The 144179-nt window shown below is 46.0% G+C and overlaps 1 protein-coding gene and 2 pseudogenes across 1 annotated transcript; 1 reads left to right on the top strand and 2 right to left on the bottom strand.

The window, feature by feature from the left end:
• Positions 1-38919: 38919 nt before the first annotated feature.
• On the top strand, positions 38920-135431 carry COL15A1 (collagen type XV alpha 1 chain). Its single transcript, XM_039856045.1, has 40 exons — positions 38920-39109; positions 39191-39276; positions 73181-73728; positions 74898-74972; positions 76519-76599; positions 82280-82427; positions 85591-85700; positions 87433-87648; positions 88983-89135; positions 91111-91248; positions 91727-91894; positions 94679-94771; positions 95911-96036; positions 96582-96644; positions 101939-101974; positions 102385-102525; positions 102719-102787; positions 103548-103583; positions 103689-103772; positions 105279-105344; positions 107396-107431; positions 108737-108799; positions 110776-110844; positions 110955-110990; positions 113594-113647; positions 113748-113807; positions 115272-115340; positions 115456-115497; positions 117988-118033; positions 120197-120277; positions 120707-120756; positions 120865-120966; positions 121866-122010; positions 125447-125511; positions 126826-126954; positions 127101-127160; positions 127894-127953; positions 131740-131925; positions 133220-133335; positions 134326-135431. Exons 1-40 carry the CDS (start codon positions 39099-39101, stop codon positions 134537-134539), a joined length of 4131 nt encoding a protein of 1376 aa, XP_039711979.1. The 5' UTR covers positions 38920-39098; the 3' UTR covers positions 134540-135431.
• LOC120598493 (uncharacterized) lies at positions 60006-60124 on the bottom strand (annotated as a pseudogene).
• On the bottom strand, positions 98938-100479 carry LOC120597248 (protein adenylyltransferase SelO-like; annotated as a pseudogene).
• Positions 135432-144179: the final 8748 nt, after the last annotated feature.

The raw sequence follows: 144179 nt of genomic DNA, 5'->3' as shown, positions 1-144179 counted from the left end.
TTCATCTTTAAGCTTTCCAGTCTACTCAGTGATTTGGCTTTTCTGCAGCCCCTGTGTATACATGAAACAATGAGAATGATCACCATCTGTGTGGAAAGATCCCTTTCCACAGTCTTATGCTATAATGCAAGGTAACTTTAGTGAGGTTACATTCTTCAGATAAGATTCACATGGTCTATCATCTCTAGTTCCCTGCACGCTGTCCGTTTAGGTTTCCTCCACTGCGACAGACCTTTGTTAAACTTCTGCTAGGGATCTACTCCAGCACTAAATGAAGTTAGAGTCATTACAATCAGTGGAAAGTGTTTGTAAGCTTTTTTATTGCCTAAATTTGATTCATCTCACCTGATGGGGAGGGTGAAGGCATCTTATTTCTGCTGTATAAACTACACCTCTGCTCCTCATGGAACTTCCCAAATTTCCCCTAATGTTCTATTTGTTCTTCCCTGTATTAGTTCTCTTTGCCTAGAGTACTCTTCCTTTTTTCACTCTGCCACCCTTTTTGTCTTTAATGGGACCTAGCTCAAAGCTACTTCTTTGTAAAGGCTTTCAGACTCAAAGTTAGAAATACCTGTGCTCCTAAAAGCACTTTGAATGTATCTCTGCCATACCACAGATCTATCACAGTCTGAAATGTATTTCATTTAGCTCCATTTATACTGCGATTTAAACTAGATTGGAAGCTACTTTGGAAAAGGTATGACATATTCCTCTTTATATCCTCTGAGCTTAGAACCTGACAACTGGCAGAAATTCACTAAGGGTTGATCTAATTTCCTCCATGTGATGGCTTTAGTGCATCAGAAATTCTTTCTGATCAGACATCACTTTAATTTCTGCAGTTTAAGTGATAGGAAATTCTTAGAGCAGACTACTTGAACAGAACAAGAGTGAACTATCATAGCTAATCATTTTAAAAGGCAGGAAGTACAGTCGACTTGTCTCATTGATTTATCTTGGATTCTGTTCCTTTATGCCTCCCAGGTTAGAGCCATTTTAGGGTAGAGCTCCTTTATCAACATTTTTTTATGATTTCATCCAGGACCAGTCCACCTTGAATGGTTCTACATTTTCTTTGGTACCAGGGGGCTTTTTTTCCCAGCTCTTTCACAATTGGGAAATTATGCTGAATAGCTCTCCACCATGGCTGTACATTGGAATCATTTAAGGAGCTTTAAAAACTGCTGTTGTGAAATTTTCATGGAGTTCCCTTAAGTGTTTTGCATATCTCATTTTTTCAAAAGGTAAAATTCCTAATGTCTGTGTCCCATCCTCAGAGATTCTGATTTTAATGGTTTCAGATGTAGGCTTTGGGTTTTTAAAAGTTCCCAAAGCCAAAGTTAAAAATCACCATTATCGGTATTTGTCTAGTGATAGGATCCTTGGTCATTGACAGGATCCTTGATCCTGTTTGTCATGTTTGTGCTTCTCTGACTTTGACTTGTGGATCCTGGCAAGGATTCACATGCCTGCTTGATGGCAGGTCTGCCTAGAGATGGCTACTTGGCAAGCACCAAAACACCAAAAGCCCAAGAAGAAGACAGGAGCGGGGTGGAGTCCCCAGAGAGTCCCTCCGGCTCTTCTCTCTCTGCCTTTTCTGAGAATGGCCCTGCTTATTCAAGGAGTAGCTTGTTGTAATGACGGGAGGAGTAAATCGTAAGGGGACAAGTGGATGTATTGTTATGAGGTAGGAAGAATTCTTATTCCATATACAATTTTAGAAAATTGTCTATCCCTCTTCAGTCACCTGGTATCACACAGACAGCATGTTCCCACTGGATTCTGCAAGCTGTCCTGGTCTTCATCTTGATCTTGTCCTCTTAATGACTTCAGGCCGACTGTAAAAAGAGAGTGGGACACGTGCATGTGCCGAGCACATGTCATGCACCCTCCTGGAACTTCGGTTCTTTCCGTTTCTAGGTTAACACAGTAACTACACAATTATCTTGTTAGCAGTATTTCTCCTTTTGAAGCTGACAGGCAACTCATTAACATTTTTTAGGGCTAAAGAAGCTTTTCTTAAAACTTTATCCAACATTAATAAAATGGTATAATAAAAACTGAAATGATAAATCATAACAGTTATTTGATGGATGCTGTTTGTCTGATATTATTTCAGAACACATGCCCAAGGTTCCAAGAGGTCTCATTAATAACTAGAACTTTGACTAACAATTTCACCTAGGGCGCACCAACAAATAAAAGCACAAACTTAGACTCCTCATTGAAAGGAATTTTGTAGGTCATCTAGTCCAACCCCTACATATAATGCCTGAATAGCTGCTAAGTGGTACCCAGTCTCTGCTTATACACCTCCCCAAACAGGAAGTCTTGTAAGACGACCCAACATATCTATGACCAGTTCCAACAGAAAGTCTTTCCTGATATGAAGGTACGCCTGCTTCTCTGCAACTCTTAGTCACAGAGAAGGTTAGATCCCTTTTCCTATTTGTTGCCTGCAAGTCTTTCTACAACAAATTAAACAGCTGTAATAGCTTAAAACATGCCTCCTATGATTTGTATTTGTCTGCATTCACCAGTTTGCTTTCTCTCTTTCTCATGAATCCTAGTCCATTTCCATTTCAATCCAACACAATTCATTTGAACTCATGTTACTGGAGCATCTTCTCAGCACCAGGTTAGGTGCCATGGAGAAGACGGGAGCAAGCCTTGACCTTGTAAGAAAGAGAAGGCTTGTCCACAAAGGTTCTATGAGGAGGTGGCCAGTGATATTAGGCATGAGAGAGGGACAGTGTCTTATCCCCCTCAAATTTCCAGACTCTCATCTCGCATTGTAGCACACTAGCTAAAATATATCGCTCATGGTTAGAGTAGGCTGCTCATCAAATGTTTGATGAATGCATGTCAATTGACTAGGGCTCTGTATTCTAAATTCCTGGGAGACACAATTTGATTGGTCTAGCTCAGGTCAGAGGTCCACCAGCTCCATCAGCTGTCTACAGAAGGAACTGAGTCATCTGGTATAAAAAGCCACACTTTCTGGGCTGGGAATAAGGAAGGTTCTATGAAACATGATTGTGGTTGAGGAGGAAATAATAGGCATCTTAGAAATATATTTTTGATATAATCTCCATTAATATATAATATCTATAAGTATGTATAAGCAACATATAGTATCAATAAGCATTAATCCTGAAAGAAGGATGTTCTCTCCATTTTATAGCTAGGGAAACAGATTCAGAGGGGTGAAGTAACTTTCCCAAGGTTACTACTTGTTAATGGCAAAGTCATGATTTGAATTCAGGGCTGTCATATTGCCCCTCTGCATTTCCTCAATAATTCCTTCTTGAACTCAGTCATCCACTTACTTGTTTGTTTGTTTGTTTGTTTGTTTATCTATTCAGCTAAAATTTCTCCTGCACTGACCATGGGTCAGGCATTATAAAACCCAGAGTCTTGTGTGAACCACGTGCTCTGCATGAGCCAGTTCATGCCCACTTCTCCAGGTTCACCTCTCTGTCCTCTCTTACTCCAACATGCACACACACACAGACACAAACATATGCAGTCATGCACGCACACATTCACACATGCATGTGCACACACTATGGTACAACCAAACCATGTTCACGTCCCCTAACTTGCCCACATTTTCTTGTCTGGGCCTTGGTGCAAGCTCTTCCCTTTGCCTGGAATATTTTCTCCTTTTCTTCAGAGGGCTGATTCCTATCAGCCTTCAGCTTTTGGTTTGATGTCATCTCCTTTGAGAAGCTTTGTAGGTATCCCAAGCCTGAATTGGATGCCTTTCCTCACATTGCCTCAGTACCCTTGACTTCTGGCATTGCAGCTGTCAGGACGCTGTCTCGTAATTGCCTGATTATCGTCTCTCTGACCCACTAGACTGTGGACTCTTTGATAGCAGGACTTGTGTGGAGCTTCTCACAAAATTGTGCTCTCTGCTCAGCCTACCTATTGAATGAATTTGTTAAGTAATCCAGGGATAGGAGACAGGTCTGAATGGAGCAGAGGTGCAAGATGGGGGTGCAATCTGGAAATCGGGTTGGAGAGAAAGTACTGTTCATCACCTTCAGAAACCCAGTTTTTAGGTAAGGAAAACGAGGCTCAGCCAGGTGACTGATTTTGTCTAGAATCATGCACTTGTTAAGTGTCAGAGCCGGATCTGATTCCTGGTCTCCTGACTCTATGTCTGGGCTCTTTCTGCTGTGCTTCAGCTGCAGTTGATGGGAGGGAGCCAGCAGAGAAGAGATGAGGCTGCTGGGGAGAGAAGGGTGTGCAGGAGAAGGGAGGCCTTGGGATCTAGGACGCAGGTGGAGGGCTTGGCTCTGCAGATATGACCCAGATCCTCTGAGCCAGCGAGGAAGGAAGAACATTCAGCCAAGTTTCTAGAACAGATACTCGTTCAGGCTGCCCTGGGAGATTTGGGTGGGCTGGCCCTTCTCTGGGGAGGAGCAGACTTGTTGAAAGTAACTCAGCATCTCCCTGAACACCCAGCCCACCCGAGTGGCTTCTTCCTGCTACATCAGGAGGATAATTTCCTAAGGTCCCACTCTGACAGGAGGAAGACCAAAGCCAAAGACAGCTGGGAAGAAATAGGAGCCTAATGTAATCAGGCGGGAGCTGGCCCGGGGACTAGGGCTCTAGCGGAGAGTAGAGCAGGTCAGGCGCAGAGGCTCCGGGTCACTGGGTGTCTAGGGGACCTCTTCTGTAAACCGACTCATGTGTGGCGGGGCAAGGGGATATCAGTAAGCCAGGGACAATAATACCTATACCTCATGTGATTATGGTGAGGATTAAGTAAGATGAAATATGAAAGGGCTCAGAATAATGTTCAACACATAATATCATTTGATCAAGGCGGTTGGCAGGAGTGAACAAGATAATATGGTGGACAGACCCTGTAAAAGTATTAAGTGTTGGTGCACTGTCTGTTTTTGCGCAGTCTTATTGTTGTTGTTGTTGTTGTTGTTGTTGTTAAGTGCTCAGTAAATGACTGTGGACGATGATGGGAAATCTAATGGATGAGAAAAGGGTGTGGAGTCGAGTGGCCAGTCCCCCTCCACTGTTCTTTGAGTTTCTTCGCCTGATGTCTGTGTCAGAGACTACCCGAATCAGTTATGGAAAAATGCCTAAAGATGGCACACTCCACTACTACAGCTTCACATAAGGAGACACCGAGGCCTACAAGGTGGCAACTCGTCCGGGGCTGCACACGAGGCATCATCAGGAGTGAACTTCCCCAACTCAGATCCAACGTTCCTTCTTCTGTCTCATCGGTTCAGCCTAAGCTCAGGACGTGGCCCTTCCGGACAGTTCAGTGTTTGGCTTTCCTCCCACAGTTGTTCACTCCCACCCCCAAAGTCAATGGGGGCTCTATCAGCTCTGAGAAACTCAGCCTCTGAGAGCTCTCTGCCTTGAAAGCTCTCTTCCTGTTTTCCAATAGAAGGTAGTTGAAAATTAATTCAGAGTCACTTCCAGCTCTGATTTCCCTTCCAGAGCTCTCCTTCCCCGGGCCTCTCCAGGAGAGATCAGGAGCAGGTCAGCAGCATGTACATATATGTTACCTTCACCAAGGCTTCTTTAGCATTGGGCAAGTGCAAGCATTTCCCTTCCCCTCAAACAGAGCTCGCTTCCTCCCCCTCATTCACCTTTTTTTAAATGATAGCTCCGATCACACATACTTTACCATTGAACTTGCCCATCTGGCACAGACAGTTTATTCAGAGGGAATTTGAGAGTGCGTCCTTGTTGCACAGGTGAGATTTCTCTACTGAAAAACAGTTGCAGGAGAAAGCAGACACAAAATGCCAGGCTTGATAAGAGCTCATTTGTAAGGTGCATGTTGACCAACAACCTCAGAGAATTACAGGCATGCCAAGAGGGTAGAAATGAAAACTTGGGTTTTTTCTCTTAGCTACCCTGATTTCTTGGGGTGCTGTTGGGTCAGGCCATGGGGAGGTCCTGCTGCCATGATAACTCTCACATGGGCAGAGGGGTTTCCCATTCATGGAACAGTCATTTTGTCTGAGATACGCAGCTGCCCTCTGAGGTGCTGGGATGAGGAAACTGAAACTCAGAGAGGTCAGAGCCCCTATGAAGCCTGGGAGACGCAAGGCTTCAACCAACGCGTCTGACTCCACATCCACAGTTTCTTTACTGACTATTCTACTGAAGGAAATGCAGTTCTTAACTTAGGACAAGATTCTGCTTTGAATTTTTAGTTTAGAGTTAAAAACTAAGTGATTTGGGAGGTAGACAGCCACAAAAGGGACAGATTGTAGTAAAGATAGAAATGACTATTGAATCAATGAAAAATTGACTGTCTCACTCTGGCATCCTCCTATTCTGCCTTCAAGCTCCTAGCCGGATAACATTTCCTCTCCACAGCCTTCCTGGACTCCCTTTCCTGACTCCTGTCCCGTTCCCTGGGATGGAGTGGATTTATGTCCTCTGGAACGACCTTTCCATGCTCTGTGCATCTCTGCTGCAGTTCTCACACTGTATTGTCATTTACTCGTTCATATAACTCTCTTGTCCTTGTGCAGTGGATTCCTCAAAGGTAGCCCCCTCCACCCCCCACCCCCAACCTCCGCCCTGGCCCTCTGGGGCACCTCAGCCTTAGGCAGAGAGATGCTGCTGCAAATGAGCTGGTGTGGTCCAGTTCAGCCACACAGCAAAGAGGTCAGTCTGGGGCTGGGCTCAAAGTGGTGGTATCTGCAGGTCCAGGGAGGGGCCTGCAGCAGCTACAGAGCTAGAGAGGACCAGGCGCTGAGGAGTGAAAAGTATGGGAGGTTCTAGAGCAGCGGGTGGCTTTCAAGGAAGTCTGAGAGTCATAGGCCTGAAGTTTGGGGTCAGGATATAAGTTTTTGGAGTTAGGGTGTAGGGACTTAAATGATCTGAGGAAATGGGCTGCAGGGCGGGAACTGGTGCCAGGAAGCAGTCAAAGCCCTTCCCTGAAGGCCCAGCTGCCAGACCCTCCTGAGCTGGGTCCTTTGATCACCCTGAGAAAAAGGAGTGCTTTTTCTCAGGGTGATCAAAGGCCCTGGGGGCACCTTGGTTGTGGGGAGAAGAGGAGGGCTAGAAATGGGAAGCCAGGAATCTCCTCACTTCCAAAAGGCAGAAGTGAGAAGTTTCGAGAAGTTAAAATACAAATAATGAAAAATAATGTTCGGTTTGGAAATTGCTGTAACCCAGAATTTCAGGTAAGAGCGTACCCAACTTTCACACAGAGCATTGTGTGATTCCTACAGTATGGGAGACTGCCTCCTTCCTCAAGCAGAGCAACCACTGCTTCTTCTGCTCCTGCCCAGCTGGCCTGGTCCATCCCTCTGACCCCAAGGATGGGCTGACATCCAGAAGGCCTATTGAGTAACCGAGCTCACATCTTACCAAATCATTTGGATTTTACTTTTTAGGTAAAAAGTTATCGATCCTAGTTACCATAGTTACTTTTAAGACATGGGTCATTCTCATTTTTATTTTCTCTGGAAGGAAAACCCCTAGTCCCCGCATCTTGTCCCCCACGGCAAGGAACACAATCCCTCTCACCTGTCTTCTGAGCCCAGGGAGCTGAAAGGGCAGTTATCACATGCTTGAGAAAATAAAAGAAGGAAACGAGTAGTATTTACTGAGAACCTGCTATGTACAGACATGGTCTTAGGCCTTTTACACATATTACTATGTGTGTATTCATTTGCACACAACTTCCCAGGGACATAAGGTTTTGCTATCCCTGGTCACCAGAGGAAGAAACGAAGGCTCAGCTGCCACACAGCAAGAGTAATGAAGGTTGGATCCGAACCCCCAACTCAGGCCTCTCTGAGATCTTTTCATCCTATCGTAAGTAGGTTTACCCAGAAAATGTTGGCACTGACTTTTCAGAGCTGGGATGACAACACCAAAGGCCACTGGAGCTGGTCTGGCCACCTGGGGCTTTCTGATCTCTCAAATGCCCCTGCTTCACTCCAGTTCCCCAGGCTGACGTCAGCCGGCCCATCAGGCGGGCTGGCCCAGGCATCCAGTGGTGAAGACTCTGTCCTAGCCCAGGGGCCACTTGTTAGTAAGAGAAGAGTGATGCTGCTGGCTCTCTGTAAGGGAAACGGCGACCTCAGCTGAGAGGACATGCTGGCTGCACAGGTTTGCTGCTAAGGGAGCCAGCGCAGTTGGTTGTAGGGAATTGATGACAATAATCAGCTGCAAACTCCTAAAAAACAAACAGACCATAGTCCCGAGGTCTGAAGAACAGCCCCCTCAGCCAGATGGCCACAGGAGCCTTGCCAGGGAGAAAACATGATCTCCTGCGCTGAATTTCCTCTTTGTTCTGGACCCTGCTCTCTTTGGACGTCATCGGTCCCCCATCCCTCTTGTGTGCCAGCCACCCAGAGTCTTGTGTTCAGGAAGATTAAGGCAGCTTTCCCCAGATTGGAATTTGGGGATAGAGAATCCAGGCAAAGAAGCAGCTTTCTTGTCCCAGCATGAGTCACCCTAGGCTGGAGGAAGCCCACAGCTGTCTGCATCTGGGCCTGGAATGCTACTTCCTCCTCAGAGAACACTCCCAAGAAGCCTGGGACCCTTGTGGATGCAGAGCAGGAAGTTATAAGCAGGGCCACCCTGCTTATAACTTCGCCAACAGACCTTCACATCTAGCTATTGAGAAATTGAATGCTAGCTTGTTGCCACATGAAATTGCAACCATGCCTAGAGCAATGTTGGCCAGTTTGTCTTGCCACCTTCAGCCTCCTTATGGCTACAGTAAGAGTACAGGCAAGGTAAACATGGATTTAAATCTTCATTCTGCTACTGTGTGACCTTGGAACACTTGTATGACCTCTCTGAGCCTCATTTTCCAGTTCATTGAGTTTTAGTGGGACTAAGAAATAAATTATATTTTTCATGCATGTAGCACAGTATCTGGCACACAGCAGGCATTTAATAAACATTGGTTTCCTCTCTCCCAGCCCTCTACTCCAAAGCCTTTGGGTACTAATTTCTTCTATTACCTACTCCTAAATGCTTTCACTGATCCATGATTCGATATTTCATTCCTAGCTTTTGGCAAAGCTTTCAGGTACAATCTTCTCTAGTTTTCCCTGAATGGAGTACCATTTTCCCTCCCTCATTATGTTAGCTACTCTGTTTGCTGGTACATATTTTGACTTGCTAAGCTACTACAAATTCTGTCTGGAAGAAAACCAGACAGGGTATAATTAAAGTGAAGTAGCATCAGGCTCATTAAACTTACCAGCTTACTTAGAACTTTCCTCCCTCTATGAGATATTATACCACTTCAAAAAAATCTTCACAACAACAAACAAATTTATTAATATACATTAAGACTATAAAGCATATTAGTCAGGCGAGGCTGGGTTTTGCTGCAGTAACTGCCAAATATAAATGGCTTAAAACAACAGTGGTTCATTTCTCACTCATGTTATATATGCACTGTAGGTTGGTGGGGTCTCTGTCCTCACTGGCCTCTCTTAGGTACTCAGGGTTCACCATCTGGAATGTTGGCCACTGTAGCAGGGGAAGGGAAGATGAAAAATTGCTTCTCAGCACTTTAATGCTTCTGCTGGTAGTAACACACATCACTTTATGTCTCATTGATCAAAGCAAGTCACACAATTCTCCAACCTTAAGGAAGCAGGAACATCCAATCCTACCACATTCGAAGGTAGAAAAAAGCCAGAGACATTAATGGACAACACTAATGTCGACCACATAGAACCTCCATGTTTTAAAAAGAACAGAGGAAACTCTGCAGGCAAGCAGAAACTCTGGATTTCTTCACCCCCACCATTCACGACTAGGGATTTGCTAGTCATTTTAAAAGCAGAATGTGCCCAGACATTTGCATAGAGAAGTTTCTTTTGTTCCCCCCTTTTTTATTTCAGTGGTCTTCGGTTTCCAGTGTGTATAAGAATTACTACTTGACATTGCACAATGTTATATACACAATCCTTAAGCTTTTCAAAATATTTTGAACCAATGCAGTTTTCCCTCTATGTGCTGAATTTAGAAGCTTACCTATTTAGGACGTGATTCTAAGTGTTTAATTGATACTAATGCCTGACTTTATTATTTTTAAGATCATTTTATTGAGTTATGACTGACATACAAGAAGCTGTCCATATTTAATGTATATGATCTGATGAGTCTGGAGATAAGTATACACTCATGAAACCATCACCACAGTCCATACCAGAAATATGTTATCTCTTCTAAAAGTTTCCTCCCACTCTCTTTAACTGCCCGAATTTAATCGTTCCAATATTTTATCACCTTCTCTTCTGTGCTTCACTTAATAGCCTAAGGGGGCATTCCATCTCTGAATCCAATTGCAATTAACATTTGTTTGATTTTATATATGTACTTGACAATAAGAGTTTATGATGACTAATTTTTATCCCAAACTCTAAAAAAGTCTTCCACATACCTTATGTCATTTACTAATTCTCACTATAACCCTAAGTAGTTGGTTTATTAATGGAACATTTCCATTATACTGATGAGCTAATGGAGACTCAGAGAGGCTGAGTGATTTGCCTAAAGACATACACTACGGACGCATTGAAGTTAGATTTTTGAACCTAATTCTGTCTGCTTTTGCATCCGTGGCTTTCCCATTTTCCTAGGCTGCCTTCTGATGCGGACAAGGAGATCTTGTTTAGAAGGGGAGTTTATAGGCACTGAATTCTGTCCTGGAAATCTGTGGAAAGCACAGGAGGGAAGGAGTGGCTCAGGTCCCACAGACCCCTCTCCTCTCTGCTGTCCCTGCCAGTCAGGACATTGTGCTCAGTGGAAGCCTGGCTTCCTCAGGGATTACTCTGGGCACACAGCATTCCAGAAACTGGACGTCCAGGAATTCCTGTTAATTAGACATTTACTCTCAGAGTAAACATTTCCCTGAAGAGCTCTCCACGCTGGCCAACGTCATGGCCCTGCCATGGTTTGGTCTCGGCTGGTGAGATGCCTTTAAGTCTTGGAGGCATGACAGTGTGATGTGCACGTTCACACATGAATTGAACTGTGTGTAATATATGTATGTAGGTAAGTTGTATTCATGTGGAGTTGGTGTTTGTGTAAGCCTTTCTTGATTTGTAGGGTCACAAGATAAAATATAGGATGCCCAGTTAAACTTGAATTTCAGATGAACAACAAATTTTATTTTTTAGTATGAGTATGCCTTACATTTTTATTCACTAAATCTGGCAACTCCATCTATCTGCAGGTATGTAGATAGAAATGGGCTTGTTTGTTTATGTCTCAGGGTACACCTGAGTGTGCATGTGTGTCTGTGCCTACATGTCTCTGTGTGCGTATAGTGGTCTGTGCACATGTGTGTCTTGACTGATAAGGACTCAACGCGTGTTTGGGAACAAATGGCTCCACCACCCACAGTTCATCTCCCACCAGGCCAACTCTACTAGAGCAAGAGAGGTCAGGATGGGCCTTGAATGCCAGGCCAGGAGCTTGGGCTTTCTCATAAGGGCAACAAGGAGCCATGGAAAGCTCTAAGCCGAGGAAGAGAAAGATTTAAATGTGTGCTAGAGATGTCCATCTGGCTGTATTGCAGATAAAGAACCAGAAAGGACCCCACAGGAGGGAGGCTGAGGAACCAGATGGTTACTGTGATGGGAGAGGATGAGGATCTGGGCTCAGGCCTTGGCAGTGGAGATGGAGGGAAAGGGGCAAATTGCATGACGTGTTTAACATTCTTGCAAGGTTGAAGGACGGAGGAGTTGGAAGAGGCTCAGGTTTTTAGCTTGGGCAACTGATGAACTGTATGTAGGCTCCTTGAGGATTTATCTTGCTTCCTTTCTCATCCTCAATGGCAGGCACAGTGCCTGGCATGTAATAGATCCTCACTGGGTGTTTATGGCATGAATACGTGTGTATATGGATGAGAGAACTGAGGGACACAGGAGGAGTAGAAGGAGGTGGAGAAGATGGAGGAAGGAGAGATTTGGGAAAGAAGACAGAAGCCGACTTCAGTTATTTAGGGAGACTTTGAGCTTGAGGTGGTAGCAGGACTTCTCGGGGAGATGTCCAGCTGGACTTTGGCCATATGACCAGGTCAGGAGAGGGGTCCAGGCTGGAGAAACAAATTTAGGGGACGTGGATGGATAGGAAAGGCTTGAAACTACCAGCTGCAACCAGATCACAAGAGTGAGAAAAGAGAAGGCAGTGGCAGAGGAAGGAAGCTTGAAGGCAGCAGCACTTATGGAGCTGGAAGAAGGAGTCTGAGAGGGTCAATAGTTACTTCCTCACAGTGCTGCCAGGGGTTGAATGAGATACCAACTGGCCTCGGAGCTCCAAGAGGGCCAGGCAAGGGGTGATAAGCAGAATATTTAACAGGTGCTGGTCGATCAGGTCAGGCTGGGCCATGACAGGAGCCAAGTCTTCTGGGCTCGTAACTGTGCTGGAGTCACTCTTGAGTGAATTATAGGGCAGTGAGGGGAAGAATGGGGAGAGGACCTGGAGTAGATGGGGCAGGGAGGAGGGGCACTCAGGGCTCAGGGGAGCAGCTCTGTACCAGCTAGAACTGAAACACGTAAAGAGTTTAATAAGCTGGACAGTTATATAGGGATATCCTGACTGCATATCAGCCCTGGGGACTGACAGTATCTATATATTTTATTCTTGCTGTGGTCTTGCATTAGAATTGCACCCAGGAGTAAGTAAATGACAGTTCACGTCAAGTCTTAGCACATGCCTGGCGCGTAATAGGTGCTCAATAAATGTGCTTTTTAATCTTTTCAGGGAATAAAAACACCTCCATAGTTCCAAGAAATTTCCTTTCCTAAGCACAGTTTTCTATTTTAGAGAATAAAATTTCCTTTCATTTAGGAAGACCTGTCTTTTCTGCCATTTGAAATTCCTGAGCATTTCAAAGGCACTGGGCCTGCATTGTTGCTGTGAATCACAGGACAGTCAGAGCCCAATGAACAATGGCCCGACCTCGAGGGACGGCTCCAGTCAGGGTCACCCCTTTCATAGCCTCCCCTTCCTTCCGACATAGCCTTGTCATCTGTCAGGAACCAGGGGCTTCTCCCAGGCCTGGCATACAGTCTGTGCTGTGTAAGTGTTTGCTGTGATTATTTTTGTTATTACTGTCCCCAGGCCCGGTGTTTCCTCAGATTGAATCATTTCTGTGACTCTAAAGTTTAGTTTATTTTATTTTATCCAAGCCTTAAGGTAATACTTCAATAATGGCTTTGGTTCACCAAAGCAGGGTCGTCTTGCGAAGACTAATTCCAACACAATCCCTTTCCGGTGATTTTGAAACACTCACGCCACAGAGGTAGGTAGGCTTCCTTCAAGAGCTCACTTAGTTTAGATAAATATTTAGCCTGTGGCTATACAAACAATCCTAAAATGTACTTTTCTAGATATAGGGTCTCAAAAGAGTTTTCAGGATTCAATACATATTCATTCAGTAATTAATTTGCCCACCTAGGAGTTCCCGCTAGAATATCAAAGAGGACAGAGCTTTTAGCCTGTTTTGTTCTCTATTGTAAACTCAGAGGCAAGACAGTGCCTGGCACCTTGTAGGTGCTCAGTGAGCATTTGTCAAACAAATGAATGAGCATCTTCTCCGTGCCAGGATGGCCTGCATTGCAAAGCCAGAATAGGACACCATCCCTGCTATCCATAAGCTTGTAGTCTTGTGGAAAAAGTTCCCCATTCCCTCCAATATCTATCTGAAATTCAAAGCAGATCAGCCCACCTGCCCATGAGATAGGTAAACACCTTGCAGTGGTCACGGGAGCCTGGCAAAAGGAGTGATGCTGTTGTTGGGAATACCAGAGAAGATGTCCCAGAAGAGGTGACATTTGAGCTGGGTTTGATTTCAACGTGAGGAGTTGGCAGAAGGGAAATAGATGAGCCAATGTCCAAAGTGGGAGATCTTGGCTCAGGAAGGACACTGGGGTTGTGTAGGCCACTGGAGTCTAAGCTCCAGGAGAGCAGAGGCTGTGTCTGTCTTCTTTGTTGTTATAGAACACAGCGTCTGGCACGTGGTAGGCTCTCAGTAAATTGTAGCTTAGAAGAATGAACGAATGACATAAGAATGGAAAGAAAATATGGGACCTAGAAATCTTTTGGGGAGGTTTGTTTGGCAATGGCACTGGACTCCTGTCTCCTTTCATCCTGGAGCTATAGATGCTCATGTCAGAAAGGAACCCTAACTCTAACCCACAACAACTCCGTAACACCCCACCAAATGGTCGTGTAGTTTTGGCTGGGACGTGATAGGGTGCTCACTCCTTCCCACACAACCAGTTCCTCTTTTTCATCGACCTGATTTTTAGAGTAGCCATTCTTATGTTGACTACACAGAAGCAGAGAGGTGGCAGGGAAAGAGCACTGAGCCTGGCCCAGCTCCCGGCCCTGCCACTGACTCGCGTGGTCCCTGGGCAGGACCAGTGTAGCAAGTGATTACAAGTGGGGGCTCTGGTGTGTGACAAAACTGAAGTTACTTGACATCTCTGTGCCTTAATTTCCTTAACTGTAAAATGGGGATAGTAATAATAGTACCTACCTCATAGGATTTTCATAAAGATTAAATGAAATAATGCATGAAAGTTCTTAGTACCTTCTTGACAAATTAATAAGAGCTCAATAAAAGTTAACTGTGATTTGTAGTGTTATCATCTCCTCTCTGGCTTTCGGTGTCTTCCTCTGTACATTGTGAACAACGGCATAAGAACCCCTACCTTGGAAATTTCAGGGGCTTGGTGAGAAGAGACAGAGAGAGAGAATGGGTACGAAGGCATCACAGAGGGGAGGATTATGGGTCATTCCCATCAGCGTGGCATTTGCCCAGGAAACCTCACTGGCCATGGCTGACTCCCCAAATCACTCCCGCCCACCCCCAGCTCCTGAATTTTCTCTCTACCTTTGGTGGCTGGGTTTCTGTTCCTTGCCATACTATATCTTGACCTCTAAGATATATATTTAGAACAGGCCTACAAGGAGAGGAAGGGGGAAATGAAGGAAAGGAAACAGGCAAAGTTCTGTCTCTTAGCAGGTCCTTGGGGGACTCAAGTTTCAGGCTCTCTGACCCTTTTGCAAAGGGGGCTCGCCTAGTCTTTGAAATAACCACTTCCTTCTCTCCTGGCCTTTTCAGATCAGAGAGGTGGGAGGGGATGTGGAGGTTCATTTCTTGGATAAGCTGAATAGGAAGCTGCAAGCTTTCCTCTGATGTGTGACACTACTTCAGGGGCCCTGGGCCTTGGAGAGAGGACTCTGGGCTGCGGCTGCTCCTCTTGGGGTCTGCCTTGGACTCACCGCAGGCCCAGCTGCCACTGACCATGTAGATTTCTTTTAAGAGGTTTGGCTGACCTTCAGCATAGCTAAGGCGTTGTCAGAGCTGGAAGAAACTTTGACTCTCTCAGTCAGTAGTTCCCAGGCTGGGAGCCCTGGGTGCTATTTCCAAGCCTAAAAAAAAAAAAAAAAAATTATATAACCCCGATGTGAGGCCTCACAGGCTCCTAACAGTGTCAGGTGTCTCTGCTTTTCCTGGAAATCAACTCAGAGTGGCCCCTCTGTACCCTGAAGTTGTTGAAGACAATGATCACAGGTTCCCATTGAGCTTATCTTCTGCCATCTCACTAATTGTCAGCCTGAGAAGGTGGGTATATTTATGATCCCTATTTTTCAGATGGAGAAGTTAAGGGTCAAAGAAGTTAAGTAAGTTGCTTGAGGCCACAGAGCCAGGCAGGATTCCCATCCAGGAGTCTGGCTCCCCAACTACAACCCTCAACCACTGGGAAATAATTTCCTGGAAGCTCAGTTGCCTGCCTTGAAAACTGTAAAAGAGCAAACATATTCATCATTATTCAAGGAAGGGTATTGGTAGGGAAAATTTTCGGATACAAGCACTAGATGTAGGAGGAGTAATAAAAGGGGTGGTGGAAGAGCTGAGAACCAGCCATCTCGTGTCGTTGAACTAAGGCCCAGAGAAGTGGAGGTCTCTCCCAGGGTCATCTTGTGAACTAGCTGCGGGGATGAGATATTGTTTCATTTTAGGCGGACTGCTTGGGCCTGACTCTTTCCATATATTTGATTAGCCAGGAAGCAGGGCAGAGGTGGGCTTTTCCAAGAGGATGGCTCAGGCCTGTGATGGTATGTGCCTGTGGCTCTGCCTGTCAGGGTCTCTGAGCTCCCCCAGCCCCGGCAGGCCGCTTCCCAACAAGGGTCAGACCACACATCCTGACTAATTCTCCGCCAATCCCCACCTACCTCCCACCAGCTGCACAGTGCTCCGGCCTTGCCAGACCGCAGGGCTGTTGAGGACTGGCGGGGGGCCGGCAGTATTTGTCTTCAGTAAACTCTTTCTTTACCACCTCTGCCACTTCTAACTCCATACTGTGTAGGCACTTTACAGTTTGCAAAGTGCTTCCACATCTACTATTTCATTTGAGATCCAAGGCTGTTCTGGAAGCTAGGTGGAGTAAGGATAATACCCCATATTACAGAAGAGGAAAAGGAAGTTCCAAGAGGCAAGGTGCCTTGTTCAAGGTCATGTGCTCAGGTAAGAAATGTCAGAAAAAGAGATCAAATATGTGGTAGCTGAAGGAAACTGGACTTTGGGTGGTAATCACACAATAGAATATATAGATGTTCGAATTACAAGGTACACTTGAAAGTTATATAATTATATTAACCAATGTTACCCCAATAAACTTAATTAAAAAAAAGAAAAGAAAAGAAATGTCAGAGGCAGAGATGGAGCTGAGTCAGACATTTTGACCTCACCAAATGGCCTCTCGCCTTTTGGAAATGAAGACTCTCAGGGAGCAGCGATGAATAAGGTGCTAAGCTGGGTCCTGCAAAGAACTTCGTATATAACTAACGGCATCGCCGTTAACTATACCTTTCTTACTGTAGTACAGTGGTCCCCAAACTTTTTGGCACCAGGGACTGGTGTTTCTATGAGAATCTAATGCTTGATGATCTGAGGTGGAGCCAAGGTGGTGATGCTAGCGCTGGGGAGTGGCTGCATATTCAGAAGAAACTTCGCTCGCTTGTCCGCCGCTCACCTCCTGCTGCGTGGCCCAGTTCCTAACAGGCCACTGACCAGTACTGGGGGTTGGGGTCCCCGCTGTAGTAGACAAATACAGGCACTTAAATGAAAACAATTAAACCTGTGCCAACTAAGATTGCATGCCTGCACTCTGAGAACACATGATGTGGTGAAAAGCCATAGTTATTCAAGCAGAAATGGTTTATGTCTTAGATCCAAAACTTTCCCGCTGAAAGGCAGTTCACCATCTGGGCCTCCATTTCCACGTGTGGGCAGTGAAGAAGATGATAATACCAACTTCACTTCTTATAAAAGTGAATAGGGCCATCATATGCAAATTTCTTTGAGAAATTTTAAGAAGTGTCATAAAACTATTACACATGAGGAAGAGGAATTTTCCATTCCAATGGCTAACTTTGTAATCAGCTCTTTGTTCTGCTTCTATAGACATGCTTGCCGCATAGGCTGAAGGGCAGGGTGACCTTGAGATCAACTGAAGACTCACCCTCCCCTTTGCTTGCTCTGTCTAGATAACAGATGTATTGTCTTTGCTTGTTCTGTCTAGATAACAGATGTATCCCCTTTGCTTGTTCGTAGATAAGCCCTGTAAAAGTAGGGTTACCCCTGAGCTCGGGGCCCAGATCTTCAGACCACTGGCATAATAAATGTGAGTTCTACAACTCTCCAAGTGGTGCCTGGTTTCTCACCGGTCTGATTTTTCTGCAACAATGACAATGAATTTTCATAATCAGGAAAGGTGAGGTAAATTCACATATATAAATTAATGATTATTAAGTGCTTCCTAAGTACAACAACCTTTAGGAAGCTGATACCATTATCATCTTCATTGTATAGACGAGGAGACTGAGACCCAGAGATTTTAAGTAACAAGTAGCAAATGGCATAGGCAGGATATGAAACCTTGGTAATTAAGTGTCAGCAGGTAAGCACTTTAACTTCCCAGGTGCATCAGAATCACCTGAAGGTCTGGATAAAACATGAATTGCTGGCCTCACCCCAGAGTTTCTGATTCATAGGTATGGGCTAGGGCCTGAGAAGTTGGTTTTTAACAAGTTCCCTGAAGCTGCTGGACTGGGGACTACACTGTGAGAACTCTTTGCTACACAGAGCTTTCCTGGTACCTTCTGCCCTGCTGATGGCCAAATCCAGGCCCTCTGAGGCTTGTTTGTACAGGTTAGCTGGATTTCTGTGTACTCTAGGTACCCGATTTATGTAGTGTAGACATTTGTTTTGCTAATGGATAAAATGGATGAGAATGCTCCTTCAGAAACCAAGTGACAGAAATTGCTACATGCCTGATGGCCCAGCAGGTGTCCAAATCCTTGTGGCACTGGCCTTTCAGGACCTTCCCCAGAGCTGGGGAGGGTAGGTCATTCGTTTGGGGAAGGCACAGAGAACAGAATCACAGCCTGCCTCCTTGGCTCCCATCAGTTTTTCCCTTTAAGCTGCTCATATCCATAGATTTCAGAAATAATCTATGAACAGAGCAATAAGGCACAGCCTGCAAAAAAAAGAAAGCACAGACCAAGAAGATTTAAATTTAATTAAACGTAATTAAATTTATGTTTTTGAGAAAAAAAGAAAATGACTTCTGGAAGAATAGAAGCATTTCAGAAAACAGTGGTTGAGCCAAAAGCAATGGTCACAGGCAGAAGAGAGTAAAAAATCGAGGTCATGTGAATATCCAATTGTTCCAGAACTCCATTTGTTGAAAAGACTGTGCTTTCTCCACTAAACTACCTTTATATTTTTGTCAAAATTCAGTTGTGCAAACCTAGAAAAGCCAAAACAATATTGAAAAAGGAGAATGAAGTTGGAGGACTCACACTTTATGATTTCAAAATTTACTGTAAATCTACAATAATCAAGATTGTGTAGTGCTGGCATAAAGGGAGACATATATGCAGTGGGAGAGACTTTGAGAGTCCAGAGAGAAACCTTCACATTTATGACCAATTGATTTTATGCAATAGTGCCAAGACCATTCAGTGAGGATTGGGAGTTAACAGGGTTTTCTACAAATGATTTTGGGACAGTTGAATATCCACATGCAAAAGAATGAAGTTGGACTTCTGCTTTAGACCATGTGCAAAAACTAACTCAAAATGAATCAAGCGTGAGAGCTAAAAGTATATAACTCTAAGAAAAAAAAAAAAAACAGAGATAAATCTTTGTGACCTTAGATTAAGTAATGAACTATCTCCATTTATTTAGGTCTTATTTAATTTAATTTTTCTCAGCAATGTTTTATAGTTTTCAGTAAGGGTCTTTCCCATTTTTTTTTTTTTTGCCAGATTTATACCCAAGTATTTCATATTTTTATGCACTTATAAATGGCATTGTTTTTTTCATTTCAATTTTTAATTTTTTGTTGCTATAGAAATAAAACTTATTTTTGTATATTGACTTGGTATCCTACAACCTTGCTAAACTCACTTGTTAGTTGTAGCAGCTTTGCTAGAGATATCATTGGATTTTCTCCATAGACGATCATGTCATCTGTGCATAAAGGCAGTTTGACTTTTCTTCCAAGCTGAATGCCTTCCATTTCTTTTTCTTGCCTTAATGAACTAACTAGAACCTCTGGCACCACAAAGAGTAGCAATGGACAATCATATTCTGTTCCTGATCCTAGGGGATGAGGGGCCAGTCTTTTACCACTAAGTAAGACGTTAGCAGTGGAGTTTGTGGCTGCCCTTTGACAGAGGGAGCCCCCTTCTATTCTCCTCCTACTCTTAGTCTGCTGAGACTTTTCATCAGAAATGGATGTTGGATTTTGTCAAATGCTTTTTCACTATCTACTGATCCAGCAAATACAATGATCATAGATAGGAGAGCCCAAATTCAAGAATGGCCTCTGCCTTTTCTCAGAAAGAAGGAAAGGAGAAAGAAAGATCTTGACTCAATGGAAGGAGCCTGTCTTGGGGAGCTGGGCTTGCCCTGCCTCTGCTCTGTGCCTCTCCTCTTGTCTGGCATTCCTGGAGTTCAGATCCTGGCCCGTGGACTCCAAAGCCCCGGATCTTTACATCAAACTCTCAAAAGACTTTTGACTCTAGAACTCTGCCTTGACAAAGCCCCAAAGATGGATGAAACCTTAACTCTCTCAATAATATAAAATAAAAGTAGCCATTTACTGAGCACTGTGGAATATCAAGAACCAGGGCCGGGACTAGGGTGAGGTGAGGAGCCATCTATGGATGCAGGCGGTATCCACAGGGCCGTGGGTGCCTTTCTCACCTCACCCTCATCCTGGCCCTGCAAGGAACAGTGCTAAACACTCCCTTAATCCTCCAACAGCCTTAGAGTGGTAGGTGCTATTATTATTTTACAGACGAGGAAACAGGATCAGAGAGGTGAAGTGAATTACCCAGGTAGTAAGTGGCAGAGCTGGCATTTGGGACAAAGTTTGTTCATGTTTGGCATGTGCTCTCGACAAATGGTTCTCTATTCTAGTGGGTCAGAATCTCCCGACTGATGGCTGGGCCCACCCCAGAATTTCTGTTTCAATAGATCTGCTATGTGGGTGGGAAAATTTGCACTTCTAACAAGTTCCCAGGTGACACTGATGCTGCTGGCCAGGGGATCACACTTTGAGAACCACCACATTCTGTCATATTTCCTCCTCTGTAATCCTTGCTAATCAGATCTCGGGGGCACGAAGATTTCTCAAGAGTAAAACAGAGAAGTCTGAGAAAATGCTGCCAAATCTCTCTAGCTGGCGAAAGAAAAGAAAGCATCAATTTCACAGGACGGGACCAAGAGTTTCCAAGCCATCCCTGTGTGTGTCAGAGCCCCAACCCCTTTCCAGAGCGCCTCACGCAGAATCAATGAGCAGTTATGGAGGATAAAGTGACCGGTCGTGATGAGACCTCTGTGGGGACTTATTCATCCAAAAAGAATGCCTGACATTTATTCTGAAAGGCGTCTTTCTATAGACTCTCAATCTTTGTAATATAAAATAGCATTTTTTCCTAAATATATTTCAATATATTTCAAATGTTTTCTAATTTATTCTTAGACATCTTTATCAGAGGGACACGGTACATCAAAATGTTTAAGCCTTTGAAAAAGGTCATTGCAAAATAACGGGGGGTGAGGGGGAGGTAGAAACCCAACACAGAGCTATTCACCATGATATAAAAAAAAAAAAAAGCAAACTTAAACCGGGCTCAAGAATTTCTCCAAGCTCTAAGCATGTGACAACATACCAGAGTTGACCTTAATGTCTGAGGGGTTAAATTTTTGTTTAATCTCCCAGATCTTTGGACCCTAAGACCCCCTACCCAGCTGCACTTGGCCTTAAAGTGCAGTAAGGAAGCTGATTTTATTCATTCGCTTGGTCTTAATCGTGAGTATCACGAGCCCAATGGCAGGAATTCTCAGCCCTGGCTGCACATTGGAGTCACTCTGGGAGCTTCTAAAAATCCTTTTGCCCCTGGCCACATCCCAGACTAAGCATATCAGAACTTCTGGGGATGGGATAAGACTCCAGCAATTTTGATATCCCCTAGGTGATGCCAGTGGTAGCCAGGATTGAAAAATAACCCTGCTTTAGAGAGAGTGAGTTCTGGGTGAAAGCCCACTGCCTCCTCCCTGTAACGATGCTTCTGAATCCTGAATGTCTCCCTTGGCGTGAGACCCTTGCTTAGAATATGGAGACAGCAGCGGCCCAGCATTCTGTCAGGGTGACTGGATGAATATTAAAGGTCTTCTCGATGCCGGCCTAGATTCATCCGCTTAACAATCCTATGAGACAGGTATGACTCTCTTCACTTTGTAGAGGACACACTGCTGGTCAGAAGAGTGAAATGACTTTCCCAAGAGCGCCCAGCTGTCAGGTGGCACAGCTAGAATTTAACGCCAGTCTTGTTGCCTTCATCCTTGGGAAAGAGTCAAGAGTCCCGAGCCCTGGTTATATCCACTGCCTGCTCCCCTCAGTCTCGGGGAGCTCCCTCTTGCTCAAGTTCATTCCTCTCTCAGATGTCCAGAAACTCTCTTCCAGCACCCTCATCCCAGAGTACTGGGAATGTAGACAGTAAGTCCCCTGAAGGCCCAGTCTCCTTCTGTGGCTTGAGGTGGCCCTTAAAGTTGGCTCTTCTCTGTCCTTCCCACCTGGAGCCCTGGACCTGGCCTTGTTAATAGTTCACGACCTTCTACAGTTCTGAGGTGCCTTTACTCCTTAGCAAAAAGTCAAGGGCAGAATATCTCTTATCCCAGATCCCCAGGACTTGCTGTCAAGTGGTGATGACAAGGAGCCTGGTGGGCTCTTACCTAGGACTCTGGCTTCAGACATATCTTCCCTTTTTGTGCCGTGACCAGTTAATCAGCCACTCAGTCGGCAGCAGCTGAGGTCATTGTGTGTCCACTCACAGACCAGGACAGGCCGGGGACCTTGTGCCTTATTGCTGCTCCTAATATACGCATAGCTCCCAGCAGCCTTTCTGCCCACAATGGGTGTCAAACAGCTTCATGGTGCTTCTCAGTGGAGCCTCACAGCAGTGTGGGAGGTGAGTTCTTTATTCCAGGATAATGGCTGAGGAAGCTGAGACTCTGAGAAGGTATGGGGCTCAAAGCAGCCCACCTGGTCCAGGGCCAGGTTTCCTGTTATAAGAACCTGTTTAGGTCACTAAGATGCCCACTGTTCACCTGGTTCAGGTCTTCCTTGTTCCCAGACTCCTCTTTGGATCTTTCTCACACCACTATCAGATTCATGGCTCCAAGGCAGCCTGGCTTGTCCCTTCATTCAACAACCTTAAAAAAACATTGAAACAAACAAACAATCCCCTTTTTGTTATGGAAACTTTCAAAGAAATACAGAAAAGAGCAGTATAATACTACTACCCCAACCGTCACCCCTGTTTACCTACTAACTCCTTACCTCATTTCATTTTCACCCTACCCTCTGCTCCCCAGACTTCCAGATTTTTTCGAAGCAAATCCCAGATACCATATCATTTAATCTGTAAACATTTCTACATTTATCTCTAAAAGGACTTAAAAAATAACCGCAATTCTACTATCATCTTTAACAAGATAAACAATAATTACTTAATATGAACAAAAGTCCAGAGTTGAATCCTTCCCAACCTCTCGAATGTTGTCATTACATTTCATTTGTTTGGAATAGGATTGAAATAATGCCCACACATTCCAATTCCCCTTCTTTTTTTTTTTCCTTGTAACTTACTTGAAGAAAAGTGGTCATTTAGCTATAGAGTTAGTGTCCCACGGTCTGGATTTTGCTGTTTGCATCCCCCATGGCGTTGTTTAACATATTTCTCTGTTCCCTCTTATTTTAAAGGAAAACGTTTAAAAAGAAAAATAGCGATCAAATGTTATTACCCTAATAAAACTATTTTTCTTCCTGTCTGTTCCCTAATGGTTCCTATTTACATGCACATAAACTTTTGTGTTTTTAAACACCACACTGTAAATATTTTCCATGTAAAACTTTCATAATTAACATTCTTAATAGCTACTTACTCTTCCAGAGTGATGTTAAGCTTTAGTCATTCTCTTGCCATTGAACTTTTAGATTTTTCTCCTGCCATTGAACTTTTAGATTTTATCTATTTTTGTCCTTCTGATAGATAACAGTAAATCTTTTGTGTCTCTGTATAATTACTTCTTTGAGATAGAGAGATGCCCAGGAGTGAGACTAGGGGACCAAAGCAGATGAATGATTTTATGTATTCTGTACGTAGTAACAATGTGACTTCTCAAAGTGTCGTATCGATTTATACCACCTCCAGCAATGTAAGCATGAACTCCATGCCTTTGTCTGCACTGCTTTCTACCTGAAATTTTTCCAGTTATATATATATGAAATGATGCTGTGATAGATCAGAGATGACCACAAATTCTTTGCTACCTCTCCCATTGAGAGGTAGAGTTTAAATATTGGCCTTTGTACCTGTTCTGGCCTTAGTGATTGACCAATAGTATGTGGCAGAGGTAATGTTCTGGAACTTCTGAGCTAGGTTGCAAGAAGCCTCACAGCTTTGGTCTAGGTCACTTTGAATGCTTGCTCTGGGAGATGCCAACTGCCACGTAAAAGCTCTGACCACGTCGAGGAGGCCGCCGTGCTACAGCGCCTGATGCAGGAGCTGTGGTCGGCAGATTTACCTGAGCCCAGCCTGCCAGCCTCCCTGAGTGAGGGAAACCTTGGGTCCTCTAGACTCATTTGCCAGCTGAGTACAACTGAGGGCCCTCAGACGCCACGAAAAGCAAAAATGTTTCTCAGTCAAGCCCTGCCTAAATTCCTGACTCATAAAATCGGGAAATAAAATAAAAAAATGTTTTTTGTTTCAGGCTGCTAAGTTTTAGGATAGTTTGTTAAGCAACAATAGATAACTCGAATACATGCCTTTATGTCCCATTTTTAAGAATTGTGGTGAGAACTATGTTCCTTTGCTTTACATTTCCAGTTTGCACTTGGCAGAGATTCGGATTTAGATGTGTGATTTTCCTTTTATCTTTGTAAATTGACCTCATGTTGTCCTTGGGTGGCATGTTGACTCCAAATTCACCCTTACATAGTGTGTCTGGGACCCTGCACGTTCAACTCCCTGCCCTCATCACTGGGACATGTGTCCCTGCCAGGGAGATGTCTACTTGAATGAGTTTGAGGTTCCTTCCAATTCTTCCATGATTCTAAATGTCCTGGATGGTGGAGGGAGAAATGAGATTTGTTTTTTAAATTTGACATCCATATCTAATTGATCACTGCATGTTGAGTACTACCGATGAAATGAAAAATGTAGAGAGATATCAAGCATCATTTCAATGTTCCTTGACAAAAAGCCCCTTATAAGGGATCCATAGCAACATGAAAACACAGAAATAGAGGAATCTTTAAGCCCTGAATGGTTTCTGCAGTAATATAATTTGTGGTTTTTGTGCCTCGAACAAAAGTATAATTCTATGTTTGTTTTTGTATATATTTTATATTTATTCCCCCAAAACACGGAAGCATTCTAAAGACTCTTAATAATTTGGGCAATAAGACGGGCAGTTTCCCATCTCAACTTACTTGCCTACTCTCTAGTGTTTCAGCTATCCCGATTGAGAAAACGTTAATAACCAACATCTAGCCCAACTTTTCTTTCTTTTTCACTATTTTCTTTTTTCTTCCTCTCTCTCTCTCTCTTTGAGATACGAATTTTTAAAGAAGAGATAGACTAGAAATTTTGAAAACGAGGTAAAAATCCATAAGCTTACCACTTTGACAGTGTGACAACTATATATTATGTTTTCTTCCTATTTTTACAAATCATGTATGTGCAAATATTTTTCCAGACTTTTTTCGCCCTATAATTTTATCACAAGTATTTCTACGCTCCTTCATAAACTTCATAGCCATTGTTTTCAATGGTTATAGAATATCTCTTGAAGGCTTATACATAATTTATTTTACCATCCTCTCTCCCCTTTGTGAATATTTGGGCTGCTTCCAGTTTTTCACTGAGCAACTCTTTGATGACTATTTTTCTGCATATGGCTTTTTCCATATTTCAGGGTATTTTCTTAGGCTAGCTTCCCAGAAAGAGATTATTGAGTCAAAGTGTATGAACATTTTTATGGCTTCAAAGTATCTTTTGAAGAAAGTAGGTGTTCCATTTCATGAAGTTCACAAACATAAAAGAGGAAATGTGGCTTCAAAAAAATTTCTGTAACACATGTATGTAAAAATTTGGGCAAAGAGCTGTTACAATAATTTTTGAAGTCGCTAAAACTTGCCTTTGAAATTAAAAAAAATAAAGTTACTTCTTATTTGATTTGATTTTGGCGAGAGTCTTTTCTGAGGTGTTTTACACGTCTAAGCTTTTCTAGAGAGAATCCACAATTTAACCTTTTTATTAATGACTCACGTGATCAATATAGCCATCAGCCATTTGCCCGGGCTTAATAACGCATGCTTTCAGGAATTCCTGACTGGAGAGGCCACTTGCTCCTTCACAGAAGCCACAGACTAGGAGTAACTCTGGAGTCTACGCCCACCTCTAATTTTACCATTCCGCATATGAGTTGCGGGCTGCTTCTAGAATGCTGTTCCTTCTCGGACACAGTCTTATCTGCTGAAGATGCCAATGCCAGCTCTAATCTTTCCTCTTTATTCACAGACCACAGGCAGCTATTGGAATTGGGGGTCTGAAGGGCTGATCCCGACCCAACAGCAAGCCACCCACAGCAACGATAGTCCCTCGTGACAAATATCATCTGTGAAGCACAAATGTTGAGGTGGTGAGAAATGCGTGTTGGGATTTCCCTGGACTCACCTCATACTTATCCCTCCAGAATAAGTCTCACGAGATTCCTGTGACTTCTCCCAGTTGTCTTCTCATGTATCACACCTGGATAGCAAGGTAGGTGACGAAGTCCTGAACACAGCCTGGGTGCTTTACTGAGGTGGGATGTGGGAAGAATATGAATGTGAGGCCAGAGACCAGAGTGCAAGTTCCACCTCTGTCCATTATTACTGCCCTTGAGAAAGTTAGCTTAACCCCTCTGAGTCTCAGTTTTCTCTCCTCTAAAATGGGGAAATATGTGCCCTGACACCTCTAGGATTTTTGTGATGATCCCAGGAGATAAGCAAGGAAACTACAAAGTCTCCTACATATATGGGTAGTCATAATCTTGTGTAGATTGTAAGAACACAGACCAGCTCAGGCCAGTGCAAGCCAACATTTTATCTTGTCAGCTTTTTGGTGGGAAAACATCTGGAATACCATATGTCATTAAGAGTAGGAGCCCTGGCAGAGCTGGGCTCCCTGGGGCCCAGAGCAGTATGGGTAGGGTTTGAGGGGGCGTCCATATTCTAGATGGAACCGGGTCCTGCAGAGGATATGTGGCGCTTTATTCAAGGGTTCTAAAGATGAGAACACTGGGTCTCAAAATTCAAGAAGTGAGAAAAACGTAAAACAAGATAGAGAGGGGTTGTCCATAGGGAAACAGGGGGAGGGCCACATCTTCCGAAAATGGTGTCTTTTAAAGTAATATGTTGTTATGACTGTAGTCTGATAAAAATATTTGTAGAAGAACAGATCAGCTTAGTTTGTGACTGACTTTAGTTAGCAGATAGTGGTGAGACTGGTTGTCCCACCAACTAGAGTCACAGGCACCACTGCTTGAGCCTGGCCCTGCCCTAAGCCTTCTGAGTGGCATCAATTCTTGTACTTCTGCCCCATTAGAAACCAGCCTGCTTGTGCACAGTGGCAGGGAAGTTTGGATGCGTTTGGAGAACCAGGCTGCCCATCTGATATAGGTGCAAGGCTGTGTTTCAGAGAAAGTAAGAAATATTCACTTAAAGCCTTTTGGCTTACTTCAGGGTTCCCAGCCCACTCTCACCCCCACTTCCATTGGGGCTAGTTCCATTGTCCACTGTGATTCAAGTGTCTATGAATTGGATGGATCCATCCATTTCCACTGTGGGGAGATGCAAAATACATGGGCCACCTGCCCCAGAGCAGGGTCCTGTAAAAACTGCGGGTCTCAGCAATGGACAATTATTTGTTTCCTTTGGGCATCTGGTTTTGAGAGACAGAGCAAGACTAATCTAGCTCATCAGAGGTCACTGGGGCTTTCACTTTAGCCTTGAGATTCTTTAAGTCATGTAGTGTTGTTGAGAGCAGACAAATGATTCTTGCAGTGAGATTTACTTTGTATTACCACCCACTGGTACTGATTAAGAATTTTGAAATGATCACACACTAATATGAGTTATGGCCCACCTGTAGATTATGAAATCTACTTAATAGGTGTAATCAGCTTGGGTTTTTTTTTGTTTTTTGTTTTTTAATCCAATGGAACAGAACAGAATAGAGTAGAAAATATCTGAGTTTATTACATATAGGAAGGACAGATATTGAACACAGGAAACCTTTGTTTCAGAAGTGTGTGTTTATGGGATTGTGAGACCAAGGGTATTGGTCAAAAAAGTTTGAAAGCCACAAGCTGCCAGCATTTCTCAGTAGGGCACAACTGACATTTTTGCTGGGATATTTTTTTATTGTGTACACTGTCTCTTGCAATGCAGAATTTAGTATCCCTGCCTCTGCCTGCCAAATGCTCATAGCATCCCCTCTTCATCATGACAAAAGAAATTTCCCCACACAGACATCTCCAAATACCCTTTTGGGGTATCACTGACCAAACACTTGAACCTATAATGTTGAAGAAAGAGGAAGCTGCAACCTACTTCTAACCCAAGACCACTCCTGCTGCTTTGCAGTCAAGCTCAGCAGAGCCGGGACTGAAGGCAGTGTGGCTCATAACAGGGGAGGGGTGGGGGGATTATGTTTTTTGTAAGCCGTACCACTGGCCACTCTCAAAAGCAAGGTGTGCTTGCTTAATCAGCGCTGAAGCTCCCATTTCATGTCCTGCCCTCTCTGGCTTATCACCAAGACATGTTTGTCAATTCTCACCCTCCTTGAGACAAAGTAGCAATTAACTTTAGTGCCTCCACATTCACCACGCTCTCTTTACAGATATTGGAGAAATGACAGCCATTATGTGGTATTAATGAGGGATTAGGGGCAGGATAGAAGGCAGGCAGCCCACAGGTGTGGAGTTTACCCACATCCACTCTAATAGGCATCCTTCTCTAGCTAAATGGTACCCAAGGGATCCCCTAGCTGTCTTATCTCTTTAAACTTGCACAGCAAAGACTGATTGGATTCGGCTTGGGATCAGGTGCAAGGTCCCTTCTGGTTCTGGGCTGCTTTCTCCTCCAAATCTTGTATCCTAAAGACCTTAAGTCAATAGAACACACGATCTCTTGCTCTTTCAAGGTGTGGTGAGTGGGAAAAATCCATCCAAGAGAGGTCTCGGCAGTCTGTCTGAGCCAGAAACTGAAAATGCATCAGAGTGGGGGATTATATTTGAACAGGAAGTTTCCTAATGCAAGAAATGCCAAAATAGAGTTTAGGAACCAGGTGCCATGAAAAATATAGGTGTGAGACTTGAGGCCAATAGCAATGAAACATCAGTGTGCATAAGATGGACCAAGGTAGTTTCTTAAAATTCCAATTTTCAGGTTCTGCCTGCAGGCATTCTGATCTGGTAGGTGTTGGGTGGAGAGTAAGAAACTGCACTTTTAACCCTCTCCCCACAGATGATTCTGATGCATGTAGACCACAGGTTTAAAAAAACACTAGTCTGGACCACGGCTGACTAATGCTGATTGGCAAAGTGACATCTCTAGGGCAGCACTTAGCAAAGTGCGCAGAGACTTGGAAACATACAAGAATGAAACATTCACTTCCTATTGTCTTTCCGATTTGTAATGGTTTTGATTCTGTACGTATGGAGAAATTTGGCAGGAGCCGCAAGAGGGAGAGAAAAGAATATTGTCCAGGCATCAGGTCACTTGGCTTTGGCTTTGGCTTTGCCCCAGGCTAACTGGCTCTGGAAAAAAACCCCTTCCTCTCTCCGGGCATGAGTGGAGGCTGGCTTGAACATCTCTGAGCACTCTTCTAGATCTGATATTTTATGACTGCAAATCTGGGTCCTTTATTTATATTGGACAGATGAATGCGCTAAATAATAAAATGGAAGAATACTTAGTGAACTAGGTACCTGAGTCACTTAATTTGATGCATTCAACAACTCCATATCATAATGATTCTTCAATTCATGAATGACACTTGAGGCACAGGGAGGTTAAGTAACTTTCCCAAGATCACACAGTCAGTAAGGGACAGTCCATGAATTTAAACATACTGTATAGGTCTGATTTTGGATACTTTATACTGTTCATATGTCAGATGTTAGACGAAATCCTCTCTGACCCTTGGAAATGCCTTCTGCCTCCCCTTATTCTGTAACTTTTAGAAGCCCAAAGTCATCGTCAATATCTACGCATTCTCAGAAAGCTAATGTACTTATGCTTACCTCTGCTGCTGCGTTCTTTTTTTACTAAATTCTGGTTACAGCTCATCACAGTGTCTGATGTGGGCAGCCTTTGTTCTGTTCCATTGACTAAGACATGGAATTCATCTCTCAGTTGATATCCATAGAACCCCATTTTCACAAAGCGTTCGTGTGTTTGGGGAACTTGATTGAAGGCTTCTGTTGTTGTTGTTGTTGCTGAGGGAAGGAGAATTGCAGAAGGCGTTTCTATGGCTGGAATGCAAACAACTCCCAACCGAACACTGGATTTAAGATTTCTCAAATGTTCTGGGGCACATCCATGTTGGAAATGTTTCACTGGCTGCTTCATCATACGGAGCTTCTGGCCTCTATCTTGGCGATGCCTATAAGCTCTTACTTCTCTCTCCTAACCTGGGTTACAAAAAGCAGAGCTTGCAGTAAAGACACCTGTGATATTTTTTTAGGGAGTACAATCCCAGGAGTGGGGGATAGGGGAATGAGGCAGCTAAAGAGAAAGAGCAAATAGGTATCAGATGTAAATGATTTCTCATTCTTGTGGGATTCTTTTTTGAGAAGCGGCTTTTCAGGGTGGTTCATCTGGGAGAGGAAGGGAGAAATAGCTCTTCAATAGTTTCTACCTCCCATTGTTCAAGTGTTTGCCGCATGTTATTTCATTGGCATTTCCAAGTTGCTTATGTGTGGGCACTAAATGAGTTCTGCAGCATCACATGCTTTAGGATTGATGGAGAAGTCCAAAAGCAGGAGGAGAGAGGTACACAATGTGGGTCTAAATTAAAGCATGTCAGGTTGTGCCTCTGGTTGGCTGGAGTCTATCCTGAATTGATTTCTGCAGCAATGGCTGTGGCTGGAACAAATGGTAGCCCGGAGACAGGTAATACTGAAAAGATTTGAAGAGGTGCATTAGATATAGGTATCTAATACAGTCCACTCCTTGGACCACTTAGGTTTGCTCATGTTCTCCCAATAGATCCAGCTCGTATATATGGGGCCTTCAACTTTGTGCAAATAAGATGTTCTCGCTTATTTTTTAAGAGAAGAAGTGTAAGTCTAATCAGTCAGGGTCCCTTTCAAGATCATAACCAACCAAAATCTCTAGAAAGATTTTAGGCAGGAGAGTTAGTAAAACATGCTATAGTCTCCTAGCTACAGGCAGTCCCATTTCCCTCCTCTGTTGCCCATTCTAAATTTCCTTAATTTGTGGCCCACATTGTGGATAGTGTGAGTTGCTCACTTTGTGAAGTGACCTGGACCTTTATCTTTTAATTGTCTGGTCTCTTAGTTGCTTTGATTATTTTATTTGCCCATTTACCATCATTATGGAATATGGAGGCACCAAGAAATCTCCAAGAAGTTACCTGAGTTCCTCTCTACCCACATAAGGTAGCTGATGTTACACTTCTTGTGGTAATCAGGTTCCTTATCCCTACCAATACAGCCATTCTTTATTTGTTTGCTGGCTAATTGGCATGAGCAGCTCAAAGTGACCAGGTAGGTGTCTCAGCTTCAAGTTCAGTGACCTTATTATGTCCCCTAGAAGAATTCTTCCCCTGGAAACCAGCACCTCTGCCCAGAAGAACCTAAGGTTTCAGTGGATCACTGGGAGAGAGGATGAAAGGGCTCAGTCCTATTCCTTGGTTCCTAGACCCAAGTATTCTAGCTATTGGGAACATAGCACCATATATTGACCATGGGTTCTACTTTCTGGAGGAGAGAGCCACAACCCTGCACCATGTTGTCCCTAAGCTGGTGTCTTAGCTGGTCTTTAACAGGCCCTTCCATCATTGTATTAAGCTAGCTGCTTCTGGCTGATGTGGTACATACTAAAACAAGTGGGTTCCTTGGTTATTCACCCATTGTCACACCTCTTTGCCATAAATGGTTCCCTTCATCTGAGGCAAGGTTGTATGGGCCACCATATTGATAATCAAGCATTCTGCAAGTCTTTGGATGGTGGTCCTGGCAGAGGCACTTGGTCAGGGAAGGCAAACCCATATCCAGATGAGTATTAGCGCTGGTGAGGAATAATTGCTCAGGAAGTGGTCTGGAGATATCAACTTGTCACCAAATGCCTGGCTGGTCTCTATGAATAATGATGCCATATCGAGGGTTCAGTGTCCATTGGTAGGTTAGGCATGCCACAGTGTCCGTAGCTAGATCTGCTTTAGAGGGAAGGGCCCATGATGTTTGCTTTTGTTTATCATTTACCCCTGCCATCATTGTCACTCACTTTAAGGCTCTCCCATGTCAGCCTTGGGGTAGCCAAGGAGAGAGGCTGACTGGCATTCACAGGATGAGTCACTCTGTCCACCTGGTTGCCGAATGCCTCCTCTGTGGTGGGTGGTCTCTGGTGAGCATTGTGAGACACAAAAAAAACACATTTTCTGCCCATTCTCATAGGTCAATACACATAACACTTCTCTAGATCTCTTTGTCCCCGATCATCTATCCTTATCTTTCAGGTCCCTGGCCAACATCCAGGGCATTTGTTCACTGCTCAGGCATCTATGTATATCTGTAACTCAGAACACATCTTCCCTCTCAAAGTGGTTGGCCAAGTGTACTGCTTATAGCTCTACCCACTGGAAGGGATTTTCTTCGTGATTTTCTTTTAGGGCCATCCTTGAAATGGCTGCAATACCGAGACAGTGCATTTTCAACTAGCACCAACATATCACATTGACTCATCTGTGAAGCAACCCAAGTTCTCTCCTTCTCTGTTTATGGGTTGTAGGAAACCACCTATGAGTTGAAGAAGGGGTGTTGGTACAAAGTGGTAGATGACATGGGAGTCTGAGCTACCTGTTCACATAATTTGCTTGTGCTTTCTAGATCTATTTGGCCTTTCTCAAATATATGGGATAAATATACTTAGCTTCTGGCAGAACCCTTATGTTAGCTATTTGACTTGTGGAGTCTCATAGAAAAGGTCAAGTGGAAGTCCTTGAAACTACCTCCTTTTCTTAATCTCCAAGAGTAAATAAAAAGTACTACCACCTCTCAGAAGTACTGCAGAGATTAGAACCACTGTTAAAACTTAAATGGTGTGGGATGGTGGGTCCCATTATATTTCCACTAATTCACTTGCACGGACTTTGCAAAAACCAAATGGGTTGTAGAGAATAATAGTGGATTGCCATTAACTTGCCCACATGGTAGTCTCAATTGCAACCACCATAGCAGATGTGGTATCTTTACTGGTATATAACAACACAACCTGTGGCATTTGGCATGCAATATGATCTGGCAAATGCAGTCTCTACCCCTATCAGTGAGGAAAATCAAAAGCACTTTGCTTTCATATGGCAAGGAGAAGAGTAATACTTTTTTTTGCCTCAGGGCTATGTTAACTCTTCTGTTCTGTTATAGTCCATAGGGACCTTGTCATCCTGACATGCCACAGATCATAATGCTGTTCCCCTATATTGGTGACATCATTCTGATTGGACCTGGAAGATGCAAGTGACAACTATCTGTTAAGGTACATGAGTGTGGGAGAGAGAGATAAGCTTCATCATCTATCTTATCCTCAATACCTAGGCAGTACTCTTAGGTGTATCTATGGTATTAGGGAGTAAAATCCTAAGGAGCAGAAGTGAAGAAAAGGGAGTGAGGCATAGGAAAAGGAAGAGCCAATCGGGGGGCATTAGATCATTGATTACTCTGCCTTGTGAGACCATCTTCTGAGATGCCTTATAAAAGACTCTCTTGGGACAGTGCATCTGGGAGAAGTAGGGAGAAAAATGTATTTGCCTAAACATTTGCTTTGCAGAGTGTTATTTCCACTGTACTTACTTCCAGGTTGCTCACACTGGGTGACATGTAGCATGTAAGCATCAACAGGGAGGCCTGGGGGCAGGAAGCAAGACATGCCCAGTGTGGTCATGGAACAAGGTACTCTGAAGGGGACAGGGGACTCTGGATGCCTAGGAGTTCCTACCAACTGGGTAAGGGAGCTGACGTTTTTATCCACCAGCTCCTATCAGTCATTAGTTGAGAGCTGCTGGGGTGGGTGCTAGCTCTCCAGCACTGCAGGTTTGCTGTGCTTTGGGCAGAGCAGGCTCCAACAGTCAGAAGAATGCCCAGGTAATGGTAAGCAGGAGCTGGTGACTAGAAAATCACGCCTATAGTGCACATGAATGGTAAAGGCAGTGGTTATAGGGACAGGGCACTGAGAGAGTGGCACCTAAGAGTGTCCGACACGTCCTTCCTCCTTTTCTTCTTGTCCTCTTCCTTCTAGGATTGTCAGATTTTCAAGTTCATTCTTCTCTTTTATGTGGAACAAACCTGCTCCACTCAGCCCTCTTCCTCCTTTGCATATCCAAAATCATCAAGGCGCTCATCAGAACAAAGGGGTCCTCCCTTGAAGGCAGATGTGGGTTTAAATTGTCATTGTTTTCTCTTGATTACTCAAAAGGCAGCCTTCCTCTTTGATTATTCCAGTAAATTCTTTTCTAGTCAGCTAGTAAAGACTATTTTGCTTTTTCTGCTCTAGAAATCAGACAAGGCTTCTTCAAGCTTCAGGTGCCTCCCGGGAACTTCCTCACCTCAGGTCCACGGGGAAGGTGTTCTCCTGTACTGAAGAAACGGTTTCAGAAAGACGTGAATTACATGCTTGGTAACGTCTTCCTGAACCAAAATTTGTGATGTTCTTCACTGATTTTTGTGCCCCTTCCAGCTGCTCAAGACAGTCTGAAGGATGCGTTTGGAAACTGAGTTTTCTGGGACACTTGGGTGGATTATAGGATAATGGAACAGCACATTAATTTAGCTGAGTTTTGGAAGAGTCGGGACAGAAGATCCCCACGTCTCTACATGTCTCGATCTCACAAATTGTACTGAAGCTGCAGTAAACAATTTAGACCAGCTTTGTATGACATGAAGCTTACTCTTGGCTATTTTCACAGCTTCATATTGAATGGAAGGAAATCGCTTAAACTCTCAAAACACAGTCTGGCAGGAGGTGAAAGCCTGGCTTGGCGTCCTGCCCCCATCCCTCCCACACCTGTGGCTGGAAGCATTTGGACCCCCTCCAGCTTTCAGTCGGACACCCTCCCTGGCCTCCCTCAGTCTGAGTTCACAGTTCCCACCTCCATGCCTAACTCCAAAATAAGAGCCCTACTGCCTATGAACATGGCCTTGCTTCCCAAGTGTAGTAGATATAAAATTAAGAATATTAACGTGCATCTATTTCCAGTCATTTGTAGGGGAGAATTGTGCTTTGGGTACTTTCATCTTTAGATTCCAGTGAATTGGATATTATGAGATACTTACGGAGAACCGACAAAATATGAAATGTGCACATAAGATGTCCCCGCCAGACTAGAAAAGAAATCTTATGCATATGTATCTTAGACTGATAAAATGGACCACAGGTGAACTCACTGATCAAAATGCAGCTATGCTTTCATTCTTCAGGTAACATACATAACTGAGGGGGACCAGGTTTGTTTCATAATAGCATCTTAGTTTCATTTTTTTTCAAGGTAGATCTATCTGCTTTATTTATATATTAAACCTGTAGAAATATGCTCTTTCATATCTTTCTTGAAACATGGTATGAGCATATTCTATCTATCTATCTATCATCTATCTATCTATCTATCTATCTATCTATCTATCTATCTACCTATCTACCTATCATTTCTTTTTTACCCATTTTTAACAGAGACTTGAGCACTCATCTATTCCACTTTTCCCTTTTTTATAAGAAAAGGCAGAATGCATGTGTGATCAGAAATGGCAAATGATTCTTAGCCATAGTAAGTAGTAGGGACGGTAGCAGACTGGAGACCATTGCCTTAACTGAAGACAGCAGCGCCTTTTCAACACCAATCAATCGTTGGCACAGGGAATGCAGGTCCCATGTTGCCAGGCTTTCCAAAAATTTTAAAAAAAGCCAGAAATCGGGATTTTAATGTAAAGTCACCACATTATCAAATATCGCTAATGAATATAATTTGGAGCTTGTTACCAGGAAGCTGAACAAAACATATCTGTAGGCCAAATTGAGCTCATGGCCACCAATTTACAACCTCTAGTTTTAACTGTCTTACACAATCATAGAACTATTATGTAATTGTAGTTGATGTGGCTTTTTCTAAGCAATATAGAAATATCGTTCTAAGAAAGTCAGTTATATTCCCAGTTGATATAGTACTTTATAAACAATAGAGAAATATAGAACTCAGAAGGCAAATTCCCTATGGTTAGTAATTCATAATAAAATAAGGTATGTCCAGCACAGAATGGCTGCAAGTGGGAGAGAATTCATAGTTACAGAGAATATGAAGAGATTAAGAAAGATGCCTAAATCGATTGGTTTTCTCAGAATGTATTTTGCCTGTGTGTTCGTTCCACGTGAGGCCATCCAGCTCTAGAGCTGCTTTAGCTGCTGGTACATCAACCCTTTGAGGGTTGGGGCTGGAGTCTTGTCTCTCTCTTACCAGGCATACCCCTGGCCAGATATCACCACCACCAATAACAGAAGCTAATAACCAGTGAGCTCTGTCTTGCGCCAGACACTCTGATAAGTGTTTTATATCTCAGCAACATCTTGCATCCTCCCGACAGCCTAGAAGGAAGGAACCATTGTCATCCTTATTTTATAGATTTGCTCACATTTCATATAGCTCATAAGTAACAGAGCCAGGATTCACCAAGGCAGCGTGACACCCAGAACCCAAGCTCATAATTCCTACCTCGTCAAAGATCTGTTTGTTAAGGAGTCTGTCTCTCTGCTGACCAGGAATTGATCACCTTGAGGATTTTCTGACTCTATATGAACTCTGCAACATCTGAAGACCTTGCCCATTCCCTCCTCTTATGCATCTCCCTTCCTGGCTCTGGGACTTGTCAATCTGTCACTCACCGGGTCAGTGACTTGGTAAACTGCATGTTCTCTCTGGACCTCCATTTCTCCAATAATAAAAAGAGACAGAAGGGAGATGATCGGTTCTCAGGACCCTGCCCATAGTAAATGCTCTGGGATTCTAAAATGCTCTGGGAACACCAATGATTTCACATGGCCTTCATAGCCACGTGCACACCCATCAATTAGCCTGCCTTTCAAGGTCTTAGCACTCTGGCACCACCCTGCCCGCTGGTCTCCCCTCTAGCCCAAGGACTTCTTATCCATTTATTACTTGGGTATGTGTCCCTATGAGTATTGCCTTCCTCTACCCCTACATTCCACCACCCCCCACCCCCACCCCGCCCACAATCCTCAGCAGACCCCAGAGCCTGGGTTAACTCTACTCCCATCTTGAACCTCTCTTGCCTTCTCCAGGCCATGCTGATTTCTTCCTTTTCTGGAAGATTTCTTGCATTAATCCCAGACCCGACCCCGTACATGGGCACAACACTTTATAGGTGACAGAGAGTTGTGGCATGTAAATTATCTCATAGAGACTCACAGCCACCAGCCACGTCAGGATCATTATGTCCATTATGAAGAAATAAAAAAATAGACAAAGGCAGGATTTGCCCAACTTCATTCTGCAGCCAAGGCCAGAACTAGACTGGAACCCAGGCTTCTGACCCCCGAGCTAGAGCTCTTTTCCAGCCCTTACTGCCTGGGCTGACATTAACCCTTTCATGCCTGAGTGTCCTGTGTCTCCAGTGCAATTTTGTTCTTGTGGGTAGAGAGAGAATCTAATCCTCTTGTTCATGGACAGGTAGTATAACTGAGTGGTGAAGAGCATGGATGTTGACACCTGTCATGCACTAGCTGGGGCACATTTTAAACCTTAGCTTCCTCATCTATGAAATGAGCATCATTGCAGTACCACTTTTCCAGGGCTGTTGTGGGGATTGAGATAACATATGCAAAGCATCTAGCACAGGGCCCGGGACATAATCAGCACTCAAAAAACGTTAGCTATCCTCTTCATGCCCATCCCATCTCCTCTGCGAAGCTAACTCAAATTACCTTCACTTGGCAGGTGGTGACTCTCCCTCTCCGAAGGGGTACCCAGTGAAAACCAGCTGGCTACTTAGTGCATCAAGAAGAAAGGTCCCTGAGGCTGGGCTGATTCAGAGCCATCCAGATCTCAACTGACCTCAGTGGTGCCTACTCTCCCTCAAAGATCTTACACTACTGTGCCTGGTGGTAATCACAGTAATAAAAGGCCATCATTTGAGGGTTTTGCCAGTGCCAGGCCTTGTGCTAAGCTTTGTCCCTACAAGTGGGACAGTCTGCTCTGTGCCCTCTCTTTCTCGGCCACACACCACAGAGGGCTTTGGGAGGCTGAGACTGGTTCACTTCTCCCACATCTCATCACAGTGCCTGGAGTGATGTCTTATTTAAGACTGTGTCCCTTGATTCAGCCAATGTATTGGCATCTCCTACTACCAGGCACTATTTAAGGCAGAAAACAAAACAAATATACATCCTTGCCCTCCTGGAGGTTACACTTGGAGTGGGGGGTCGGGGGTGCAGGCAAGATATAGAGAAGAAACCTCTGGAATATTAGATACATTTACAATTTTTATCAGGATAATCTCAGCTGCATTTAGTTATATGTACAACTTATACTGCCCAAATGAGGCCACCTTGGGGCATTCAAGTGGGTTCCTGGGTCAAACATGGTTGGCGGGGCACAGCAGGCAGGAGCCCAGTCCAGCTGTGTGACCTTGGGATATTGGCGCCACCTCTCTGAGCCTCAGTTTCCTCCGTTATTTAGGGAAATCACAATGATTCCAGCCTCCCTGGGCCTTTGAGAGGATTCCATTGGCCTGGGAATGGAAAGTGCTTTTGTCCACGGGGAAGCCCGGACAGGGACAGACGTGAGGGCGGGAGGGAGCCACGTTCACTTTCCCAGACTAGCGCGGACGCCGGACTTCTCTAGAAGGTTACATAAGGCCGCTCGGATGGCCAGGGAGCGCGCATCCGTCGAGGGGAAAAGGGGCGTGGGGAAATCCCGGAGGTGGGGGGAGTGCGCCGCCGCTGCCCGAGGTGGGGCGCGGCGCAGCGCGCGGGGGTGCGCAGGGCGCGGCGGAGTCGGGTTTCAGAGCGCGGGTGACTCAGGGCGCGGGCCGAAAGCCGGGAGCCTGCCCGCCGAGGCCGCTGCCCAGCGCCGCCTTTGTTCCCTGCAGGAAGGGCGAGCAGCGCAGCGCAGCGCCCCTTCGCCTCGGTGGAGCTCAGCCGCTCCGCGCCTTCGGGGCTCCACAGACCCGCGAGATGGCGCCAAGGTAGGACCCGCGTCCCCGCGCCCCGGCCCCCTCGGTCCCTCTCTCCCGCCTCACCTTCTCTCCCTCGGCCACTTCTTGCAGGAGGAACGTGCAGGGCTGGCGCTTGCCGTGGCTGCTTTGGGTCTCTGCGCTTCTCGCCGCTGCCACCCGATCCCGCGCCGCGACAGGTAAGCGCCCTGGGGAAGTCGGTTTTGGCGGCGGGTGCGGCTGCGGTGCGCGCTTCATTCCTGGACATAAAAGGGAGTCCTCGCCGCTCAGTGCGCACTGGCGGTCCTCCCGCGGCTTTCACGGGCCGTGCGGGGGGGTGAATGGGAGTCCCTGGGCAGCTGGGGCTAGTGGAGCGCTGTCCGGGCACCCAAGGTGTCTGAGCACCCAAGGTGTCTGAGCTAGGCGCGGTCCATCCAATCACGGGCAGAGAGGGACTTTGGAAGCGCAGTGACAGCACCAGCGGCTCCGCGGGGACAGTTAGTTAGCTCCCGCTCATCCAGCGCCCGGCTCAGGTCGTGCGTGCTGCCTTGCACATTGTAAGGGCAGGTCCGGTGCCCTTCCTGTACACAGGTGCAGAAGCATGACCGCCAGCAGAGACACCTGGTGCTTTTGCCGCGCGAGAGAGAACGGGATGAATTGCTCTGATGCCAAACTTAGCGCTGTTACCTAGAGAGTCACATCCATGGGGCAGTGGCGCCATAGGTGATGGGAAGAGCTATGGGCTGGGAGCCAGGCATCCGGTACCTTCCGTTCCTGAACTTCACTTTCCCACCAGGACTCAGAGATGGTTGTATGAATAGTGCCTCTTAGTTAAAATAGATTTTGGTTAAGATGTGTAAGGCTACGTGGGTTTGAATTGTGCGTGGGACAGATGACCTTGTGCCTGTTTTCTCATTTGAAAAAAGGAAATAATTAGATCACCTTCCCTTCTAGGGATGCTGTGAAGATTAAGAGAGATATTAGAAATAATATGCTTTCCACACACAGGCACATATTAGGCACAAAATAATTGATAGACATTATGGCTTGATCCTTGCAATCGCTATGTTAGAAAGCAATGCAGGCATTTCTGCAGAAGAAGGCACTGAGGATGAGAGAGGCTTAGGAAGTGGCCAGTTCAAAAGGCAGGACTTAAGCCCAGATCTCCAGGCTCCAGTTCTGCCTTGTTCAATCCTTTCTTCATGCAGTTTTGCGGGAGAACTACGCTCTCCAAACTGTAGTCTCTGACCCCTTTTGGATTTAGGAGATTAGTACATAGCCTCAGTAGAGGTGTTGGGGGAGGGGGGAGCAACTTCTGTCCCCCTGAAGGAAACTGGGGATTGAGTGGGTGGCCTTGGTTAACTCTTCGTGTGCGGGAAGAAGCCTGGGACAGCCTAAACCATTATTTCCTTGGGAGCGAGACCCAAAAAACGATGACAGCTTTTCCTGCCAGAGCGTCCAGTCTGGCATTTTTTGCAAATCAAAGGGCAGCAGGAGCACAGTTTTGGCTTCTCAGCACCATGGCCCATGTAGAACGTTGCAATTTTGCATGTGATATAAGGTACTGCCAACTCAGCAGCAGAAGGCAGCTTCAGGTTCTGTGGTCTTTTGTGAGCTTTGCTGCTGCTCTTATCCCCAAAGGGAAGAAGGTTCTGAGGAGACACACTCTGGTGTTTCTTTCCTCCTGCACTTGTAGGCTGGATCCCTTGATGTCAGGTGAGAGCTGTGGTTTTTAACACAGAAGAAGTCCTATTCACATCCATAACGTAAAACAGGAATGCCAAGAAACCCTCTGGAGCTAGAAAGGGTCTCAGAAGAACCATTTGCAACTGATGAGTATTTACTATCCTTTTGGGGCTCTGAAGAGAATCTTCCTAGAATGTGAACTGCTCCTCTTGCAAACCAAATTTTGTATTCAGTTTAGTAAGGCTTACATTCCTAAACCACTTCATATGTTCAGGCAGAGGTGTGAGCACACTCATGTTTCATTCATCCAGTCCTCACAATCACTCCAGGAGGTGGGAACTGGGATGGTTATTATCTCTGTGCTTCAGATGAGGAAACCGAGACCCAAAGTCCCAAGACTTCTCAGCCCCTAATGGGTGTGGCTGAGTAGTAAGGTTAAGGAGGTTGTTGTGGGGATGGTGATGTCACAAGTAATTTGTTCCTGGTAGTAAAATGCTAACACATGCAAATTATTGACTTTTCTTTAAACTATTTGATTATGAATTGTAACATCCATTCAGAAAAGTGCATAGAAAAAGTACAGACCAAAGATTTCTCAAAGTGCAAACATCCATGTAACCCAGGTTAAGAAATAGCAAAGCCCCCAGAAGCTCCCGTGTGCTTTTTTGCTGTGCTATTGCCTCCCTCTCCTCAGAGGAACCTATCAACTTAGCTTTCATAATGATCACTTCCTCACTTTAAAAAATAACTTTAGTACCTAAGCATATATCCCCAGGTTCTGAAGTTCCATTTTACTTGCTTTTGAACTTTATACATGTAGAATGTCTTCTTTGGTGTCTGGCTTCTTTCACTGAATATTGTTTCGAGATTCACTTAGGCTATTACATGCAGCTGTAGTTACTCCATCTTCATTGCTATGTAATATTCCGCTATGTTAATGTACTGTACATTATTTATCTATTTTTTCTTCAGTTACATTTGGTTTTTTCCATTTTGGGTTAATATAAGTATGTCTGTGAACATTCATGTATATGACTCCCAGTGCACATGTGCACATACTTCTGTTGGTTCTGTGTCCAAGAGTGGAGTACTGGGTAACAAGGTATGCAAATCCTCCAACTGAGCGTGCAGTGCCAGCATATCTTCCACCATGGTTGTTCTAAGGTACATGGTCATGACCTGGTATGAGAGTCCCCATATCTTGGCATCCTCACCAGCACTTGGTTTTGTCACTGAGCTTAATTTCAGCCTTTCCAATGGGTAGCTATTAGAATCTTACTGTAGTCTTAATTTATATTTTCTTGATTATTAACTTGATCACCTTTTCCTATGTTTATTGGATATTTGGATGTCCTGCTTTAATTTTGTTATTGAGGTAAAGTTCATATAACATAAAACTGGCCATTTTCTTGTGTATAATTTCAGTGGCATTTAGTACATTTACAGTATTGCACAGCCATAATCTCTATCTAGTTCTAAAACATTTTCATTGTTCTAAAAGAAAACCCTAATTCTATTAAGCATTCACCTTCTATTTCCTTCATTCTTCCCTCACCAAACCCTGGCAACCACTAAACTGCTTTTTGTCTCCATGGATTTGCCTATTCTGGATGTTCCATGTAAATGGAATCATATAATATGCGACCTTTTGTGTCTGGCTTTTTTCACTTAGCGTAATGTTTTTGGGGTTCGTCCATGTTGTAGCATGGATCAGTGCTTCATTTCTTTTTATGGCTGAATAATATTCCATTATATGGATATACCACAATTGATCTGTCCTTTCTTCCACTAATAGGGACATTTAGGTTGTTTCTACTTTTTGGCTATTATAAATAATGTGATTAAGAACATTTGTATACAAGGATTTGTTTGAGTACTTGTTATCAGTTATTTTGGGTATATAGCTAGAAGTGGAATTGCTGGGTCATAAGGTAATTTCGTGCTTGAGTTTTGGAGGAACTCCCAAACTATTTTCCACAGTGACTGTGCTGTTTTACATTCCCACCAGCAGTGTACAAAGGTTCTGATTTTTCCACATTCTTGTCAACACTTGAAATTTTTAAATTATCGCCATCTTAATGGGTGTAAAGTGGTGTCTTATTGTAGTTTGGATTTGCATTTCCCTAATGATTAATGATGTTGAGCATCTTTTCATGTGCTTATTGGCTATTTATAGGCCTTTGAGGGAAATTCTGAAAACTAATCAGAGCAGGTTCAGATTTTTCCCTCTAATCGCTCTTGCTCAATGGCAGTCTTATGTGCTTTCCTGAGTGAGAAAGAAGTAAGAGTCTCATTTGAGATTTTGCATCATGGCCTCCCTTACCTGTGCTCTGGCCTGTAATGAGCTACTGTTGCTTACATGCCATAGGATTTGCGACAAATATAAATGATTGTAGTGTTTTATTTACTAGCTGATTTTTTTTTTTTTTTTGGTTCATCTGAAGTTGGGAATGCCTGTAGTAGCATCAAGTTCCACTTGTGTGTTTTACAGCAGAGCGAAGGCTGAAAACCCCTGGCACACTGAACCATTTATAGCTCCCTACGTATAGTTGGGATTTTGCAGTCCCTTGACTTTGCACAAGGTATCAACTAACTCTCCTGTCTAGAGCACATTTTCTCACCCTCCCTTTCTTTTTAAGGTCTAATCCTACCTAGCAGCTAAATGAAACCTCTTCCAGGGGATCTTCCCTGGATCTTTCCAGCTGAGTTTTCTTATCACTAAACCCCTATAGCCCTTCTTCTTTCTCCAGCATTGTCTCCCTTATACTATCAATATGCTTATTCATCTCTCTTTCCCATGGGAGCACCTTGAAGTTGTGGGTCATGCCTCATTTGTCTGGAGGTGGCCACTTGGACTTTGGCCATTTTGTTATTATGGTAAACAGTACTGCTGGAAACATCTTCAGACAAATGGCTTTTATTTTCTTTTGGGTTATTTCCATTGACTAGATACCCTCAGACAAACAGAACTAGTTGGATAGTTCTTATGTATGTAGATGGATCTTTTTCAGGTGCACATTTAATCATGCTACTCCCTAGTTTAATTGCTCTTGCTGGGTTCTCATTGTACTGAGGGTAGAGTCATGCTCCTTATTCCAAAGGGCCCTTTGTGGTCTGGCCTCTGCCTGCCTCTTCTTCTCCACTCACACGAAGCCCCTCTTGACTTAGGCTAACACCAAACCACTAGCAGATTTCTGAATGAGGTATGCGATATCCCACCTCTGTGTCTTTGCACAGGCTGGTCCCTTTTTGAGGATGCCTTTCCTTTGTCCACCTGGCAAGCTCCATTCACCCTTTAAGATTCCTTTCTAAGAAGCCCTCCTGCTCTTCCAGGCGTGTTGAGTGTCTTTCTTCTGGGCTAATACTGTGTTCACCCATCTCTCGGTCACAGAGCTTTTCAGACTAGACCATGAGTCAGGGACTGGGCCTCGTCCAATTCTGAATCCCAGGATCTAGCACAGGGCCAGGCACAGAGTGGACATTCAGCAAACTCTTTCAATGAATCAAAGAAGAAATGAATGAGTAGTTCTAGCCTGTGGTCTAGAAAGAGTACACCAATTTACCACCTCCTCTGTGGAGTGTAAATCATCCTGATTCTTCCACAGCTCTGCCGACTGGAATGACCATGGCTGAGTAATTGGGGTACATTATTGAGCTTTTAGTTTTCTTTAATAACCTTCATAACTAGTTAGGTTGGAATTTATACTAATGTTACTTTACTCTTTTTTTTTTTCATTCCATCTAATTGTATAAACAGTTTTTCCAGCTGATTTCCTCTCATCTTATTCTTGATAGCCTCTGTTTTGTCAAAAGTTGTATGTTTAGATTTTCTCTGCTGGCTAAATAGATGAGCTTATCTTCCAATTTTCTGTTAATTTCTGCAGCTTGATTCATTTAAAATGGACCATAGATTGGGATGTAATCTGAAGTTAGTTCTTTTCCAAAGTGGTACATTGGATTCCCCCAAACATTAATTAAAAGGCAAACTGTTTTTCCCCATCATTTTGTTGCTTCTGGTTACCATATAGATTTTTTTCCTTTAGTGATAGAAAATTTGTTTCCTGGACTTCCTCACTTCTTATGCATATGTTTGTTCTTCGAAAAATGTGTCCATGGTCTTGATAATCCTCGCTTTGTAATATGTTTTAAAGTCTGTTAGGGGAACTTACCCCTGCCTGCTTCATTAAGCCATAAATTCTCTTTTATCCCGGTCCTGAGGTCAAAGTAGTCTAGCTAAATTAAAGATCTGCATGGATAAACTCCAAAAGCATGAGGAGTTAGTGGCATTTTTATATATGTGGAATAACTGATTTGGTAATACACAATTTTTCTATGAGACAGTTGGTAATTTTGAGAAAATATCTGATGTGTATTTTTGTGCTAGACGCGGAAGCCATAAATTCTTTAGTATAGATTGATTTATCACATAATTTTCTTATGATATGCTTGGATACTGGGAGGATTACAGTGGGCAGGTGAGGGTTATAAAAAGGGAGGCAGTCCTACAAGAAGATTCAATTGAAGACATGAGTGTTCAGTAAAGAGAGCAGATGAGCAACTAAGGCTTCAAAGTCAGAGCAGCCGATTGTGGGTTGTGAGCTATCGCTTTTGACACAGCCCACAGCAGCTGAGATGGGTCCGAGGTGTTGAGAGGAGCCAGATTTGCTGCTTGCCGTCCTCTGCTCCACCCCAACTTGAGAGAGAAAAAGTCTAGAGTTAGAGTAGAACTTTGGAGAAGGCCCGTACCTCTTCCTGGGCAAGATCTAATGAGGGATACATGAGACCTAGGTCACCTAGTGAGTGCAACCCAACCCTTATTCCCATCAGAACTCAGTCAACCCAGACAACCCAACCCAGCCCAACCCAACCCAACCCAACCCAACCCCCAACCCAACCCCAACCTATTCCAATCTAATTCATTTCACATTTGTTGCATGCCATAGGTGACTTAAAGGACTGGAAGGGCAGAGAACTGTTCTGAGGGCCCTGGTGTCTCTCTCAAGTGACCAGGACCCCTGACTTCAGGTATTGGGGGAGCCTCTTCCTGGGTTCAGGAAGCTTGGTTAGTGTCTGGCTTGTAGAGAGCAGCCCTGCCATAGGTCTCTCTACGAGTCACCCATCCCATCACTGAGGGACTCAAATGAGGCCCATTTTAAAAGCCCCCTCCACCACCAAGAGGTCTTTTGCAACTAGCTTCTTTCCAAAGTGCACATCTCTTGAAATTTGCAAAACTGTCTGCCCTGTTCTGTGTTCCGGCTACTATTATAAATTTCTGTCTTCCTCCCATATTTCCTGGCTGCCTGCTCTCCCTGAGGTCCTCTGGGATGGGTGGCAGGGTGGCTTCATTGCTGCATTAGACCCAGTGCCCATCCTGGAGGGCCTCGCAGTCCAGTAGTAGAGACTGGTGTGCAGCAGCCAGCTTGAATGCTGAAGAGCTTGTCTTGAGTGTCCTAACGCATGCACGTGCAGACAAGCCTCTGCACTACCGAAGTAGGGACATCCATTTCCACCAGAATGTGGGGAAGGCGGAGGGAGGTAAACAGGCTTTGAAAGAGGAGATTTAGTTTTTTCAATAATATTAAAAGTTTTTGATAATAAAAATAATTGTCACTATGAAAACCGAGGGGGGAAAAATGAATTTACAAAGATCACATATTATCTCACGACTCAGGGATAAACCTTGCTAACATTTGGTAGGCTGTCTTTCAAGTTAATTTTCCATGCCTGAGTATGCACATGTTTTATAATATGAATAGATTGTTCTGTGCATTGCATTTTGTTGCTTGCCTTTTTTTTTCCCCCTTAACAATCATCTAGGAACTTCCTCTGGGACATTAAATATTCTTCCTTAACATCTTTTGTAATTGAAATAGTATTTCATTATGTGGACGTCCTGTAATTAAACTCATCCCCCTTTTAGGCCTTTAGGCTATTTCCAGTTGTTCACTATTATAAATGCTATTGTGATGACTCTATTCTTGTAGTTCCGTAATTGACTATTTCTGTGATTATTTCCTAGCACAAATTTCTAAAACAAACTGTTGGATCTAGTACATGCCCATTTTTAAGGCTTTCGTGGCATCCTTTGGGAAAGCAGTGATGATTTACACTTCCCGCAACAGCATATGAAAAAGCTTGGATCACCCCACCTTTGCTGCTGTTGCTCTAATTTGAAAGGAAACAGTAACATCAGCTAAAGGTACAGCACCAGCATTACTGCTCCACATTGTCCTTAGTTGAATGGAGTTGGGCATTCCTTCCTTCTCCCCGCTCACCCCAAATTCATTCGTCCAATTTGCCTGTGCCTTGTGGTAAGGGCTGGAAGAGGAAGGTTTTTCAGGAAATTAGAATGCAAGGACTTAGGGCATAAGGACCTTGATGGTTCTTAACCCTGGCTACACCTTGAGGTCACTTTGGGGATTCAAAAGGAACCTGATGCCCAGTCCCTCGCCACTTCCAGGATTCTTAACTAATTTGTCTGGGGCAATGTCCAGTCATCGGCAGGTTTTAAAAGCTCTTCGTGTGCTTCTAAGGTGCGGCCAAGGTTGAGAGTGACCAATGCAGTTCAATAGTCTCCTTTCAAAGGTGATGATCCTGAGTCCCAAAGAGAAAAGTACCTTTCTGTAGTTGCGACACAGGTGAGAGCAGAGCTGGTACTGGACCCCAGAGGGAGCATCGGGGGGTATAGTTCATGTGTGTGAGCCCTGGGATCCTGGATTCTGGGTCCTGGGTTCAAATCTCAGCTCAGCAACTTCCTGTTGAGTGACCTGGGGTCAGTTACCTGTTTTTTCCTGTCTTCCTTATCTGTAAATCAGGACAATAATTCCTACTGTGAGGAGTAATGAGATAAGCCTCAGGCCTGTAATTGGTGACCAGTTCAATATCTCCTCCCTTCCCTGCTCCCACATCACTGAAGGCAGGAACCCTTCTTTATTTATCCATGCTTCCTCAGCATCTCACATGGAACCAAACAGACACAATGAGCATTTGAATACATTAATGAATGATTCATTCAAAGCCTGAGACTGTGGACATCTTAGTGAAAACCCAGCATTATGAACCCTTGACCATGGTAAAGTTTGTGTGTGCCTCTAGCCTTGCTGGATGACCATCCGCAGCCATCCACTGTAATCGATGATGGAGGGGCCAGAACAGGGGTGAGAGCAGGGTCTGGATACAACATACGCATCAAGGATAAAATACACATCATAAAAGAAAAGGGAAGGTACGCTTTTCCATTACTGGAAAGTTATAACCATCCCATCCTATAGAACAGAGGTGCAGAGAGTCCAAAGCTGATGACAAACTGAACCTAAATTCATGCAGTTTCAATAACATCACACACAGAACTCCATCTGAGGTTGGGTCAACCAGCTGCTTCTCCCCTTCCAGCCACCTAATCTTAGTGGTGATGAGTTCTGTCTCTATTTTCAGCTCACAGGTCTGTCTCTTGGCCTCTGTTCTTGCCCCTCTACAATCCATTCCCCACATTGCAGCCACGGTATAGTTTTCTAGCTTCTTGCCATTCAAATGTTGTCCACCAACTAGCAGCATCAGCATTGCCTGGAAACTCAGTAGAAATACAGAATCTCCAGTCCCACCCACACACTCAATAAATCAGAAGCTGCATTGAAAAAAGGTCCCTGCCATTCACATGCACATTAAAGTTTGGGCAGCAACATAAAATGAACTCTGATAATGTCACCCCTTCTTAGAATTCTTGGCCATCTTACCATGCTTCCCACCAGTGTTAGACAGAGGAATGGCCTTCCAAAGGTATCCACATCTTCATCCCCAGAACCTGTGATGATGTTAGGTTACATGGCAAAAGAGAACTAGGATTGCAGATGGAATTAATACTGATAATCAGTTGACTTTAAAGGAAGGTAAGGCTCCTTCATTACCCAGGCGGGCCCAGTGTAACCACAAGGGCCCTTAAATGTGGAAGAAGGAGACAGGAGAGGAAGTCAGGGTGATGCAGCTTGAGAAGGACTTGACCAGCTTCCTTTGCTGGTGTTGAAGACAGAGGAAGGAGCCACAAGCCAAGGAATGTGGGCAGCCTCTAGAAGCTGGAAAAGGCAAGAAAACAGATTTTCCCTTAAAGCTTCCAGAAAGGAGCACAGTCTGTTTAATTTTTATCCAACACCTGTGTTGGACTTCTAACCTGCAGAACTATTAGATAATAAATTTGTGTTGATGTAAGTCACTAAATTTGTGGTCTTTTGTTATAGCAACAATAGAAAATGATTATAACACTCTTTAGCATGGCTTTTGAGACCAATGTGCCGTTCTGGCCTCTCCTCCCAGAATATCCCTCCTCACAGCCTGATCTCAAACCACAGAACCTCTAGAGTGGCAGGAATGTGGGAGGACCACCCCAAGAGGACTAGGGTTATTCTCCCCTGTATCCTCAACACCTAGTACTGTGCCTGGCCCCTGACAGGTACTCAGGCAATGCTTGTTGAACAAGTAACCCAGTAGAGGCTCAGCTTTAACGTTCTCCTGTTCTTCTTTTGTGGGCAAATCTCTGTCTCTCTTTAGGCTTTAGTTTCCCCCATCTGGGAAATGAAGAGGATGGACCAGGCAAACTCTAAAAACACTGTCAGCATGAACATTCTAGGGTACCTGAGTCCAGTTTGGCCAACCTTTGTGGCAGTTGGGGGAAGTGATTCAACTCAGCAGTGCTCAGCCCTGTTCACTTCCTTTGCTGACATTCCATTCTACAAGTCAGGATACAAAACTATGCCCAACAACTGTGTGTATTTGGTACAAAACAGAGACCACAGCTGCTCTCTCCCTTGGTTTAGTTAAAATACCAAATTACTCATTCTCACACAGAAAGAAAGAGGGAGGGGGGAAGAAACCATTTCTCACTGCAGAGTTTTTCCATGTGACACATTTTCTAATTTTATTTCAGGTTTAACTGTCTAGAGAAGATGGCTCCATTTCAGGGTCTCCCTACTCCCCTTTTGGAATATGAGCTCCTAGTTTAAGAAATGGAATGGTTTTGTTTGTTTGATATTTGCAAGTGTGAGCTGATATCAAATTTAGCTGGTTGTCTTTATTTTCTTTGCTGGAGGAAGTTCTCAAAAATGCATAGCACTAACCTAGGTTAGTATTTTCTAGGTAAGATTCTTTGGTTCTGTGCTTGGCCCATGGGAGCTTGACCAAGTCACTTCCATTCTTGGACTCAGATACTTAATCTGCAAAGGCTGGCTCTCCATGGAGACTGTGGTAGGATTGGGAGAAGTGATGGGTGGGCCCCATTTCTAAGAATAGTTTTGTTTGAGATGCCATTGGAATCGTATGCACCTAAGTTTGCATCTGCCATCGACTTTTGTAACCTTGCCACTGTTGCTCTGGTGCATGGAGTGAGACATGTTTAGCACCTGGGAAGAGTACTATAGTTTTGCTTCAAAGAAACTGATTCTGCCCCTGCAATATCTATAGCATCCAGTCTGTCCCTTCCATCCCTTCGCCTCATTTGTGTCATGTTCTCTATAATGACGATTGTTGTAGCAGCCCCTTTGCCAATAGGGCCTCCCATCTCTTTGTCTCTAGCACATCTCGCTGCAGAGTGGCTTGTCAAAACACACACAGGTCCCATCCTGTCATGTCCCCTTGTAAAACCCTTCCATGCTTTCCATTACAGTGCAGGAAATTCCACTCTCCTTGGGCTGGGGCTCAGGCCTCTTCCCCCCTCATATCCCTCGCAATGCCCTGGCTCCAGCCACTCTGACTCTTTGCTATTCTCTGAATTTAATAAGTATGTTCCCTTCTCCCAGCCCTTGCTGGTGCTGTCCCACAGTCTGGAATACTCTCTTCGCCTGATTGAAATCATCTTTCGCCTTTGCTTCTTTATAGACTTGCTGCTTAGGCATCACCAGCAGCATAGGCATCACCCAGGAGCTGGTTAGAGATGTAGGGTCCCAGGTCCTGCCCCAGAATCTGTGCCTCACCCAGGCCCCCGGTAGTGCATGTGCACTTGAAAGTAGGAGAAATAGGTCTTTTGGCATGTGGTGAAGTGCTGGATCAGCGGGGTCAGCCAGAGCTGGTTCAGTTCTAGGCTTTGCACTTATTAGCTGGTGATCTTGAATGATTTACTAATACTCTTCTAGACTCGGTTTCCTCATCTGTAGAGTGGAGATAATAATAGTATCTATCTCAGAATTCTTGTGATGAGTTCATGAAATCTTATCCCCAAAGCTCTTAGCACAGTGCCCAGCACACAGTGAACCATCAATAAAGGTTAATGGCCTTTATTGGTAATGAGGTTCAACCTCAATGCTCATGGATGTGGTCTCTAAACCGACCTGTGCCTTCTCTCAACATTGCTTGTACCTGGGTTGTTCCATCAGAGGTCAGAATTCATTTGCAAGTCCATCTCACTGAGAATGGAGAGAGCAGCACAATGCCATTTGTTTTTGGATTTTAGAATCATTGACCTTCCAGGCAATGACCTTCCCTAGACTTGCTGCATTAGAATATGTACCTTACCCAGGTCCTAGGTGCTGTGTGCGCATGGAAGTGGGAGACACGGGCGCTTGTGGCATGTGATTAATTTAAGTGCTGGGGCCGTGGGGTCAGACAGAGCTGGAGGGAGATAAGCAGCCATAGTCTGATGTAGGAAAAGTGAAATATAGCTAAGCAAAGACCTTGCAAGGGTGGGAGGGTGGGACAGGATTAATTCCAAAGTTTCTGGCTCGAAGACATGGCCATCCTGCCTGTCATAGCCTAATAGGTTTTTCATTTGTTCACTCACTTTCACTTAAATATCTATGGACTGCTTACTCTGTATGAGGCAATGCGGTAAGAGCTGGGCACAATATGATGAACAAGATAGGCATAGTTTCCACCCTCGTGGGCCCTATGGTCTCATGGGGTACATAGACACTAAGTAAAGGATTGTACAAAAACTCTAAAGGTTTATAAATGGTAAAAAGTGTTGTGAAGGAGTACATAGAGTGATGAAAGCACATACCTGGCCACTCTAGTCTGCACTGAGGTGTCGGGAAAGTTTTCCTGAGGAGCGACATTTAAGATGAGATGTGAGGCGTGAATAGATTTAGCCAGGAGAGGGGGTGGGGCTGGTGGGTTGGAAGAGGAATGGAATGCTCCAGATTGAGGGAACAGAAGGATTGAAGTGACATCCTGTGTGTGGCCTGAGCATGGCTATGGAGGGGAGGCTGCGGGTGGAGTCTCCAGGATGGAAATGGAACCTCTGTCCAGTATCTGTTTTCATGAGCCTGGCCCTGGGCCACCATCTTGGCTTCCATGGTGGTCCCTTGGGTCTTCTGCAGTGCTGGTAACCCAGGGTCCATGGACTGAGGGCTTCTGGGGTCCTACTTCCTGTCCTGTTCCTATTTTCTACTTTCCTGAGAGTGAATTGCTTTTGGTTGGGGGCACAAGGACACTAGCTCTATTTTGCTATTAACAAGATGGAGATTGCTCTCCAAAGCTCTTATACTAGACCTGTTAACTCCACGGGGGGAAAAAAATCACCTCTCTGTCATTTCTGGATCCCCAGCACCTAAAACAGTGACTGCCATACAGCAACGCTCAGTAGATGCTGGTTGAACAAATAGATGTACATGCGTTCACGGCTACGAGAAACTTTCCTCTCTCAACTTGCGTTTACCTTTTCAGGAATAAGCTTGTGGGGCTGCATCAGCATGGGAAGGTTGGGTGGAATGTGGAAAATGCTGCTCTTGCATATGCATGTGGGAAACTGGCTAGACCCACTCAAGTTCAAGGTTTCTAAGAATTGCCCTTTGGAGGCAGCCTCCTACCCAGTGTGGTCTGTGCTGCATAGTGGCTCCTTGTGGAAGAAGGTACAATTCACCATTAATGTACCTTGGACAGCTGAGACTCCTAGGGCTCCTTTCTGACAAGGCCCAGAGGCCTCCCAAACACCTCGCTTCCATCAAAACCTACGGGGAACCTTGAGGACCCAGAAAATGTCAGACTTTCAGGATCATCTATTCTAGCTTTCCTAAATTACAGATGGGAAGGTAGAGGCTCAGAGAGAACAGGGACATGTTGAGAGTCACAGAGCTAAAATAAAGCAGAATTAGGTCTAAAACTGGGTCCTTTGATGTCCATGTGGGTGGCATCACACTACCCTGAAATTCCCAAGTGCTGCTTTACTGTAGGTATGTTGTCAGCCTGTCCCACCCTCATGGGTATGGGAGAAAAGGCAGGGGAAGGAATTCACATATGCTAAGGGTCTCTTAATGTGTGTGGTTAGAGCTGAGCTTTTAAAACATCAGATGGACTTCAAATCCCAATTCTCCCATTTATTGGCTGTGTGACTTGGGAAGTTTGCCCTAAAAGAGCATTGGTTCCTTCATCTGGATAGGGGTAGTAGAGATCCCTACCTCCAGGGCTGTGTGAGGCATTTGGCAGGTAATGCTGGAGGAGTGCTCAGAGCAAAGCAGAGACAGCAGGCATTCGGGGCTGAGAGCTCTCCCCTGGACCATGAACCCCACCTCAGCATCACTGGGAGTGTTTAAAGCATGGTGAGGCCTTGGCCTCATTCCCAGAGATGCCGATTGGGCTGGGAGCCAGGCGTTAGTATTCTAAGGTCCCCAGGTGATTCTTCATCCCAGCCAGGGATGAGGAGCTCAGTATTAGACCATACATGCCATGAAAGCAGGGGACATGTCTGTCCTAGCCTCCTGTAAATCTCCAACACTATCAATACCAGACACGTGGTGGTTGGTGTTTGATAATATTTGTGAATTAATGTATGAATGGTTGAACAAGATGTGCCCAGCATCTAACATCACCCTGCATTACCACCCTGAGAACTAGATGTTGTCATGCCTTTGTCCAGATAAGAAAACTGAGGCTCAGAGAAATTAAAGAACTGGCCCAAGGTCACCGGCTAGTAAGTGGTAGAGCAAGGACTTGCACACAGGTCTCTCTGGTGCCGAATTCCATATCCTTTCCTCTGCACCTGCTGGGTGAGGCTCATCCTTTTCCCCTACCTCCTGAGGTCACCCTCAGTTTTGGGTCTCCAGTTAGGGTGTCCCCTGGGTACTCATCCTGGAAGGTCCAATTCTTCCTCCGTGGCTCTAGAGGTGTACAGGCTCTTCCTCTAGCAAACATTTGGAGACAGTCAAACTGTACTTTCATCTAGATTAAACAAGAGTCAGCCTGTTTCAAAATATGACTTCAGGGTCACCATCTGTTCTGGCTGCTCCCTGAAACTGCAATTCCATTTCAGAGCCAAACTGGGCTCCAGCATCCCACAGAGAGCAGGTCTCTGCACCATCGAGCAGGAAAATTGGTAAAAAGAAGCAGTGTGTTTGGTAACAGCTGTAGGACAAATTTTTATGCCATTTATTTCTCTTACTCAATAGCATCCAAGTCATTATATGTGTGGGATGCAGGCCCCCACTAGACACTCAAATGCATTCATTCCCATAGTGGGCACCTACTGTGTACCAAGCACTGCGTGAGGCACTTTCCCACACCCTGCCTCCTTTAGTGTAACTGGTGAGAGTGGCCTGGATGGTAGATAGCTGTGGGAACATAACATGCTGTAGGTTCTTGGGTGAGCTAAATAGTCAGACTGGGCCTCAGTTTTCTCAGTTTAGAGGCACTGGGCTGGGTACTTCCTGAGGTCCTTCCCAGCTTTGAAAATCACTCCAACTCTCCAGGCCTCCATCAGCCTTGGTCAGTATAGGCTAAATTTCACGGTGCCTGCTGAAGCTGTGAGCTCATTCTGCCTGGCTGCTTCTCTGCCCTGACCAAAGTCACACGAGCTCATCTGTTGGGACGCTCCAGGCCGTTCCCAGGACAGCTTGATTCTGCCCAGGGTGTAACATGCCAAGTGCTGAGAGGCTGCAGGAAAGTATGTCTCCTGCTGTTGCCAAACTACTGCCTTTGCTCCACATTCCAGATCGCCCAATCCCACCCTCTCCCTGGCAAGCGGAAGGAAGGGGGCCCGACTGCCAGGGGCAGCAGCTCGAGGTGACGTGGCGATGCCTCCTAAAATGGTCAGCTGCGGCCTTCCTCAGAACCCTGCCAAGGCACCCTGTTGTCTGTTGGGTAAATTTTAGTCTCCTTGGCTTGACATTCAAGGCTCTTCACAATCTGACTCCAATCTCCTGTGTCAAAAAGTGATTAAGAGTAGAAAGAGCTAGGAGGGACCTCAGATGACTCACATGTGAGTCCCGACCATCTCAGTTACCAGCTCTGTGGCCCCGATCTCTATCAGCCTTAGTCCACTCATCTGCAAAATGGTGTAGCAATAGTCCCCACCTTATCAAGTGGTCCTTAAATGAGATTAAATGAGCTAATGTATGTTGGTTTAACACTTCTAAATTTGTATTTATCTGGATTCATACTTCTTTCTGCACTAAATCTGGAGGTTATCTAAAGATCCCATTGCTCCATCCCCTAGAGATATTCACATACTCCTGGTTTTCCCACCTTCTCTCCTCCAGTCCTGTGGGTTTGCTCATGCTCTGCTGGCTCCACCATTTTCATCTGCCAGAGTCTTCCAGGCCCATCTCAAGTTTCTCATCCTTCAGTTCCAGCCACTTGTATCAAGGGCTCTATGTGTTAGTATCCTGTCCCCTCTATTAGGCCGAGAGCTACTCAGAGACCAGAATGTGAGTCCTCTTGATCTCCCAGTGTCCAGCCCAGGGCCAAGTTCAGACAGGGTTGGCCATTGAATACTGGTTGTAGGCAAACCCATCTGGGACCAGGATAGAGAGAAAGATGGGAGGTCCCCCACTGCTTCTCCTTCAGAGACCCATTCTCCCCTTGTGGCTGTATTCTCTCGGGGCTGGAATAATGTCAGTTGTACTGAATTGAAGCACGTGGTTAGCAACTCTTTAAGAGATTTTATTGACCATGTGGCTGTCAACCATGCCAAAGCATTCAAGAAACAACCGAGACATGCCTTTAGAGAGAGACTTAAAAATTGCCAAAATTACTCTTTCAAGCTCCTCCCCGCCATGATGCCCCTCCCATCCCAATGCCTTACATACTTGGGCCTGGGGGTGCAGTTGGGTGTGGGGTGGGGGATGTATCCAGGAGCAGGAATCTTAACAGTTCTGTACCTGGAGCCTCAAGGACTGGCCTGTCCCATCCCATCTCTTCTTGCCCAGTGGCCCCAGTTCATGCTCTAACGCCCTATGAGCAGCCTCCCTGAGTCCTCCAGCCAAACCTTAAGAACTCTAATAGTATGTAACAAAGAGGGGGAAGCATATGTTGTTTGCATTCCCCACCCAGACCTGTTTCACAGTGGTGGAAGGTGGAAGCAGCTAGAATTTAACCTGAAATCTAAGAGGCCAGTGTGTTTATAGGCAGCACTCTGAACTCGGTCGGTGTGTGAGAGCCAAGGGCAGGCATTTTGCAGAAGGCTAGTCATTCAAAGGCCTTCTGCTTAAGGGTCAGAAAAAAGGATGGAGGAAGGTCTCAGCTCAGAAAAGTTCCCATCAAGCCTCCGTGTGGTTATGAATACAGGTTTCCTCCGCTATCTGAAAGTAGAGCATTCCTACTAAACCTTTTGTAAGCTGAAATGGTGTAAAGTGAAGAAGCAGTTACCTTAGGACATATCTTGCTGGCGGATGCACCAGGTGAATCAAGATAAAGCACGGATGCTCACATACACTGTCAGAGCTGTGGCGGCTGGTTGCTAAGATGCTGAATGTCATTCGGGGAAGGAGCTTGGCGGGGCCACTCTCACCACTTGGGGTGCACACTGTTCCTATAACACTCGCTGCAAAACATACACTGAATGCTGTTTTCATGTTCTGCCTTTTTTTTTTTTGTAAAATCGAAATCCTCTTTGGATTTCTTTCAGTTAGCAAAAACGGGTACTAATGCAGGTCTTTTGCAAAAGTGAAGTGACATAAAGCAAACTTTTGAAAAGCAGTGGATACCTGTGTTATATTTACCTTTACAGTGGGGAATCAAATGAGAGCGAGGCTATTAAGTGCATACTGAGCTAAATGGTGCTTGTGAGATTACTATGACAACAGCTAGCATTCATTCGAATTCTTTGTGATCGATAACAATAAATACTAAATGCTAAGACAAGCATACAGTCACTCTTGTCCAGAATCCATTCAGCTCATTTATTCGTTCACATGTGCATCATTCATTCGTTCATCCATCAATGCTCAAATTTTGCTCACTCTAGGCAAAGCCCTGTGCTAGAGGGGAGGGGGTGAAATTGGGAGATGTAGAGATGAAAAAGAAGATGCTGCCTGCCCCTCTGAAGGGCTCACGGGCCCTTGGGAGACACAGGCAAGCAAACAGATAAAAACAGAGTAGGAAGGAATTGGAACTTCCTGGGAAACTCACCCAGAGAAGGTTTCTTGGTAACATGGTGACTCATTTGTAGGCATCTAGAAGGAGTCATCCTGAGGCTCAGCTTCCCAGCGCGGCTGGAGTGGACTTCTCTTAAGCCCAGTGCAGGGCAGGAGAGCTAGGGAGACAAGGAAAGGCGCTGTCACTGTCCTCCTGGAAGGTGTGGGCTCCTCCTGGTTGGGATAGGCTTTCCCTGAGGACCAACTCCCTTAAGACCACAAGCTTCCTCCTGGCTGCAGAATCCTCCTTTGACCAGCATAGGCCCTGGACTGGAGCTTCCAAACTTCTCTGCATTCTCCAGCCTGGGGCTACTTGGCTATCTCACTCCAGGGCCCTCCTGTTGTCATTCAGTGGAATCTAGTCACTAGGGAACTCAGCGTGGCTGGGGTGTCATTCTCATTTGCTGTTACATGATCGGAGGGAAGCCTTTTCTTGACTGGGGCCTTGCCAGGTCTGTTCCCTGTCGGAGGCATCTGGAGTCCTGCCCAGCCCTGTGTCTGGGTCTTGGCACTGTCACTCTCCGCCTGCTCATGTCACCTGCTCCATGATTCCCCATAGCCGGCCCTTCATTCCAGTCTTAGGCTCTCACTTTAGCCTCAGCAGCATGGTGTAGGGCAGAGGGCCTCAAACTGGAGTGTGCATCGTCACCTGGAGGGCTAGTTAAAGCACAGGATGCTAGGCCTTGCTGCACAGTAGGTCTGGAGGAGAGCCTGTGAATGTGTATCTCTCATAACTTCCCAGGTAGTGCTGATGTTGCTGGCCCAGGAATCATACTTTGAGGACTATTGGTGTCCTGGTTAAGCAGATGGATTATGGAGGTTGAACTCAGGCCCTCTGGGTCCAAATCTTGTCTCTGCCACTTACTAGCTGTGTGACCTAATCTCTCTGCAGTTCAATCTCCTCATCTACAAAATAGAGACAATAATAATACCTTCTTCACTGGGTAATTGTATTAAATGACCCGATACAGGTCATACTTGGCATACAGTAAGCATTCAGTGAATATATTAGAGTTTTGGCTGCTGTAACAAATTGCCACAAACTGGCAGCTTAAAACAACAGAAACTTATTCTTGTAAAATTCTGGAGTTCAGAAATCCAAAGTCAAGGTGTTGGCAGGCTCTAGGGGAGTCTTTCTTTGCCTCTTCCAGCTGCTGGGGCTGTCAGCATGCCTTGACTCCTGGCCACATCACTCCGGTCTCTGCCTCTGTGGTCACAGTGTCTCCTCCTCATCTGTCAAATCTCCCCTGTGTGTCTCCTTTAAGGATATTTGTCATTAGATTTAAGATTCACCTGGCTAATCCAGGATGATCTCTTCATCACAAGGTCCTTAATTTAATTATACCCGCAAAAGACCCTTCTTCCAAATAGAGTCACGTGAATAGGTATCAGGTATTAGGACACAGACGTATCTGTTGGGGGGGCCATCATTCAACCCACTGTAGTCAACACAGGCCATTGTTATTATTGCTTAGTTGTTTCTTCTCGCAGCTGCAGTTAGGCCTGTCCCTGGCTTCCTGCCTTGGGGTAGGGGAGTTGGAGTGAGGTGCTAAACCAAGCTCCAGATTCCAGCCTCTCCCAGTCAGCCCCATTTACTCTGGCCATTCTCAGGCCGAGTCAGGAAATTCTGCGTGAGGTTACACTGGCCACATTCTAGAATTTCAGCATGTTCGAATTTCACTAATCTGAGAAAAACAGCTCCCAGACACCTGTTTGGAGCCTTAGGTTTATGTTAATTGTTTCTTACACCTGAGCGGGCTGCGCTTGACAAACCATTTTCACGTTCAAAACCACATTTGACCCTCACTGCGTGAATTAGGTTGTATCACCCATTTTGCAGGTAAGAAAACTGAGACTGAGAGGGACAATTGTCCAAAGCTACCTTTTATGGCAGTCATAGACAGTAGTTCAAGGGAGAGGAAAGAAGGCTTCTGTCTCTGATAGTAATCACAATAGCCGTAATCACTGCTTTGTTAAATGTATGCTCTTGCTAGGCCCTCTGCTGGGTATTTTGTATCTACGATCTCAGGTCATTCTCAAAACTCTTCTGAAGTAGGTGGCATTATTTCTATGTTACAGTTGTAGAAACTGAGGTTCAGAGAGGTAAAGTGTCTTGTCCAAAGTTGCACAGTTTTTAAACACCAAGCTGGGATTTGAAACCAGATCTGGCTGAGTCTTTCTCCCCAGCACTATGCTGCTTGGAAATCCTTTTTCCAGCTCTGTAAATTTGTCAGGTCAGCCAAGATGAGAGCAGTGGCTGCCCAGTGGCCGTCCAGACCAGAGCCTCCAGCCCTACCAGACCTTCTCAGAAGATGAAGCCCATGAGGGGACTGTCTCTTGCTGGCAGCAGAGCCCTGCTCCTGATAGCTGTAGGGAGGTGCTGAATGTTGACTCTAAGTGCGATGGGGAGGAGCAGTCCAGGCAGTGGGAACAGAGAGGCAGACAGGCTCAAGGTCGCCGAAGGCTTGGGATAATCAGGGTGTGCTTCATGGAGATCAACCATGGGTTGAAGCGACGTTCCTGGAGAGGAACAGAGAGAGACTCAACTCTTGGCATCAGACAAACGAGGGTTTAAATCACCAGTTCTGGGACCCAATAGCTGTGTGCTGTTGAGCAAGTTATTTAACTTCTCTGTGCCTCTGTTCCCTCATCTGTGGATGGGGAACAGTAAGAGTGGGGTTGTTGCGGAGAACTTGGGGTGATGATTTAGTATTACCTGGACCTGGGGAGCAGTGCAGACTTGCCTTGCCCAGGCCACACCTGGACCTCCTGAATCAGCATCTCTCAAGGTGGGCCAGGGTGTCCGTAATTTTATTTTATTTGTTTTTTATTTTTTTAGGCGAGGCAACCCTTAGTTGACCTCACAGATTGCAAGGAACTTGTCAGCTTACAATCCCTTATTTTTTTATTTTTTACGCCTACAGCACCTGGTCTTCCTAGGTGGTCTCCTATCCAAGTACTAATCAGGCCCGACCCTGCTTAGCTTCCGAGATCAGATGAGATCGGGCTTGTTCAGGGTGGCACAGCCGTAGACACGTTCGTAGTTTTAAAAATCCCCTCAGGATTCTGTGCCGTCGGGGTTGAGAACCACTACTCTGCAGATGAAGGACATTGGTGCCCAGGACATAGTAAGAGCTCAAAACCCAGGGACTATCGTTATGTGTTCCCTCGTACATTCATAAAACTAACATTTACTGGGCACCTGTCTGTGCCGAGCTCTGTGCCAAGCACCAGGTATCACCTGGACAGGTCAGCAGCTCATATTTATCCATCAGCCATTTCTAGCATTGCTTCCAAGAAAATGAGTCAGTTGGGTTCAACGCTTCGTGAAGACATGACCCAAATCTGAAATTCTGAGGTTTTACTGACAAGAAGGAAAATACAGAAAATGTACTCACATCAAAGGGACTAAAACCGTGTGCAGAAAGTGCAATCAAAGTTCTCTAGCTCTTTAAAGAGATTGCTAGAGAAGAAAGCTGCAGACTCTGTGGGCCTCTGGGCAAATATCTTCCCCTCTAATACCCCGACTTCAGCATCGATTACATGGAAACGTTTCAGTGGGTGCGTTTTTGTTGGTTTGTTTTTAACCACAGAACCCTTTCTTCACACGAGCCTGTAATCAGAACCTAATATACTAAACAAATTCAGTCTGAGTGGCTTCGGTGTGAGAGTGTGTATGAGGGTAGGTGGGTGGGAGAGTGTGCAAAAGCATCCATGAATGAATGAGTGAGTGTGAGTGTGTGAATAGGTGCGTGAGTGTGTGAAGGTGTCAGTGTGCGTGAGTGTAGGATGAGTGTAAGTGAATTCGTGTGTCTGTGTGTGTATATGTGTGAGTGCGTGAATGTGGATGTGACTGTATCAGTGTGTGTGTGAGTGTGTTCATGGGTGCGTTGTGAATAGACGAGAGTATGTGTATGAATGTGTTCTTAAAAGTGTGAATCCGTGGATGCGTGTGTGTGGGTGTACATGTGACTGCACATGTGTGCGTGTTAGGGGGCCGGGGGCAGGCCTTCTCCTTAGCCTCCCCTCCTGCCGGTGGCCCCCTCTCTGCCCCTCCCTGCTCCCCCGCCCTGGCCCTGTAGTCTGAAACCCTCTGGTCCAGCTGTCTACAGTGACCTTGCCTGCCCTGCCAGCCATTGGTTCTGTGTCCCCTTTCAGTGCTGAGCCTGGCAATTTTCAGGAGGCACGGGCTGTGGGGTGCCCTCTTCCAGCAGGTCTCTTCATGTTCCCATCCAGTGCCTCTCAAATGCCCCGGACAGGCTCCTTCTCCTCCAGGCCTGTTTTCTGAGTCTTTCCCTTGAAGAGTCTGGCCGTGTCCTCCAGAGCTGCCTGCCGGGGTGATGACTCATTCCAGCTGATGTCATCTTCAGGATTCAAGACCCTTATCACACTCAAAGAGTCCTTGTTCCCCAGATGGAAAAGGGAGGTCTGAGAGCAGTTGACTACAAAGCTCTTCCCAGATGCCCATGGCCGCCCGCGCCCGCCCATACCTGCGGGCCTTCCCATGCCTCCTGTTGCACGCGGTCCCCGGGGTGACTCTGTACCCAGGTTCCCAAAACGGGTTTGGGGAAGGAGGCAAAGGAGGGGTTTGAAGGCCCTCACTGCAGCAAGACAGCAAGACCCACCGAGATCCTCCTGTGGCTTGTAGATGGCTCTCGCACGAGAGCCAATTTCTGCCTAGTCCAAGAGGTTAATGTGTGTTTGTGTAGGGGGTGGTGGTGAGCAGACCTGGGTCTCAGAGCGAGTGACTCATATCACAGTTTTCCAGGCTAATCTCCCCAGTTCTTAGTTGTCGGGCCTCCTTATCCAATGATACTATTAGTTCTTTAAAGCCTACGAGCTGGAAGGTGGCTGTGAGGAGAACTGACGGGAGTGTGAGAGTGCCCGGCCCAGAGTCAGCCCCAATCACGTTAGCTCGGACTTGCCCTGGGTCCTGAGTGCTCACGACGTGCCAGGCCCTAGGCGAAGCGCAGCCCTCTATGTGTTGTCCTTTCTCACGGTGACGCTATGAACCAGGCTCTATGGCTATCCCAGATTAGTCTAGCGCTCAGGGAAGTGAAACAACTTGCCTAAGGTCACACACCAGTTAGTGGCAGACCTAGGACTCAAGCTCAGTTCTGTCTGACACCAAAGCCTAGGAGGTTAACTCTTACCTATGGCTGCCAAGTGGGAGAGCGCATCAGACTCACCCAGGCCAGACCCTCGAAGACTCTTGTCATTGGGAGGAGCAGACTTCTGTCTTTTTAAAAATCTCCCTGGGTGACTGTGGTGTGTGGCCAGGTCTGGAACCTGTGCACTATGCTATACCACCTATTCTGATTTGAATCCTGACTCTAATAGCTTATTATCCTCGTGGCCTTGGAGCAATAATTAACTTCTCTAAGCCTCAGTTTTCTAACCTGTAAAATGGGGATAATAATATTATCTGCCTCATAGAGAATCAGGAGTAAAGATGAAATGACTGGTGGAAAGCTCTTTGAACAGTGTGTGTCATGCAGCAAGCTCACAGTAGATCTTAGCCACCGATGCTATTATTTCCTGTCATTCATTCGTGGGTCACCCTTGCCAGCCTCTGTGCTGGCCCTGGGGACTAAGATGAGTCCACAGGGTCCATGCCCAGGAGCTCATGTCCAATCATATCAGAGAAGGAAGGGAACTGACCACCAGAATGCAGAAATGAGTGTGCTTGGGTGGAGGGACGGACAGGCACTATGGGGACGCAGAGGTGTGCAACATTTTCCCTCCCAGGTCACGAGGGGAGCCCAGGAGGCAGTGGTCTGTAACAGGCAGAGCCCAGCTTTGAGTCTTAGCATCGAGTCTTCAGTGCCGGCTCCTGCACTGGGGCCTCAAGTGAGTTACTTCCCCTCTCTGAGTCTTGATTCTCTCCCCTGCCAAATGATAGGGTAATCCCAGCCTTGCCTTCATCCTGGTGGAGGGAACAGGTGAAAAGATGCTTTGAAAACCAGAGAGAGTACCGCATGGTCGCCTTCCTGCCGGGGCTCTCAGCTGGGCGCAGCTCCTTCCAGCTGCCGGGCTGGGCAGCCAAGCTGCAGGGAGGGCTCCCACCTTGCCAGTCTCTGCCCACCTCTGGCTCCCTTCAAAACCACCCTTTTCTCAGTTAAGCCAGAGGTTTCAGAGAGCAAGAGAGTGAGAGAGGGAGAGAAAGAGGGAGGGGAGCTCACACAGTAAGTTCATTGAGCAGGAAAATTCCTATGCTATATATGAAAACCGGAAAAGGGAAGGAGGCGGTCTAAGTTTACATGTAGAAAAATGCTCTTCTGTAGTTCAGAAAAATGAGGTCTTTCATTGTTGGAAAGTCCAGGTCTCCCTTCTAAGTTGATCCAGGATTTTTTCCCTGGCAGGGAAACAGTTCTTTTTCTAAGAAATGCCTTGGTGGTAGGTTTTTCTAAGAACCTCTTCCATCTTCACTGGGTACAGACAGATCTCGTGCAGCACGAATTCTGGCGTGTTCACTTTCCTCAGGAGGGGAGTCAGGTAGAGCCCGGAGCTTCTGGGGACTCCAGCCTGGGTGGGGCAATGTTTCCTCCCAGGCAGAGCTGAGACATTTTCCTGGGCACAGCGCTCCCCTTCTCTGGCCAGGCTGTGCTGTCCAAAGACGCGGAAGTCTGTGGGGAGGGTTGGCTTTGTCCTGGTCCCTGCTGGAGTCATTTCTTCCATGCCTGAAGGCTGTGGGCTGAAGGATCTGACAGTTAACTGTGGTTAGAGAAATTGGAAAACAGACGGGAAATGAGGATGATGCGGATTGGAGGCTCTCGACTTGGCACGGGCCTTTGGAAACCGTCTAGTCCAAGCCCCTCGTTTCGCAGATGAGGAACCTCAGACTTAGAGAGGACAAGGCACCGCTCAAGATCATACACTGAGCTGGTGGCAGAGTCGGCCTCCCAGGCTGGCCTTTTCTACTACCGCGTGCAATATCTGAGAGGCCATGGTGTAGAAGTTGAAGCCAACTTGTGTACGGTCCCAGAGGGCAAAGCCAGGTGGGTGGGAGCCAGGGGAGACGTGCCTGAGTTCACCAAGAGAAAGTGCTCCAAACACAGACTCGTCCAGCAGCGGTCAGGGGTGCTGTCAGGGGAGTGAACTCATAACAGTGGAAACGTGTAAGCAGAAACCAGATGGCTTTTTGGTGGGTATATGGCGGAGGAAACTCCTTCTCCAGATGGTGAGCTGCACTCTTTGTGCACAGATCTGTGGCTTGCTGAACTCCCAGCTTCTTGTCTTTCCAGGGAGGTGAGAGGAAGGGAAGACACAGGCTAGGAGGTCTGATTTGGGTACACCCAGAGTCTCAGGGGCCATCTCCCTGTAGGGGCATCCAAAGGGAAGCATAAGAACAGTCCTGAGAAGATGAGAGAATGTCCCCCTCCCAGGCGGAATGGCCTGAGAAGGAGCAAGGGGCAGGGACGCCTGCATTGTCCGAGCCTCCCTAGCTCATGCTGTGGGCAGCTGAGGTATTGGGGACCTCCTCTCTCTCAGGGGCTGAGTGCAGGGAAATTCAGACCAGATGGGCCCTGCTGAGGTCCGCAGGGAAGTCACCCCCACTCTACCTGTATACCCATGGCCTGCTGCTGGCTGCAACCCCTGGCTATAGCGACATGAGGTCTTCCGGATCTCCCGGGCCCTGACCCTGGCCGGTTTGAAGGAGTCAGGATGTTCCTATTAAAGCTGACTGAAGTGTTCTGTGGGTCTTCACAGCCATGGGTGGAAATGAGAGATGTGGGACGGGCACCTTCTGTTTGCCCAGGCAGCTGGTGTAGGAAAAGGACAGAGGATGGGACGTAGGCATTTGGGTTGTAGTACTGGCTGGGCCACAGCTCCCTGGGTGACATCAGAGCTGCTCTCTTGGATCTCTTTCAGACAGACCTCTCACTCCGATTCTGTTGTTGCAATCCCGTTCTCCCAGTTTCCTCCAGTGCAGGCAAGGGTCCCTCACAGCTGTAACGTGGGAAGCCTTCCTTGGGTTTCGTGGAGGCGCAGTTGTCTGTGTGGCCACCAGGAGCCGCTGTCGCGCACGATCCTGGGGTGTCCTCAGCCTCCCACTTTCTGTCTCTTTCTGGCTTGTCTGCAGCCCAGGTTGACTTAGAGCTTTTTAGGGGCCTAAAATTCTAAGAAGCACAAGTACTGAGCTCGCGTCCCAGATGTCATCTGTGGGATGGAGCTTCGCAAAGCCAGATAGAGTTCTTGATTGAGGCAAGTTTTCAAAGCCCAGGCTAGCCGCGGGCACTCCTCAGGACCCCACAGATGAAAGGGATTGAACCAGCCCATTACGCAGAAGTTAAAACTGAGGCCTCACTGGGGAGGGGAGGCGCCAGATGTCCTGGAGTCTGTGGCTGAGAGGAGGAAAAGAGGCAAAGGTTCCCGTCTCCTCTGGCCAGGTCATCTCTGTGAAAGGAAAACCTGAACCCTGCCCTGTTTGTTTTTTATTGCTAGGATTCTGCCCCAGTTTCTAAAGCCTGGAAACTGGCTTTGGACTCCTGGGAGGAAAGTTGCACCCTGTGGTGACTGCTCAGATTTTCCTCTGCCGGTTCCATCCACAAAGCAGTCTGATTCTTCTCCCTGAGCCCTCTGGAGGCTCCACCCCAGAGATTTGCTCTGGAGCCTGAAACAAAGACCTGAAGGCAGTGAGGCCCCTGACATCTGTCTGTCCCTTTTCCTGAGGCCGCATTGCTGAGTGCCTGCTCTGTGCCAAACCCTGATGTGGGTGCTTGGAGGAGGGGGTGATGCCTGTGGCTCTGTGCGTAATGGGGGCAGCTCCAGTGTCTTGGGGTACAGCTTAGTGAGCCTAAGAAGATTCAGCCATGAGAAGATGGGGAAGGGTGTTACCAATGGAAGGAACAGCATGAGCAAAGACAGAGACAGGGGAAGCAAAGACGAAGCAAAGGGTGTCTCGAGTTTGGACTTTATCCTAAAGGTACTAGGGAGCCACTGAATGGCCTTGAATGGATGACTGCTAACTGAGACGTATGGATCGTGAGTTTCCTCAGAATCTGCATTCTAGGATCAACTCCATATCCCAGCACCACACAAGACACGATACGGAGGCTTTATAAATGTTATCAAATTCATGAATTGAAAAAGTGAGTTGAAGAGCCCCCATCGTAAATGAAGCTATCCCTTTGCATTTATGAAATGAAAGATTGAGACTGAAGTCAGAGTCAGACCCAGGAGGTATTTTGAAGGCAGTGAAGATACATAGAATATGTAAGAGTGGATATGACTCTGAGAGTCCATCTTGTCTAACTTCCTGAGGCACAGATGGGGAAACTGAGGTCAGGGACGGAGAGCAGCTTGCCCGAGAGCAGCGGCAGACCTGGGACTCCACTCAAGAACCCTGTCTCCCTGCCTGGGCCATCTTGTTGCTTTATGGCTGTGTGCATACCTGGGGCGGGGGGCGGAGCGGGCTCCTGGGCCCATGGACTCAGCATCATGGAGGAGGCAGGGAGCCTGGATCTCCAGGTGATGGATGAACATGTAGTGAGGTCCTTGTTGGATGTGAGACCTTGAGCATGACCTCACTGACCGTAGTCTCTGCACCTGGCACTTCCTGTGTGCTAAGCATTTTAGGAACATTATTTTACTCAAGTTACAGTGTCCTATGAGTGAGGTATTATTATATGTGGAGAAGTATGGCACCCTCGCATGAAGGGCCCCAAGGTTCCTGAGGCCAGAGAGTTCAGTAATCAGCCCCCTATCAGCATGCCCCTTCAGGCTGACCTTTCAGGGTGGTGGGATGTTTTCCCACCAGCTGTGATCTCCACTCCCCACTTCCCCCGCAGCACGGAGCCATCCCAGGACAAGCCTATGGACCAAGTTGCTGGGCCTGTTTGTCTTGGCTCTTTGGCTTCTCTCCCCTCCCTGGTGACTGCCTGAGCAGGTGGCCCTCCTGCCAAAGGCCAAGGGGAAATGAGCCAACAGGCCCAGGCGCAGCCCTGAACATGGGTCACTCCAGGCCAGGGGTCGCTCCCTGCCACATCATCACACCACACCATGGGACAATGTGTGTGGAGGGAGGTGGGGGCTGCTGAGAGCAGGGCTGGGCTGACTTGGGCTTCCTCTAGATTTGTGGCTTAGCTCCCTCTGTGGCCAACCCAGTGGAAACAAGACCGTTTAACTGGTGCCTGCACACTTGTCCTCTCTCGCATGTCTGAGGCCTGGGCGGCAGGGATTGTGGGAAGGGGCATCAGCTCTGGAGACCTGTGAGTCCAAGATACCCCAAAGCGGAATTGTATCTACCCTCTGTCCATCCTTGCTTCACTGCTCCATCTGCTGCTTCCTGGTTGTGTCTCCTGGTCATGGTACTCTCTCCCTCACCATCCATCTCCCTGTCTGTTAAATGGGAGGTTAGGAAGATTTGTGATTTTTTTTTTTTTTTAAACAGAATCCATCTGGGACTAAGAATTCCCAGAATCGCCCCTGGAAGCCTGGGCTGTATTGTTTATGCAGGCATCTGGGCGGGAACCTTTTAGCCCCTGCCCTCGGGTCCCCTGAACCTCCACCTGTCCCTGGAGCCCCCAGGACACCACTTGGAAACAAACCGCTGGATGAGAGGCTCTGGCTCATTTACTCCCTGAGGAAACACACGTTCTTGCAAACCTGAAGCATTCCATCAGAATGGGCTCGCTCCCCCTCAGGCTCTTTGCAGGAGGGAGAGGAACTGGAGGAAAAGCTTTTCACTGGATTAGATAAAGGATGAAGAAAGCAGAGCTCTCAGCAGGGTGCTCGTGGTTTTGTTTTGTTTTTATCTTTAAACTGTGGAGAGGAGAAAAGAAATCTCAATGGGGTGTTTGCTTTTATTTCTATTTCTTTTCACTCTTTTTTTCTCCCTCTTTTTTCTATACAAAGTTGGGCTATATCTGGGAAAGGAAAAGCAAGAAGAAAAGGTTTTGTAACGTGTAAAGGGGGGTGGAAGGAATGAATGTCTTCAAAATATGTCAGTGTCTTTATTTTTCACATCACAGACTTGGTGTAAAATTCAAAAAGTAGAGAAGAGTGAGTATTCTGTGAAAAGAAAGATTCCTGTCGTCCCCAGGCACCAGCTCCCATCCCTGCAGACAATCTCTGCTCCCAGTTTCTCGTGTATCCTTCTAGAGATATTCCAACCTGTATTTTAAAATATATTGTATATATTTATATATTTAATATGTATTAATATATGTATTTCCAACTGATAGCGATTCTATTTGGCACCTTGATTTTTGGCGGGAGGGGAGTCTGTTTTTACCTAATACAGCTTGTGGATCGTTTTATATTAATACCTAAGGAATCACACCTTTTTAAAGGCTGTATTGCATTTTATTGTATGGATGAATCGAAAATGTATTATTTAACGATTCTCAAAGGTGGACAATTTGATACATTTTAAACAATACCGCAATGAATATTCTTGAACATGCTTTACATTTCACATATGTAACTTTATCTGTTAAAAAAATTTATTGATGTGTAATTACTGGATGGAAGAGTACATGAGCACTTGTAATTTGGATAAATATTGTCAAAGTGGCTTCCACAGATGTTACACTAATTTATGCTCCCTGCAGTAATGCATGAGATGACCTGTTTCCTTAAACGCATGCCAACATAGCATATTATCCAATATTCTGATCTTTACCAAGCTGATAAGGAAAATGATGTCTCTTTGTGGTCTTGTATTTCATTCTGAGTGAGGTTGACTGTGTTTTCCTGTGTTTAAGAGCCATTTTTATTTCTTTTACTGTGGAAAGAATTTCTTGTTTTCTTTGCCCATTTTTCTCTTGGTTTGTTGCCCTCCTGCTTATTCATTTGCTTCATGTATCTGGGTAATTAGTTTGCGGTCTATAATATATGTAACAAATATTTTTGTCCAGTTTTGGGATTTTATTTGACACTATGGAGATTTTTGTTTTGCTATGCAGAACTTTAAAAATTTCTGTGTAGTTAAATTTAACCGGATTCAACAATCATTTTATTTACGCCTTCACGATTTGTCATACTTAAAATTAATTTCTGTTTTAATGCATGTTGCAGACTGTTGAGAAAAAGCACTGGACTGGGAATCAGATCCAAATTCATAGCCAGCAACCCCTTCCATCTTTTCACCTTAGCTTCGCCTTCTGTGAAATGAGAGGGTTGGATTTCATTTAATCATTCACCGGCACTAGGCTGGGTGCTGGGAACACAAAGATGAATGGTGTGGTCTTTGTCCTCATGGGGCAACGAGAAGAGAGACACATCACCCAAGAGTGAAATGCAGTGTACTGGGGGCTAGGAAGGAAGACCCCATGTGTATTGAGGGGACATCCAATATAGCCTCAGGAAGGGGGAGGAAGAGGATACGGGTGTAGGAGGTGAAATGAGGGATTGCAGGGGAGATGAGGCCAGGGTGAGCCTTGGTGACAAGGTGTTATTCTGGCAAAATAACTGGTGGGTGGGGTGGATGGCAGAGGGGTGAGCATTCAAGATAGGGGAGGGAGGACCTGTGACAGCATGAGACACTAGGAGGACTGTGTCGGGGCATGTTGGGGAGTAGGGAATAAGACATAAACATTATCTCTATAGTTGAAAAGTCCCATGGACCTCTCCTAAATCACATCTCTCTGCCTCCCCTAAATGTTGGCAAGAAGGTGCTGCTGGTGGGCATGTCTAATGGCACAGTTGCATCTTAAATGTTCTCACCACAAAGAAGAAATGATAATTATGTGATGTGATGGAAGTGTTAGCTAAAGCTAAGGTGGAAATCATATTGCAATATATAAATGTCTCGAATCAACACAATGCACACCTTAAACATACACAATTTTATATGTCAATGATGTCTCCATAATAAATGGCACAGTTTCTTCAGAGAACACTTTAGCAACATTTAGTGAAGTTGCGGGTATACATCCCCATATCATCCAATAATTCTACCCCCAGCTGGTAGAATTACCTACACAGATAAGCATGAGGAGATGTGTATCAGATAGTCCATAACAGTAGTGTTAGTAATGGCGATGGAAACCGCATTTTCCATCAACAGCAAAGTGAATCAATCCATTATGGCTTGTTTTTACCATAGAGTACTGGCATGGAAACATAAGACCCAGAGCCACATGCTCATGGAAATATAAGACCCAGAGTTAACAAAGATAAATTTCAAAAATACAGTGTTGAGTGTGGGGGGAAAGTGCCAGAAGAATACAGGTAGCATGCAACACTTACGTAAAGTTCAGAGACAGACACAGCGGTTCCACATTCTGTTAAAGGAACATACTCATCTCGTAAACATACGAAGACATGTATGAGACTGATAAACACCACAGCCCCTGAGTGTCTGCCTGTTCCTCATATTAATCTTTAAAAGATTAATATATTTAACCCAGTATTCCCTCCAAATTATTTCAGTGTATAATCTGTGTAAACATTATTAATAAAATATATTACATTCCTTTTTTCAAACTAAGTCTTCAAAATCCACTTTGTATTTTACACTTACGGCACATCTCAGTTGGGACAATCCATATTTTCAAGTGCTCAATAGCCACACTTGGCTAATGGCTATTATACTGGACAGCGCCAGGTTAACACTGCTCAGGTAGAAGTTGTATCAGGGGGCCTCTGAGATTTCTTTCTGAACTTGAAAGTCTAAGATGATGATGATGATGATGATGGTGATGATGATGATGATGGTGCTGTTAATAATACCCACCAATTTATTGAGCATTTGCCATGTGCCAGCACCTCATATTATCACATTTAACCCATTTAATTACTCTTTGAAAAAAATTATGGTAAAATACAAATACATGAAATTTATCATTTTAACCATTTGATGTGTCACGTATTATTATTTATGCATTTTTGCATGTCCTAAATGTTTCATAATAATTTGTGACTTGTGCACACACACACAGGCTAGCTGCTGACTTTGGGCATCCTTCTCTGTGGGTGCTCTGGGGTGGGGCACAGGAGTCAGGGCGTCTCTCTCGCATCCTCCAGGGATGTTTGAATTCTTGGGCTGACCAGAGTTTCGACTGTATCCTCTTGCTGGTGAAGGGACATCAGCACAGCAGGCAAACCAGATCAAGCTCCACCCTTGAGAGAGAGCTCTTATCTCATGAGACTGAGGCAGTGAACCCACCTGAGGTGGCTCAAAAACATCCTGCCACTTACTATCTATGTAACCACAGGCTAGTCACTCTATCTTCCTAAGCCTTAGTTCTTCATCTGTAAAATGAGATAACAGCAGAAATTCCCGCATGAAAAACCTGGTCATTATTACTCCTTGTGGGGAGTTCAGGGGCACAGAGATGAGGTGTCTAGGATCTCATCTTGGTCTCCACTTCCACATCAGCACAATGTGGGCAATAACCCCACCTATCAACCTCTCGGGCTCGTTGACTAGATGTAATAAAAAGAAAGAGCAGTGAACATTTACTGCATTACCACCATAATTACTGGGGTTACATGGATGGTCTCATTTAATCCTTCTCATGGAGTCCATACCATAGAGGCAGACACAGCCTTGGAGTGATAGAATGACTCGCCTAATGTCACATAGCTGGTCAGTTATCCAGTTAAAGGGGACGAGTTACTAAACTGGAAAGCAGGCTGATTCTTCAGGTGGGGGCTTTACTTGTGGTGCCTTCAGGTAGCTCGAGTCTTCTCTGGGTACCAACCCACCAAGTCCTCCGAGGACACTCAGGTTCTCAGGGTCCTCTGGTCTTCAGCTGTAGTCCAGGTAGTCACCATATGAGTCTGCTTTGCCCCTGGTCTCTGAGGGAGGACTTTGCTCAGTTCTGACCCTCATTCACTACAGGCTGAATCCTCAGGTTCAGGCTTCACTTTCAAGGCCAAAGGGCCCTGCATATCATGGTCTTGCCTTCCAGGGTCCTGTCCACTTCCCCCTGGGACCTGCCTTCCTATCACTGCTGGTACCTTGGGCATCACCTTGGGAGTGGGTGCAAGTCAGGCCACAGCCTTCTCCCAGGGGACAATGGTTGAATGGACCAGTGCTTCCTTTCCAGGCCACCATAATGGAGCCCCGTCATTCCTCTCCCCAGGAGGTGGTGGTTAAGAGCTCCTAGGGTCAAATGCTCTGGCTTAGAACCCTGGATGGAACTTACCTTGGGCAAATTGCTTATCTTCTCTAAGCTTTCTCCAAAGTAAAGTGAGGATAATAGTATTGGACCTCATAGAGTTATAAGGATGGAATGACGAATGTGAAGAGTTCAGAGCAGAGCCTGGCAGGGTGAGAGCTCAAGGACTGTCAATGATGATGATGACATTTACGAAAAATTTTAATCGTCCCTAGGTCTGGGAACACTTCATTTTGTCCCTGCTTTTTTCCTCGCCCCCTGAGGCACTTAAACAGCAGACCTCATTCGAAACAAACCAAAACAAACCTACCCTGTTTTACAGAAAGAAATGAGGAAAAAATCATGTTGGTGCAGAATATTATGTATTCTAGGAATATTCTAGGAAATATTGTTAAATATTTTTTAAACTGCAGGTCATGACCCATTAATGGGTAATGAAATCAGTTTTGTAGGTCGTTTCCGGCATGTTTTTAATAAAATACAAGAGAAAAAGAATGATTAAATAGAAAGGAAACTATTAGAGAGCCTGGTGAGTATTAAAAGTAAATAATGTCTTATTTCAATGTTGCAGATATGTATTTAGCTAAATATGCATATTGGGTTGCTTGTAAATGCATTTCTTAATGCAAGTTGGTGTCAAAAAAGTTCGAAATACAATAATTAAGAGAATACAGTGGGACTAAGATGTACAAACTGACAATTATAGAATTAGTCACAAGGATGTAAAGTACAGCGTAGGGAATATAGTCAGTAATCTAGTAACTATGTACAGTGTCAGATGGTTACCAGACTTATCATGGTGATCACTTCGTGAGGTATGTTAAAGTCTAGTCACCATGTGTACACCTGAAACTAATATTATATCGTATGTCAACTATAATCGAAAAATAAATTTTTATAAAAGGGGGGAAAAACGTACAATGAGGTCCTGAGAGCTTTCAATTCATTTGTGACTTTTCTTCCTCATTTCCAAGCATAGTAGAATATATGTGAAGCATGGCCTCTCTCTTTCCCTGCAGATTCGGCTTCCCAGGGCCATCTGGACCTCACCGAGCTCGTCGGTGTCCCGCTGCCCTCATCCGTGTCCTTCGTCACAGGCTATGGTGGCTTCCCCGCCTACAGCTTTGGGCCTGGCGCCAATGTGGGCCGCCCGGCCAGGACCCTCATCCCACCCACCTTCTTCCGTGACTTTGCCATCAGTGTCACGGCAAAGCCCAGCAGCACCCGAGGAGGTGTGCTCTTTGCCATCACGGACGCCTTACAGAAGATCATCTACCTGGGCCTGCGGCTCTCGGGCGTGGAGGACGGCCACCAGCGGGTCATCCTCTACTACACGGAGCCCGGCTCCCGAGTGTCCCACGAAGCTGCTGCCTTCTCAGTGCCTGTGATGACCCACAGGTGGAACCGCTTTGCTGTGACCGTCCAGGATGAGGAAGTGACCCTCATCATGGACTGCGAGGAGCATGGCCACATCCCCTTCCAGCGGTCCTCTCAAGCCTTGGCTTTCGAGCCCAGTGCGGGGATCTTCGTGGGCAATGCCGGAGCCACCGGGCTGGAGAGATTCACTGTGAGTCCAAGTCCTGCAGATCAGGGAGGCCGCCAGACACAGACTCGCCACACAGCAAACACCAGCAACTGTTCCGTTATTATTTTACCCTTATGTCCTCAAAGAGGCATGCATGTATGGCGGGAAGAACGCTAGGCCCGGAACCCAAAACCTAGATTCCAGTCTCGAGTTTTCAATGCAGCCTGATGGTTTTAAATAGTACCTGGGTTCTCTGATTCTCTCTGTGTTTTCTTATTTGTAAGTCAGGAGAAGAAAACTCACTGCCATGGGGTTGTAGAGCCAAGCGAGATAGCCTGTGTGAAAGCACTTAGTACATTTTAAGGCATCATATGAACAGTAAGGTTTGTTGTACCTTTCGATGATTTTATCTTTGGATACGCACGTGAGTAGTATCTGCACAGGTGGAATAAGCTAGAATGCCTGAGTGAGTCTCTCTTTCTCCTTTTGGACAATGTGCTCTGAAAAAATATCAAAAAAACTGACTTTACTGTCAAAATGGGCTTTTATGAATATGCCAGTCTAAAGAAAACCCCTAAGTTATTGTAGTTTTTCATTTAGTTAGCACATGCACTTAACTTTATGCTTATCGATACACGACAGTACTGAGGGGCGGAGTTTGGGTTTGTGTGTGGTACACCGGAAGGCTGAGGGTTATAAGAAGTTAAACTCCAATTAACGATCGTTAAACGCTCTCTCTGGGGGCATCGTGGAGAATGAGCTGTCAGGAATGGGGAGAGGAGGTGAGCGTGGAGGCAGGGAGGCTGGCGGCTCTTCTGGGGACGAGGCCTTCCAGCTGAGAAGCTTCCAGCTGCCGAGGAAGGACACTTTCTGGGAAAGGGGAAACATGTATTTTAGGGTCTGCCCCTGACAAGCTGGGGACCTAGGGACCAGTGAGGAGCCTGCTGTGTAAGTCTGTGCTTTGAACACAATACTCTTGGAGGGCCTCTCTAGCTACTGGGACTCAAATTACAATGGCTCAAGCAGAGTGCCCCCCTAAATGAGAGGGGACCAAGAGGTGGCTTGGTTTACTTGTCAGGGCCAACAGGCAGCACATTCTCACACTGGTCCTTTCACTGGTTCTTCTCTATTATAAAAACAGTCATGTTTTCACTGGTGGCCGAGCTATAGATGTGCAAGCAGTGGCTTCTGACCCCTCTGCTTTTTCCCAGGGCTCCATACAGCAGCTCACCATCCACCCTGATCCCAGGACTCCTGAGGAGCTATGTGAAGCCGAAGAGTCCTCGGTGAGTCCCCCATCCCCCCCGACTGCCTGACTGCCCCTGAAGCGGGCCCTGCAGCCCCGGCAGCCAGTCGGCCAGAGAAAGGCCGGGTGCCCAGGCAATTCTTCATCCCCAACGTCATGGAGTCTCTAAAATCTCTCATCTTGGCAAGTGCTCCCTCAAGTTCTATTTTGGGCTTTTGGGCTTTATTTTATTATTTTTAAGAACTTCAGTCATCTCTTTGGTGTGAGGAGGGCGGGGGGTTGTGTTTCTTGTAAGGTGTTAGGTTCTTCCTCAGCTGTGGCCATCAGTGGCCTGGTTTCCAGACTTCCTGTCAAGAAACAGTATCAGGATTCTAAAATCGAAGCTAAAACTCTTAAGACATCCTGGGTGTAAATTCCTATAAAAACGAATCTAAATTTAACTTTTATGCTTGGCAAATGAATCCGTTCCTAAGATGGAAGTGGGGTGGTGGGCAGGAGGAAAAAGATGGGTCCTTTTCTCCTCCCTCCCTCTCCTCCTTCCTCCCTCCTTGCCTCCAGAGCTTACTGAACACCTGCCAGGTGACAGACCTGGGGAAATGCTAGAGATAAAAGGATAAATTGGGAACTGTCTCCATCCTCAAGCAACTCACACATGCATCCAAATCCAGTGACAGTGTAGAGCGTGATTGGTCCTCATACCCAAACTCTTGGGTCGGGGCAAGAGGTAAGAGGGGAAGAACTGTGAGCAGGTCAGGGTGGCGTCAGTGCCTGGCCAATGACAAGCAAGTGTTCCTCAGATGCAGAGGAAAAGGCATTTCAGGCAGAAGCCATAGTGTGATGCAAGGAGCCAGGGGCAAGCAGAGCATGGCATAATCCTGGAACTCCTGTTTCTCTTTGGGTGGCATCAGCCCCAAAACAAAACAGAGGTTGATTTCATTCATTCGGTAGAAGGGGATGCTGATTTCGTTGGAAAGCCCCTGCAAGGTGGACTTTGGTTCTGTAAGAATGTTTGCACTCCTCGAGGCCACAGTTTGGGCCTGACGTTCTTGCGAGATGGAGGGAGAGAAGGGAAACTTAAGTGTTTTTGTTCCTTTATCTCTACATTGCTGCTAATGTTAAAAAAGAAGGAAAAATCAAGAGTCCATGATCAAGGGATTGTTCACAAAATCATGGCAAAATAAAAGACTCCTTGGCTGCCATTAGAATGCCAGTTATGAAGATTAGGTAGCAACGGGAAAACATACTTCCGAAGTAAAATTCCGGTGACAGCCATGCAGAGATTGGGGGTGTCTTTTGATAGAGATTGAAGGGAACCTGCACAAAAATGGAAGTAGGTATGTCACAGAGACTAAGTTGATTCTAGTTTCTTAATTTATTTCAGCAATAAAATGTGGAAGGAAACAAAACGAATAGCCAAGCATTCTCTCCTCAATCCCACCCTTTCTGTCTCTTGTCTCTCTCTCTCTCTCTCACACACACACACACACACACACACACACACACACTTCCTCCATAGGAGGCGATTCTCTGACTTAACCAGTTGTAAACTGCTCCCCCTGTGCCTGGCACCATTTGTCTCCACATAGGCGTCAGGAGAGACCAGCGGGCTTCAGGAGACGGTTGGAGTGGCTGAGATCTTAGAAGCCGACACCTACACTCAAGCCCCGGTGAGTACTAGGGTGCTGCGTCATGTCATCCTGGTCAGCTTTTAGGGGGCTGCGTGTTCCTGGAGAGCGCCCAGAACCAACTGACGTCTCTGTTCTCAGAGCTGTAACTTCAATTGTATGCTCATCGGAGGAGGACAAAAAATTACTGGCCAACATGCATTCTGCAAAATCCCCGGTGCAAGAGAATACCAGTGACCTGAATGCCACCATGTGCTATGGCTGCGAGAGGGCAGTGCTCTCTTGCCTCCCAGCTCTGTGACCTTGGATTACTTGCTCAGCCTCTGAGCCTCAGCTCCTCTTCCATAAAACAATAATCAGAGTCCTATCTCCAGGGGTCGTTGAGAGGATTAGATGAGACAGTGCAGGGCCAGATCTCAGACCCACGCCTGACATGAGCAATGTGGCTCTGCATGGCTGTTGTAACATTTACTCAGGACTCTGGCTATGAGAAGGAATCAGAGCCCCCGCTCCTGAGAGTTGCAAAGTCCTCCCTGGAGGTCACTTCTGGCCTCATGGGAAAGTCAGCCATCCTCCCAGTGGCATAGACCTCCTCCCTCCTGGGAATGTAACCTGTGGCCAAGACAAGGAAGTGATGTCAAAAGCACTGAATCAGACTGTGGAAACACCAAGGAGCTCATTTTAATGAGAACAGCCAGCAGTTTCTGAGTCATCAAACACAGAAGCTCCGGCAATCTCCTCAACTGGCCTGGATGACTCTCTAAACTCATCTCTGCTAGAAGAGCAGAGATGGAAATAAGGCAGAGGCTATAAAAATTTATAAACCTCTGACGACAGAGGTGTGAGTGAGGAAGAAAAGAACCATAGTCTGTTAGTGCTGGAGGGTCACCTCTTTCTGTACAGAGGTGTACAAAAAACTCACCTTTGTACAGACGGGCAAACTGAGGCCCAGTGAGGGAAGAGACTGGCTCAAGGGTGCGTGGGCAGAGCTGGGGCTAGAGCACAATTGCCCCTATGCCCCATCCGGGTTCAGGCCATGACTCTGAGCTGCTGGCCTGGGTGGCGTTGCAGAAGTCCATCCCCAGGACTGCAGCCAATTCTTGGGCAGCTCGGATGGAGGAAGTCAAAGGTCCAAGGTGGCCACCTAGGCAGTGACTGCTATGAGCAGTGTTGCAATCCTGTGTGCCCATCAATCCTTGGCCACTCCATCAGCATGTCCAGGGCACAAAGTGGTGGTCCCTTGGACCTTTTAGACAGATGCTAACACCCAATGCACCCGTTCACAGCTAGAAGTAAGGCTGACTCAGGCAGAGTTGCCCGTAACCCAAAGTGGCCCTGGGAAAGGGACGGGAAAGGGGGCCAGGGTTTGAGAGCATGCAGTGATCATGGGGGCGGGGTCTGGTCAGGGAGGGCTTTCGGGTGGAGGGGGCATTGGAGCCGGGCAGCTTTGGACAGAAGTAGAGAAACGGTAGGAGAAGGCAGAGGACCAGCATTTCTCCATACCTACTGTGTGTCTGGCGCTTTGTATATATGACTTAATTTAATCCTTGCAACAACCCTGCAAGAGAGAGGGCAGTGGATAGATCCTCAGGAGGGCAGAGTGACTTTGCCAAGGTCACACGGTGGTAGAGTCAGGACCTTAGGCAGGGCCTCAGCCAGGGCCTCCTCCCCTGGGCAGTGCATGGCAGATGTGGGTGTGCACTGCAGCCGGGAATGGGTACGGAATAAATCCCCAAAGTGTCTGGAGAAGTGAAAAAGAGATTTGATGGACTCGGTAGACTCCAAGGCACCCAACACTTTCCTTCCTAGATTCCCCAGTCCTACTCTCCTCAATGGTTTTAAGAGAACTGGTATAGATGGGAGATCCACCAAGTATGAAGACGGCGCTGCCACTTACTGGTTGTTGACCGGGAGCCAGTAATTCACCTCCCGGATTCTGTTTCCTCTTTGGTTAGAAAGCAGCGGACCTGCTTCACGGGGTTAGTGTGAGGGATGAAGTTCGTGTGAAACTGTGCGAGATACAGGTAGTTTGTGCTTGTTACTATTGACGATAGGTAATTGTAAGGATTAAGCAAGTGATGTTAGTGTCTGTTCCTCTTGGGGCCACCTCCCCACCACCTGCTTCCTGGTTGGCTGGTGGCTGAGGCTGCCTACAAGTATACGAAAGCCCTGTGGCTGCCCTCGGTCCTTAAGAGAATCCCCTCTCCCCGCTTCCCGCCCCCAGGGCTGTGTCTCTGAGCCGCAGGTACTGACCTAACCTGAATATCAGAATCCTTTCCTCGTGCCCCAGCAGCACACTCACTGCCTTTAGCCTCCTTGGCAGGGTGGTGTTTTTCCATTCATTCACAGAGGAGGCACTGAGGCTTAGAAGAGGGAAGAGTTTTGTCCAAGGCTGCCCAGCTAAGAGGTAGCAGAGCCAGATCGCGGTGGGACCAGGGCACTGTCAGTCACATCGCCCCAGAGTGACTTCCCCTTCACCATCTCATGGAAGGGCTCCGTGGCTCCCCTCCCTGGCCACCCCTCCAGGAACGGGGGAGTTTCCCTCTTACTCTCAGACATTCTCCTCCCCTCACTGTCTGGCTTCTTTCTCGGAATGAATCTCGCTTCCCTCTCCTCATCCTTTCCAACTGCCACCCTTCAAGACACAAGCCATGACCAACAAACTGAATCTTGGCGTGCTTGAGCCTTCAGGGACTTAAAAAGCCAGCCCCTCCTCACCTCCTCCCCCATTTAGGGTCAGAGTCCCTGCTACCCCATTCTTCCACCTGTTATCATCTTCTGCTGATACACCTTTCCGTTTCTGGAAAGTTCTGTCTTTGCTTGAAAGGAATTAATATCCCATGGTTTCAGCCCTGGCTGTGCATCAAGTTGGGGTGTGTGTGTGTGTGTGTGTGTGTGTGTGTGTGTGTGTGTGTGTGAAGAGGAATATCAAAGGGAAATTCTTTTAAAAAAAGACTTACTTGCCTGAGCTGTATACCTGGACATTCAGACTCAATAGGTCTGGAGTGAAGTCCAAGAGTCTGTACATGCAAAAAGCTTTGCAGGTGATTCTGACCCACAACCAGGAGCCAAAACACTCACAGTTGCCCAAACACACCAAGCACTTTCCCACTTGTCCATGCCTTGGCCCCCGGGCCCTGTTTGCCGGAGGGCCCTTCCCGCCCCCACCCTGCCTGGCCAACCTACTTACCCTTCAAGATCCAGTCCATAGCTCCTCAGCAGAGGCTGTTGCCAACTCCCCTCTCCGAACTTGGCTCTGGCTTCTGCTGTTCCACTTGTCACATTCAATCACAAGTTAGTTGTGTCTGGGTCTGTGTCTGCGTCTGTGTTTCCCGCATAGTCCAACAGTTTGAGGACAGATCCCCTGTCTTGTTTATTCATTTCTGTATCCCCAGGGATCAGCCAAAGACCTAACACAGAGGCTGGCCTCAGGACATACGTGTCAAATGAGAGTAGGCTCAGCACATCACCGCACTTTTAATAAAAAAGTCTTAAGACTCGACATTCCTATTTTGTCATAGGCCACACTGGTTCTCTACCCACACTAACCTGTGAAAACCAACAACCACCTGTTGGAGGCAGGACACCTGACCCTGATTACCGAGGGTCAGCTCACCAGGTCTGAGCTCTGCCCTTGAAAGTGAGTTTCTGGCTGCCTTGTTAGGAGTTTTCCAAAAGAGGTTTTTGGCTGACAGACTGCAGTCAGTGATTTCAAGTAACTCAGCCTTTGCCACCTTGAGTGATAGAGCTCAGCCCACCCTTACCTTGCTGTCCTGTGTTTCCCACATGCTCACCTGCCCTACCTGCCTTGTCTCAAAGCCCAAAGTTCCTTATAAAGCATCTTCACTTCCAGCCACTAGCAGCTTTGCTCCAAGCTAGAGACAGGCTTTCTTGAGACCATCAGGGACCCCTGGTGGGGTGGCTTTAACACTGGACCCTGGCAGGGAGAGGAGAACTGCCTACGACATGGTCCTTGCCGCCCTGCCAGGTCACCACGCAGCTGGGGAGAGATGGAGTAGTTCTACATGGTCTTCACAGCACCCCTCCCCCCACCCACCCCACTGCCTGGCTCCCTCCTCACCAGGCTTCTTCATTGCAGCTTCCTGGTCTCTGGCCTAACCTCAACTCCCCAAATCTATGTTCTCACTGCCACCAGAGCGAACTCCCCTGCCCACGCCACCACCCAGCCTGATACCCCACAGATGCCCCAGGTCCAAGGCCAGACTTCTCACCAAAGACCAGCCCCGCTCCCTCTCTCTGCCTCCTAGTTCTGTTCTCCTGCTTCCAGGCTCAGGCCCTCACCAAGCTCAAGTTTTCAGGCTCTGAAGATGCTGTGTCCTTTCTAATCTTAACGCCTCCTTCCACCTCTGTTTTCTGAAACTCTGCTCATTATTTAAGTTTCGGTTCCTTGAAACCTTCCAGCCCTGCCTCCACCCTGAGATTTCATAGTACAATAAGCTGTCTTTTTTTTAGTACACTAATATTCCATATTCATTATTTTTTTTTAAAAAAATTGAAAGTGCAGATACAAAAAGATAAAACAATCATATCTAATACCAGCACTAAGAGAAAATCACTATTGAGGTGTTGGTCTTTCTCAGACTTTAGAATTCTAACGATGTTGATGACAGCTGCCATTGATGGGCTCATACTATGCCCTATACTAAGGGCATAGTATGCATTTTATATCCTGTAAATCATTATCATTGGCCCTATTTTACAGAGGAGGAGGCTGAGGCTCAGTGAGGTTATGTGACTTGCCCAACATAACGTAGCTAATAAGTAGAGAGCTGGGATTTGACCCAAATTTGATTGTAAGAACAAATCCTGTTATAGGGCCCACGACAATCCTCCTTGTTTTAATGAAGCAGAAATTCATCGTTTATACACTATATTCTGACATTAAGAAAATTAGTCAAGATAAGTAAGTAATGGCTTCAGTCGCAAACTAACCCTGAAATCTTAAGTGTCTTAGTTGTTTCTTGTTTACATCGCACATCCAACACCGGTTAGCAGGATCCTTCCATTCACCCCCTTCCTGGTCCCTTGAGCTCAGAAAGCAATGAGACTATTTGAGTACTAACAAGCCATGGGTCTCAGGAGCTGCTACCTGATTCTGGGTCTGGAGATGGTATCATAACCTTTGCTGCCCCTCATCAGGATTTCTGCCTAGATCTCTGAACTCTTTCGTGTTTCCAACCATTGGGGGTTTTTGTTGTTTTTCCCTATTAAAGTTGGTTAAGACATTGACTGGCTTTGGAAAAGCTACCCAGAAAGCTGAAGTTTACTGGAAATGAAACTATGCCCATCTCTTATTTTCAGAGGCATGCATGACCAGTGCACATCTGAGATTGGATTTATGTAGTATTTACTGAGTGCAGCCTGCTTCATTCATTTGTTCATTCATTCATTCCCTCATCTAACAGATCTTTATTGAGCATCTCCTCTGTGCTGGCCTGGGATGCGGAAATGTAGTCTCTGTGCTCAGAAATTAGCAGAGTCTCATGGTAAACTGAACAGAATTAAATTACTCCTAGCGTGTATCTTTTTCAGGCCTGGGAGGTTCAGTGATTGACCACCTACACAGTAGGCAAGTCTAGGCTTTTTTCTGGGCTTATTCAGCACTTCGTGAATATATATTTTTCTCCAACAGTGTTCACTGCCGTTTTTTATGCTTTCCTGCTAAATAAATCCTTGCGGGTCTTATTTTTTCTTCCTTCAGTATAAAGAAGCAGAAGTCAATCCCATAAACACACCTCCAACTCTATCCCCTCCCTCTGAGGATGTGGAGCTTTCCGGCGAGCCTATACCTGAAGGGACCCAGGAAACCACCAACCTGAGCGTTGTCCTTCATAGCATTCCTGAGCAAGGCAAGTCCTGGCTGCACCATCACACAGCCTGGTTGGTTTTTTATTGAGTGATGACTGCGTGCCCGGCCTGGGTGATGTGTGGAATATAGAGCATTTCATTTAACCTTCTCCTCAACCCCTTGAGGAAGGAATTATAATTGTCTGAATCTGACAAACGAGATGGGGACATCAAGGCACCCAGACGAGGCTCTGTGGTTTGTAAATGGCAGAGTTGGCTTTTAATCTCGAATACCTGAACTTTAGATCCCCAGACTTCACCCCTCCAGAAGGACCTGGGGCTTAACAGAAAAGCTTGTAATAATTGTCGCTGCCTATTAAATACCTACTGTGTGCCAAGTGTCCACGTACTTCATCTCCACCCCTGACCACACATTTCCTCGTTGCTATTATTAGCCAGTATTTTACAGACGGAAGAACTGATGCTTGGAAAGGTAAGTGACGTGCCCACAAGCACACAGCTGGTGGACAGTGGGACAGAACCGCTGCCCAGGCCTGACTTCAGAATCCCCACTCCTCCCAGCCTTGGCCACAGACTCCTTGGCTCTCAGAGGATCAGGCCATCTAAACTCCAGTGCAGCACATGTGGGAAAACTAATAGAGGACCAGAGAAGGGCAGTGCCTAGGAGGTCCACGGCTGGCCCAAAGGCAGCACCCTTGCCCCGACTCAGCTGTAGAGAAGAGCACCGGCAAAAACCCAAGATCTGGCATGATCCCTCAGGCGGCAGGTTGACATGTATCCAAGGCTTGAGATCAGCTTGCATTTTCTGCCCTTATCAGAGGAGTAGCCATTTCAGACCAAGTTATAGTCAATGCCAGAACACCGAGATTTAGGTACAAAGTCAAAAACAACCCAGGCACTCACAGTAGGGATTGGTGGGGCAAATTGTATTTCATTCATATGTACAGCCCTGAAAGTGGTGAGTGCCTTTGAATATGTTATTTATATCATATGTACAGCCCCGAAAGTGGTGAGTGCCTTTGAACATGTTATTTATATTATAGCCATGTAGAGTTGTGTGTGTGTGTGTGTGTGTGTAGTATTATGAATAATGTACAACAAAATGCTATAAGTAGTTATCTTTGGGTGGTAGGGTTGTGGGTGGTTTCAATTTTCTTTTTTTGTAGTTCTATAGTTTACACGTCTTTTACGATTATATATATCATTGTTCTTTTTACTTCTGCCATCAGTAAATGAATGTTATTTTAACAACTGAACTTGGGAAGTCTGTGGGTGAGAGAAGGTATGCAGTACTGACTAGAAAAAAAAAACAACAGTCTGATAATTTAATAAAGTCTTAATACAGCCAAGGAGTCAGGGCGTTGCTGTGGAAAGACTGTGGGGCCAGGAGCAGACAGTTTGGATGGAAGCCCTACTCAGCCAGCCGCCTATCGGCTGTCCGGCCCTGAGCAAGTTGCTTAACTTTTTCAAGCTTTAGATTCTTTAAAGGTCCCCTGGGAATGTTTATAATCCCTGCCTCCAGGGTGGATGAGAGGTTGTGGAAGTGGTTTATGAATTGCGAGTGCTGTTCTCTGGGTGGAATTAAGATCTCTGAGGAGGGGCGAGAAGGGAGCAGAGGCTGCAGGGCCCAGGGCGAGGGCCTGTCCTGGACCGAAAGGTTCAAAGGAGGTGGGAGCCAAGCAGTCTAGGACCCAGATCCAAGCACCGCTGGCCAGTTCCCTGGGATCAGCCAGACTCTTTCTCTGGCACACAAAAGGCCAAACGAAAACAACCGAGCTGCCTGAAATCTTCCCGTTCTTGTTGCATAGACAGCCCAGATGACGAGGAAGAGGGGCCCTGAACCCTGCGCCCCGCCCCTGGCTAGGGAAAGCCACCTAATAGTTTTATTCCAAGTTTCCTTGACACCATTTTGCCCCAAAGCACATACCACTCCCACCTTCATCCTCCAAGGGGTGTGAACTTAGAGGCCTGGGGTCTGGCCGCTGCTTGCACAGTACCCCCTGGTGGTCAGCGCCGGGAGGATGTGAAACTGACAGGGGATGCACTTGTGTGCCCAGGGTCTTTGAATAATTCAGCACGCCTCCCGCCGCCCGCCGCTCCCATACACACACTGTTCATACCACGGAATATACGTGAGCACGGCGTGTGTGGAAGTGGCTGGGCATGGGGACAGGGGACCTGGCTTCAGGGCCTCTCCCAGCCGCCAGCTCCCTGTGCGACCTGTCCCTTCTCTGCAGGAAGGGGTTAATAGTAATAAGGTGCTAATGTGCAGATCAGAGCAGGCCACACACGCCACAGGTGATAGTGGGGAGGCCGAAAATATGGGATTCTGTCCTGGTTCTGCCCGCCGGCTGCAAAGTGGATAGGAAGGTCCTTCTAGGTAGGACAGACGGGCCAGCGGGAAGATGAAGTGAGACATGCTTAGCCCGGGGCCCAACCTATAACAGGCATGCATTCGTGTTAGCATAATTTCTTTTTTTTGCTTTAGGACTCCATGTGTTTTTTAAATTGCAAAAGAAATATGTGCTTGTGGTAACAGTTCAATCAGAGCAGAGTCGTAGGAGCCAAAAAAATAGAACTTTCCTATCCTCTGGAGGAAACTAGTATTGAGTATTTTGGTTTAGCCAAGGTGTGGTTTATCTGCACACACACAGATTTCCATATATATATATCTACATATTGTATATGTTATATGATAACTGTATTAATTATGCGATGCTGATGAAACATGTATACTCATATATAATTTTTCTCCCCTTACAAGTGGAGAACCACACTGACAATGAACATTTATTGCTAACTCTATGCCAAGGGCTGTCCTTGATGCATTTCTTACATTAATTTATCTAATCCCTGTAGCACATAATCCTCAAAACCACCCTATGAGATAGGAATTATCCCCAGTTTATAGATGAGGAACCTGAGGCACAGGTTAGGCCACTGGCCACAGGTCACTCAGTGGCAAAGTGAGGTTCCAGCCCTGCTGTTGATGCCAGAGCCTGTGATCCAAACCACCAGGTAAAACTGCCTTTCAATGTCTAGTTTTCTGAGACTTCATTTTGTTGTTGTTGTTGTTGTTGTTTTTTCCCTCACCTCTTAATCCTGTTCTCTGGACACCTTTTCAAAACAGTCAGTGAAGAGGTACCTCTTCTTTTTCAAGATTGCGAAATGCAGTTATTAAGTACAGAATGTCTGCTTCCTTAGGGTGCGGCGAGATCCTGAATGACACGCGGGAGGGAGTTCGTACTGTGGACGGTGCCCCCATTACAGACATTGGCTCAGGGTGTGGGGCCTTCCCTCAGGGCACTGAAGAGGTGAGCGAATGGTAAATTGATAAGTCGATAGTAAATCTGTTTGCTTCTTTCCAACTTGATGGCCTTGAGCACTGTAGAGAACTATGGGGATTTTTGGTTGAACGTATGGAGACTGCCTCCCTTCTGCTGGTACAGAGGAAGCGGGAGTCCTGGGGCCCCAGAGGCTCTCCAGGGATGTGCCTGGGACTGGAGGAGGAGATGCATGCAGCACAAGCTGGTCCTCATACCGGCCCCGGGCATGAAAGCTGGGCAATTTGACCCTCTTCAAACTAGAATCAGATTAACTGTATGTGTGTCTGTCTACTCTATGATTTGGTAATTGGCTTTTATACCCACAAAGCAAATTTTTTAAATGCTGGATACAGTCAGGTGCCAAATTAAAGAAAAGATAGTTTTCTCACAATGATCTCCGCTAAAATCCCACAGGGTCAGCTTGTTCTTTCTGCTATTCTAGGGTGAGAACTCAGACAATTCTCATACTCTCCCAGTCGCTATCTGGGAATAGCCTGTTTTTACAGATATTTTCAAAGTCCAGTCTCGCATAATATCAAAAATTTGGTCCCTTTGTCTCTCAAATTCCGAGGAATACATATCCAGCTCATCAAATGGTTTGTGATAAGGAGAGAGGAAGGAGTAAGCCACAGTACACTGAAAATTCTCTCCAGAGGAATTCCTACTCTCCCCAAATGAATTCTTTTCCTTTTCTTATATAGCCCGGAGACAGGTGATGGTAGAACTGATTTCATTTCACTGTCTCTTAGCATGTCCCACACAAGCGGTTTGGTTTCTTCATTTAGCATGTAGAAGGTACCTAATGCCTGTGGAACTGTACTTACTCGTACAATTAATTAGTTAATTGTACTTAATTGTAAAGCCTTTGGGACTTTAGCTGAAGCAGAGTCAGAAAGAGTCTCATTTAAAAATCTATGACATCATCTTTTCTCGTTTTTTTTATTATTTTTATTTTTATTTTTATTTGACAGTAATTCTGCAAGGACTTAATATGATATCATCCTTTCGGGCTCCGAGAAGTCCTGCAGCAAGGAAATCTAACTTTGATCAGCTTAGCGTTTTCAGTGTCCAGAAGAACTACTTTTTGCAAAACAAAACAAAGTAGAACCACTCCAAAATTAAAAATTAAAAAAAACCTTGAAAACTGAGATAAAACATAGTCAGTTTGGTGGCACCAACAGCCAGAGCTGTTTTGTTTCCATTTCATGCATCTGCTGTGTAACTTGTAGAAGTCGTATATTTGCCAAGAAAACTAAATCACAGGGAAAGAGAGGAAGCAGATGTCTAGTCTGGAGAAGGCAGAGGAGGGCAGAGATGCTGCCTGCACATCTTGAAGCACCATCATGGACAAAGACATTCAGCTTGTTCTGATGGTTTCTGGATGGGCACATAAGAAAGGTCACAGAGAGGTGGATGTGTCTAGATAGAAGTGTCTAGAGCTGGAGCAGGCTGACTCAGGAAGCAGTCATCTACCGGCCACAGGTACATACAAACAGGAAACATAGATGCCTTGTAGTCTCTCCTGTCCCTGTGATTCTGTAATTCTGGGACTGTCGTGGGGCGGGGGTAAAGTCACAGGTAAGGAAGTGCTCTGAGAGAAAGAAGCTACAGAAATGCAGAATGATGGAGAGGTGTGTGCAGTCTGTTCCCTCCAGCTATAGGCACGTTGATGAAGGCCATGGGCCCAGTGATGTGGTCCTTCATGATGCCTTTGTTCCAGGGTCCACATACAGAAGACGGTTTGGCAGCCACGGCAGCAGCTGGAGAAGCTGAGGTGACCACCAGCACTACCAGGGAGACCGAGGTGACTGTTAGCACTGCCGGGGAGGCTGAGGTGATTGTCAGCCCCGCTGAGGAAGCAGAGGCCAGCAGTGTGCCCACCGAAGTGCCAGCCCTCTCCATGACCACCGAGGACCCCGGGGAAAAGCTCACTCTAGTAAGCATCTCAGAGTGCATGTTCCACTTCACCTCTTTCCAGGAGATGGTGGGTGTCTCAGGTGGGAGCAGACCCTGGCCTTTCTCATCTGTCTACAAAATGCAGAGTGACAGCCTTGTGGGGCTAAGTCCAAATAGACACTAATTTGGAGGTCGAAGCTTCTGTTGACTCATTCAGCAAATGTTTGTGGGATATTGCACTGCGCCAAGCACCACGTAAATCGAATAGACCAGTTCCTGGGGACAGAAGATAAGAGGTACAATAGGAGAAGCATAGGGGGCTCTGACAGCACCAAAAAGAGGGCCAGCACCCAGACTCACAGGCCCAGGAAGGCTTCCTGGAGAAAGGATGCTGAAGGTGAGACCCAGGGGATGCTTAGAAGTGTCCTAGCAGATGGGAATGAGACAGGTAGGTGGTCCAGGAGGTGGGCCAGCAGGGGCAAAGGACTGGAGGCATCAAGGGAGCTTACCGAGACCTAAGGAAGTGCAGCCGCCTGCCTGCGGGGTCAGGTGTGAGGGAGGGGCTAGCAGGGGAACATGGCTGGAAAGGCTTCTGAGACAAGGAAGCCATGAGAAGGAGCCTGAGAGTGTTCAGCAGAAATGGGAATTGCCGAAGGGTATTAAAGAAGAAAGTGACATAGTCAGAGTAGGTTTTAGAAAGATCACCTGCCCCTGAGTGGAGAAAAGAGGGGGAAGGAAGCCTGGAGTGGGGATAGTTCGAAGGCTGTGTCTCGTTCCAGATGAAGGTGGGTTTGGTTAATGATGTCAGGTCTGGCCAAGATTCCTAGTGAGTAAAGGCCTGAAGAGCAAGGCGTTTGTTGGATCTGTCGCCGTGACTATCAGTGACTTGGGAGAGGGTAGTTAGGGATGTGGGAGGGGTGGAGGGCAGAGGCACTGAGCAAGGAGAGTAAGGCGAGGAGGTGGTTAATGAGGCCACCCCTTCCCCAAGAGAGCTGTGTACCCTAGACCTCGGTTTTGTCCGAGCACCGTGACTGGAGTACTCCGTGGAAGCGCCACTCTCGGGAGGAGCGGAAGGAAGATGGCAGGGACTGCGGGAAGTGCCATGTCACTGAGGTTGGCAGGAAGGAGCAGGGTGAACACAGAGGCAGCCTCCTGGCCAGGGCGCTCACACTGTGGGTGGTGGGCAAGATCTGGGCTTCTGTGTGGGCGCCACAGTCAGGGTGGTGGTGTAAGGTGAGGCCTGGGATGGGCAAGTGCTTCAAAGGTGAGGGAGCAACAGGACACAGGTGCAGGAGAGGCCCCAGCCATTCATGCCTCCCAGCCACAGCGCGGTGGATCACTGACGTGGTCCCTCCTGATGTCTGTCCTATTCAGGGTCCAGATACTGAAGAAGGTTCTGGGGCAACAGCAGCAGGGGAGGCTGAGATGCCCGCCAGCACTGACTGGGAAGCGGAAGCTGGCAGCGTGCCCACCGGGGGACCAGCCCTCTCCATGTCAACCCAGGAGTCTGGGGAAGGAGTTGCTCTGGTAAGGAGTGTAAAGTGCTGGGTGCTGAGGTCATGGCTGGGAGCGGACTCTGGCCTTCTCAGGGCCGGTCTTCATTCTGTTCAGCAAATCCAAAGGAACCCGAATGGGGAGGGGACACCTTAACCAAATACCCACTCCTGGGAGAGCGTGTGGTAAGGCCCCTGAAGGCCCGTGGGGAGCTGCCCGGGAAGATGGGTGAGTCAGGGAGGTGGGGTCGAGTCCCAGGGGCCCACCGCCTCCACCAGTGGACCTCAGGGCCAGGAAGGAAGAGTGCTGGGCTGTGAGCCGGAGAGGTGATGGCGGGCTCAGCCATGGCCTGCTTCTGAGTATGAGCACAGGCTGCCAGAGGGCAGCGGAGGGCCGAGGTGCAGGCAGGCCCCAGCAGCGTCCACAGGCATGGCCAGGCCTTCTCAGCCCTCTCCCTAGGCAGCGTGGAGACACTCTCGCCAGCTTCTAAAGGCAAGACACAAACATGCCAGGACACTTGGCAAGTCTGTCCCTGTAATGTCACTATAATGTGTGTCCTACAAGTTGTTCAAGCTCAGCAGATTCAAACCTCGACTCCTCGTTTCTGCTTCTCCTGACTTCCCACCTCAAATGAGTGAGGCCATCGTCCCAGTCCTAGTCCAGGATTCTTTTCCCTCTTCCTTCCTTCCTAGATCCCATCAAGCACCACGTCTTGTTGATTTTTCTGCCTAAGCACATGGTGGACCCAGCCCCTTGTAACCTTCTCCAGTGCCAGCCCCCTGGACTGAGCCACCAAGTTCCCAGCCCAGGCGATGGCTGAGGCCCCTGCCTGGCCACCTCCATCCTCTCCCTCGATGCCTCCTGGTGGGGGGTGGCCCTCCTGCAGACCCCGCTCCCGCACCTGGCCTTCAAGGCTCCCAGGGTCTGGCTCGGCCCACTGCGCTGACCGTGTCTTGGGAACCTCTTCCCGGCTCTTGCGCTCCAATCTCACTCACCTTCTTTCCTTTCTTTCTGACCTTCTAACCTTTCTTGCCTCAGAATCTTCCCATACTCTCTCCTCTCTGCCTAGAACCTTTACCTCCTTCCTGCTCTCCTTAGTTCCTGCTTACCCTTCGGAATTCAGCTCAAACTCCACTTTGTCTAGGAGGTGCCAGCCCAGACGGGGACACCTCCCCGCAGACACCTTCATGGTTCCCCCAACTTCTCCTTGGAAGCCCTCATCATAACTATAATTAATAGCAAACTTGACAAATAGTTCATTTCTGCCTTCCTCCCAGACTGTAAGCTCTGTGAGGCAGGGATTATATACATCTTGTTTGTTGAAATGTCTTCATCCCTGCAAATGGCGAATCAATGGATATTTGCTGAGTGAATGCCTGGAAGAAGGTCATCAGACTGTCACATATCAACAGCACTGGCCTTTGAGATCACTCCACACATTTGCTCCCAGCCTTTCACCTCTGGTCTGGTGTCTGTCCAGTGAACCTTCGCAGTGGAGAGGGTACACTCTGATCAGTTGACAGCTCTCCAGGCCGCTGGGCAGTTACATAGATTGTTGTAATTAACCAAGTGGTCACCACCATTTTCTTTTCCTTCTTCTCCTTTCGCTTTCGTCTCTCATGCCTCGACCTTCATTTCTCTCCTGCCCCTACTTCTTTAAAGGCAAAGCCCTTGTCACAGGGTGAGAAAACTAGGCACCAGATCCCAGTTCAACCAAGTCTTGACTCCATAGAAACTAGAACTTAACTAGCAGAGCTGTCTGGAAGCAGAAAGGCCGCCTGCGGAAGTGGCGAGCACCCAGTTACTGAAGATGCACAGGCTGAGGTGCCTGGTGGGGACCCCGGGGGATGAAGGAGATGACCTGAGAGGTCTTAGCTGAGCAAAGGAAGGGGAGCTATGGCCATGCCCGTTATCTGATGGCCCCAGAAGTTTCCTCCCCACCGTCACACACCCGCTGACCAGGGGTGTGGGCGAAGTTGCACGGTCCCTCACGCCGACTTTGTTTTAGGGTCCAGTCAGTGAAGGAAGTTTGACGACAGCGGCAGCTGCTATGGAAGTGTCCCTCAGCACTTTCAAGGAAGAGGAGGCCACTGACGGCCTGGCTCCCCTTACGGCCACGGCGGCCCCTGGGCAAGCGGTCACTTTTGTAAGTGTCTCCCAGTATTCTCTCACAGGGGAGCAGAGAAGTCAGTGTGCTGGCTTTCCCAGAGACAAAGATGCATTCAGCTTGTGGAGGGTGCCAACTGCAGGGAGGCAGGATGCAATGGAGAGAGCACGACAGAGGGGTCAAGGAAGCGGGTTTTTGTCCTGACCCTGCTATTTGTTAGCTTTGTCCAAGGAGAACTTTCTCAGAGAGGATGGTCCAAAGTCATAAAGGGGAGGGGTACTGAGCACTCCATTACTAGGGAGAGGGGCTTAGAGGAGATGCGTATTTCAGAAGCGGGTTAGGAGTCTGTGTCTCTGTGAACGTGTTGGGGGTAATGACAGTTGTAGGTAAGAAAGTGTTTTTTGAAATTGGGCTAGTGCCATAGAAATGATAGTCACCAAAACTCACTGGCAGGCAGCTCTGTGTACATTGCATCATGGCGAGGTGACGTGATGCCTTGTGTTTGTTTTGCTTGCAGGGTTCTGGCGATGAAGAAGACTTAGCAGCAGCCACAACAGAGGAGCCTCTTACCATATCTGGGGCAGAGGAGTTGGGCAGCACTCTCCCCGATGGACCCCCACTCCTTGTACCCACAGTGGCTCCTGAAGGAACTGTCATTCCCATCACTCCGCTAAGTGGCGCAGAGGTGTGAAGGTTTGATTTGGCCAGTCTTGCAAAAGAGGGAAAGAAAGGCTCAAGTCCTGGGATGGGCCTGTTCCTGGCTTTCTCAGGGGTGGGCTTTCATTTTGGTTTGTAACATACCCAATTTGGGTATTTGAAGGACCTCCAGGCTGGGAAGACACAAGGAAGCTGCGGTTTAGAAAAAAAAAAAAGCAAGAGGTAAAAATCTAGGGCACCTGGCTTCATGTCTGAAATGGCCCTTAAATTGCGATGAGAACTTTTTGCCAGGCAGAGCTGACCAAAGATACAAAGGCCTGTCTCAAATGTCAGGAGATTGCCTCCTGGAGGTGAGAAGCCTGTGAGACTCGGCAGGAATTGCAGAGGGAATGGAAGCATCAGAGGTGGTTGGGGGTGATCTTCAAGTCCCCTCCAAAGCAAATTTCTGTGATCCTGGGCTGCACCTGTGCAGCCTCACACAAATCCTTTTTTTTCTTTGGGCCTCGTTTTCTGTCTGCGAAAGAGGATGGCTGGGACGTCAAGTCATTATACTGATCGTGCTTTATCTGTTCCACCACCTACCACCACCTTTTGGGAGCAGAGCAGAGGGGTGGGCTGGAGTATTTTAAAACAAATCTCAAACATTATTATCATTTAACTTGTAAATTCTTTAATATTGCAAATAGGTTGATCTGGGATCTTTTTTTTTTTTAGCCACGATATCATTATCCATGTAACAGATTATCAATGGTTCTTTCCTATTATCTAATACCGTAGTTTAAGAAACATCTTTTTACTAACATTTGTTTAAATCTGAACCCAAACAAGGTCTACACGTTGCATTTGATTGGTGTGTCTCTTGGTCTCTTTTAATCTATGGCCCTGTCCCACCTTCTTTTCTCTTTTCGCCATTGATTTGTTGAAGACACTGGGTCAGTTGACCTTAGACCCTTTGTGTTTTCTGCTTTGAGAAGCAGGCGCTCGATGGGAGGTGGTGTGACCAGCTATGCCGGTGTGGTGTCCATGGCTTTACTGGGAAGTTTTGTGTCGATACATACTAACATCCCAGAAACTTCTGTTCTAGTCATCCATCCTCCAGGAGATCATCTGATATGTAAAAAGGCTTTGCGTACAAATATTTTAACCTGTTCTCTCCATAATAGAAAAAAAATTGGACACGGTTTAACTAGCCAATTAGGAGATTAATTGAATTAAAGTATATCCAAATAATGGAACATAGGTAGCTATCAACATTATACTTAATGATAGGGGGAAATACCATACAGTGTTAAGTGGAAAAAGCTGGTGACAAACTTGAGCATTTTGTGCGGTCTTTACTATTTTACAAATAGACACATGCAAAAACCCCGGAATGAAATACCCTCCCTAAATGTTAGCAGTTGTTGCCTCAAAGTGATAGAACTTTGAGGGTGGTTAGTTTCCTAACACATGTCGGTGTTTCCACTATCCCCCGACGAGTTTTACAATGGGATTTTTAAACAGCTCTAAGAAGAGAGGTGTGCACGTGCAGGGATTGGTACTGTGGGGGTGAGAGAGAAAGGAGAAGGGGAGACATGAACACACACTACTTCATCCTGGCACATAACTGATGAGGACAGATAAGCCCCGAGTGTTGAGAGTCTGAGATGAATGGAAATGGATGTCCTGATTCCCGAGCAAATGGTTTAAAAGTACAATAAGGACAGTCGAGAGAGCATCCACCCACTCTGGAATGTCTTTACGATCATTTTAAATCTCAGTCACCCAAGGCGGTGGGTGAAAGGGGCATCCCACATAACTGGGACAAAATTCTTCGTCTCTCCCTGTCTGCTCGTGAATAAAATGAGTATCATCATACCTACCTCTCAGGATCAAATGAGTTAATACATGGAAAATTTTACCTAGCACATTGTACATGCTCAATAAATTCGGTATATAGACTTTTTTGTGGATGAGGCCCAGGGAGAGTTAAGGGTTTGCTCAAGGTCACACAGCTCCCAGGAGTCGAGCAGGGGGTAAGAGTCTTAGTGTCTGGACTTTCTACTTTTGTTTTCTGCACTGTCCAAAACCACCCATCTTCAGACATGACCCAGAAATTGATCAGCAAATCCTGCAGTGGTCCAAATGAGGTCATCCCATTTCTAAGGTCTTCCCACTAGTTGTGTGGCAAACAATTATCAAGAGCCTATTATCAGCTGGGTACAGATGACATAGCAGTGGCTAGATATTAGGTAGATACTAAAAGGATGTTTTGGAAATTCTCTTTTGTTCTTTGGAGGGATTGATGGCATTCGACAAGTATGCCTTCTTGTGCTGGACCTGGGCACCCAGAGGTGTGTCAGGATTGGGCCAGTCCTGGAGGGGTCCTAGTTTAGAGGGGCAGACAGACACACACACGTGAGCTTCAAGTCAGGTGGTCTTGACACCAAATTGAGACCTAAGAGAAACTGCTGGGAACACAGAAGAAGAAGAAGTGAATTTGTCTGAGAATGGGGTGGGGAGGGGGACTTCAAAAGCAGGTGACCATGGACCTGGGCCTTGAAAGATGAGTGGAGATTGGCAAGATAGGAAAGGAGGCTGAAGAGAAGATGTGGAAGAGTGTAGTGTGTTTGAGGATGGGCTGCGTGTCTGCTGCACAGCTGGGAAGTGGCGAGGCAGGAGGGCAGCCATAGAGGAGAGTGGGAGGAAGGGCCAGAAGGAAAGGTGGCAGCAGGAGTTAATAGAGCTGTGGAGTATGGGAAAACATCCAGTGACATGGCTGTGCTTGGGGAATGGCAGCTGAAACCAAGTTTTGGGAATTTCTTCCCTGCAGGTGGGAGCGGAGGCTGAGGGCTCCGGCCTGGACTGGGGATCGGACGTCGGCTCTGGCTCTGGTGACCTGGTGCGCAGTGAGGAGCTGTTGAGAGTGAGTGTGAAGGATTAAAAGGCCTGGTGCCTGGGATGACCTTCGCGACAATCCAGGAGGGACGGGCTCGCGGGCGGACACCAGATGAAACCAGACTGGCCACCGTCAGTGACTGTTGAGGCTGATGGTGGGCTTCTGGGAGTTCATTATACTTTTCCTTCTACATTTATATATTTTTGCATATGTTTTCCACATCCATCAGTTTTGGTTTATTTTAAATGAGTTGGAGCCTAAATTTATATTCAGGACCTTCACTTCGCCACTTGCCTCCTTTCCCTGGCAGCCTTCTCCATCAGGTGTGTTCAAGTTCATGACCTTCACCTCTGCGAACTGGCTTCTGCCCCCCAACACCCCTTTACCTGTTACAGAGACCTGCTGGCCTTTTCTCTAGATAGCATTTCACACTGTGGCTTCTAGACCTTTCTTTAAATTCTCCTTGCCCTGAGGCAACCCCCTCCACACCTCTCTACACCACTTCTCCTACTGCTGCCTCTCGCTTCTCTGACTTCCTGCCCAAGGCTGAGCCCCCACTGGTCTGTCTCTGAGTTGCCCCCATGGAACACCTCCCTTCTCCAGCTGCCGCTGGTACCTCTGTCCCCAGCCCCCACCCTCATCTCCAGCCCTTCCTCTGAGCCCCTGTGCTGAATCCTCATGTAGAAGGCTGCCCCTCTGCCCACTCATCACGGCAGGGTTGGGAGGGTTTAGGATTCACTACCAGAGGCTAAAGAGACTACTAGCACATTGCAGGAAGCTTTTTTTAACAATGGGGGTTAACACAACAGGCATTTTTTGACTGACCTGTAATTAATCAGAAAACTGAATTAACCAGAGCATCTATGAGAATTCTAACAAATTGGATTTTTATTGTATACCTACATCTAGGGAGAAAACATGCTCTAATGGGCTCAGAAAGACCTGCATTCAAATCCCAGCTCTTCTACTAATTAGCTGTGTGTGTGTGACCCCTTCGGCAAGTCACGTCATCTCACTGAGCCTCAGTTTCCCCATCTGCTAAGTGGGAACACTAGTCTCTACTTGTAGAGTTGTTGTAAGCAACAGAGAGAACGGATGAACATATATGTTCAATATATATTTATCTTCTTCCTCATTGTTTCTTAATAGACTATCTGTTTTCTTAGGGTCCCCCAGGCCCCCCAGGCCCACCTGGCTTACCGGGGATTCCAGGAAAACCAGGAACTGATGTTTCCCCGGGACCCCCTGGATCTCCTGGAGAGGATGGAGCTGCGGGTGAACCTGGGCCCCCGGTGAGCCACTGAAGTCATTGCTTCTCTCTGTGGCCATGGGGTTTTCTCTAGCCAGGGAGGAACGTGCAGGCTGGAGACCCCAGCACTGTCCAAGCTCATGGCAGAGAGCGAGCAGCAAGCTAACATTTGTAAACAAAAATCTTCAGCCAAGTCATTGTTGAGAAGCAGCAGCCAAGAAAAACATCATCCTACACATCGTTTGCTGCTTTATCTTAGTCAGCATAGGAAAAGCAGACTCATGTGGAATCTTAGAATCACAGAGCATCAATGCTAGGCGTGGGGTGGGAGCCCCTTGGAGACCATCTAGTCCAACCTTGCCCCTGACTCCCCCACAGAAGAGAAAACTCAATCCAGAGAGCAAAAGGTACTCATCCACAGATGCTCAGCCAGCAGAGGCCAAGCTGTGCCATGGACCTGGCACAAGGTCCTAGACCCACCAGCCTCACCTGCTGGGTCCTCCCGGTCCTGGTGTCCATTTCTAGGGAGGGTTTGTATTTGATTCTTATTAAGGATGTTGTGGGCTGATTGTCATGGTTGTTCCCCAGGGCCCAGAGGGACAGCCTGGACTTGATGGAGCCTCTGGCCTTCCTGGGATGAAAGGAGAGAAGGTACAAAGAAGGTGGGAGGGTTCCAATACGGGGAGCACATTGCCTCTCTGACCTCTAAACCTGACCTTGTCTCTTCTGTGAATGGCCCTCTCTAACCCCCTCCTGGTCCTCTCCACTGGATGTCCCCATCCTAGGAGTCTTTATGCACAAACCTGAACTCAGCATCTTCTCCGCCCACTCCTGCAAGTCCCCAGCTTCAGTGAATGGTGCCGCCTTCTATCCAGTCACCTGGGACCCCAAAACAGAGTCTTCTCTAACTCCCCCTTTCTCTCCCTTTCTTGCCACGATCTGTCTGTTGCCAAGACTGGCCAATCTGATGTCCACATCTCTCAGCTCTCTGTCCACCTGCTCTGACATTTGTTTTTCCTTACTCTCACTGTGGCATCGGGCTCCTCACTGGTGCCCCAGCCTCCACCCACTTGCCCAGTCCACTTTCTGTAGGAGGCTCTCATAAGTCGCTTTTCTCTTCTCAGAGACAATACCAGCATCGCCCCACTGCCTGCAGGACAGAACCCTAACTATGCACAGACCCTCAAGGCCCTTCCTGGCCTGCTTTACTAGCTCTTCCTACCCCTGGGCCCTCGCATGGCCTCCAGGCCTGCCAGCTCCGCTGAAATGCTCTGGGCGTGCTCTTCCTCCACAGCCTCCTGGCCTTGGCACCTGGTTTTCTCTCTGCCTCACATGTCTTTCCCTTTTCTCATTCTCCAAGGCTCCTTTCAGATATATCCTCTGGGAAGCTCTCCCAGACTCCTTATGAACAGAAAGCACGCCTCCTTCCTCCACATTAGCATAGTATTTATTCTGCTGGGACACAGCATAACCAATGACACTAAAGCTGTCGGCTTACCTGTCTGCTCTCCACTCCCACCCTGACCAACACAGTGTACCAGTACTGTCTGTGTATCCTTAGAACCTAGCACACTCCTCTGTTAGCCTTTGATAAATGAAAGCAACTTCTTTCGGGTGCCATGTTAATCTTCCATTCCCAGAGTTTTGCATGCCTTCACTCTCTTCATTTTTTCTGCAAGCCTGTCTTGTCTCCTGTCTGTAAGCCCCTAGTGGTGCTGTGAGGGGTGGGGACCTTGCCCCTACAGTGTTCCCAGCCTGGTTGATGAGATAAGCCATGTCCCAGAAAAATGGGGCAATAAAGGTAAGATTGGCCTCCCAGTGATACACTTATGAATTCACTGCGGTTCAGAGGGAGGGGCCCACCCCACTGGGATGGGGAGCAGGGGCCTTCTGTGTACCCCACCTGGATAAGTCTTAGAAACTTCCTAGATGCCACCGTTTTCACTAAACTGAATTTCCAATTTCTGTCAGCTTTCAAATCGTGTTTATTTTAATCGAAACAGTAACTGGATTTTCAGGGAAAGCTCATTTCTCAGAAAAAGAATAAACAGTTGTCAAGCTTTATAGAACTCATTTTACATGTACCAAATATTTCATAAGAAATTAAATTTTACAGGAAACATCACAGACCTACCCTCATCTTCCCTGTTCTCCTTACCAGCTTCTCCCCCTCTCGCCCCCACAAACCCCTCCCACACTCGTCTGGCACTTAAAAATACACCCATATCCGCAGACAGACACCCGAGCAGGCACAGTCTGAAGCTGCTCAGAACGTCAGGATTACCCAGAATAATCGCTGGAGATAAATCACATTTTTCCCCTTGAAATTTGCTGTGAGTCCTAATTCATTGCATTGTGTGTGTGTGATACTTTCTGGTCAAGTAAAAGCAGAAGCAGACTCTAGAAGGAACCTTGCTCAAGGGGAAACTTGCACATGCCATTTGCCTTAAAAAAATAAAAATAAAAAAGTAAACCAAAGAGTCTTGTCTAGATAAATCATAAAAACATGCTCAAGAAAAAGAACAATCCCCAAAACATAACACAAAGAAGATACAATGATACACTTGATCCTGACTCCCCTCCACATTTTCTGTTCTTCTGCTCGCATACCTCCGGTCACAAGGGACTCATTTCCTGCCCAGGCAGTGCCTGCCACAGTTGCATAGATACTTGTAGGGAGATCTTCCTTCATACTGCAAGGAAATCAGCCTCTCTTCTCACTTGCAGGGCACTTACATCAGTGTAGGAAGTTGTCTAAAGTGGGGTTTTTCCACAATGAATAAGGTCCAGTTTATTTGGCTGGAAAAAAAAATATTGTTACATATAATCATAGTTTTCAAATGTGGGATTGTCACCAAAATGATGGTCATTAAGAATTTATCAAATAGGTTATTGTACATTGAGTTTCCATGATAGAAATATTCCTTAATTTATTTTCCTCAAATTAAGATGAGCAGCTAACTCTGAGATCTTTAGCTCATGATGGAATAGGCAAGGAGGAGCCTGTTTTCACAGCTACAGCATGCCTCTGGAAAGGATGCTGAAGAACTTGCTGGAGATGGAACTCTGGGAAATTCCTTCCTGCTTTTTGCACTGCAGATTCCGCCACCCAGTTCTTCATCACATGTCTAGGATTTACAGTGATCATTCTTTTCCTTCTTTTACAATCCAAATCATTCTTTGTCTTCTTCGGACTCAAAAGATGTCAGGACATCCAGGTAGAAAAGAGTTTGTGTTTTGAAATTTTTTTCAGTGCTTAGAATTGCTGAGGAATGTTAAGCTAGTAACTAACAGGCTTTAAGTAATCTCACCAAGCTACCAAAATGTCATTGTTTGCATTGCAAAACCAGCTTCTTTCTTTTCCATGAGATGTAAGAGCAATGCAGATAAATCATCATCATCTTCCCATTCTCCAGGTAATCCCAACTTGGCTTTGAGCAATCTCTAAATCTTGTGTAATAAAGAACAGAGAGTCCTTATTACTTCAGAACCTGAGCCAGGAGCCGCTCTTAACTGGAATCTGGTAACGGGTTTAAAGCTTATAACAACTTGCTTCAATTAAACATTCCAGTACTGGCCTGATTTCCTATTTTTATATCTTCTTTCACCATCAGATAGGTTTAGTTCAAAATCTGGATTATAGGCCCCAATAAAACCAAATAAACTAGAGTCAGTTGTAATGATAACACAGTGAAGTTATTAGTATAACAAACACCATGAGCAAAACCAGTAGGCATCCACACTCAGTAAGTCGTGCAGTCTCAGAGACCACAACGGGAAAAGTATCCATGCATTTGTTAGCTTTTTGATGGTCCCGTATGATGAAGTCTAATGATATCCTTAGCAAATCTAGTTACCATAATGAGCCAAAATTTCTAATGAATTCCAAACCATGATTTTGCAACATGCAGCACTTTTTCCTGCTCCTGATTCCTTCACAGTGTTTCTGTTATAGAACCGATTTCTCCATACTTCATCATCACAGCCAGGCTTGCAGCGGGGCTGGTTGAAATTCCAAGATGGTACTGGCCTCCCTACACAATTTTCTCACTGAGGAATGAAGTATAGCTCTACCATCACCATTTCAGAAGTATGGGTTCTTTGCTGACCGTTTTAATTGGGGCTCCCACTTTACACTCCAACTCGTCATGTAAATTCCATTAAGGTGAGCTCTTCCATCCCCAAGCCGATCTGCTGAAATTCCAAATTGGTAGCCACCAAATCTGTGAGCCAGTGGAGTGGGCCCAAATACCGTCTCTTTACACATAGTGTGTCTGTAGCCTGGTTTTTTTCTGTAATTCTCTCTTCAGGTGTGTCTCTTCTGTTATTCAGCTCTTCCGTAGAGTTCTTCCTTTTGACAGTTATATATTTTTATTTCTAAGATCTCTAATTGATTCTTTGCCACAACCACTGTTCTTATTTCATAATAGTCTGTCCTTGTTTCATGGCTGTAATAGCTTCCCTTTTCTCCCCAAGAGTATGTATTGTGTACTTAAAGTCCTGATTGGATTGTGTCCTCAACTGCATTTCCTCACACACATTTCACTGTTGACATCGTTGTCTCTTTCATCGTGCTGTCTTCCCTCAGGTGTGCGATGTTTCTTGCTTGTGTGTTTGCTTTTGAAATTGGAATCCCTCTTTGGTCTGTTTTTTGCATGTGTTTTTTGGGCAGTAGCTACTTCCAGGATATCCAGGTTTGGGGAAGGGGATGGGAAGAGTAGGTTGTGCCATCACGAAGGCACCTCAACAGCTGATCTTGTGAGTATGGGGTTTCCCTGAACCTCCCAGTAAACAACTCTTATTGTTATTTTACTAACGGTAGGAGTAGGAGATGAGGGGAGATGGGCAGGGCCTTGCCCCAGAAATTCAGCCTGTCTCCCGGTCAAAGCCACACCCTGCTCCTGGCTTCCACCACCACTTTGCCCGATACTTTCCTGCCCTGGTTTCTCTCCATGACTGAAGCCTCCGGCTTCAGCTTCTCATCTGTTTTTCCTTTGGCATTCTTCACCCTCCATCTTATTCAGGTTCAACATTTTTCTCCATCTTATTTTTGAGTGTGACTCTTTTGGAACTATCCACTCTGTCATTTCTATGGAATTGGGACAGGGGGAAGGGCACAGGCTTAGATGACAGATATGTCATAATCAGGTGTTACGGCCTTCTGTGTGGCCGTGCAGTTGCTGGCTCCTTCTCTTGTGGGTGTTTTGAGGTTTCTCCAGAGAGTCTCCAGCTGGGGGCCCCCAACTGTAGTTTCTTGATGTAGGACTATTTCCTATGGCTTACCACTTCTGATGACCAGCCCCTGTTGGTCCTCCCCTCTGCTCAGAGCTCACAAATGGCTCCTTTCCATGGGATCCATATCTGACCCCCAGGGAACCTATACTGTGGCCCACATGCAAGGGTGGACATGCACCCTGTTTTCGTGCAATACACACACCCCCATTCTGGGGCCACTCCGGTCACCTTTCGGTCTTTAGATTTTTTCCAAAAAAAAAAGTCAGTCATCACTCTACATATCCAAAAGTCTAGTAAATACATATCAAGTTCTTGAAGCCCCTTCCTTTGGCTTCAGGTTAGGAGAAGCATCCCTTTACATCCATCACAGGAGGGATGGGGAAGGGACTGCCTGGTACTAATAACCCTCCAAGGGAATTCTTCCTCTACAGTCTCTCCATGGTTGATTTTCAACTTCTCTTTTTTACTCTTAAGGTAGGTGATGAGCTAATGGTTGAAAAATGGGTTTCACAGCTTTCAGCATGATGCGCCTAGCAACTGACCACTATTGTCACGTACTCGGCTTTGAGATATCAGCCAAAACCGAGACAAAAAGAGTCCCATGTAGATATCCTGTTACTTAAGAATTCATAATTCTACATTTTATTACGAACATACCTTATTAGATATATATTAATTTACCTGTCTTTGTTTGTTTGTTTGTTTTTCAGGGAGCGAGAGGGCCTAATGGCTCAGTTGGTGAAAAGGTAAAAGAAAAAAAAAATAGCATTTTCTTCCTTCCTCCCCTTTCTCTGGATTTACTATAATTGAACTGTTGGGCTGGAATGTTGAATGTATAAATGTCATGGAGCAGAAAGAACTGCATCCCAAAGGAACTGCTCAGGGAAGGCAGAACAGCTGGAGACGGAGGGGAGCAGATAACCTGCCATGTTTTCTCCTTCCTCACCCCTCCACGCAAATGTGCTCAAATGAGTGCCTCAGCTTATCTCCATGTGCAACGTCAATTAGCCAGACAACGGTTCCTGTACCATGGAGCAGTACAGATCAGAGAATTCACCAACCTAATTAAGCTCAAAGAATGATTTTCTGACTCGGGTGTCGTTCCTTCCGTGAGTGAATCCAGGGCTGGGTAGTCAGCCTGTTCTCTTCCCTACAGGGTGACCCCGGCAACAGAGGCTCACCAGGACCCCCAGGGAAAAATGGACAAGTTGGCACTCCTGGGATCATGGGACCCCCAGGGCCTCCCGGACCCCCTGGGCCTCCGGGTCCTGGGTGCACAATGGGACTTGGATTTGAGGTACTTTTCGCCCTTTCTGTGGCTAAAGAACAATGTGTCTAAAAGGCTCTGGAAAGATCAGCGAACTGAACGCCAGTTCAAGGGCAGAGGCTGTGCCGTTTCCCAGCAAGCCCCGATTCCCAAAACCACACCTGGTGCAGATAGGTGCGCTCAGGAATTAGATTTAAAGTTTTCATTCTTCTTCCTTCCCTAGGATACCGAAGGCTCTGGAAGCATCAGGCTACTGCACGAACCCAGAATCTCTGGACCAATGGCTTCAAATGTAGGTTGACTTGTGAAACCTTCATTTTGTGGGGTGCCACCCTGGCTCTGCAACCTGCAATAATTCACCTTCTCTGTGCCACCAGCTCCCAGTCGTGCAATGGGGAGACTAGATGCTCTTCACAGCATGTTTCTTTGAAGAGCAGCACAGAAAATTTGCAAAAACAGCATGTGGGAAAACTAGAAAATCACTTTTTTCTCTTTCTCTGTCCAGTCCCTTACCATCTAGCACCTCTCCTTCATTGCTCCCTTGCTGCTCCATTCAATCCTGAAACTTTGACCCTTTTCAAAACCCCATGCTCCTGACTGGTGCCCCTCCTTGCTGCACCTAGCCCCTGAAGAAGAGGTGTTATCCATCTTCTGCTATGATACTTGCTCTCCAGAGGACCAGTCTCTAGGATCTCATTATCTTTGTCAAGTGGGACCCAGAACTGAGCGCTCAATCCAGGAGGCGCAGAGCCTTGCAGACAGGCTCATAGGCTTCCGTGATTGACTAGAAGACCTTCCTATGCCCCACATGCAGAGGGCTCTGAGATTCAGAGTCAAGAGGACACTTACTCTGTGCTGGGTGGGAGAGGGCCTCTGATCTCATTGTTCTCTGTGGAAAGGGAAATTTGCTCTTCGTCTTTTGCTCTTATTGTCTGGGAGAAAATCCATGCAAGAGTGTATGAAGAGATGACAAGATCTAAAGATAGATAGAGAGTGAGCAAAATGAATAGAAAGAAAACAGAGGATACTTACTTGTTTCTTTGTTTTGCCAGGGTCCCAAAGGAGAAAAAGGAGACCCGGGACCCAAGGTGAGGTCACAGAACGGAGGTGGGTTGGGAGGACTGTCCAGCCTGATTCTGGGAGCGTTGTCCATGTGCAATGAATTGTTTTTCCACTCTCGCTCCTAAATCCAGGGTGACAGAGGGATGGATGGAGCCAGTATTGTGGGACCCCCTGGTCCCAGGGGGCCACCAGGGCACCTCAAGGTCTTGTCTAATGTGAGTATTATCCAGGTCAGAATGTGGCTGTGCATTTTCTGCCTTTGCTAAAGGGGGGAGAAAATTCTCCACAATTTCAGGGCCTTCGGGGCTGCTGGTTATGCGAGGGGCACATAGCCGGCATCTGGCGTTTGAGGTTCTACCTGCCAGCATGCCCCACCTGTCTTTCTACCCCAGTACCACTGTTCTCTCACAGGGTGCTTCCAGAGCACTCCCCTCTGGGTGACAGCATTTGCAGTCAGGAGAATGGCTGTAACAGAGCTATAACAGAGAGGAAAAGGAACATAAGTCGGGGCACAAGGGAAGAAAGATGTTTTGGGATATGAGAAATCAAGGAAGACTTTCTGGAGGAAGTGTCTTTGAGCAGAGATTTGAAAGCTGAGAGGGATTTTACCAGGTAAGCCTGGAGAACAGGACTTCCAGAATTCAGGTTGCAGGGACATTTTGAGCCAAAGCACAGATTTGAACAACATGGGTTTGTCCAAGGCACAGGGAGCGTGGGGGTAGGTGGAGAGTGATGTAAATGTGTAGAGAAGACCCAGATGTGAGCTGGGACCAGATCGTGGTCCACTTCATATTAGGACATCACATTGGCCCTTCTGAGAGAAATAATGTCATATGATAGATGATAGAAAGACAAAAAGTTCCAAATAACTAGAAAAAAGAGAAATAGAATATAAAAATGTATGTGTGTATATATATATGTGTGTGTATATATATGATTAAAATATATATATATGATTAAAAATATGAAGTGTGGATAAGGATGTGTTGAAATAGATAATCTCACATGCTTTGGTGGAAGTGTAAATTGTATAGCCCCTTTAGACAGCTCTTTGGCAATCTGTTAAAACTAAAAATGTCCATACCCAAAAATTCCACATGGAAAGATCTCTATGCCATTGGAATGAGTGAAAAGAAGCAAGGTAAAGAATAATACATATAGACTGATGCCATTTATATAAAATAACTACATGGACATGCAGCATAGGGAATATAGTCAATAATAACTATGTAAGGCATCAGAGGGGTACTAGACTTATCAGGGTGATCACTTTGTAAGTTATATAAATGTCTAATCACTATGTTGTATACCTAAAACTAATATAATATTGTATGTCAACTGTAATTGAAAAAGAAAAAAGTTTAAAAAACTAAAATTAACTGTATGGACAAACACACACATACCAACAACACTACAAGCTTTCTATAGGTGTATGGAGATATATATATATATATATATATATATATATTTAAAATTTTTAAAGAGAGAAGGCATTCATATATTGTGTAATTTTAAGATTAATTGAAAAAGGAAAATGATAAGGCAACCCTGAGATGTTTTATAAGCAGTGGCAAGGATGGGTGTCTTGGCAATGGGTTCAGGGTGTTATCAGTGTCTGCTGGGTTCTGCCACGCTGGGTGACTTCAGTTAAAGCCTCACTGCCAGGAACATGGTAGAACACATTCCACCCTTGTCTTATTGTCTGATTTTCTTCTTTTTAGTCTTTGATCAACATCACCCATGGATTCATGAATCTCTCAGACATTCCTGAGCTCGCTGGGCCTCCGGTGTGTATCTACAGCTGCCCTAGATTGAGATTCCTTCCCAGATGCCCCTGTTGAAACTAAATTGGGTTGGTTTGGAACCCTTTTAGCTGCTGAAGCATAGAGCTAGACTATATCAAAGTAGAGTGGAAAGAGAACTTTGCATTTCTGAGAAGTTGCTATCACATTAATTTGATCACGCAGGAAGTTTTATTCAATGCAGTGGAAGCTTCCAGTCCTGTGCATCAGAAATATATGTAATGGAAATCAGAGAATCACAAGCAGCAAACCAATTGACGTCTGTGCAACACTTTTGGCCCACTTTTATTTACCTGATCTCAATTCACAGAACGAGAAGAGCCTAGAGAGACCTGTCTTTGTGCTAATGGGGAAACAGGCGCATAAGGAGGGAACGTGACTTGCTTCCGTCTTTCTAGCCCCATTTTAGACATCAGGAACACACACAGAAGCTACACTATTTCTGCAAGTCCACAGAGTCCGTCCTTGGCATAACAGGACCCAAGAGGAAGGAAGCTTCCTTTCACAGTCTGTGCAATAAATCCCCATTGCATCTTCCAGCACCTGCTGGTGACAGCTGGGGAAGGAGGGAAGAGTTACGGCCTTAGGAGCCTTGGGGTTCCGGCCCCATCTCTGCTACACACCACTGAGCCTCTGAGCCTCTTCTCTGATAACACCTCACCAGCCTTGGGGCAGCTTATAAGAGGTGATGGATGTGAAAATGCTTCGCAAACTGGCACTCTGTGTAAGCCGACATGGAGCCTCTGGCCTTCATAGCTGTGCAGTCCAGCTATCTGCTGTTGCTACTCACTCTTGCAGTCCCCAGTGAGGGTGGCCTGAACCCTCACAATTCACATCCTGGGGAAAATTCAGTGCCTTTCCCAAGCCTACAAATATCTGAGAGGTTCCTCTAGAGCTGGTTTCTCCTGCTCAGTGACCTCTGTTGGTGGGTCGTTTTGCTGCCTCTTCTATATCGCATCCAATGGAGCTCCCTTTCCTTGATTTCTACTAAAATCATCCAAAGCGCCCCAATAATCAAACCCTAATGTAAACCAGCTAACAAGCAAAAGTCATTTCAAAGAGGGCCTTGGATTTTCTAAAACTGTTGGACATTTGGGGTGTTAAGTGGGTTGATACTGAAGCAAAACGCAGTCAGCCTAAAATCGAAGATTCGGCATCGCCCCTCTGAGTCCCTGGGCCGTGTCTGCTGCATTGCCATACCACCACCCCGGGGAATCCTCCTTCCTCCTCAACCCCTGTCCTCCTCTTCAGCAAATCCAGACCCTCAAGGGGCCTCTTCATCCCTAATGGAGGATCAAGACTGTCCTACTCAGAGGCAGTTCCCTGTCTGGGAAGACTCAAGTTCCCGCAGGCACCCTTAATGCTTTTCCACCCCACTACATATACAGCATATTGAGAAACTTGTTGCCATCCAGTTATCTCTCTCTGTATATATATTCTGCCAAACTTATACATCTTTACTAGGTATGTGGGTATCTGGGCTGGTAGGAAGAAAAATCTTGACTCCATGTGAAGTGAACCACAAACTCTCTGTTCCAGGACCTTTAAAATGGCTGGTCCTTTAAAATTCGTGCTCCTACTGAGGGAAAAAAAAAACTGAGTCTCACCAACATGGCCCCACTTCCACCCCCAAATACCCCAGCACACCCTTTGGCCCCATCCCTTGGAGTTTAGGATCTTGTTTTCTGAGAGTATTTGTCAAGGTCAAGTGCTGCATTTATCGCACTCCCAGACACTTCAGAAGCAGAGTGATTTCCCGGAGGAGGAGGCTGCCACCCAGAATGCAGAGAGTTCTGGCTCTGGGGACAGGAGTTCTGGGTGCCTGTGCACAGTTTCTGGCTCTGTCACTCACCAGCTGCGTGACTCCACAGTTCCTTCCCCTACTGGGCCCCAGCATTATCTTCTGCAAAATGGATTGGGAGCCCCACTGTGTGGGAACATGCTTAAGCCTTTGGAAGGTGCTGGGGGGCAGTGGGCCCCTGAGGCTCTGGAAATGCTGCTCCTAAACCACCTGCTTTGTCTTTGTTGTGTCACAGGGCCCAGAGGGCATGCCTGGGCTGCCAGGATTTCCAGTAAGTACCACAGTAACCATCTTCCCTCTGTACTGTGGCTGTGCTCATTCTGTTCCTTTCACTGGGAACGCCCTTCTCCTCCATCTGCATGATAAAGCTGTAGCACCCGTCTTGTTCCTGTAACCTTTCCTCATTGCCCCCCACCCGGAGTGACCCTATCTCTGTAGGGCTTTATTTTCACCTGTGCTGTTGGTTTGTTTGTTTGTTTGTCTCTTGTTTTTGCCTTGAATAACAGTTACTTGTGCCCTTGTTTTTTTCCTTGACCGCACTGTGAACACCTTGTGGAGGGCTGGGTCTTGTTCCTCTCTTTTTCCCCCACGGTTAGCCAGTGGCTGGCTTCCTATGAATACAATCACGCATTTCAAGTAGATACAGTCCATAGTCCAAATAGATAATGTTTTTAAAGAAAGAGGATGGTAGCAGTGGAGACTGGAGAGAGGAGAATCACAAGACTAGAAGTGCAGTAATTAATAAATAGTCTGTGGGGACCGCACGATGGGGTTTCCAGCATGGAAGCTGAAAGAGCATTTCTGTGTAGAAAAAGCTCTAATGGCTAACTCACCCTTTAACTCAGAAGACGAGACAGGAACTTGTGAAAAGCTAAAGAGCAATAGTGTCGAAACGCCTTTGAGGGCCAGATGTCTGGCTATGTGAGTCATTGTCACATAGATATTTGGCATCTGTTGGAGTAGAGAAGAAGCCACCTCAGACTGGATGCGCAGAAATTGGCTTTGCAGAGGGGCGGATGGGCATATCTGCAGGGAGAACAGCACGGCCGGAAGTGCAGAGGCAGTGGGGAGTGCAGAGAGTGTCAAGGCAAAGGCTCGCCCCTGGGGGTGTGGTGAAGAGAGAAAGATGAGGTGCTTAGGCTGGCTGGGATGGGTTTGGGTGTCAGGCTAGAATGTTTGGATCCCATCCCATAGGTAATAGGGAGCCAGAGCAGGGGCGGGAGTCATGGAAGGTCAATGGTGGGTAGAGACGGGTTGCAGAATGGCATAGAGGACCCACGAGGAGGCAGAGGCAGCAGGACCAGGCTGTTTCCGTAGTGCCCATAGGAGGAAAACAAAGTTCAAAAAGGCACGAGGCCTCCAGGCCTCTTAACACTCAGTGCTGTCTTTTCTCCACCAGACCACAATTTCCAGACCACTTAAAATCAGGAAAACATCACAACTACTTATGACTTACACCTACCAGGGGAACGGCACTCTCTGTTCTCCTATCGTTTGAAAAAAAAAATACTTCTGTTTGATCAAAGCACTATAATCTTAATAAACACCAAAACTACTCTCCAATGATTCCTTCCAGGGCCCTAGAGGACCCAAAGGGGACACTGGTGTGCCTGGATTTCCAGGGCTAAAAGGAGAACAGGTAAGAGGGGCCCAGGTCTCTGGGTGGGGCAGGCTCCAAAATTTACTAAATATTTCAAAGTGGCCAAAAGTAGCTGTTAACTTTTTAGAAATTTTGAGATATAATTCACATACCATAAAATCCACCACCCCCTTTAAATTACTGAATTCATTGAATTTTAGTATGTTCACAGGGGTGTGTAACCATCACCACGACCTAATTCCAGAACGTTTTCATCTTACCCAGAAGTAACTCCTTATCTATTAACAGTTACTCTTCAGTTGTTAACTTTTATGATTTCAAGGTTCCTCCAGGGTGAAGGTGGGTTTTGGGTAGAGAAATTGATTTTCATCATATTTTCCAAAAAGGACTCAACCAATGCTCCCTTGAATGCTGTTATCACACGAGCCATGTTTGCTTAACTGCCTGTTGGGCACCCCCGAGAGAGTGTGCTCTCCCTAAGGGCAGACCTCAGCTGGTTCCTTTTTTGTAGCTCCAATCTTTAGCACAGAGCACAGCACACAAATGGCACTCAAACGATCTGTTGGATCAAAGAATGTATAATTAAAGGCAGTTTTGGTCCGGAATCTTTGGAATAAATACATTTAGTATGCAGAGCACATCCTGGGAACTCCTAGGGCACTGAACTGACCTTTTTACCCTCCACATGTGCTGTTAGAATTAACTTCCCAGTTGGGGTTTATAGATAAGTGACATCTATAAACAGGCTGCAAAGACTCTGGATTGGATGCATTTATTCATCCATCCATTTATGGACGGATTATATCTTATATCCATTCCCTAAGGCATGCCAGCCAGATTCCTGTACTAGGCACTAGGGATATAGAAATAAGATAAGTGCAACAGATATGCAAAGAGCCAACACAGAGAGTGGTCATTGCTGTAGTGGGAGCAACCCCTGTGACTGCCTTGGGGAGTCAAGGAGGGTGGGGTGTCTCTAAGAGGAGGGAGCGTTAGGGAGTGTTAAGCCCCCACCATTCCACACTAGCCCCAGGAACAAGGAGAGAGGCTCCAGTATCTACTGAACCACAGTTCCAGGGTGTGGACGGTTGAGTGTGCTGGGCAAAGGGGTCTAAGTATGGTGCCACATAGGGTGATGTCTTGGGATGCTTTTCGCTGCCAGAATGGGGACAGAATGGGATGCGGACAGGGCAATTCTAGCTTGGGAGGGGTCCTGGTCAAGCAGGAGCGGCTCTTGCTTTAAACACTCTGTTTCCTCTGTGGCGAGGTCAGATGGATTTAGAGGGACCTACGTGCCATCACCACCTTAATCCTTTGCCACCTTGAAAACTGGGATGGACGCCCAGGCAGCTCTGCTTTGGCCCTCACAGCAAACGTGCTTTCTCTCACTCTGCCTCTAATGCTTTTGTGCTTGCTTCTTTTTGCTGCTGGCCTGCTCAGGACTGCTTTTCCTCATCAGCTAAGTGGTAAGATCCTAATATCAGGGGTGGGCTTAGGGGGACGGAGAGAAGAGGCTGCTCTGCTCCTTTTGGCAACACTGCTCTGGCTGCATCCAGCCTGTTATGGGGGAAAATGTGATCCAGCTCAGTTACCCAAGATTGAAGTTTGGGGCCAAAGCCTTAGAGTGATATAGGAGATTCTTCTACCCAACCTTTTCTCTGAACTCATATCTTCTTGAAGGCTGCCTAAGATAGTAGGTGGCTCTGCTGACGACAGGATTTGGGGTAGGATCCTGTGTCCCTGCCATTAGTCTACCCATCTCCCCCATTTCCCAACCACTGAGAAACTGCCTGGTCAACTTTACACAGGATCCTAAAGTTTGGAGGGATGGCACATGGAGGGAATAGCCCAGAGAACATTCAGTCACTTAGAAGGCTGTCACAGTACGCTAGGGAGAGGCCGTGTCGGCATAGTGGGGTTGGAGGGACAGGGTGAAGACAACAGGACTTGGCGAGCCTCTGGATAAGATGGTGAGGAGGATGCTTGACTTCACTGAAAGGTTCTCTGAATTGCAGGGCGAGAAGGGAGAGCCTGGTGCCATCCTGACAGGGGACATTCCCCTGGAAAGGCTGAGGGGAGAAAAGGTAATTATGTCACCAGACCCCAAAGGCACACATCTGCTTCAGCATCCCATCTTTGTCTCTATCCCAAACAGTGTTCTTCTGAGTGACAAGTCTGTATCTCCCTGTTTTAGGGTGAACCTGGAGTGCATGGAACCCCGGGACCAATGGTAAGTCAGAGCACCTCTTGGCTGGGTATGGACTGGGGTTTGAAAAAATTTATCAAACTTTAGCTGTTAGATTTAGCTTCCCCAGTTGTAAAAATAAAAAGGATGTGGCAAAGTGGATGAAATGGGTGTGTGTGTGCTGTGTGTGTGTGTGTGTGTGTGTGTGTGTGAGGGTAGGCTAACTTGCAATTCAATAAAAATCTTCAGCACTATGCTGAAGTGCTCAGCAGCATAGTGCTCACTCTTGCATGCAAAGTCCACTATGGTTTTTCCTAGTTGGGCATCTTCCCTCCAAGCAGTGACTCAGGGACCCAGGATGCTTGCCAACCTGTGGCTCTGCCGTCTTGTGGATTCAGGGCCACACTTGCATCTTCTAGCTGGTAGAACAAATTGGGGAGGTGGAAGAGACCATGGAAGATGATGAACGTCACTTCTGACACATCCTAGTAGCCAGAACTCAGATGCCTTGGTAGGGGAGGGCTCAGAAATGTGGTTTAGTTGTGTGTTCGGGAAAGAAAGGAGAGCAGGATGAGCAGTCACGGTTATACCACAGATCTTGCCAGTTAAAGGTCGCCACTGCCCAGGGAACCCCTCAAAGGAACCCCAGAAAGTCTCTTTGGGCTTTTTGGATTCTGGTCGTGGGTCCACTGCTCATTTGCCGTGAGGCCTCTTCTCTTTCTGGGCTTCCGTTCTCCCATCTGTAAGTGTAGTACTAGATGACGTGATAGCACCCTTCTTGCTTTACTTCTCTAGGAATCTATAACCCATTTGGACTGCTGAACAGTTTTTAAGCTACTAGCTCTCCCCAGGATGAACCCTAAACTTCCCTGTCATCTATTTCACCCAAAAGAACTAAAGAAATTCAGTTGTAGAACATCTACTATGTACTGATATCTCACTCAGAGCATCTCATTTCATCCTCACTACCCTAAGAGTGAATATCTGAATCTCCATTTTCTGGACTGAGAAACTGAGATCAAAGAGGTTGAGTAACTCGCTCACTGTCACAAAGCTTTTAAGTGTGGCACAAAAGGGATTCGAACCTAGCCTGTTAGATTCTGCATCCAGGTTTCCCCACTACTACCCCACTACCTCCAATAAACACCTTCATTCTTCTGAAACATTTTGGGCTGGAAAATTGCCTGTAGGTTTTGTTTGGTCGGAGCAGGATCTTGGGCTTGGGCAGAAAGGACCTCACATTGTTGTAACAGACATGTGTCCTCGAAGGTGCATCCTTCACAGGACCTTCTGAGGCTTTCGGTCCCTTGAGTCAGGCAGAAAGCATGTCCTGGAGATGGGTAGCTGAGGACTAAGGCAGACCAGGAGAGTCTTGTGTTAACTACTGGTTAACTACTTACTAACATCCAGTACTGTGGGAAACACCAGTAGTCAGCAGAGGCCACAGTCTGCTGCAGATAGCCATGCTGGTTGTTCCCACTGCAGCCCAGTCTGTGCATAAAGGTGCCACGTGGGCCAGCTATGGCCCTTGTGACTAGTGTAGCTTATAATTCCTTTACAAATTCACTAGAGCCTTGTTACTCATGGCCCATGGGTCAGCGTCACCCACATCAGCTGGGAGCTTGTTAGAAATGCAGAGGCTTAGGTCCCACCCAGGACCTACTGGAGCTGAATTTTGATAAGATCCCAGGTAACACCTATGGATATTGATGTTTTAGAAGCACTGCACTAGAACATATCATCAAGTGTCCTATGTCCTGTTAACTCCTCCTCTCCTGGCTTTTCTTTCTCTAAGAGTAATGTGGTCTGGGTGCTTTACATACAGAGCCTGTTTCCATTCAGTCTTTATTTGCCATTTTCCAGGGCATGGCTATCTATGTTAATGGCAACAAGAAGAAGGGACTTGGAGGGTCCCAGGTTTAAGCCAGTCATTCCCCTGGGAGACAGGAGACCAACTACAAGAGTGGGAAGGTGCAGATGAGGTAGAGCCTGTTCTGGGGAGAGGTAGTGCATGGCACGCATCCCGGATGCCAGAAGGTATAAGGGTTCCTGCAGGATGCTGGAACAGGGCAGTGGCTCCAGAAGCATGTGGATGTAGAAAGCCAGCCCTGGAGTGAATAGGGTGCGGGGGCCAGGGACTTATTTGGAGAACTGAGGTGCCAGGCCAAGACTCTGGTCCTCAGGGACAGGTAGGAGCAAGGCAGAAATGAAATCCTAGAGCAGGTTATCAGGTCAGGCTGGCATGTGGGGCGAGGCAGGGCTGCATTATTCCAATGGGGGGTGTGGAGAGTCCTGGGACATAAGACCTAGGGCAAAGTTCCGTGTTCTAAACTGGCCCAGCATCCAGCTACCTGGGTTCCTTTGTTAACCCTAACTGACTGGGAGAGTCGAGGGCAGAGTCTGGAATGGGGTAGAGGCTGCAGGAGGGTGTGGGGTGGGACAGGGTTGAGCAAGTGGTTCCAGCTGAGCAGAGAGAGACCGGAAGACAAGGACCCAGGCAGGTGACTACTTCATAGCTGCTCCCTGCCCTCCTTCCTCCTGTCAGTGGTTCATCGTCACCCTTGCTCATGAAGACAGGTGGGGTGTCCCCATCTCCCTGGCCCTTGAGTTTCTGTTCTTTTATGATCTGGTATTTGTTTTGCCTCTAGGGGCCCAAAGGACCACCGGGACACAAAGGAGAATTTGGCCTCCCCGGACGACCTGTAGGTGTCGGTGTTCCAGAGACTGGATGTGAGAAAGGACACTTGGGCCAGGCTGGCCGGTGGACAGTGGGTTTACTAAGGCGTCTTCTGTGGGTTTCAGGGTCGCCCAGGACTGAATGGCCTCAAGGGCACCAAAGGAGATCGAGGAATCATGATGCCAGTGAGTGACACAACCCCTGCTCCAATCTCGCACCACCCTGGGGACGGAGCCCCAAGGCCAGTGCCCAGAGGAGGGGTGAGAGAGTGCCGGGTCCAGTGAGCAATGCTTGTGGACAGAATGTTCAGGAATATTTTTCTTCTTTCTGCCCTGACATTTCCAAATGTCCTCCAGCCCAGCTCACTCTCAGGAGGGTTCCTGCCACCAAAAGCACCTTAGCAGAGAATCAGCTTCCTCATCCAGACCCCAGAGGGAGGGTGGAGGCAGCGCGTACTCAGAAGGTCTGGTGTCAAATCCCAGGTCTGACTCTCCATTACACAGTGACACCCCGTCTTCCCTTACACAGTCCCAGGGATTTTGCACATCACCAGGGGCCAGTAAATGCTTGTGAGTGAACAGCAAAGGTGGACCAGCTACTCAGGCAGAGCCTCACAAAATGGCAGACACTGGGAACATCAGCAGGGTCCAGGGTCTAGAATAAGGAAGCCAACATTTATTGAGCACCCACTGTGTACCAGACACTGTACCAAGTGCTTTTAAGCACAGTATCTCAATCTTGGTAATAACTGTCCTGGGAGATACTCTGTGGGGTCCTCGTTTTACATAAGAGGAAACTGGGGCCTATAGAAGTTAACAGACTCACGAAGGTCACCAAGGTAAGATGCAAAGCAGCTCTAAGACTGTTGTTGCTTCTGTTTGCACCACACTCTCTCTGCTTCGTGTGTCCAGAAATCCAGAAAAACAATTTTACTGAAGCACTGAAGGATTGACTCACACTTACCATGCCCACTGAGGCTACTAGGTAAAGCAGACACTGATGCCTTCACTTGGAGTGATCAGGGCAGCTTCTGAATGAGCTAGACTCTTCATCCCTGTGGTCAGAGCCTCACCCCTCCCGCCGCAAGGTTATGCTTGGGATCCCTCCATTCTTAGAGAAGCAAACGTTGCATGGTATTAAGGCCAGGCTGACCTGGCTTTGAAAATGGCTTTGCTATCAAGCAAGGTTTTGCATTTGTTTTTGCATTTATGAGGCACTCTCCCAGGTACCATACCACATGTAGGACCCCCACCCCTTTGAACCCTCCATACTAGGGATGCACTGATAGAGAGGTGGTGGACTCCATATTGGCTGAGCGCTGCTCTGGGAGTCATAATCTGATTTCCAATCTCAGTTCTGCCATAAATCGCTAGTGGCCTTGAGCAGATCATTTCCCCTCTCTGGGCTTCATTATCTCCATTTGTAAACCAGACAATACTTGTTGCTCTGCTGCCTCCCTCATGGGTCATTGTGAAGATGCAATGAGGTCACGGATATAGATGTCCTCTGTAGAAGGGACCGGCGGCCTACCTATGAGAGAAGTAGTAGGCTTTAGAGAAAACTCTTTTCCTCGTGTGTCCCCAAAACCCGGGGAAAGTATCTTGCACTCACAACCCCAACTCAGGAATGGCCTTTTTTTCTCCCTTCAGGGCCCACCTGGCTTACCTGGTCCTCCAGGCCCCCCTGGACCACCTGGAGCTGTGGTTAACATCAAAGGAGTAAGATGGGGGTGGGGTCAGGGGAGAGACCTTCACTGGGGAGTGGGGAGTGGGCACCAGACTGGCCTAAACTGGGGTCAGGTGTCCTCATTTCTCTTGTTCTCACTTCCCACAGGCTGTCTTTCCAATACCAGCCCGGCCACACTGCAAAACACCAGTAAGTAGCATACAGTCACTGCCACAAAGAGCAGGCTTTGGCATAGAAAACAGCTCAGAGAAGACAATCCGTGTTTTTCCTGAGCCCCTTCTATCCATCACTGTCCTCTTAGATGTCTTCTGTCACCTGCACATAGACCCTTAAGTGACTAGAAGCTTCTAGATAACAGACTACAGCAATGGAACATACTGGATCTTTAAAGGGTGCACACCCTGACATTGTTTAACGCAATCAAAAAAGCATGTCTTTTGTTATCGCAACCATATCAGCTTCGTGTTTGTTTGGAGCAGTATAATACGGGAAAATAGACTCCGGTACTCTTTGCATTGGGAACTTAGGGCTAAAATCTATAACCAACTGTGTACTAGCCTTTCCCAATTGTCATATTACTGCACAGTACACAACGCTGAGAGGCAGGATTCTCTCTCCATTTTTATAATGAAGTGGCAAACTGTGACTCAGACAAGCTCACTGACTTGTCCAAGGTCACAAGATTCGTGAAGCTGGGACCGTCAATCAGGTCCCCTGAACACCAGTAAGGAGGTATGGGCACTGTGACCCCACAGTATTAGGCATGTGCTTGGTTACCCAGCTGGTCAGTGGCCCTGTCCCTGAGGTCTCACCCATATCAGGAGCCTGGAATGGGTCCTGGTCCTGTGGGGAAACCCAGGAAGGGTGGGCCTCTCCCTGCGCACAGGCATTAGTCATGGCACTGTGTGTAATCATCCTCTCATTCATTCGACAAATATTAACTGAGTACTTACTGAATGCCAAGTATTTCTCTAGGCCCTGGAGAAACTAGGATGAACTAGATAGGCATGCCCGCTGTTCTCAGGAGCTTGCAGATTACAACTGAGAAACATTTTTTGAAGTGGGTTCATAGTTGATGCCTGTTGGGGGTAGTGATGAGGCGTGACGTGGGTCAGAGGCTCTAATATGACTCAGTTCAACTGAGTGTTTGCCCAGACATCTGTCCATGTTTAAACTTTGAGGCAGTATAGGGCTGTCAAGCTCTGGAGAAGACAGAGGACAGGACCCACCTGTGTAAGGTGAGCAGAGGGCTTGCTGGCTTCCAGGTCTACCTGAGGACAACAGCAACCCAAGTCGTGTTTACATCAATGCCCTGAAGGAAAACATAAAATATCAGTGCTGGAGGGACCTTCTGGAGAAAAGGCTGCATCCCAACTCCTATCATGCAGAAGGGGAAACTGCAGCCCAGAGAGACACAGGCCCACCCCGGCGCCTACCATGAGTTGGTGCCCAAAGGGCCTCCCAGATAACACGATTTTAGGCTTCAAATAGACCAACCTTGGGACAGTGCTTGACAAACGAGAATGTTGTAAAAAAAAATGCCACTGCAATTACCATGACCTGTATTAGGACTGTGTGTAGTAGCCATGGCCTTTGGGGGTCACGAAGTTACTTAAAAGAAGCTGAAGATGAGCTCAGAGCATTTTTGGTGAGTTTTTTAAGTTTATGCTGCTGGACATCATGGGGTCCAGACCATGGACATTTCTTGACCAGCTCTCAAAATGGACACTTGAAAAAGAAATGCTTCTTTCGTATCCAGCATTTCGCAAGCTCCTTCAAATTTCAATCCCTTTCCAATCATCACAATTTACTTACTGCTCGTGCCTGGAGTGCAGGAACTTTATCAGCCAGGCTGTAAGATGTCAGCTTGGTGCTGCTGCCTTCATCCTTCACCTAGAAATGTTTTTCCTGGAAAATTTCCATCCTTTCTCCCATCTTCTCTCGTTGACCCCTGAGCAGCTCGTGACTCTCGACCCAAAAGAATAGGAGGATCCTGGCCCCAGAGGGATCATTTTGATCCTACATATCAACTAGGAAAAAGGGTGAAAGCAGGCTATTGAGAGCAGGGTTGCAGGTAGCTCTGTTTTAACAGGTAAGGAAACGCAAGAATCTGGGAAGGAATATTATCTAGAACAGCTCAGACTCTTAATGGGGAGCCCAGAATAGCCCCCCCCACCCTAATGATATCCCCCCTTTATTAATTACTACCACCATCAGCTCCTGTTGATTATGCTCATCCTTGATTATACATAGTAGCGAAACTAATGGCAGCTCAGCTTCATGGCTGGGTATATCACTCACTCAGATGCTTGACCTCTCGTATGAATCAATCTTAATTAATGAGAAAGGGGGCCAAGATTGCTCTTGGCTGACTAAACCACACTGCCACAATTTCTTGTCTTAAAGCTTTGGGCTTCTCCTTTGCAGAGTTGTATGGCCAGGAGGTTTCACCTCAGCCCCGCTACATGCTGGGCCTCCAGTTGAAGACCTGGGACCCTTGTGCATTGAGGGCTGCTGGGGAGCTCGGAGCTTTGGGGGGCTCTAGAGCCAAAGGAAAGCCTGACTCCATGACATTGCTTCTCCTATCACACATCCCAGGACAGGGGACAGTGGCTAACTGAGCATGCAAACACCAGGACAGGGTTTGCAATGTCTGACCTTTCCTTTCTTTCTCTCCAGGTTGGTACCACTCATCCTGGAAACTCAGAACTCATCACCTTTCATGGTACACATTCCCTCCTTTCCCTGATGTTTCTCTGGGACATTTCCAGACTCTCGTATCTCTGCAGAAGGTGGTTTCCATTTGCCCGGTGCTGGGCATGAACTAAGTGGTCAGGAAGACCTGGATACATGTGGTGGGAGTGGGGTGGCTGAGCCAAGGCTGCGGGACTGGGCACCTCTGTTAGATTTTGTTATCCATGTGTCTATTCTGCACATCTTGCTGAGCCTCCTACTTAGAAAGCATTCCATTTGTCCATTTTTTTGTTAGTTTGCTCATAAACATCCACTGATACCTTCTCCTTGCATGACGCTGTCCCAGGCACTGGACTAAGACAGATGAGTCCCCACCATTCCTGCCACCTAGGCCCTTAAACTCTGTTAGGTGAAACTATTTTAAAAATCACTAGAATGCAATATACCAAGAGCTAGTACAGAGCAGGGCCATGGAAGTTCAGGAGACCTTTGTTGCAAAGCATTCTTGAACCAGCAGCATCTTCATCTCCTGGAAACTTGTTAGAAATGCAGAATCTCAGGTCCCACAGCAGACCTGCTGAATCAGAAGCTGCATTTTAGCAAGCTCTCCACTGAAGTGGATGCACAGTTAAGAATGGGAAACACTGGCTCTGAGCATTCGATTAGTAAACTCTGTTCAAGGCCTATAGGAGCTTATCTGCCACACATCAGAGAATGGGAAAGGCCAGGACACGGGAGCCTGCAGGCGAGCACTCACTCTGGTCCCCTGTCCCCATGTACCCTATCACGCCATTGTCCCCCTTTCGATTGAGAAGTCTGAAAACTTGAAGTTTAAACAGAAGAAGGCTTTCCCCCCCTATTTCTAATACTGACTTCTGGTTTGGCTCTGTCACCCCTGGCAGACCCTGGTGGCCTCTGATTTTTCTGTCATTTTTGGTTACAAAGTCCAGGCTGTTTTCATACTCTAAGCTCAGATCCAGTTCAAGGCTTTCCCTTCCTTTTGCTGCAAGGCGGACCCTGGGGAGGAGAGGCTGGTCTGGATTTGCTTTCTCAGATCCCCAAGTGGTTCCGCTTCCCCACAGGGTTCCTCTGGTAGGAGGGGGAGGGAACCTTTCTGGATGCAGCCCCGGGTGAGCCCATTGTTCTCCCCCTTACTTGTGGGTTTACTCCTGCTCCCTGGGGTGAGCAGCCATGTGGGCAGTGGTAAGCTCGCTGTCCTCTGTTCTTGGCATCACCGCTATCCTGGGCTCATTGTGGGCCAGTAGAGGACCCGCAGGCTCTGCTCTCCAGGTCCTGGCTTCAGCAGCTCCCCTCCCCTCCCCACATCAGTGAGGCCCTGCCAAGTGTGATTGCGTCCCCCACTGACCCCCTCAGCTGGCAGCATCATGCTTCTGATACATTTCTTCCCCTATGTTGGGAAGCCTGAGCCCCAAATCTATCCCCATCTCTAGGCTCAAGAGCATTGATCGGTTTATCTATCACACCTCTTAGGAACCAGGAATTCAAAGATCTAGCATCCACCCACTCATCAAGTGGGGAAAGGAGATCACTTCTCTTCCTAAATGCTGAACTCTTGGAAGGCTCCCTCCATGCCCGTCTGCCTTATACAGATTTGAGGGAGAAAAGGATGGCTGTGACACCAGTTTTGCAGAAAGGGTGCTTCTCACAAGCACCGTGGGGAGTGGGGCGCTGCATAATTGGCATTCTTCCAGCTTCTCAGTGGAATGCTTACCACTCTTTGTTGTCCTGGTGGGCACTCCTGAGAGAGCCTCTCCTCCCCTTACACCACTGTGCTGTACGGGCCTAGATGAGATGGGACTAGAAGCTTGACTTGGCATGGAGCCTCAGGCATGTGCATGAAGAGAGAGTTAACGTTAGGCCTCTGCTGGGCTCCCATGATGCACTGCTAGCATCTTAATGATGGCACTTATTCCATCCTGTGTCCCGTTACCCTTCACTGGGTCTGTCTCCCCAAGGACACCGAGCTTTTCAAGGTTAGAAATATGTCTGCCACACCTACCTCTGTCTTCCTCATCATTTAGCAGAGGACTTTATACCCTCAATTGGCCTTTGTTTGTTGAATGGACTTTGCTAGAGGGGCTCAATTTAAAAAACTTGTCTCAAAATGGTTTTATATAGAACGAAGGTGATTTTCTACTTTTTTTTTTTTTAATGTGTGTGTATTTGATGGCAGGTGTTAAAGGAGAAAAAGGATCCTGGGGTCTTCCCGGCTCAAAAGGAGAAAAAGGCGACCAGGGGGCTCAGGGACCGCCAGGTATTCCAACTCTCATGCTAGATCTTGCCTTTGATTTTTGTTCCTGAAGAATCCGACTTGGCCGGAAAGTAAGACTAATTACATAAGCACCCTGACCACAAGCTCCACAGAGGTCTAGAGACACCAGTCATAGGTGATGCATGTACAGGATGGAACATTGTCAAGAGAGGTCAGAAGTTCCAATTATTCATGCTTCATATGCAAAAAGAGGCCTAAAGAGGGCCAGGGATGTGCCCAGGCTCCCAGTGTCTGGGATGGGGATCCAGACCAGGACCGGTTTCTGTCTCCAAGCCCAGTACACACTTTGTTAGTTAAACCAATGAGGGGTCACTTCCACTAGGAAATAACCATGGTTGCCAATTTGGAGACTCTTATTTGTACATTTATAAGGTATGATTGTGAATTTTACAAAGCTTTTTTTTTTTTCAGGGCCTCCAGTGGATCCAGCATACCTGAGACATTTTCTGAACAGCTTGAAGGTATTTCTCTGCCAAAACTGGGCCTGCATTTCCAAGTTCTTGGGCTTATGTCAGTGACTGGTTCACCTTACTCTTACTAAATGTTCTCTGAATGTTCTCTGCTTCCAGGGGGAGAATGGAGACAGGGGGTTCAAAGGAGAAAAAGGAGACTCTATCGTCGACTTCTCTATGTCGGGGCCTCCAGGCCTGCCAGGAAGTCCAGGCTTGGTTGTGAGTAGTGACCCTCCATACTTCTTCCTCATTGAGCCACCACTTTCCCTGAAGTCCCCAGTGTGACTAGGAAAGTCAAGAGTCAGTCACAGCACCACAAGCTGAGGCAGGACTTGAGTATCGGCCTCTCTCCCCCATCCTTGTTTACTGATGGAGAGCTTGGCTGAAGCCCATGGAGAAAAGGGAGCTGGCTGAGGCCATATGCGTCCAGGTAACTTTCAGGTCACTAAATGCTGCTTTATTCATGTCAATGGTGAAAAATTCACTCATCAAAAAGAGTTATTAATGGTGAACACATCAGGTAATAGAAACAGAATGGAAGGTGAGGGAGATATTTTCAGAGTGGCTATTTGATTTTTTTGAAATTTAATCAAAGAAGTAGCTCCTAGATAGGCTTGGTCTTCTTAGGTTGACAAGTTTCTCCAGGGCACAGAGGAGAAAATCAAGTTATGCCTCAAACAAGACTATGACCAGATTATTGACCCTCAAGGACCACTAGCAAACTCTGGTCCCTGAGCTTGCTGTGAGGGTAGACCCAATAAAGCCAGGAAACTGGGGTTCCACTTCCAGCCCTGCTGATAATTTGCTTTGAGGTCTTGGGCAAGCTGTGTCTTATCTAGGCCTCAGTTTCTTTATCTGTGAACTGTGAAGGCTAGACTAGATCCCTCTAGGGCCCTCTGAGTTCCAGGCCCTCTGGGGTTCTTAAAGTGTCATTAAACATAATGACTGGGCTGCTCTTTAAGTCATTCACCACCTGAGTCGTGCCCAAGATTGAAGATGATGATGAAAATAGCTGATGTTTATTGACTTCTTACAGATGTCCTCATACAAAGAATAGACAGGACTGTAGTGATTAACGGTGCTTTCTCTCTTCTGTTCCTGTGCCCTTGCCTTGACAGGGCCAGAAAGGGGAGACTATTGTTGGGCCCCAGGGACCCCCAGGTGTTCCTGGCATGCCTGGGCCACCTGGCTTTGGAAGACCTGGTCCTCCTGGGCCACCGGGACCCCCAGGGCCACCAGGACCTCCAGCTATCCTAGGAGCAGGTCAGTGCTCTCATTTATTCTGCCTCTGCTGTTACGCTCAGGGTCACTGCATCTGGGCAGCATCTTAAAGCCACACTGTCTGACAAAGGGCTGTTTCCTAGATGGAGCTTTTTATTTCTTTTTGTAAAATTGGAATAATTCATATGCCATAAAATTCATCCATTTAAAATGTACAATTCAATAGTTTTTAATATATTCACAAGGTTGTATAGCCACTACCACTCTCTAATTGCAGAACATTTTCATCTCTCCAAAAAGAGACCTTGTACCAATTAGCAGCCACTCCTCTTTTCCTTCTCCAGCAAGACCCTGGCAACCAATGATTTACTTTCTATGTCTATGAATTTGCCTATTCTGGACATTTCATGTAAATGGAATCATGTATTCCATATGTGGCCTTTTGTGTTTGGCTTCTTTCACTCAGTATAATGTTTTCAAGGTTCATCCTGTTGTAGAGTGTATCATTACTTCATTCCTTTTTATGGCTGAGTAATATTTCATTGTATGGATATATCACATTTTGTTTATCCGTTCATCAATTGATGGACATTTGAGTTTTTCTATTCTTGGGCTATTATGAGTAATGCTGCTATGAACATTCATGTATCAGTTTTTGTGTGAACATATATTTTTAGCTCTCTTAGGTGTATACACAGGAGTAGAATTGTTGGATCATACGTATAGTCACTAGACTGTTTTCCAAAGTGGCTGTGCTTTTTTGGATTTCCACCAGCTGTGTACGAATGTTCCATTTCTCCTCTTCACTGACACTTGTTACTATTATATCTTTTTTATTCTAGCCATCCTAGTGCATGTGAGGTAATATATCATTGTGGGTTTGATTTGCATTTCCCAAACAACTAATGATGTTGAGTATCTTTTCACGTGTGTGTGGAAACTTCCTGGCTGCTTTGTGGATGCCTGGGCCTTAAGAAATTGGGAACCAGCATTGAATGTAACTCTCTATGTAAAAATCCCTTCACCCCTGGGTACCTCACTTCCTCTATTGAAAAATAGGCAAAATAGAAGAAAATCTCCATTTACTAAACATTTACCAAGTGCCAGGCACTCTGCTGGTCACTCTACTACATGATTTTATTGAATTCTCACAAAGCCCTTCAAGGAAAGTATTAGCTTCCCCATTTTCAGATGAGGAAAGTGAGACCTAGAGATGTTTAGGAACCTTTCCAAGGTCACACAGCTAGTAAGTAGCACCAACAGGGTTAGGCCCTAGATCAGCGTAGCACCAAAGCCCGCGTTCTTTCCACTATGTCCATGGTAGAAAATAATACCAGCAGCAACAATAGCATGACTGCATCCTTTTTTGTTGTTTGGGTTGGCATGAGCGAGGTGTGGTGGAAGCATACCTGGGAAGAGATCTGTAATGTCTGGGGCATCGAGGAGAACTTTACATGGGAGACAACTTTGGGGCCAGGGCTTTGACTTAGTCTTAGTTCTTTTGGCTGCAAGTGACAAAAATGTAACTCAAACTAGCTCAAGACCAATGAGATGTATTAGACATGAAGGAGAGGGTGAATAGTCAGTTTGTGGGAGGGAAAGACATGCAATGGGACCTCAGGTACAGCCAGAACCAGGGATTCAACTCCTGCGAGGATTTTCTGGCTGTCTCTTGTCTCAGCTTCTCTTTGTATGCTTGCTTCATGCTTCTTTACCACAGACCACAGCCTCTGCATGGAGGGAGGTAGGGTTACTGACAACTTACAGCTTCTATCACCAGCTAGAAATCTTGGCTTTCTTTCCTGAAAAGTCTGGGGGTGGGGCGAGTCCTGAGGAAGGATTTTGATTGGCCAGATGCCTGACCTTGGACCAATCACCTGTGGCCAGGAAGTAGGAGAATATGAGACTATGTCAGCTCCTTCTGGAACCAAATGATTGTAGAGGTGCAGGGGAAGATCCCAAAAGAAGGTGAGAATACTGGTCCTGCAAAGAAAGAAGGTGCTAGGTGAATAAAACCATAGGTGCCCACTCAACCTTGAGGGATGAGCAGGAATTGCAGGAGATGGGAGTACATTACAGAGTGAGTAGAAGATGCAGAGAATCTGTTGTCCATAATAGCTCTACACTAGGGGTCCCCAGGACTCTTTGCTGAATAGAACAAGGATTGCCCCTCACATAATGTGTGGCAATTCACAGTGTACAGAACACTCTCATATCCATTATCCCATTTAATCTTCACAGTAACCTTGGGAGGGAGATAAAATGGATATTACTATAAAACTCATTTCACGCATGAAGACACTGAAGCTCAGATAGATTAGGACACTTGCTCAAGGTCACAAATACTAGTAAGAGGCATGGCTGGGATCCAAATCCAAGTCCTCTGACCCTCTCTACATTGGACATTCACCACCCATGTATGGATTGTTAAGTCCTATGTCAGAACTGCAGACTTACTTGGAATGACCTGGAAAGTCTGATATGGTAATTTACTGGAGCTTGTAAAAATCTCCTTAACTCTGCAAGAGCTTTGCATTTTGGGAGCTGGGGATGGGACAGGACAGAGAAGTAAAAGGAGAGAAAAAAAAAATAGCTGTAACAATATTTCTTTATGTTCTCCTAAAGTCAGGGCTTTTCGTTTGGGAACCATAAACTCCTTGAGCCTTCAAAGATGTGCCTCTGGAAGCTGTTCTCTCAGTAACAATTTAAGTAGACCTGTGTGCATGTGCAAATGCATTTTTCTAGGGAAGAGGGCAATAGCTTTGATCTGATTATTAAAAGCACTGTAACTCTTTAATAGCTGAGAACCTCTGGTTAGATGCTATACAGTTTCGCAAAGCACATTCCTAGTTTGTAGTTTTCTGAATTCTCACCACAGCCCAGTGAAGAAGAAATGCCCGTTTACGTTTCACAGATGAGGAAACTGGGGTTCAGAGAGCTTGCTGTTTCCCTAAAATCACACAGCTGAGAATTGAAAAATAGGGGACTCGAGGCCTTGTCTCCTGACTCCAATGCCAGAGCTCCTGTTACTTCACTGCCTTACCCTCCTTATGCAGCCTGGCACTTTCTCTTCCTCTTCCTGAGTCTGCTTCCTCTGTTCAGTAGTTACCTGCTTGTCCCTTGAGTAAAGTAGATTGTATGAGTCGGGACATTTTTAGATGCAAGTGACAGAAAACTAATTTCAGACTGACTTATACAAACAACAGCAACAAGAGGAATTTATTCACTTATAAAGCTGAAAAGTCTGTGGTAAGGCTTCAGTCAAGGCTACAATCAAGAAGCCCAGCTCTTGCCCATACCAGTGCATGTGGCTGAGTCCTGTGCTGGGTCCAGAGCGCCTGAGATTCAGATGAAAGTGGTCGTGCTTTGCAGCACTGTGAGCGGGGTTGTGCACACTCCCCTTGGTGACCAGCTGACGCCTGTGGCATTTTTCAGAGTGTGCGATGTTTTGTAACTTCTCTTTTCTGCTTTGTCTTAGCTGTGGCCCTTCCAGGCCCACCTGGCCCTCCGGGACAGCCAGGGATTCCCGGATCCAGAAACCTGGTCAGTATAGTCATCAAAGCATATTCATCCTTCTGCTTAAGATGGGTTTACTTAGCACTTCGGCTGTAGTGTTTAGGGGCTGGCACACCTTCTGTGTTGGAATTAGGCTTCTATGACAATAGTACCAGGGCAATTCTACAAGCAGAGGGTGTTTATCATCTCTTATGAAGTAAAAAGGTACAGAACACAAAATCATTTGTGATTTAAGTTCTGCCCTTTTCATTCTTAATTGACTAAAGTATAACCAGAACCAATCATATTAGGTCAAAAAACATAAGCGCAAGAGTATAAACAGCATTGCAGCAGGTCCTGTGCTGGTAATTCAGCCTTCTCTGTTCTGCCAAAGAACGTCTCTTGTACACTTATTACCCTGCGGGTCACTGGAGCAGAGCAGAGCACCCACAGATGATTACGATGCACTGACAGAGGGACAAATACCTCACAAGGATGTCAGGAGTCTTACGAATGCTCTGTGATCTTTACTGGCTCTTATTTTGAAAATTTGGCTACCAAATGGAAGTCCAGCAGATAATGAAATTTTGATATATGGTGCATGTGGGGGATTTCTAAGCCATTTTGAGGCACGCAGTAATTATCTTCGAGGCTAGGTGAAAATTAATTTTTTGTCATCTTTCTCAATTGAAACGAAAAGTAAAAGCTCTCTTGGCTGATATTTCTTTGAGACTTGGTGCTTTTCGATAGATTTTTGCAGCTCTTACGTCTGCTCCTGACATGCCAAGATGGCTACTTAACCTTTGGCAGCTTTCCAGGCAGAAATTACAGACCCTCATTTCCTATCATGTATTTAATGTGATAACTACCCAGCTAGGCAAAAAGGATTCAGCCTAAGTAGCATTGTTTTGCTTGTTCGTATTTCTTATTCCAAATGAAAATGAACTTGAAACTTTTTCATGGGCAGCACGAGATAACACATTTCACAATGTCAGTGCCATTGAGCAGATCACAAAAATTGAAGTGGCGAAGCTTCGTGATGATTTTGGTAATGCCAGCTCCAGGCAAAGACAACTCTAATTACAGTTTTTAAATGTTGTTATACTCACGGAATATTATCTTCTTGTTTTAATTTATCTATTATAGAGTTATGTTCCAAAGTAATTCATGTTTTTGTTTTATCAAAAAGAGCGTCCTTTGGTTGTTATGGAAGTGATCGATATATCTCTATCTGGCATGATAAGCCTTTTCGTTGACTATGAGGAGATGGCTCATATTGGAATTTACAAGGAGGCCAGTTTTTCAGATGTGCCACCGCTCTCATGATAACTGTAGTGTTTAAAATTTAACATTATCTGACAGGTTACAGCCTTCAGCAACATGGATGACATGCTGCAGAAAGCACATTTGGTTATAGAAGGGACATTCATCTACCTGAGGGACAGCACTGAGTTTTTTATTCGTGTCAGAGATGGTTGGAAAAAATTACAGGTAACTTAAACTTTCTTTAACAAATTGCCTCCAAATACCCCCGAACAATAATAATCTACTCCTATAAATGCTATTTTTCTGTTCTGAAAATAAGCAAACAGTTTCTAGTCGATGTTTCAGTCGCAATGTACTGTTTTTCCTTAAAGCTGGGAGAACTGATCCCCATTCCTGCCGACAGCCCTCCACCCCCTGCGCTTTCCAGCAACGTGAGTAGTTTCCCTGCCTTACATCATGCTCCTCCCTTCATCACCATTACTGAGCCCCCTTGATATCCAGCATCAAGCTCTCCAAATTCTGGACAGCCAGCTCTGCATGGTTCAGTGTCTGGTGGAAACCTAGAAGTGACCAGGTGCCAACAGAATGTTCTCATGATAGAGTAGAGAGAGAACTGGACCCAGAGTCTAGAGATCTGCTCCCGTGCCATAGCCGAATCCTCTTTGGCACGGGGCTTCCCCTCTCTTGGCCTCAGTTTACTCATCTGTGAAATCATGTTTGGTGTAAGCAATTTAGAAGAACTGTTTAACATTTGACACTCTGAAACTTCTTTGCCTGATATGAACATTGGCAATTTATATTGTCCATTTTTTAACCCTACATCAACCCTTTGACGTGGGTATTGTCATCCCCATTTTGCAGATGAGGACACTGAGCCTCTGAAAAGGTGACTTTCTCTATTAAGTGAATGAGTAGGCTATAAAATCTACTTCCTTGGTTCACTGCTCTTTCTGAAAGACTGGAGACTATCCCTTTCCTTCGTGAGGATCATTTCTTCATTTGAGCGTGAAACTCTTTGCAGTTGAGAGTAGCCCAAAGACAATGACGAGCTCCTTAAATTATCTTCTCAAGAAACCTTGCACTTGCTCCTCAATGTACTCTGAAGAACAGATTGAATGAAATGAAAATATTCAGAACTGTTTGCTTTCCTTTTTTACATAACAGCCACATTCGCTTCAGTCTCAACTGACATCTATTTCAAGTGTCAATTATGAAAGGCCTGCAGTAAGTACAATTCATACATTTCCTCTGCAAATGCTAACTGTGTGTCTACTATTTGCTAAGTGCCATGCTAGGCACACAGTTCCTACCCTCAAGATGTGTATAGACTGGTGAGAGAGGCAAACAAAATAAATAATTACAATACAGCATGGTAAGTCATTTGGGTGAGGCAAACACAGGGTGCTGGGGGTGCAAGGAAGGTGAAAGATATCTGCCTTCTTTAGGAGAGGTGACCTCTAAACTAAGGCCTAAAGGATAGTTGAGAGCAGGAGAGAGCCAGGTGGGAGAAAGAGAGTGGGAATTCTAGACAGGGTGAGTATGGAACAGAGGGAAGCAAGAGGAAGTGCTGTGCGTTTCTGTAATTCTGAGTTTTTCAGTCTGGCCGAAGAAGTAGAGTTCAAGGCAGAAAGGAGAAATTAGTATGCAGACAGTCAGGTTACTCATCAAGGCCCTGTAAGCCAAGCCAAGGACTTTGACCTTTTCAGTGAGCAATAGAGAACAATGAAGGGTCTTAGGCTAAACAGGCATATAAGATTGGCGTTCCAGAAATTACCTTGGGTACAGTGTACGAATAGATTAGAAGTGATAGGACCAAGGGTCCAAAGGCCAGTTAAGTGGCTGCTTTACTTTCTGAACTAGGTTCACAGCAGTGAACATGTAGAAAAGAGGGTAGGTTGGAGAGAAATTAAGGGGGCAGGAGTGACAAAGGACAATGACAGGTTGGTCATTGATCGGATATGGGGCAATGAGGATGAGGGAGACAAAGAATGACACCCAGTTTTCTGCCTGGCTAACTGAGTGGTGATAGTTTCCTTTGCAGGGGTCATTCTGTTGCTGGGATTAGAAACTCTCACTCTATTCCTTTGCTAGCTTAAGTGAAGATCTTGTTCAGGAACCTCATGGAATTCAATTGAAGGAAGTATAACTCTTGTCTCTGCTATTAGTCTGCTTTACTATCTACAGACCAGCTTCTGCAAGGCTCTTTCTTCCAGCCTCCCCTCCACTCCCACCCCAATATACAGACATAGGCTACATCTTCAAAGCTGGCACACAGCTATGGTTTGCCATGGCATTGATTATGCCCCTAACTCTGTGTGATCTTACCGCCACAGAGCCCAATACTACCTGACTCAATACAGAGTCTTGCGAGAGATCATCTATATGGGTCATTTTGGGTTAATTGTCCACTCCCAGACAAATCGAAAGTAGCCAAGAGAATGAGATTGCATGGCCTAAGATCACTCTTTTTAGCAAATGTTGTGGGGCAGTTTCCAAGAACAAGGCATGGTCAACTCGAACACCAGAAGCATGTTTCCTGTCTCACTGCCATTCACCACACAAGAGCTCGTGTGGGGCATCATGAGTCTGAGGCACCTGTAGGGCATCTGAGTGGAAACTACCAGGAGGGAAGAGGATACGAAGGTCTGAAAGCCCACAGTGGGTCTCATCTGAAGATACAGACTTAGAGTCTTTAGCTGAGCCATGGCAATGGTGACCAGGGTGCTAGGATTCTCGAAAGAGAATTTCTGCAGTGAGAAGAAGTTGGATTCTGAGGAACAAAAACACAAAGACACTGGTGGAAGAAATATGAGAAGGAAACCGAGAGGAAGAAAGGATGGCCAGAGGGGAAGAAAGGGTGTCAAGCAAGGTAGAAGCCAGCAGTGTCAAATGCTGCCCAGAGGTCCATTGAAAGAATTAAAAGGTGTCCTTCAAACTTAGAAACCAGAGGAAAGCATTCCTATAGCACGGAGAGACACCAATAAGAGTCTAGTTGGTTGAGGAGTAAATGGGAGGTAAGGCAAAAAAAGAGAAGCCAGTATAGGTAAATCTTTAAAAAGCTTAGCTATGAAGGGGAGAAGTTTGGGCAGAAGCTAAAGGATTTTTAAAATAGTGTTTTGTAAATTTAAAGTAATACATAATCATTGAAGAAAGTTTGGACAATCAATAAGTAAAAAGACTGAAGAAGAAAACAGTAAACCACCTATAATTTTACCAAAACTATAACCATCCATAGAATCATCATTTCAACATTATGATTGTCGTAACGTAATTGTCTTCATAAAAATGATAGATTCATTATAAAAATGTTCCGGCAATTAGAGAAATATAAACATGAGGACGCAAAAGCCCCCAATCCCTCCCTTCAGAAACAGCCATCATTCTAGACATTTCTCTGTGTATCTCTTTAAAGAAGGAGAGGTGGAGATGAATGGAATTAGGAACGGGTAGAAAGCTCTGAACTCGCCATCGTGGCCGTCCTAGGTGTCACCTGGTATCAGAGAAGCCATCTTCTGTGACTTCCCTTTGGTGTAGCTCTAGAAGCCCAGTGGTTGGAGGGTGATGAGACCACAGGGCCTCTTTCCTGGGGTGCTGCAGTCCCCTGATACACAAGAGGGAGGACGATGAGGGTGGGGGCAGTATAACCAGGCAAGGGCAACAGAGAGCAGTATTTGGATATGGGGCTAGAAGTCTGATGGCCAGTAAGTGGTTGTGATGAGTAAGTAGTGTGCGGAAGTCGCCTCCCTATCCTAAAGGCTGGGATGTAGGAGCATAAAATGCTGCTACTGGGAGAGCTGCAGAGGAAGCTTCATCTCAGTGGGGATGAGGATGGGAGATGCTGAACCTCTATCTAGCATAGTGATGAAGGCAGAACCAGGGATGGATAAAAAGATAGAAATTGGGGAAGTAGCAGGCTTGGAGTCTGTCTTCTTTAAAATGGGGAAGGAAAGGGGTGATGAAATGCAGAGAAATATTCAAAGAAGCGCTAAGACTGCATGGGTCAATCTGGACATTGTAGTTTATGGCCAGCTGTGGCAAACTGGCTGCATACTTGATAGGCAGAAGAATGTCAACATGGTAACATTTGCTGTTAGGAACATATAAAGGCTTGGTGCTAGGAACATTCAGATCTGAGTGGCAACACAGAAACAGAGAGAGAAGCATTGACCACGTCCTGCCTCATCAGATGGAGCTCATTTATGTCCAATGGTTTAAGATATCTTAAAATATTTTTCTTTTCTGGAGCCTTGGGTCTGGGTCCTGCACCAGTCCTCCCCAGCCTTATGCTAATGAGATAAAAGTTGCTTCTGAGATGAGATCAAGGAGGGAGATGACTACTCCTTGAGTGTGGATGTATTCCAGGGTGCTGGGAGAGAAGGCTGGGTTTGGGGAGCAGAAGTGTGAGAGAAGACAGACTATGGAATGGCTTTTGTTTTGGCTGCTGACCAAGGGGGCAGGGATGTGAGGGTAGAATTACTGTATGACCCCATGTTTCCAAAGGGTCTCTTTGGGCAGTCTTAGTAGCAACTATCATGACCTTCTCCTTCCAATGCCTTTTCCGTCTGGCCCCCTTGGGTTCAGCCCCAGGCCTACTCAGGAGGTAGAAGAAAAGGCAGGAGGCAGATAGCTTAGTGTAGCTCTGGGATCTAGGACCAAAACCAGCTTAAAAGCCTCCTGGAAACTGAGCTGAACCCAGAATTCTTCAACAAATGGTGAGCAGGCTGGATTCAGATATCAGAAGTACTTTGTTTTGATTTTCTCATACTTGGAAGAATTTTCCACAATTTAGAACTGTTCAGATTGCTGACCCAGGATGATTTCGGAGACCTGTGCTCTCCAGTCAAGCTGGGACTGGAATTCCAGAGGCAGGTAGAAGTTGACTAAGACCACCCCTAGTTTGCCTTCCATTCCAAGAAGTCTGGAATCTCATTAGGAACATAGGATGGTTATGGGCTTGGAGTTCACCTTTAACTCTTTAACTGCACTATCTTTTCTCTCACTTTTTTTCAGCTGCACTTGATTGCTCTGAACATGCCATTTTCTGGGGACGTTCGAGCTGATTATCAGTGCTTCCAGCAGGCCAGGGCTGCAGGACTGTTGTCCACCTACCGAGCATTCTTATCCTCCCATTTGCAAGATCTCTCCACAGTTGTGAGGAAAGCAGAGAGATACAGCCTTCCAATAGTGAATCTCAAGGTAAAAATAAATATTGCTCCCTTTGCCTCCTGGATGCACTGTTCTCCACGGGGACTGGAGGCAGTTGCCAATTCCTGACATCATCAGAAATGTGCTGGTTTAAGGCCCAGCCTGTCCCTGATTGGCTGTGTGACTTTGGGTGGGTCACTTTCCCTCTCTGGACCTCAGTTTCGTAATATTTACAGTGCCCCTGCCTGCTTGGATGGTATGACTCACAGAGCAGACAGGAAGGAATAATAACCACTTTTTTTACACAGCTTTTTAATGTTTACAACATACTTTGTACTCATTGTCTTAATAGATACTTCCAATAAAAATGAAAGGGTTTTTTTTTTTTTTCCAGTTTGTCAGATAAAGAAACAGACTCAGAAGGAGAAAAGAGTTTGCTCAAAGTCACTAAAACTAGAATTAGTTTCCTTGAGCCCCACAAGGGTCTGGGACTCTTGCTCCCACTAGAAGATGCCTTTTGTAAGGCGTTGGCTGAGTGGCACCAGAGAACAGCTGGTGCGCACTGGTCCCAGAACAGAGCCACTTTGTCCAGCACCCTGGTTTGGTGCTCTCGGCTCATCTGAGCTGCCAAAGCCTGGCAAACACTTCTCTGCCCCTATTTGCTGGCAAGGAAGGGCCTCATGGGGTCCCTCAATAGTACAATTATACCATGGAAGTAACCAATTCCTTTAAGGCAATGGAGAGACAGCTTTGTTATAGCTCACACACATGCTGGGTCCTAAACTCCCACTAGATCACAAAGTTACTTTGAGACCCCCTGTTCTGGGACCCCAGGGCTCCAATTTGGAAGCTTGAGGCTAGCATGTTACATCCTGACCCTACACCCATCTCCTCTCCCAAATTTCTGTTCTACCTCATTCACCCACTCGAATTACTTGTATTCTTAGAATGCAAATAACTTCAGAAGAAGGAGTAAGACATTCATCTCCATATCACCCATAATATGTATTGGCACAAATATGAAACTCAATATATAAGTGTAAGATTTTAAAAACAGTAATAAAATAAAGACCTAAAACACACTTTTGGTGGGGAGGAGCCTTTGTTCACATATTTTAAGAGAAATTACCTCAAGAAATAAGACAGTAAAACCAAAAGGGTTCAAGAATGGTTTATAAAATCATACCACAAACATTTTCTGAGTTCTCACTCTGTCCAGACTCTTGAATAGGATTTGGTGGCTTCAGTGTGAGGTGACATCTGGGCCTTAAAGAACGAGTAAATAACTAGTTCGTTTGCAGGCTGATGGTATAATGATTCTAATGTGTCATTTTTGTTGCCATAGGGCCAAATACTTTTCAACAACTGGGACTCAATTTTTTCTGGCCATGGAGGTCAGTTCAGTACACGTGTTCCAATATACTCCTTTGATGGCCGAGACGTGATGACAGATCCTTCTTGGTAAGTAGGGATAGAAGCCTCAAAGTATATGGTACAATAGACAATTTCAGGAGACATTCTAATCATGGATGCTTTTGTCAGCTGCCCCTCTGGGGTGTTGTCAGCATAAAGCCTCAGTGAGGCAGCTGAGGGCCATGGAGAAAGCCCTGGCCTTGGAGCCAGGAGACCTGAGTTTAATACCTTAATATGGGAACTTGGGCAAGGCACTTCTGCTCACTGAGCCTCAGCTGCCTCACCTGCCAAATGGGCAAGATAATCATATCTATACCTTATACTTCTTATGAGAATAAAATAAATGTGAGAACTTCTAGCATGCAGTCGGCCCTTAGAAAGTGGTAAGTAATGCTATTCTTGGTGATCCTTTAAGCCTATGCTGTGAGCTGCAGTCAAATTCTTTGAAACTATGTATGCTATTAAGAATAGAACAAGTCAGCAAACCTTTCCTCAGTGTCTAGTCTATGACAGGCCCAAAGCCAGGCCTGGAAGGCATGATAATAAACTTACACCGCCCTGCTCTTACTCACAGCCCATAGGGAAAGACAGATACAGACTAACTACGATTCAAGACAGAACATTGTAATTGTAAAATGGAGAAGCAGATAAGATGATAGGAGCACAGAGGAAATAGTCATCATTACTTGGGGTGAGAATCAAGAAGCCTTCCTGTAAGAGGAAGCATTTAATGGACTTTGAAAGGTGAGAAGGAATTCATTAGGCCAAAAATGAAAGAGGCCACTCCAGACTAAGGGACTTATTGAGCCAAGGTTCAGATTCACGAAAACAGAGGGTATGATCTGAGAACAAGTACAATCTGGATGTGGTCGGAACGGTGTGTTCAGATAGTTAGAAAGAGCAATGAAGATAGAGAGAGGATCTGTAGTCAGACCATGGAGGGTTTAGAAGGCTGACTTGATTCACTAGATCGATGCCATTTGTTCACCGAGATATGCCACAAAGAAGAAAAAGTAACGTGACAAAATTACTTTTTAGGCCCCAGAAGGTCATTTGGCACGGTTCCAGCACCCATGGCGTGCGTCTTGTGGATAAGTACTGTGAAGCATGGCGAACTGCTGACATGGCAGTCACGGGATTGGCCTCCCCGCTGAGCACCGGGAAGATTCTGGACCAGAAAGCATATAGCTGCGCTAGTAGGCTGATTGTTCTCTGTATCGAAAACAGTTTTATGACAGATGCTAGAAAGTAATGACCTTCCCATGATCCTAAAAGAGTCTTCCAGTTTTTCTTATGTGAAGAGTTGACACTGAAATCTAAAATGTTTAAATGTTGTAAATATTAGTTTTTTATTACACATTCGTCACAACAGCAACCAAAGAAAACATACCTCAATACGCCCAAAACTGAAGACATAAAGGACTCAGATCAAAGATAACAATCTGATCTATATATCGGTGCTAGATTCTGCAGGAAACTCTATGCAGTGTGAACACATCCCAACATGGTTAAGAGCAAGCTGAAAACAAAGGCCTTGGCATTCTGCCCACTGCATCCTTCAGAAAGTTATTTCCTCCTTTTAGCCATTGTTGTCAAGTGTAAGATGTCCTTCATGTTTTCTTATAAAGTCAGTGTTTAGAAATGTTATACCCTTTCTAAGTTATGTGCTGACCAAATGCTTTATTCTTTAATATGCATCCATCATTTGCAACTGCTGTTCATACAGAGATACAGAACTGCTCAAATGATCCTATTTGTAGTTTCTGATATTATCAGACTTCAGTTTTTTTTCATAAAATATTATTGCCATCATGCTTTAGGAGTTTTATATTTTTGCTACAATCATATATTAGTATGGCATCTGTTTTTATTGCTCTGACTTGCTGGAAAAGTTGAAACTCCAAATTATCTGAAACTAGAAAAGAAATAGCACATAATTACTACATTTCCTTTGGTGGCCCTTCCGCCCATCTCCTACCCTAATTTTGTGACTTCCATTTGGCGACTCTTGAATTATAACTGCGATTGAACAAACAGGTTCATGAGGATGAATTTTCTGAGACACCTATATCTTCATGCTGTATACTTTGTTCTTTGTTTTTTTTTTTTTTCCTATGTAAGTGAACATAAAAATATCTTTTCCAGGTGCTTTCTTCTGTTTCACTTTTTTCCCTTAATTCCTTTACTCTCCCCCCTTGATGTGGAAGTGGCCCTAGGGCGGGTTTGCTAACCCTGTCACTGCCACTATATAGTGCTAAGGGTATGACCAGAGAACAGGAAGAGTTTCCCATCATGCTCATCTGCTCTTGCCTGTTGTCTCCCACTTGGCTAGGGCAGCATGGGGTGGGCAGAAAAATCTCAGTGTGGGAAAGAGGATGAACTGTGACAATCTCAATACATGACTTCAGATAAGTCTTCCTTTTTCTCTCAAAAAGCATAATAATATCAGCTGCTAGTTATTAAACTCAGACCTTTTATAAGCCCCATTTACCTTTCCTCATAACTCTGCAAGGTAGGTATTTCTATTGCCACTTTACAAATGAAAAAAAGAAATTGAGGCTCAGGAAGTCACTTGTTCCAGGTCACACAGCTCGTGAGTGATGGGGCTGGTTTCAGACTCAGGGCTTGTCTCATTCCAGTGCCCAGGATCTTTTCAAGGAACCACTATACAAGGCTGCCTATCCCCTCCCTTCCAGCTCCAAGGCTGTGACTCTGTGCCTCTTGGCTGTACCCGGCAGGAGAAACAGGATCACTAGGCGAGGGGCATGCCGGGATATTTCCTCCCATTCAGCTGCGCTGGCTCAGAAACTCAACAAAGTGAATCCACCCGAATAGTCCTTGAAGTAGAAAGGAAATCGAGGACCAAAAAAAAAAAAAATCCAGACAGCCCAGACCTCCACTTAGGGGCTTCTCAAATGGAGGAGTGGTGAGAATCTAATGAGTCACCGAATGAAAACAGTTATAGGTTGGAAAGCCGTAGAGGTGGATCACTGAGGACCAGCGAGTGACTGAGGGGCTGGGGGGCCTGGCATAGCCAGGAATTGAGGGGCATGGGAGTGCAAGGCTTGCAAGGCCATGAAGTGAAGACACTGTCCATTTCGGTGGGAGTCCCCTGGGTCACGGAGGGATGGGATGGGATGAGGGTTCAGGGAGAGCCAAAAGGAGGAGAGACCCTTTTTGCTAGCCCTGGGAAGGGGTATTGAGGTTCACGTCCTGACTTCTCAGTCCTTTTTGTGCACTGAACGAGGATGTAACGAACTGGCTCTCCCAAAAGAGGTTTTGAATCAACCCCAGTCCCATTCAGACTCTGAGAATGACAGTTAAAATCCTGGGTCTGAGAATGACAATTAAAACCCTTCACTGAACATTGGCTTTCTTGTCACTTGCTGAGCCAAGTAGGCCCTTCAGACAGGCTGTTGTGCCTACCCTCTGCCCCATCTTGGTCTAGCCTGGCCCTTTTGCCAATGGCCAGTGCAGACTCTGCTTCATCTGTGACATCCCCCATCCCCCTGCACCTGCTTACCTTTTGCCATCCTTCCTCCTCTGAACATCTGATGTGTTTAAACACCTAGATCTTGTTACACAATTGAAACATAATGGCTGAAAGGTATCTAAGCCCTCACACTTCTCCTGAATGTACCTCAAGGCCAGGAAAAAGTCTAACCCTATCAGACAAAATAAGGGAGAGAAGATATGCCACAAGGAGTTCATCTTCAGTGTGAGAGGTCTTTGGGTGCTTGCCAAGTCCGTATTGTAGATTCTGAAGGTGTAAAACCTGCAGCATCCAAGGTACCCTATTCAGAAGCAGAACCAGAAGGACAGAAGCAGCTGCCCTGTATTAACCCATATCAAGGCCAGGCCCCACGAGGAGGCAGACTTTGAATGGCACAAAGGAGCAAAGGGACTGAGGAGAGGTGGGGGTGGGGGAAACAGAGCATGAAGGAGAATCCTTCATGGGAATCCTCTCTGCCAACGTGGCCAAGTGGTGGTGCCTGAAGAAAAGTCACCTTCAGATTTCCTGCACTCTCAGAGCCACCCTCAGATTTCCTGCAGGTTCTGGACTTTATATGGCTTATTCTACATTGCTTGAACCTGTGGGAAGTGCAAGTAGGAGACAGCATGGAATTCAGGGAACTGTCAGCAACCTAGTACAGCTGCATATTAGTCAGTAAGGGAAACACAAGTCAAATTCATAAACAACAACAAAAAGAATGGGTTGGCTCATGAAATAAGTAGGACAGAGGATGTGAGATTCAAGCAATGTCACCACTTGGCACGCTCTCTCTCTGTCTCTTAATGTATGTGTGTGTGTGTGTGTGTGTGTGTGTGTGTGTGTGTGTGTGTGTGTGTGTGTTTTCTACTATTCTCTGTATATGGCTTCCTTCCTCCAACCAAAGGCAAGATTCCTCTGTGTGGCAGGGGCTTTTCCCAGACAGTTCCAGGCTTACATTACTCCACCACCCCAGACAGTGGCCTCTCCCTTCTGGTATTATATTAATTCCTAGAAAGAACTCTGATTCATCCCACATGGGTTGTGTGCCTGTGACAATGATTGGCAGCTCCACCCAAGATGGATTGTGCAGAAGGAATAATTTCTCCACCCAAAATAGTAGGAGGTTGGCAATGACCAGAAAACAGGGTCTCAGGAAGTTGAGAAAACCAAAAAAAAAAAAAAAGAGAAGAAAAAGAAAAGAGAAAAGAAAAGGATTCCAGCATATACAACAACAGGAAAGGGATGAGTGTGGGGGACGTGGAGGTGAAATGATAAAGGTGAGGTCACGTGGGGCTTGAATTCCAAGATGAGGTGTTTAGACTTTATCCTGCAACTGCTGGCACCTGGGAAGACTTTAAAAGGTGAGAGGTGGGATGAGACAACATGTGACCTACACAACTGTGTCAGCAGGGACTGGAGGCAAAGACATGCTGGGAACTGCTCAGGAAAAGCTCCTGGTGACCCGGGCAGTTGTTGACAGCACTCAAAAGGGCTATCGGTCCTTTTTAATATAGATAGATGTTTGTATTTATAAATACCAACAAATATTTGATTTGACGAATCTCTTAAAGATTAAACGATCTCAAAAAGGAAACCAGCATATCAATCAGAGCAAATGGCTTTTATTAAAAAGGATTATTACAGAAAACAAGAGCTAACTTTTTAAAAATTCAAACTTTGTATTCCAGAGAACGGTCAGAGGTAGAAGAAGTGTGAAATGGAATACTAGGAGAACAAGAAACAGCCCTTGAAAATCAAATATATGATTGTACAAACCTCAAAATAAAACATAAGGGCAGCATAAATCCTATCGAAAACTAATTTAGTGACTTATCAGGTAAACTCATAAGAATTAATACAATCTTCTCAGAAAACAGACAAAAAGATAGATTCATGAGATAAAAGAAAGTGATAAATATAATGTCCCAATATTTATATAACGGGAGTCATAGAATAATAAAGAAGAATGAATAGAAGTGAAGTAACGATTAACGAAATAATGAAAGGAAATTTCCTGAGCTAAAAGAGTTTTATCTATGGATTGAAGTGGTTCACTGAATCCTGGGCAGAAATGTTGCAAAAAATCCACTCAAGGACATAGCTGGTAAAACTTCCAAATTTCAAGGATAATGTAAGGATCTTACAAACTTTCATACAAAAAGAGATCCAGACTGGAATTGGAGCTCTCATTTTCAATATTAAATATTAAAAGACAATGGTGCAATATGTAAATAATCCTGCAGATTAAGGGTTTTTAAAATTTTGCAGCCAGCCCTACTGAGAACAAAAGAGAGATACTTTCAGAAATGTCAAGACTTGAATTTATAGCATCAAGTGCCCTTTCTGAGAAGCGATCTTTGTGGAACAATTATCACCAAATAAAAATGAACACATAATAAAGATCTCACAAAGCAGAGGGCATTGTGATATATAATATACTAGAAATCTCATGAGAAACAAGATAATTTATAATTAATTCTCAATGTGTAATAACTGTACCATATGTGAATTGAGGTGACTTTTCTTTAATAATTATGTACTTATTTGCATATGTGTTAGAAATGTATAGGTAGCACCAAATCCACAACTTCACATTTATTTTTATTCAGTATGAAGTTTAATTGAATATTTAAGTTTTAAAAAGTATGTTGATTTAAAGAAAAATGTTAGAGAGTAGGCAAATGAATGAGTTTGGGGAAACATCTGACTAAATAATTGTTGATAATTTAGTTGTAAAGTGCGTTCCAGACTTAACCAACTTGCGATGATAAAAATAGGTTCATGTCTCTTTAAAACCTAAATTACAAGTCTGATCTCCTAGGTGTGAAATTAGCACAAAATCCAGTCCTTTTTTCCTCATATATTCTTCAATATTCTTCTTCCGCATATTTCAGAGTTGCTTCTATTTTACCAGGAATTCGTTCTACTCCTTTAACTCACATCCAATAAAAATGCACTCACTCTCTCCTTAAGATTTGACAACCAAAATGACATCCAGCTGTCACATCCAACTGCTGGAAGTTTAGGATCTCTGGATGATGTACATTCCATTCCACCAGGTCCCGATGCTGGTCAGTCAATCAATAATTATTTATTGAGCATATAGGGTACCAATAAAAGACAGAGTAACCATCCTCAAGGATCTTATATTCCAGTGGAAGGGGGATAGATAATAAATGTGCAAACAAATAAGATGAATTCAGGTGTTGAAAATTGCTAAAATAAGACAAAATAAGGTAGTAGGGTTTGAATGGAGAAGAGGGATACTGAAATATCCTTCTGAAGAGATGACATTTGAGTTGAGATATTTGAAACTGGTGTATTGCGGTGTCCTGATTAATGTATAAACATAAAACTATTTGATTGCTTTAAATGGTATCTCCAACTATGCTATACCTATACTATAGTCTCTTACAGCATAGACCCTTATAATCCCATGGAGAAGTATATTAGTTATGATCCACCCAAAAGTCTCTTTAAGTATTTGAAACAGAGGAAATTTGATGCAGACTATTAGTTACATAAGTGATGGAAAAACTGAGAAACTCAACAGGGCGTGCAGTAAGACTCTCCAGATATTATCAAAAGAGAGGCAATGAAAGCGGATGTGTTATTAGAGCCCAGAGGCTAGGATCAAATGGCAAAAATTAGGCTGTGCTGGGCCTGGAGTCATAAGGAAGGAATAGCCCTCAGACAGAAACTGCACTGGAGGCAGAGAAGGTAGAAGAAAAAATGCCTTGATTTGTTCCTTCTTCCTGCTTTCCAATTCCTCACCCATCTAAGGTAGCTGGAAGTCAGCTGACCCAGCAACTTGGAAGGCAGGACCTACAGAGATCAGGTCCCCACCCACAATATAGGGCAAGATGGGAAAAGGGTGAGAAAGGCACCTTGAGGGCAAACGGGCCCAGGACAGAAACCGGAAGATTCCATTACTAAAAGACTTCAATCTCGAATGCTGTTTAAATTTCTTCTCCCTTTCCCCTGCTAGAGCTGGAATCTTGACTGCTAAAAATGAAGGTGGAGAAGGAGTTTGATCAGATTCTGAGATATCTGTCCCTTCCTCTTCCTTCTTCAAGGTCCAGCTCGTCCAATGTTTTGGGGTGGCTAGAGAGTTAGGAAACTGAACAAGAGTTTCTTTACTCACCTGGCCAAAGCTGTCACTCTTTCTAGGTTGGCTGTTACTACTTCTCTGGCTACCAGTGGCCACTGACACTCTGTCTGTAGCAGACATTCAAAAACTAGTGAGTCATCTGGAGGACCTGTGGGGCCCAAGCATGACTACCTTTTGTAATGTCCACTTAGCCCAACTAGAAATTCTTGCATTCTTGTATTCTTGCCAGAGTGACAAGAAGACTCTATGCAGCTCCTCTTCTATCTCTAGTCCCATCTTGAAACAATGCAAGTCTTTCTCTACCATACTCACGAAAGTCCAAGGCAAATTAGAAAAATGACATCCAACTTGGGGACAGTATGCCAAGCTCCTGTCCCCTCAGGGCCCCTGTCTCTATGGTTGATTCTTTGGAGCCTCTCCAATATTTGAGTTAGGGGGAAGTTCATCCCTCACCACAAACACTGCACTCCCCACAAGGCAGATGACTGTCTCTAATATCCCTCTTTCTCTGCTTCCCAGGCATCTCCTGAAGATTAGGAAAGAGGGGTGGAAGACGGCTGGTAGGGACATTCTGACACTTTTAGTAAGCCCCTGAGAGAGGCCCCTGGTGCCATGACAGGCAGCTCTCTTGAGAGGGTGATGTGCTTAGAGCCTTTTTGTCTGCATCTCTGGCCTTTAGCTGGAATCTCTAGACATCAAGCAGAGTCTCATTGAACATCCTGCTACCTGTGAACAGTGGAAGCCAGGCAGGCTTGCAAAGATCTCAGAGAAGAGTGTCCCAAGAAGGAGTAACTGCAAATGTTAAAGGCCTTGAGACGCAAACTCAGAGTGTCAATGTGCAGAGAGGAGCTAATAGGAGCTGCAGCAAGAGTAAATATGAAGCAGACAGATGAGACCAGGGAGGTTAGGTAGAAGCTGCAGGTCACCCAGGCTCTGTAGACCAAGGTAAGGGGGTTGGATTTTATGTCTGGCTGCTCTGAGACACTTCTGAAAGGCTTTAGGCAGGAGAGGGACATGAACTATTTTTTGTTTTTGTTTTGTTTTGAGGCAGCAAGTTATATTATTGGATGTATCATTATGACTTTTTTTCACTGTCGCAAAACAGAAAACCAGCATTAATTCTTTACATACATAAAGAGAGACTCAGAAACACATACATGCCTCCTGTGGCTACTGTTCATTTCATTATTGAGATAGATACAACTATCTAGATTTTTGCGCTCGCAGGATCTGTTAGGTTAAAAAGTATACACGCTGATTTTTGTTTCAGAAAGACCGCTGTGACTTCTGTGTGCTGAATGAACTATAAGGGCAATGCTAGAGGCAAATCGACCAGCTACTGAACTGTTGTAGTGATTTAGCTGAGAGGGGATGATGTCCTGGGCTATGGCCAGAGCAGAGGAGATGGTGAGAAGTGGTCCGATTTGGGATGAATTTAGGAGAGGCCCTGCTGAAAGGACTCAGTTGTGAGAGGATGATTTCTGGGATTTGGGCCTGGCTAGTTGCTTGCATGGTGGTCCTGCTTCCTGGTATGAGAATGACTCTATAAGTCATAAGTCATTTTTGTTTGTTTCCTTCATTGTTGTATACCCAGGGTCTACAAGAGTATCTGCCACTTAGTAGGCGCTCAATAAATAAGTGTCAGTTTGATAAGGTTATTGTTGAGATGCCTATTGGCCATACTTATGCTCTTGCCATGTATGACTAAATGATACATTTAATCACTCCATATATGTTTAAAAAGTTCTATTTTAAAAAGGGGAATGGAGAAGAAATTCCAGTTGTTATCAGCCAACTACCTATCTCCTATCCTTCTAGACTGAGACAGCAAAAACTCACTTCTCTGGCAGGGGACCCAATTCCTTTGTGGTGTCCTAGTGGTCCTACCTCTGAGAGGACTTGGGAGAATTCCCCTGAGGAGTGGAATTCTGGGCCCCATCATAGAGGGATTTCTTCTCTTCACCACAGGCTTAGAGGAGGGTACATTTCCTGGGGACGCAGCTTCCTGGTTCGAACTAGCTTGAAGCTCTTAGAGATGAGAAAGTTCCACGTGGGTCCTGGGATGTATTCCAGTTAATGTTGCTTCAAGATGAGATGCTCCCTCTTACTCCAGCTCCCCCAGGGTACCTCAGCATCAGAATTCTGCTTTTACAGTTCTTTAAGGAAAAAGATCATCAAATTCTCTGCACCCTTGGGCTCTTGCTGCAAGGAGAGGGAGCCTCTCTTTTACTGACTGCTATTCCCTTCTGCTTTCAAACAATCCAGCTTCGATGGAAGCATCCTTTTTTGGTAGCACATAGCCAACTCATTCTAATATCCTGATATCTTTTGACCTAGACCTCTCATAACAGCTGGCGAAGATTTGCCCGGCTGATATGACCTGAAATGCCAACTCCCCCCACCCCCCAGGAAAGAGTAATCCTTGCCTCAGTTGGTTTCACATTTTAGGATCTATTATCTTATTACTTACAAGTCCCCATTGGCAAGTACCAACTTCTGTTTTATTCAGGCTTCTTTAGCTACAGGATAGAATCCAAGTAAAATTTGTGTAATCTAAAAAAGGAGAGTTACTACTTCTTGTAAAAAGGGTGGACTTGGCATTAGGATCACTGTATCTAGATAAACAACTAATTTTGTCAAGTCTTTCTCCCTCTTACTCCCATCTCTTTCTCTCCATCACTCATCTTAACTTTTCTCTGTGCTCCAGCCTCAATTTCTCTTACTTGTAATGGCTTCATCCTGGCAAGGATAGGGCACAGCAGGCACAGCCACCAGAATCTCCTGGCTTAAGTCATTTAGCTCAGCTTTGCCAAAGTAATGAGAAGGCTTCTCTCTCCTCGCCCTGCTTTACGTGATATAAGTCTCAGCTGATTGCCCAGCTTTTATCAGTCTCCTCATTCAATCTCAGAAGCTGGGGAGTGAGGTTCTATGATTGGTTAGGCCTAGGCTCCCGTTGTCATCTTTATGGCCAGGGGTCAGGAGTCTGTGATTGACAGCCCCACCAGAAGCAACCCCTCTAGCAGGGGAGGAGCAGATCACTAAAGGAAGAGGATAAGGGGCTTTCCTGGTTAAGAAAAAAGGTAGGAGGAACTGGACAGGCAAACAAAACAGTCTCCTCTTACAGGAAGTCAGATGTAATGCCGGGAACTGAAGAAAGTGTGCATTCAGAAGCCGGTTTGGTTTTGTTTTCTAACCTAAACAAGAAATGAACTTCATGGGTGAGAATTGTAATGAGGAAAGGAGCACACCGTCTTCCTCTAGAAACGCACTAAAGGGGAAGTTGTGAGC

This window comes from Pteropus medius, unplaced genomic scaffold (assembly GCF_902729225.1).
Source record: "Pteropus medius unplaced genomic scaffold, Ma_sr-lr_union100, whole genome shotgun sequence".
In the NCBI taxonomy this organism is placed as follows: domain Eukaryota; kingdom Metazoa; phylum Chordata; class Mammalia; order Chiroptera; family Pteropodidae; genus Pteropus; species Pteropus medius.
The sequence above is the reverse complement of the archived record's forward strand: the minus strand, read 5'-3'. Positions and strand labels throughout refer to the sequence as shown.

What these genes read in the sequence shown, in the direction of transcription:
- COL15A1 (XM_039856045.1), top strand. An exon ending in CTGGGGAAGGAGTTGCTCTG is followed by an intron (nt 89,136 to 91,110) that starts GTAAGGAGTGTA and finishes ACTTTGTTTTAG; the next exon opens with GGTCCAGTCAGTGAAGGAAG. An exon ending in GGGGGCTCAGGGACCGCCAG is followed by an intron (nt 120,278 to 120,706) that starts GTATTCCAACTC and finishes TTTTTTTTTCAG; the next exon opens with GGCCTCCAGTGGATCCAGCA.